The sequence below is a fragment of the Odontesthes bonariensis genome, chromosome 20 (genome assembly GCF_027942865.1).
Source record: "Odontesthes bonariensis isolate fOdoBon6 chromosome 20, fOdoBon6.hap1, whole genome shotgun sequence".
Classification (NCBI taxonomy): Eukaryota; Metazoa; Chordata; class Actinopteri; order Atheriniformes; family Atherinopsidae; genus Odontesthes; species Odontesthes bonariensis.
Window position 1 is genome coordinate 27,874,023 of NC_134525.1, and position 129,812 is coordinate 28,003,834.

Below are 129,812 nucleotides of genomic sequence, written 5' to 3' on the forward strand. Positions count from 1 at the left end.
ATAGGCTAGTCTGATCGAAACATATAAAAAGAGCACAAATACTTTAGATGTTACAATCAATGGAGAATAATCTTGTCAACACTACAAATTGCAGTGTTAAAAAGCCAAGCTCATTTCACGTTTCTTTGGCATCAAATATTTGCATGTTGTTTTGTTCTCTAAAGAGAGTAGATAGTGATATTTCTGTTAATATTTTTATGGACCCGAAAATGGATGTGATACATTTGTCTTTGAGTCTCTCGAAGGCTCTGACATTGCACTGAAAAATGACTGGTTAATAAACTGTTGAAGTTTATGTCGAACAGATGCCTGTCAAAATGTAAATGCAGACATGGTTTGCCATCTCTGATCAAAAAAATCTCAAGTCATGTGTTGTATTTTGTATTAGCTTTTTAAGCAGCACAAAACAGGGATTTCACAGCATTTCTCCTAGCAACATATTTGAGATTGCTTTCACACTCAGAGCTTGCTTTATGCCTTTCATGTATCTTTGACATCAAAGAGCATTGAAGTCTTTTTAGTCACTGAACTTGTTTTTTTTACCATTCTGTATTTGACTATCTCCAAGGGGCAGCACACGATCTGACTTCATTATTCTTTTCAAAATGTCAAAGGAAACACAGAGCCACTGCTATTAAAAATAGAGCATAAAACGAATGGGAATAGAAATGTAAGCAGTCTAGCCCTGCACACTGGATACCCTCCCACACATCCAGATCAACACTGACATGATGACAAACATCAGAGCTTGTCGAACAAGTGTCAAAAAAGTCAATCAAAGCTTTGCTGAAACTTACAACCAAGCAGGGGTAGGATACATAACACCTGGATGTCAATTAGAATGTTTCTGGTTCAGTTCCCAGCCCTTCATATGCATGACTAAAACCCCAATTCCAAATTTGTTAGGTAAATGAACATTTTGCAGTCATTTGCAAATCTCATAACCATTATTTTAATTGCAATCGAAAAAAAAAATTAGAGCGATATTGAAAGTAGGAAATTTTTCTGTTTTATGCAAAAAAAAAAAAAATAGCTCATCTTGCATTTGATGGGACAACATGTATTTTGCAACATACACTATATTGCCAAAAGTATTCACTCACCCATCCAAATAATTAAATTCAGGTGTTCCAATCACTTCCAAGGCCACCGGTGTATAAATTCACGCATCTAGGCATTCAGACTGGCTCTACAAACATTTGTGAAAGAATGGGTCGCTCTCAGGAGCTCAGTCAGTGAATTCCAGCGTGGTACTGTGATAGGATGCCACATGTGCAACAAGTCCAGTTGTGAAATTTCCTCACTACTAAATATTCCACAGTCAACTGTCAGTGTTATTATAACAAAGTGGAAGCGCTTGGGAATGACAGCAACTCAGCCACAAAGTTGTAGGCCACGTAAAATGACAGATGTCAGAGGATGCTGAGGCGCATAGTGCGCAGCGGTTGCTTTCTGCTGAGTCGGTACTACAGACCTCCAAACTTCATGTGGCCTTCAGATCAGCTCAAGAACATTGGGCCTCATGCAAGAACATTTTCGTATTTTTATTCTAAATTTCTCTTACTTTTTTCGTACGAAGGTCTCGTCCGAACACGCCACGTCAGATTCAACAAACACTCTTAAAGGGATAGTTCGCCTCTTTTGACATGAAGCTGTATGACATCCCATATTAGCAATATCATTTATGAACATTGACTTACCCCCCAGCGCCAAGCGATGTGAGGTCTGGCTTTTTCTGGAGGGAGGATATTGTGATGCAAATTTATTATTTTTTGAACGCATATTGTTTTGAGAAGCAAGACGCTTTATTTTCGGGACCCTAGCAAACTAGCCGGACTACCTTCGTCAACGCCAAAACTTGGCTGGAACTCGGCTCACAGGACGCAGCAGGGGGTAAGAAAATGTTCATAAATGATATTGTTAATATGGGATGTCATACAGCTTCATGTCAAAAGAGGCAAACTATCCCTTTAACAGGTTACTTAGAATTTAAAGGTAGGGTAGGAGATCCTGGATTTTGAGTGCAGCGAAGCTGCATTTTGAAAATACACCGGTAAAAAGTCCCAACCCTTTTCTTCACTTTCCCCCGAAGGCACGCCTCTAGAGTACATGAACGCGCACGAGCGCTGTTCTGACAGCAATCATCGATCGTTGCCGTATTTAGTATTTAGTTTATGCTAACTATACGTTTAATAATGCTAGGTGCTAGCCAAGCTGGCTCTAGTTTAGCTTCCTGCCAAGCTTCTGGACGTTCACGGAGCAGGGTACGCGCACAGGGGGAAGGAGGGGGAGGGAGGAGCAGATTGCAGTTTGATAGACGGCATCAGTATCCAATCATTGTGAACGGTCCGTTCACAATGATTGGATACTGTTTTTCCTAGATTGTACGTTCTAGAGGCCACTAAAACTTTTCATATTTGTGTCAAAACTTTTAATTAATTGGTTGCAATGGGGGTGTGAAGAGTATTTCAAGCAATATGTAAAAAAATGTTCCAGAAAAAGATCCCCTACCCCGCCTTTAAGAGTATATTTACTGACTCACTTTGGAAATCCTTTTCTGTCAGTTTTTCATTCATTTTGTCATTTATTTTGAAGGACTGAAACCATGAAATAATTTAGAATAAAATTTTAAAAGTCTTAAAACTTTACAGCAGAAACCTCAACTACTTTTATCAGTTCTGTTCTCAAAAAGTACAATTTGCATGTCACATAACTGCTTATTTTCCTTAGTGAGACATCAATGACGTGAGACAAGTGTTTGAGTACTTTAAAAAGTTTTTTTTTTAATCAAAAGCTTTATTTTTTTTCCAACAGTGTAAAAGGTCACATTTTGAACTCAAAAAGTAAATAAGAGAGTTAAAAATAATATGTACATTATAAAAGAAAAAAATAACTGGGTTTGGAGAGGTGCACCCCAAAATAAATATATCTAGCCAGAATGGAAAATGGCAAAAACCACAAGTGAAGGAAAGTTTAACTTCATTTTCAGATCAGGCTCAACTTAGTAAAATACTATGGAATACAAAGTAAAGGAAAGTACATGACAAACATGAATGATACTATTCACAAAACAAACTATAAAATATACTTCTATATCTGAACTATAACATGAAACATACCTCATTTTACTTAGAGGACATAATGAAGCGATACCAGTTATCACAGGAATAGAAGACCATCAATTGTGAACACTCACACAGTGCACAGTCATAAGAAAATAGACAGCAGTAATGTATATATATTTTAACATATACATTTTTACAGTTCTTTTATTTTAATTATACAAGGATAATAACTCTTAGGATACACATTTGAGCAGTTTTAATTATTTAGTGTCAAGCTTCTCTGGGCTTTTTTTTTCTTTTTTATGCAGCTATGAGATGACTTATCATTTCATTAGCAATGAAAGAAGGTACAGTGCTGCCATTAGCAAGTTGCTGCCTGGAGTCTGTCAATAAGTGCTTCTGTCATTGTTATAAAAATAGAGATTTGAAAGGGCTAATGTTTATACCATTGTTTTCTTATCATCTCGTCTCATTTGAAACATGTTCAACATTTTATTGCTACAAAATGAAAAAAGGGGATGATGGCATCTTGATTCCCTTACAAAATGTACCTACAATACAGCAGACACAGAGCAACATTATCTTTGTTTGTGTGTGTGTGTGTGTGTGTGTGTGTGTGTGTGGTCATAGGCTAAAATTCATTCCCCTTTGACCCCTTTGTCGACATCAACTCCTGAGAAAAGAATTTCCTTTTTTGTTTCAGGGTAAAATAGATAAATAAATGCTTTGATGTGTTCTCCAGCCATTCCATTCTAAGAGATAAACATCTGTTTATGACTAATAAGCACCAAGTTTTATTTCAAATAAAGAAGGTGATTCAATGTCTTTTTTTTTAGGCTAGATTTTCTTTATTAATTATCTTATAGGTATTGTTCCTTTGCTAAAATCACCATCAATGCCCATGTCCTGGCTGACAAGCAGCTTATCTAGTTAGCTTTGCTAAGCTAGTAGACAAAAGTTGTACAAAGCAGAAGATGATGTTGTAGATTGTTCACACTGTCATAATGGTTGCCAGTCTAGAAATGTGAATGACCAGCCAATGGAGTATCTCATCCATGTGGTCACTAGCATAATTATGCTAATCATTAGCTTCTACAAGCAACTGCCCAGCCAAGACAATGATACTCTAATGAGGAGCATCTGAGTCGTGCATTTCTCATTTGCCACCACTGGCTTCAAAGTAATTAGCCCTAAGTTATCATTGGCCACATCAGTAGTTGGCTTCAGTAGGGATAAAGCCTTTTGCTAAAAGTATATAGCCTCTGCGGAGCGCTCAGTTGTCTTATATTGGGCAAGGTTACTGCGCCATAGGATTCCTTCCTGATAACACATTCGTGGGCATCTGTAATAAAACAGTCTATGAGTTGGCATTTTAGGAATGCTACTATACTAAATTGGACTGTATTAATTAAATTGAAATGAACAGAAATGGATGGAACTTGAGTGCTTTTATTTTTACTTAAACTAAAATTGTTTACTTTCTCTGTAAAGTATCCTGAGATGACTTTTGTTGTTAAGTGGCATTAAATCTAAAAAACTGAGCTGAATTAAGAGGCAGAAGGGGATAGTGGTGGAAGGGCACAATTGCAGTAGGCCTACTCAACCAGAATGAACTTGTGTGTGGACCATTCTGCTGTTGCTTTATCACTGTTTCTATGGCTAATGTTTCTTTTGATGTCAGTTTCAGTTCTCTTCAGGTTTATCACGATTGAATGATGTGGATGTAAAATCTCTGACCTTTCAACAGAATATGTGGTGTTGTAACCACTATCTGGGACTGAATTAGCCTTGGTAACCATGACCATGGAGGAGAAGCTTCTTGCTCTACATGGTACTGACATGTAATTTTAATATGACTCTCCATCATAATGCGGTATTAAGAGGTCATGGTTATTACACATTTATGTTGGACCAGGCAAAGGGAAATCCAGCAATTTCCCACCAAAGAAAGTATTAGTATAGAACACCTTTAAGCTCCATATACCAAAGAATCCAAGCAGTGCTGGATGAGCTTTATGACAAGTTGATGCCCTTGAGGCAACAGAAATAGTAAATCTGTGAATAGAAAATCTGGAGAAACTTGAGGATTGGAGATCAGAGACACTTTCTTTCAAAGAATGTGCTTAAGTGTGTGAAGACATACTCTAAAAGACCCTAAGCAGTAACTGATACCTAAGAGACTTTTAAAAGGTGTTGAATTTAGCATCAGAATATTTACAATGAAATATTCAAAACAGTACAATGGTGAGATGGAGTTTGAATCCACCGTTTGTGTGTGAACAAAACGGATGTTTAGTTGTCCAACTGAAATGTACTGGTAGTAGTCACATAGTGCTCTCCAACAACTGTCAATCAAACTGTGAATTCACACAGTGCTGCAGTTATAAACTACCCAAAGTAGTTTGAAACAAACTGTTTTATAAGAGGTTGACATTGACTTTCTAAATTGTAATCATAGCTCAGGTGTTCAAACAGATAACCACGATAATAGGAAAATAACTGACTTTAAATAACACATTTCTACATTTAAACAAACTGAGAAATGGTACCCGATGATGCTCTCAGTTACTTGAGAAAAATTCTCAAGAAAAAAAATGGTGCAATAAAAGTTTTTGTTGTTTTGGAAATGATCAAAGTCATTCGTTTTGGGACATGGGACTACAGGGCATGTCTCCTTGTCTCTTTGATGCTGAGGACAGAGGCCATGAGTACTTTCGCTGAAAAAAATAGGAGGGGAAATCTTTTAACTGCAGATTTTCAACCACCACTCTAACCTGATTTTACATAATATAAAGCATCTCATACAAGAACTGTAAGATTAACCATCTAATAAATACATGCATAAAATATAGTCAGTTTTGGTCTGTGAGCAAAAAGTACTTTATCTGACCTTAATAAGATATATATAGAGAGAAAAAAGAATAAGGGAGGGAGGTTGTGATTGTCTGGTGCGGATATAGAAACCCTTGACTGTTGAAATACAGTAAGAATGTATATTATTTTCCATTGGTTAAAGTTGACTGTCTGTACTGCACACATACACACCAAAATTGTGGTCCACCACAGACTATAACCGTCCCTTCATGTTTTGGTCGCTCACAGGATTCTCCCCTGAAGGAAGATGTTTCTGGATGTAACTCAGATTCTATGAGCACCCTCAGGTTATCGAAGGTAAAATGCTACAACTGGCACTGGGAAACATTCAATTCAAATGCTTTGTATTGACTTTAAGAAAGCCACAGAATTTATGAATGTATGAACACCTAAACATATCTGAGACAAAAAATATTAAAAAGTCTTAAGCCAGCATTAGGAGACCTGTGGAACTTTTACATTTTGAGCATTTCTAGCCAAAAGTTTGTGAGTATGGAAATTGTACAATTAATCTTTTTATTCAAGTCCAAAGTTATACCTTAATTAGTTTGATAAGTATGGTTCCAGCATTGTAATATTCACCTCAGTGTTCTGAAAACACAAATAATAAATAAAGTATGAAAAGTTTAATTAACTTAACAAGTAACATGAAATGGACACTCAATCAACTTACTGACTGGATAGTTTTTTGTAGCTATCGTATTATTCCAACATTGCTGTTTCACACACAAACAAACATAATATATGACCAAGACGGGGCTGAAAAGATGCATTTAGTTCTTCATTTGTTCTTCTATTCTCCCAGTAGTCCACACTGGGATTTGCCTCTCAGAAAAGCCACATTTGGGAAGCAAGAGTCTAACAAGGATTTAGAATAAGTGCATAGATGAAGAAAGCAGAAAGGCCCTTCTTTTTTTTCCTTCTTTTTCCTTGAGTACAATACACTGCAAATGACAATAGTGGTCTAATTAAGACAACATAGAACAACATAAAGCACACTAGACACACGCACACAGAATGGATTTAGTGCTGCAGTCCTGTCAATAAGATTGGACGGTAAAGAGCGTAGACGTCCAATGGGTCTGCCACACGGCTGACTCCACGTCATGTGACCTCAGCGAAGGCGATGTGATTCTAGAAGGAGCAAGAGAGCACAAAACCAACATCTGAGTATTAAAAGAGTTTTACTTTGGATCTGAAGAGGTTTAAAGGAAAATTGAGACATTTTTCAGCCTGACTCAAGCTCTCTTATTGTTTGATACCCTTAAAGGTACTCATAAGGTTGAATTGGAAAAAAAGATAGCAAAAGTGGTATGGAGGCAAGATGGCGGATCTTAGAGTGCGATTATCAGATTCTCCTGAGACTGCTAAGCAGAGAAAATGCACAATTCAAGTAGTCTCTGTTATCAAAAAATACCAGTACCTGGTGTGTATTCAGATGCTTAAACACCCTATTCATATTTCACGAAACAATGTTCTTCTCTGTGTCTATAAAATGTCATCCAGCCATGTGTTGAGTGTGTCAGTTCAAGTCAATGATTTAGCTCCCTGAGGCATCCTCCTAACTGATATCATCCTGTGCAATGAGGATTAAATAACTGGTAACACACTAATGATTTAAACTAATGATGAGTGCTGAATTTTATGAGATGTGAAAAATGAGAGAGGGGATTCTGTAGTAATGTGCTGAACTGTGTGTAATCCAGAGCTACAATCCACTAAAAATAAAAGAACACTGAGAAGGAAGATATGAAAAGGAGGCTCTATGCTGTTAAAATGCTGAAATCCAAATCATGCAAAAAAGTGAAAATATTTTACCTTCTCAGTTTGCAACGTTTTACAGTGTTATGCAACATGGAGATTAATAGGCCAATGTTCAACTATTTAGATATGTATTGCTGAAATTCAAACTGAGCCAAGAGATTGAAAGAATAGTATTTTTGATGTCAACATTTGATATGTTGATTTTGTACAGTTTCATTTAAAAAAATAGAGGGTCCAAATGATTTGGAAATCAAAGCATCCTAACTTTTTTTAAAGAAATATGGTTGTACACATTGCTTCCTGCCTTGGCATTTTGTTCACCGATTGACTTCCAGGCATCTTTGGGGAGAACTTTTTTCAAGGGCAGATGTTTTTCCTGTGTGAGATTTTCTGCTCTTTGTAAGGAAACTTTGCATTCGACATTCTCAGCAGGTGACTTGAATCATCAGATATAAGTCATTATGCAGTTAAAGTGTGCTTGCTTTTAGTAAAAAAAACAAACATTTTTTTTTAAAAGTCAGCAGGCAATACAGCAACCACTGTATCTGGTATTTTAAAGATCAGAGAAGATTTCACTCAGATACAAAGAGCAAGCAGAAAAAGCACTTCAAAGCGTGTACCAAATCTCTGGACATTATGTTTGGTTGAATAACCTTCATTTTAGTACACAAACTGTTGTGAGATTTTAATGTTGCTTTTTTGTCATTTTAACTGGTTGGTTGATTTTCTGAATGTGAACATTTAGTAGCCAGTATAAAACTCCCACATGTGAGAGATTTCTGCATGCCTTTCCATTAATGACCAAGGTCATTTTTCTTTTTTCAACAGAAAAATGTTGAGATGATTGGGGTTTGGCCAGGGTAGAAAGATTTTAGATGTTCTAGTGGTACACCTGGGTTCTACCAGTCATTACCTAACTAATCACTATCTAATGACATGAACTAACACACCAGATCACAGGGGGGCGGGTCAAGTGCTGCTCTGTCCATTTATACACTGCCGGTAAATCTAACAAAACTAGATTAGGAATAAACATATGGCTACTCTCAGTACTGGTTTTGGGAAGCCACATTTCTGTCACAAAAAAACAGTTTTGAATTTCCATTAGTTTCTGTAGGATAGTGATCTGTATTTCAGTAAGCTTTGGGAGAGTTAGACAACTTGTGTGGGTGAAACAAGATTTTAGGGAAAATCAGCAATGCCATAAAGTCATCTTCAAATACAGCAAACCTCTCATTTTGCCTGTCATTGTTTCGTATGCGAGTCGCCCAAACAAAAATACTAGAAAACCCTCCTCATTATCAGTTCCTGTCTAAAAGATTGAGAACTTCAGATATTTAAATTCTTAGGAGAATTAAGTTCTCACAATGCCTACGACAGCTCATTGTTAGGTTCCCACGTGCAAGTGAACCAAAGAAAATTGTGACTGTTTAATGTTGTGGCTTTTGTTGTGGCTTAAAGCTAATTCATGGTTTCAAACAGGCTTTGTGTATGTGGTGAGTCTGATTTAATTTCCATCATGTGAACAACTGGCACCCTCTATATTTTCATTACCCCCTACCCGAACCAGGGTTTGAATCCCATTCCTGCTTTTCTTACCTCTTTTATTTCTTCCCCTACCCGAACCAGGGTTTGCATCCCCACCCCGCTGTGACTGGTGTGCAGTTGGTGAGGCTGAGATAGATTATGGTGGTTGTGGTGTGAGGGGCAGTGTTGGCTGGCATTAGGGGGGTGACTCTGGGACGCCAGTGGTCATTGTCCAGCCTCCTGGAGGTGTCGTGGGCCCAACTAGACGAAACACTGATGGAAGGAGGTCCCCACCTGATGACCCCAATGATATGTTGGTCAGCACTGCTCACTGATCTATATAATAGGGAGTGTAGGGAATTATTCACTGAGTCTGGTCCTTCATTTTATTTTAATTTTTTATTTTCTTTAGCACAAGTTTCTCGTGTTTATATTGAATCCTAAATTGTCTTTGTTTTCTAAATTGTCTTCCCATCTGTCTAGGTACCTGACTTATCGCACTTACTGTAGCACTAGTTTTGCTCTTAGCTGTTTGGTTTTGGAAGGAAATGCACTTATGATTTCTTGTGACCTGAAGTTCTTTTGCCTACCGACGTTGAACGCACTTATTGTAAGTCGCTTTGGTTAAAAGCGTCTGCAAAATGACCGCAATGTAATGTAATGTAATGAACAAGGATCAACTGGGTTCCTTCGCAGTTACTGCATATAGCTACAAAATTTCACAGCTGCAAGTAGGGATGGGAATTGTAAAGAAGTTAGCAATTCCGGTTCCATTATCGATATCGCTTATCGATTCTCATCCAGTTACATATAATACAAATTGCTTTGGTTGCAGTAACACATTCATTTCAAGTATGCAGGAACATTTTATCTATTTTCGCCTCTGTCATTTTACTTTTCCCTGCCTCGATGAGGGGGCAGCTAGGGGTAGCTACAGGTATGCGGGGGCGCTTCTGCGTCGACGCCATGTTGGAAACATTCTGAGCCAAAATACGAAGCGTGCACATGACGTCATCGCTCAAATGCGTCAGCACAACATATAAACAGGATTGTTAGACAGGCGGATTAACGATTCCACGGAATCGAACTACTGGGAGCAGGTTTTCTTCGAGAACCGGTTCTCAATTCCCATCCCTAGCTGCAAGGACTAAATGCAGTAGTGTGTAGGACAATGAGAAGAAAAACAAAATGGAATCCCATTTCTATTTTTCTACCCCTACCCCTACCCCTTACCCCTACCCCTCGCCCCTCGCCCCTCGCCCCTTCAATCGTAGGGGTAGGGGTGAGGGGTGATAACATAGCCCTTCATATTGGGACACCCCTTCACACTCACGAACGTAATAAGTCCGCGCCGTCAGTTGTTACGTAACCAAAAGCGACAGCTTTAGCCAGAAGTAAACAAACATGCTTGCTGCTGTGGTGTTCGCGCTGTCCTGGGCTATTCGTATATTTTTAGAAATATCTGCGTCGAATCGACGGAGTGCCATCAGGCGAAGGCGTCTTCGACATCTGGGAGCATTGCTGGATCTTGTTACGGTATGTACAATGAGAAATTAATGCAAATAATGCGTGTGAGTGAGCAGCTGGTAGCTTGCAGAGCCGGCGTGTGAATATGATAATGTGTGTGTGTGTTTGAAAGTGCTTCTAACTGTACATTTGTGATATCGTGTAATATAGAAACAATTTGCTTGTCTCGTTGGATTTGCTGATTGGAGTAGTATCCTAACCTGGCTAACCTAGCTGAAAGCATAAGCTAACGTTTAGCCTTTTGTTTCTCGCCTCGTTCTGTTTGGGATAAACAATGCGTTTTTGAAGCGGTTTTCTTTGTACCAGGTTCAGATTTGATGACATAAATAAATGCACTGCATTGTGTGTGCTATCAATGTGTTGGTTTGGGAGGATGAAAGCCTGATCTTTCCATGTTTTTCTTTCCAGCAGACGGGTCATCCTACAAATTATTGCCGATTGGACCACAACATGTACCCCAATTTTTTTGTTATCCCTTGCATAATAAATCTCTTCATACCAATATCCGTTCCAGTCGTTCATATGATGTTGATGTGATAATCATGCTCACAAACCTTTTGTCCTTAATTTCTTTTATTAGGCTCACATTACAGACTGGTAAGGCAGCTTATTTTCAGAAATAACAGCTTAAAGTGTGTGGTGCAAATATGGACAATAAACAATATGAACATAAACGGGCAACAGTGCAATCATCGAGAACGAGATGACTGGAGCAGGAACAGCAAAGGTGCATGGCACATCGGAGGTGCTGGGCTCAGTGATGTTCTGGGGGAACAAGACACGACATGACATTATAGCATGCACTTTCATCCATTGTAAAAAAAAAAAAGGTGTTTAAGAATGCGGTAGTGGTGGCTGTGTGTACAATAGGTGCATAGCGCATCAACTCACCTTAAAGTTTGTCTATCATGCGCTCAAACAGAGCTAAAAAGCGCTCCGTCTTCTGCTCCGTCTCCTCGTGGCGCTTCTGCTCCTTCAGGCTCTCCTGTATCAGGTAATCCATTATGGGATTGGACTTCCTACTTCTTTTTGGGGATGGGGATGACTTTAGAAACCGATCTTCGTTTTCGGCGCTAAACCTGATCAGTCTCTTTGTTTGTGCTTGAGTCCCTGTGAATCAGTCACGTATATGAATCCTTGTGATAATAGGTAGCGAAATGACGCTCACGTCACTCAAAAGGAACTTATCTATGGTTAACCAACTACATTGCTTGTAAATACTCGTGTTACAATTTAAAAAACAACAACTCTTTCGCAGCACCTTCACATGCATTGACCGATTACTCCATGTAAAATAGCGACTTTTCCCATGTGCGTTTATATCAGAAAACAACTACACATTGCCACCATGTTAAACTCACACAATACACCAGTTATCACAACCTAACACGGTTAAAACAGTTAAATTATGGCAAATAAATAGAGCTACTTACATTTGTGTCGTGCTTTTTTTGCTTCCGCCATTTTTTAAAAAGACTTGCGTTCTCCCGGTAATCGCGTTGTACTCTGGGAAATATATCATACCCCTTCGAACGGAGTCTGCCTGGTCGAACCCCTCCGTTTGAAGGGCTACAAAGCCCTTCCCCTTAGCCCTACCCCTCGGTCTTAAGGTGAATTGGGACACCCCTACCCCTACACGTGAACGCGCAAAACGGAGGGGAAGGGGTGAGGGGTAGGGCCAAGGGGTGAAATGGGATTGGGCCTTAATCCGCACATCTACAGTGCACTATCAAATTCATGGTTTCCATGTCCACATGTATGAATCATGTATGAGACTTTGCACATTTGACCATTGAAACTGTGAATTTGTCCTGACAGTAGTATGATCATACCATGATTGGACGATTCCTTTCACACAATACCAACCAGATAAATCCTACACCAGTTTATTGTAAATGTAAAACAGAAAGAAGTTTGACTTTAAGTCCAGAGATTTGGTAGTAAGTGTTCCAAACCACTCTGTAGCATGGTTGCCTTTTATTTCTGAAATGCTGGAACCAGCTGAGACCCTGCACCCAGTGCAGGAATGCTTGGAGGCACTCCCTAATGTAGTTAGACTCCTCATCTTCATCATCTGTCTCCTGCAGCAGTGTGTATGTGTGCATGCGAGGTAAAACAACATCCATTGTCAACACCTTGCCATTATTACATACACATAGTTCGGAAAATCTGATATTACATAAATATTCTTTCTGTGAAAGCGGGTGTATCCAAACTTCTTACTATAAAAATAAGCACTTTGGGTATGTGTTCCATGTCCATGTGTAATTTTTTATTTTTTTTTCCAATCAAACACGAGCATGTGTTGTATCTATAGTACGACTAATGTACAGGTGTGCTATCCCAACCTGTGAGGCAATGTATTTCTCCAGAGGACTTTCCACCCGTCCGATATTCAGCATAGTTGTGTTGGGCTGCTGCTCTGCTGATGACTCCTCACCCAGCAGCAACTTTCCTTTAAAGTTATGGACCACACAGACCACCTACGACAACAAATATGATATAGTCATAAATCAAATCAAGGTTTCAGCCAAGAACACACACACAAATAAACAAGTCAAAGAGAAGACATGTGTAACTCAATTTAAAGGACTGACTGAGATTACTGAGTGGCTTGCTGGGTTAACCGCGCAACCCAAGAATGAAGATCACTCATAGTGTGTGTTTACTGACTGTTTCACAGGGTGCTGTAATTATAAAGGATGAAGCCGTTGTATGAGTTCAAAAGGCTTAAAACATGGCTTAGAGGTTCAAAATTAAATGACCTATTTTAAGGCGGGTGAGGAGATATACAGAAACTCGAAGAGATGGATCAGTGCACAGTCTCCATGTTATTTTCTCTGGAGCAGTGCAACCTGGGATCCTAAAACTCATCAACAAACTTCCAAAAACGCACAAGTGCGCATGAAATCACTCTGAACTGGAATGTATTCTCAATGTTATTCCTCTCAGTGCAATATGAGCAACATGCATACATACAAACATATTGACTGTTCTTTCTCTGATGTTATGTCACAATTTAACATTGTCGATTTAAAAATCCTAGAAGAAACAGTTCAGCATCTGAAATCAACAACTTAGTCCAGATAAACTTTTAATTTATCTAGACTGTTGCTTGTTTTTAATAATTTTTATTTAATTTGAACTATTTTATTTATTTATTTTTATATTCTTTTATGTATTTTTAATGCTTCTTCCACTCCCCGCCACAATGCTTTTATTGTATGTAAAGCACTTTGAATTGTTTTGTACATGAATTATGCTATACAAATAAATTTGACTTTGACTTCTTCCTGCCGTTGAATATTTCATGAGGTGATTGATTAGCAAAAACCAATAACCACCTCAGTCTAATATGCTGTTGGCTATTTATATGCTGCTACAACAACTCCTGAATGGCAGCAACGTAAATGAAAATCCATCTAGTAGGCATTAGGAAATTTTCTGTGATGGTTTTAAGTTTTGTTGTTTTAATACCTTTTTAAATCATGAACTCCAGTCATCTCCCAATGTTCTGCATTGTCATCTGTGTTTTTTGGTTGTTACTTTGGACATCAAGTTTGTTTGGAGTTCATATTAACTAACCTCTGCTTGTTATTTTGGACTCTTCAGTTGCCTTTTGCTGGAAAGGTGGTCAAAAAGACTCAGAGGGAGAAGCAAAGGCCATTCTACCAATGATAATCCAGAACCTCAGCCAGAATACACTGCATAAAGTCTACATCACAACCAGTTATTGGCAGCATGACTTCCGTATAGCCAGGAACAGATGTTGATTGGAAGATGGCAACAGTGTGAGGAGATGGGAGGCTGAAGATAAAAGCATTTATTTTATTTTTTATTTTTTTAAAGAAACACGACTTCATATTAATTTTGACATTCATCTGTATTTGGAGGTGACTCTGCTCGAATAATGGTATTAAACACTGTTATAAATGTATGTACTGATATTTTGTTGAGTTCACAGAGTATTAGGAAGAGTGCAATAATTGTTTCTTTGGAACCTAATATTTCCTCCATGTAGCCAGTTATCATGCTAGTTCCCTTCTCATGAGTTCATCTTGAACCAGATCATGTCTGAATTCCACCCAACTTAGTCTTAAATCAGAAAAAAAAAATATGTTTTAGAGAAATATTATTTATTTTTTAACATTAGGAGGCTACTGCATCATTTTGAATTTTTAAGACAATGTTTTGACTGAATGATATTGACTGCTGACTGACAGAGATGATAACTTTTAAAACAAAGTTTTACCGAAGACTGTTGGTAGCTTTTGCCAGTGCTAAAGTCACTCTTTTGCATTTAAAGCAAGCTTTCTAGTTTTATTTTGTATGTCCCATAGAAATCCCAGATTCTACGGGACTAAACACCAGATTGTGACTCACTCAGCCCATAATCCATTAAAAAAAAAAGAATAAATAAAAAAAGCGCCACCGCCATTGCACTACCAAATGCAGGCGGATCATATCAATAATGATCCCCTCAACTAGGACGATTGCAAATTAACAGAGAACAAGCACGTCTTTTGATAATTAGATACATGTGATTTACGTACCACACAGGCACAAATTATTTCTTGTGCAAAAATAATTATACAAGACATTAGGGTGACCTTATTTACCAAATGTTGTCAAAAATGCATTGCCTGGTAAAAATGTCACTGACTAATTTTAAATAAGCAAACAGGGTTAAAGTATTTTATTGGCTAAGCGATTTGGTCCATGGGTCTGCCCACATTAGAGATACAAATAAGCCTTTTCCAAGTCCACATAACACATAAACTAGAGAGTTATACTCCCCCAAATTCCTTGAGCAAATTTCCAGAGGCAAAGATGTAATCCACCATTCCACATATTTTCCGTTTGGTTTAACAATAGATTGAATCAGATTTTTCTTCAGCACTGAGAAGCACTGTTGCTTTATGTCAAGCTTTATGGAAACCACCACCTCATGTCTGACAGTCATTTGGAAGTTGGTGCCCAATCTCCATGCAGCACTGAAAAGGCATGACAACCCCGACTGTCAACAATGTAAAGAGTTGAAAACTCAATTTCATTTGCACTCAGCACCTTACAGCTGACGAGCTTTTGTATGTTGCAACAGAACTAAGCAAGACTGTTCCTGTTATCATGACCAAACAAATGGAATCTTTTATTCTATGAAATCATCTTGTGAATTTCAAACTGTCCAAAATAGTTTTATAATTACTCCGCGAACACCATCCTTGTCCCCAAACATACACCCCTTAGAGTCTTACCAGGAAAGTGGCAATGGCTGTGCCGATGATAAAGCCAGCGATGACATCTGACCAGTGGTTTCGGTATTCAGCCACTCGGTTCAGACCAGTGAGGAAGGCGAGACACATGAGCCCAAGAGACAGCACTGGCTTGGCCAGACGAGTACCCTTTGCCCGCACGGTGCACGTCACATACATCTGCCGGAAGAGACATGCAAGGATTAGTTAGGTTACAAAATTTTTAATGGAAACATTCTGGTGCCATTGCATTACACATTTGGGCATTTATTGTGCCTTGTGATATCAAGAACTAGGAAACTGGCGGACACAAATGCAGGCAGACGGTATTCTGTTCTCAGGGTTATTTATTTGGTCCAAAATCCAAGAAGTCAATAAGAACAGGCAGAGGTACAAAATCGGAAGGCTTGACTCAGAAAACTGGGAACGAAAAACAATCAGACACAGGGAATACTCTTTTACAAAAACGCTGGAAAGCTGCTGTAGGAGACAAGACAATCTGGCACTAACACACAGGGGAGCTGTGTGTCAGTTATATGGCTGGTTATATAGTTGAGTAAACACTGGCGCGTTTAGCTGCCGCTGCTCTCCAGTTCTTTCTTTTTCTCCTCCCTACTGCTGTCCCCGGGTGCCTCTCTCTCGCTCATCATGTGGATTTACCCGACTGTGAGGTTTGTGCTCTTCTGGACTGTCCTGTCTATCAGATTAAATCCATCGTCATTCTCCATTTTCAAATCCCATCTGAAAACCCACCCCTAACTCTCTTTGCTGTTAGTGATTTTAATTATTTTTGTTGTTGTTCTTTTGTAAGGTGACCTTGAGTGCCATGAAAGGTGCCTGTAAATAAAATGTATTATTATTATTATTGTTATACTTCTACTTGGGTAGTGAATGTGAAAACTTTTGACACCTCGTAGAAGTATAGATACTAGAGTTTAAAAAGACTTCTGTACAAGGTTGAAGTATCAACTCAAGCTTTTTACTCAAATAGAAGTATAAAAGTACTGGCTTCAAAACTACTTAAAGTATTAAATTAATGTACATTTTTTTTTTTTAAAAAGCCATCAAATGTAGCACACTACATGTGCGACCTGGACGACCCCCCCGTCCAAAAAAACAACAACAAAAAACCCATCACATTTCTAAAGGCCATAATGACAATAATGTTATATTAAAGGCCTACAGAAAGCTGACACTACACCCAATACATAATGATAATACATACACAGAGGAACAATAATGATCATTGGACCCTACACCAAAACATTTCATAAACCCAGAAATTTGCGATTTTGAATTTGCCGCTTGGAAATCCTTCCTGGAATTCCAGGGGGCGGGGCTTCCGTGTGACGTCACAGGTGCCATGGGTTTTCCTGGCTGCCGCCATTGTAGTATGCTTGTTGAGTGGTGAAGGCAATAAAACGTTGGGTTCAGTGCAGTTTTTATTGCGAGTAGATGTAAGTGCTGTAGAAGTACAGTAGTAGTCAGTTACCAGTGGTTACCAACATTATGGAGCCAGAAACCAAGAAAGGGGCCCAGAAGAAATGCGCAGGAAAGAAGAAGGAGAAGGTGGAATTCGACACAGGCAAACGTTGTGTGGCTTGGGGGTGCAGCAACACCAGTGCCATGAAGTAGAGTTCTCAACGGGTCGGGTCGGCCCGAAAAACCCGACGGGACCTGCGGGTTCGGGCCGGGTTCGGTTCTAAAATATAAGCAGATGACTCGGGTCGGCTCGGTCCTCGGGCTTAATCTTTTCCGCCCAGTGGAAAAAAAAAAAAAAAAAAAGTATTAATCATCGCTGCTGTTTACCGTGAATCATGGTGAATTTCCCCTTGGGGATCAATAAAGTATCTATCTATCTATCTATTTATCTATCTATCTATCTATCTATCTATCTATCTATCTATCTATCTATCGTAACGAAAGTCTGCATGGAGCGGGGACAGACATGACAGGTGAATTCACCGTCGCTACAGGAGTGGGAAAATCAGAGGTCTGGAAAGTGTTTGGAGTGGTGAGTGGTGCTGGATTCTGATGGAAATCCAGCAACACGCCGAAATTAAATGAGTAACGAGGCTGTTTGAAAATGTAAGGAGTAGAAGTAAAAAGTCGGCTGAAAAATAATTACTCCAGCAAAGTATAGATACTCAAAAATTCTACGTAAGTAAGGTAACAAAGTTTTTGTACTTAGTTACTTGACACCTCAATACAAAACAGATCTGGACTTCAACTGTACCATTTAATGACATTTAAATGTTTCTCTTTAGCAGTTTGCTAAGGATCATTGTCATGCTAAAATATGAACCTCCTTCAGTCTTAATTCTCAAAAGAAATTTAATTCCTTCAAGTAATTTGTCTGTATTTAACACCGTTCCCTCAGTTCTGTCTGTGGTCATGATTAGGGTAAAGAGAGGAATTGAGTTTGCACCACATGGGGCATTATCCTTGATTACCAAAAAGTTCAATTTTACTCTCATCTGACCAACTAATAGGGATTTGTTCATGATCTGTTTGGAGAGTTCCTTTACCTTCAGTGTGCTGGTTACTCAGAAGTCTTTGCTTAGTGGTGTTGCAAATAAAATGTTGTGATGAAGTGATACCGTACAGCGGTGACTACACTTAACTACAAGAAGTTAAGTATCCTCTAAGGATATCATACTATCTTTCTTCTCTGTATTTGTAGAAATAGTTAAATATTGAAAATATGAAGGTTTGAATATCAAAAAGAAAGGGAGAGAAGCAGATATGGAGTGACAAACAGATACCAGATGAAGAATGACAGAAAAGAATGAGAGACTGCAGAAGCATACAATGATGCCCAGAGGAAGAAGTGGATAAAGAGTAGTACCAGTGCGAAAAGAAGAAAAGTAAATAGAGAACAGAAAAGACCATAAAAGGACAGAAATAACACCATTAAAACAAGTACATTTTGAGAATATATTTTCACCCTTAAAGGCTGATGACAAACTCAAATGTGACACCTACAGCTTTACTCTTCTCAAAAAGCTACTGCATTTTCATGTTACATTTTATGTTAACATTTTACATGTTTAACGGTTTACAAAATCTTTGGAGCACTTTTAAAAGTTTTTATAGTCCAGCACACCACCATCCCTATTATGATTTCATGTAATTATATAAACTTATACTATATATTTATACTATACTTTATAAAAAAAAACAACATATTTTCAACCCTGGATGGGTCACCTGTGTGTGACGGGCTCTGATGTTGAAAGACCCGAAACCCCCGATGACCCCAGGAACATCACTGATGATGCATCCCAGCGCATCCTAGAGATCTAAATTCCTATAAATGTATTGTTTTTTTTTTTGTATTTAAACAAATACTAACAAATATTAACCAAAGGAGTTTTCCCTGTGCATGAGCAGGTTCTCTCTGAGTACTCCAGCATCCTCCTGCAGCCCAAAAACATGTACGTTTAGTTCATTGATCATTCTAAATGTGAGGGTTCCTGAGTGTCTGTCTCTGTTTCGGCCTTACTCCACTGGCAATCTGTTAGCTATTCTGGGGTAGAGTTCAACAGAGATATGACATTATAGGAGGAAGGTGTCTGTGAACCTGGCAGTGAGCACTCAGTGACATGTGAATTATATTCCCAGAAAGAAGTGTCTGGCCAAAAAGGCTTGGTACTACTAGGAATAGGAAAGAAAACAAAACAAATCTCAGCAATTATGGTGACATACTCCAATAAAACATTCTCATTACTCATCACAGGAGTGACGGGTCCTCCACTCTTCTTTTCTTTTCAATACAGCAACTGCCAGCACTTTTAGTTTAAATTCTCTGAACTGTTGACAGGTTCTTGTGTCATTACTGTTGCTACTTTTGAGACGACCAATCATATGGCAGACAGGTGGTTCTAGCTGTCTATCCGGAATTGATTTTGTTGATCTGTCAGACAGATATTATCAGAAAGAAAAAAAAACGTTTATTAGCAGCAGCAGCAAGTAAAATAAATGATGTGGTCACATTACTTTGACAATGTACTACTTATTCTGTTGCTCTCTTACATGTTTCACTTTTCATACTCGTGACTGGAATCTACCAGCCAGCTGTACTTTTAACCTGTTATTTCAATGAACAACATATGGCACCAAATATGTTTTTCTTCCTCTTAGAATCATTGCTTTGCCTTTTTATATTACAGTATTGATAATTTTGCATTGTGACTCCAGCACAGAACTTGCTGTGCTTTTCTCTAGAGGGGCAGCATTAACTGCTACAATGACTGCACCATTTTATCACAAAATTGTTTTATACTTGTGGATATTTCTTGAAGTAAACAGTAAGATTTTTTGACAATGCCCTCTTTCAGTATGACAGCTGTACAGAATCGTATTCATTAGATCCCAGGACTTTTGGAATGGATGAATGAGTATGTGGATGTGAGACAAAGTTGTCTGGCCACAGTTAAGGTGGACAGCTAATGAGAGGGGGTTCTTTGCCTCAGCAGCTTGCAGTTATGGATTCATTTAAGAACCATCTCAGAATACTGTAAAACAATGTGAGGCCATCTGTTTATGCATTTGGTAGATTCTTTTATCCAAAGCAACTTACACAGGTAGGGTAAGGGGGTCTTGCCTAAGGACCCCTACTGGAGGTAATACCTTTCATGCAGCTGACGTTGAACAGTTAGTGAACCTTTCAACAGGATTTACTTACCACACAGGCACAAATTATTTCTTGTGCAAAAATATAATATAATATAATTATACAAGACATTAGGGTGACCTTATTTACAACATGTTGTCAAAAATGCATTGCCTGGTAAAAATGTCACTGACTAGTTTTAAAGCACTACTATGTAACATTTCTACCTTAAAATAACAGCTTGAAAAAAAATTGTGCAGCTAGAATGAGTTTTAATATTACGATTGGCCTGTCTCCTATGCCCTTTGGGGGTCTGAGTTGGAAAAACTGCGCTATGTAACTTTGCTGGACCGGCCCGGGAGCTGAGCGGAAGTACTTCGACTTGCTTTCTGGCACACCTACCGCAAAAACAAATAGACCCCTCTCACGCTCCCAGGTATAAGGCTAAGCTAGCGCAACATTGTCAGTACGATCATCATTGAAGAGGCACTGAAGAAACAGAAGAAGACGTTGACTGATGAAGCAAGGAAGAGAAAGAGAGAGGCCGACAAAGCAAGAGACCGGACTAGAGTTGCTCTCGGAACAGCCTGTAGGGGGAGCTCCATAATGGGCTTTTTGAGAAGTTACATTGTATTGCTTTAAATAAGCAAACAGGGTTAGAGTATTTTTTGGCTAAGCGATTTGGTCCATGGGTCTGCCCACATAAGAGATACATATACGCCTTTTCCAAGTCCACATAACACATAAACTAGAGAGTTATACTCCCCAAATTCCTTGAGCAAATTTCCGGAGGCAAAGATGTAATCCACCATTCCACATATTTTCCGTGTGGTTTAACAATAGATTGAATCAGATTTTTCCTCAGCACTGAGAAGCACTGTTGAAAAGCTCCAGTCAAGCTTTTTGGAAACCTTTCAACAGGACAATGATTCTCAGTTTCAGATTTCAAAGTATAGTTTTCTGGTTCAGTCATAAAATTTTTTTTAATAGCTTGTTCTTACTTTTTTACTTGATTGTCAAGGCCTTTTCACACATCGGTTGAGCATTATCAGCAAAGAAAGACATCCTCACTAACAACCTGTTCCTCTTTGCTAATTCGCACAAGCCAAACATAGCTGGCTAAGTACTCGGTCATTGTGTCCTTACGTACAACAAGCAGGTGTCGCAGAGTCACCTGACAACATTGTTTGGCCTTTTATGTGATCCCAGCTCTACCTTGCACGCATAGTCAATTTCCCTGTGTGACTGATAGCTCAGAGGAACATCAGCAACAGATCAACTTTGACACTCACCCCCTCCTCATGTACACATGACACCATTGCACAACAAAGGTGAAAAATAATGGGTGAAAAGGTCTTTAGACTTGAGAGGGAAATCCACATTTGGCTTTATGGGAACCTCTGAAGTGAAAGAGACAGGTTCAAGCTAAGATTGTGCACGTACATTCATCCTTCTTTCCTCATGTGCCCTCCCCTTTTCCTAACTAGCTCTGCCTCAGATAAGCTGCTGTAAATAATACTTGATTATCATAAGTCTGGCTGAGTGAATTACAATGAAACAAAAGGACACACTGTAAAACAACATGATTATCATTCAGCATATCAGTGACATTAGATCAGTCATTATTAAATTATCATTGATGAATCTATTCCAAGAATAAAATTCTGTTAATAATTAAAATTAACTTTGGATGAGTAAGCAATATGCATAATTTGAAACATTTGTGCATCTGTTAAGTCTGATTTATGTGGTCATTAGTAGCTGCCCTGTTCTTTATTATTTTTTAAAGTTACAAATACTTTGTAACAAGTCATTTTTCATTTAGATCAAGTCCTCCTCTATGCACTGTCTCAAGCATAATCTATAATGTATGACTGCTGTCAGTGGTAAAGTGGTAAAGCTCTGATAAAAAAAAACATATATCAGTAAGCTACCCTGTTTCACATTGTCGCCATGAGGTGTAACTATTTTTCTGTTGTTCCAAATACTGACAAGAGCCCTCAGTCTACACTGTCGTGCTCTTTAAGTAGAACTGTTAGGTGTATGAGTCACATGAATAGCAATTAATTTGAGCTACAGAGCCACTGGGAAAGTCATGACACATCAGACGCTGGAATTTAATGACAAAAAAAGATTAATTCTTTAAATTTATTTTATATTCTAATGAAGCAATTCAGTGATTCCCAAATACACCTGTTACACCTGCATCCAGCACAAACCTTACTTCCACTAACCTCCCATATAGTTGCTTTATATCTTTAGATTTATATCCCTCTAAAAAGGAGATTGGGACCCATCAGGACAGCATCCCTGTGTTGCCAGATTGATTCAGTAGCATGGCAACAACCCCAAAAATCAAATTAGTCAAATAACTATTCTTAGTAACAAGAAGGACAAGGAGTTCAGCAACAGATGGTCATGCCCCCAAAAAGCCCTGATCTCAATATTCTGGAGTCAGCTGGGGATTGAGTATAAACTTTTCTCAAACCCTTTACTGCAATTTGCATGATGCAAGGAATTTCTCTTTCAGTGTGCAAAATTTGTGCGGAAGGTATTGGAATTTATCACAATTTACCATGATATGCAGTAGCCAATTTACTTTTTAAATAAATAGATAAATAATAATAAGTAATTATAAACCACTGAAACCACGCACTCCATTTAACACATGATAAGACCCATCGAGGAGACAGTTATATGATGCTGAAGGCTGCCATTATAACTTCCTGAAGTGCTTACAGGGAAGGAAATGTGAGATGAGATGGGCTGCAGCAATCTGCTTAGCAGGAACAACATTTTCAAATTATAATTCTTTCAAAGAAATTTAAAGCAGACAGACACCTTCCGGGACTTTTATGTGAATGTAATTTAATACTCATATAGACAGCCTTTTCTTGACTCAAACTCAAACATTTTCAACAACTTAACAAGAGGTAAGCACAGTTAGCTTTATGCTTAAAGTAAATTGTGTTTTTCACATTACAACTAATACACTGTGCTTGAGGTGTTATAGTTGATAACATGCAGCTGATTGTCATCAAAACTGTTTATTTGCCACATTAAATATCTTGTTTCTTGTCAACCATGTTAAGATCAGATTTATTTGTCATGCATACATGCATACACATGAAATTTGTACATACACATGTGCACACATGCACACAATCTGAATGAAAAATAACTGTATTACTGTGGTTTCTCACACAGCTTTACGTGTTTGTTTTTCTTCCATTTTAGATCCTGAAACATTAAATTGGTATACACTGTGTTGTATTTCAACATCCATAGTCTGAAATCAGGGTCCTTAACTACTTTTACTTTAAGAATCACTTATATCTAAAAGTTAGCATTCAATTGTTTCATCTACTTTTTACATTTTGCAGTGCTCAAAATCAGCATAATGAAAACTCAGAATTAAAAAGGAAACTTGCTCATACTATGATTTTTTTAAAAACCTTTTCCCAATCATGGTACATTTGAGGAGGATGTAGAAGAGGCACTGTTAGCACCACTAGTATCGTTACAACTATGACTCCGTCTGACTGCTGAAATGCCACAATCTGCATGTAGCCCTATAAATGGAACAGATGCACCACAGAACACACCTAATTCTTTACAATGTGTATTTTGCCAAACAATTGTTGATTTTGAAAGTCAGTGTGAATTATATGATTGACCAGATATACACTGCTCAAAAAAACTAAAGGGAATACCTAAACAACACAATCGCCCCAAGTCAATCACACGTCTAGTTAGGAAGCAACACTGATTGTGAATCAATTAAACTTGCTGTTGTGCAAATGGAACAGACAATAGGTGGAAGGCAATTAGCAAGACAACCCCTATAAAGGAGTGGTTCTGCAGGTGGTGACCACAGACCATTTCTCTGTTCTCATCCTTTCTGGCTGATGTTTTGGTCACTTTTGCATTTTGCCAGTGCTCTCACTCCTAGAGGTAGCATGAGGCGGTGTCTACAACCCACAGAAGTTGCTCAGGTAGTGCAGATCATCCAGGATGGCACATCAATGCGAGCAGTGGCAAGAAGGTTTGCTGTTTTCTCTCAGCACAGTGTCCAGAGAATGGAGGAGATACCAGGAGACAGGCAAGTACACCAGGAGACGTGGAGGGGGCCGTAGGGTAACAACCCAGCAGCAGGACCACTACCTCCTCCTTCGTGCAAAGAGGAACAGGAGGAGCCCTGCAAAATGACCTCCAGCAGGCCACTTATATGCATGTTTCTGCTCAAACTGTCAGAAAACGACTCCATGAGGGTGTTATGAGGGCCTGACGTTCACAAGTGGGGCTTGTGCTTGCAGCCCAACACCGTGCAGGGCGATTGGCATTTGCAAGAGAACACCAAGATTGGCATATTCGCCATTGGCGCCCTGTGCTCTTCACGGATGAGAGCAGGTTCACACTGAGCAGACGTGAGTGACAGATGCGACAGAATCTGGAAACCCCGTGGAAAACCTGCTGCCTGTAACATCCTCCAGCAGGTTTTCCAGGAAGCTCGGGGCGGAGTCTGGTTCAGCTCCTGCACTCTCACTTGTTTATCATCAAAACACCCTCTTAAGGATCTGCAGGAGCAACCAGTCTCTGCCATATTGTCTCACTACTTCAGTGGTAATTCAGCCCGACTTCTGTGCTTCATACTTTGAATCTGTCTTTGTGCGTTTACCTTGTTCTCCAGTGTTCTCAGTGCTGATTCCTTCATTGCTCACCTTGCTTTGGATTTCCAAGCCAAGGATCTAGCATTCTCCTGTGGATTACGAGACACCTACCTGCTCACTAACTGAACCTGCTCGCCCCACCGCTGACTCAGCACCACTGCACCACAACCAGCATCCTCCTCTCCACTCTGGAATCAGTAAGGATGAACCCACACCATTACCTGGATAAATGTCTCTCTCAGACCATCTCTAACTATCTCCCTCAGAGTTTCCCGTTCTCTTGGATCCACTCTCTGGTTCACCACATCTCCTGCCTTTAAATAAACCTTGCCTTTTTACTCAAAACTTCCAGTGTCAGTGTCCGCTCTTTTTGTGAGTCAGCCTGGCATTAGCCGTGACAGCACATTCTGGCCAAGAGATGGACTCAGTGGACACTTTCTGTTCAGCCCTAACAAAACAGTCATGCTCAGAGAGCATGAGAAAGCACAAACAACAGGGTACCAATAACCAACGACTAAACCAGGTTGTTGAATTTCTTCAGAATGTTCATGAACATCTGTCTGCTTCTCCTCCAGAAACTCTACCACCAGCCAAACCTGCAAGTCCGCCTTCAGTCAGCCATGGCGTTACACCTGAGCCAGTCTTCTGTGACGCTTCCTTTCCCAACCCGGATCACTTCTGAGGTGACATCAGCAAGTGTGGAGTTTTTTTACGTCAGTGCTCATTAACCTTTCCTTGTTCCCCACGCTCCTTTTCCACCGATTTCCTACATCATTGGATTGCTTAAGGACAAAGCGCTGGACTGGGCACTAGTCCTTTTCCAATTTTACTCAATTGACTCTTTTCCTTTCACCTCTTTACGGGAGGAGTTAAGGAGAACGTTTGACCACCCTCTTTGCAAGGTTAATGCAGCCAAAAGACAACTGAATTTAAAAAAAGGAAATCAGTCAGTAACAGAGTTCATTATTGATTTCCGCATCTTAGCTGTAGAAACGGGGTGGCTGCCCAGCGCCCCCAGGGAATTCTATTAAATGTACTAAACGACCAAATGAAGGACCAGCTAGCTTCCAGGGAAGCCTCCTAGTTACCATGGCTATCCGTATCGACAACCGGCTAGCTTAACGGAGAAGGGAGAGGGTCTCCCATCTCCATCACTCTGGTCTTCCCACAACATGCTCTCTTCGCTACCTTCAACTGGACCTGCCAGTGTCATCCCACTCTGAGGAAATTCCCACGCTCATGCAGGAGGATCGAGCGAGACATACACCTGAGGAGACAGTTTGTCATGTAAAGGCTAACGACTGCATCTATTACAGCTCCAAGGGTTATTACATTTCTGCTTGTCCAGTGCAGCCAAAAGACAGAGCCTGCCAGTCGGATTACTGGTGGGTGGAGCACAGAACAAAACACCTCCTCGCTTTACTCTACCTTTACGACTATCCAACTTGGTAAAACCACCCGAGAACTTCTGGCTCTAGTGGATTCGGGAGGAGAAAAAAAAACCTTCTAGACCCTAGTGTGGCCTCTCAGCTTTGAATGCCCCTGGAGCCCCTGCCTTCACCCATCATGGTCTCAGCATTGTATGGAGGTACATTGACCATCATAACCCATAAAACCAAACCCATCACCTTTAATCGTTTCTGGAAACCACCGAGAGCTAATTCAATTCCTTCTGTTCTCTGTCTCTAGCGTACCCTTAATACTTGGTTACCCCTTGTTAGCACAACATAACCGACACATTCTTTAGTCAGACTGAAAGCTGGAGTCTTTTCTGTCTTTCCAACTGCCTCAGATCGGCCCTCCAGTCTTCCAGTCACCCCCGTCAGATACCTCAATTCCTGCTGTTACGGCCAGTGGCCTTGTGGTGTGTGTGTTTCTCTTCTTTCCCCACTCTACATCATGCAGTCCCCCTGAGTCGCCAGCAAGCTCCATTGGATGCAGCCCTTCCCGTCTCTCCTTCCTGGGTGTCACCCACAGACTTCGTCACTGGCTGGGCAATTGAGTGCTCCACCTATCCCTGAGAAGGACTGGGATATTTAAAACCCTCACTTCCTTTTGCTCGCTGCAGCTGTTCCTCTGGTTTGGAACAGTTTGCCCACTTGTGTGTTGTGACTCTGATCCTAAGCTTTGTTGCTTGTGTGTTGAGACTGATAAAAGCTGGTGTAGCTTTTGCTAGTACCCTTTTGGGTATCCTGATTTTGTGTTGCACTTAGATTTTCTCCTTATTAGTTTGTTTTGTGTTCCAGAGCCATTTTGGCCTCGCTTTAAGTTGAGTCCCAGTTTTGTTTTGTATGGAGTTTGTTTTTCATTAGTTTTTGTTTCTCATGTGCCACACTCCTGTTTGGAGGATATTATCTTTGTTTCTGGACCAATTTTAATCCAACAAAATAAACCTTTTTTTTCTTTATCAACATCAAACTTGTCTGGGATACTTAATGTCACATCTCTCACCCGCTGGCCGAGCCGGGATGTAACACTGCGCAAATTTGTCTTTGGTTCCCACTATTTATCATGACCTTGGCACAGCTTTCAGCAAAGATAGGGCCATGTCATTACCTCTTCACCGCCCCTACGACTGTGCTATAGACTTCCTGCCTAGAGCACCCCAGCCATCCAGTCGACTATATGATCTTTCTCGCCCCCAGGGTGAGGCAATGGAACACTAAAATCTGCGAGTCTGTAACAGCAGGGATGAATGGATTCAATTAAGTAGAATCAACATTTCACGCAGTAGTAGCCTCCACACTGGAGCTGTTTCCTGAACAACAACCATGTGACAAATGCATGTTAATATAAAAGCTGACCTTGTTTTATTGCCAAAACAATACACTTGTAAGAGATGCAGGAAGGAGCGTATGAGATATAAAATAGACATATATAACTGTATATACTAGAGGAAGCATGTCTATATTTGGCTCTTATCACTCATATTGAGTGAGGCAGCACATAGCCTCCAAGGACCTAATTGTAATTTTTATTTGAGTGCACAATTTCTTCCAAGGCCTGATCAAATGTAAATTTTTTCCCCTTACTCCAATTTATTCATTCCTCATCTCATAATTCATACATACCATGTTTTCCCACTTTCAGTGTAAAATGGCTGAACAGTACAATATTTTTTTAATTCATGGCTAGATATAGTTCTTCTCTATAAACAGATGAATGAAGGTGATCTATTTGCATTTTCATAGCTCTCTGGAACCCATGGTGTGTCCAAGAATACTGCTGTTGTAGTAATGTTCCACATTTCCTTGTGCCATTCCTTGACACATGGCATTAATATATCTTTTATAAACTGCTGTTTGACAATTATGCTAATACACATTTTCAGTAGTGACAAAAATAGCCTTAGTGTTCATGATGCTGTGAAGCATATCCTGTTCAAGTGCCAAAATTAAAAATGCAGTTTAGATTTTGAATATTTCATTTCACTTGAGCTTTTTTGATTATTTTATTTTCAGACCTATCTATTGACATTTTTATACTGCACTAAGCAGCATAATATGGATCTAAATAAGATCTGCATTTGTATAATTTTCCCCATCACGACACACATCTCTCTGAAAATGCAAAACCCCAGACAATATTGTAGCTAGGCTGTTGTTGTCCTGGTTACAAAGTGATTTGGATAAAATCAGTGGGGGAGGAGTGATATAGTGCACTAGATACGAAGTCTCTGGTGGAAGTTATTAGAAAGATGAACTGTTTTTCTTTTGTCAGTCTTAAACACGTGGATCCACAGCACAGAGGCTTTAAACAGGTCTGATATGAATTCATTTGAAGGTCTATTTACAGATATTGGGAAATTGTTTTTACTTTACCCTCATCTGGTGGACATTAATCAAATCAAACTTTTATTTGTTCGAGCTCATGACTTTTTGTTCGAGTTCTTACAATGACTGTTCCTATGAGTGGGTTTTAAGAAAAAAATTAGTGCTGGTTAGGTTAGAAAAATCCAAAAGCTTCTTTCACATCAGAAAAACCCATCAACAGTTCCCGAAATCAGACAATTTCCTTCAAAATGGTATAAACAGCATTTATACCTAGGTCAAGTGACCTTAACAAAGGTTACCTATAGGCTTCAGTTTTGATGAATAATTACAAAAGTTGACATCCTCATTCCATCTCTTCAATAAAATGCTACTATAAAGCAATATCTATCATAGGACCAATGAAAGCTTGTATGCAAGAAACGTTTGGGACTTTTTATTATAAAATTCTGCTGATCTACTCTTAGACAAGGCTCAAACATCTGGATTTTAAAAAACCTTGAGTCAAAGAGCTAAATATGTCACTGTTTTCAGGGGTCTGGCATGCCAGAGGAAAAACTAAATACGTACAAAATACAAACCATCAAAATATTCTCCATTGAGAAGAAGACATGACTTTAGATTTAGTTCTGACTATAGATGTTTGGGGTTTTTTGTAACCTGCATGGGGTCGGTAATGAGCATGGAAATTTATCTACTACAATATGGGTGGTTGTTTAACTGGTCATTCTTTCTTAAAGTAATTTTGTGTTGAATAAATGCACAGGATCAAAATTGAGTTTTTGATTGTAGTACGTCCAACACCATCACGCTGTGGACATTCATGACAATCTATCACTCATACATATAAGTATAGTTGAATTCAATGCAAGAAATTGTCCTTAAGTTACGTGCATGGTGATTTTTTTCAGATAATCTGTGGTAACAAAATCAGGATTTTATTAGAGCAGTCTGAAAATGCATTTGGCCCAGGGAAGGTTGACATGTAGATTTAAAGGCCTGATTTTCCAGGCAATGACGTGTTTAGCAATCAAACAAAAGTCATAGAAAAACATGTGAATGAGAGCAACTTTATTGAGAATTTGGATGAAATAATATGCACTTACTCTTGACCATTATTTACAAAAATATGAAAAAACATTTTGAGGATGTGGTGGGCACCTAGGCCTTTCTAAATCTACATTTTCATGCCGGAGTTATTTGATCCGCAGCCACATTAATGGGTGTGTTAGGATAGTCGGGAGAAGCTTGATGCCATGTAAACATGCTAGTGTTTACTTGTCTTTGCACATTATGTATACTGGCATTTTAATTTCATCAGCAAGCCTTTGATGTAATTTGGAATATGGTGATTTTCTTTTCATAAATCCAATAATTAGTCAGATGATCTTCAAGAAGTTATATTTGCGTTGTGCTATGTAATGTTCTATGCCTTTGTAACTAGTTGTGAGCAAAACAGCTCCACTGCCCCTTCTGATATGTGTGCATGGCCGCATTCATGATTTAGTATGTCACTCTTAGCATGACAGTCTACCTGCTCCACCAGAGTGGACATATTCTACAGTGATATGTGCGAGGATGTATAAGTGCTCATTCTTTACTGGGTCAAGATGATTTACCTCTGTTAGTCATTATGGTTTCACAGAGCTGTCACATATGATTAGGTTTAAACATAGATCCACAACAAAACCTGCTTGCTGACTTCTGTAAAATGCAAAGACATATATATTTAGACACACCATTTACATCTATGATCTATCTAACCACCTATTTATTTCCATTGCACGTTTTTCATAGCAAGCTGACAAATTCTCTAAACTTATATTTTCTATTTAAAGTCAGATATGAGTAGCTGTTGGTGTGCTCACTATATCATGGAATATCAAATAATGTGGAAACTTCAAAGTTTCCACATTAATTAGGCTGATTTAAGGGAGAGCCGTTCATCTTGTGCTCAGACATTGATCTCTCCTTCTAGCTGAGGGGGACCTACTCAGCCAAAGGCACGCTGAGTTGTAGAGCTAGCACTGACCTCTGTGCTAATATATCAAGTTGAAATAGAGGAAATCTACAAGAAATATTTGATTGGAAGCCCCCATCAGTTAGATGCATGACACAGGTCACATAGATGAGTGTTATTCACTTCATTTGCCAGAAGTTTTAAAGTTTTAGCTGAGAAATAAAAATTAATATAACTAGATTATAGAATAGAATAAGAATAGGTTAAATGACTGTTAGTATGAGAGTCTTCTTTCTCTTGAAATACATTTGTCTATTTTGAGGTTTAGAAAAAGCAAAAAAGTAATGTGGTCACTTTTATTTTAGAGATTTTTGTCTGAATTTTTACAATTGATTTAGAAAATAAACAGAAGATGAAATAAACACGAACTGCAACCCGATATTAAGGTTTTTTCTTTCTGTCTATGTTTACTGTGATTGCCTCATTATAAAGACGAACAGGTGGTACATTTTGTAAGGTTCAATGTAAAGGGATAACTCATTTATCATTAAATACTTTTTTTCTATAGTTATTTTTTCAATCACCAGTAGGTTGGCAGTTCAGTTTCTTAAGGATTCCAATCTGCAGTACGGTGTTGGACCAGTTCAACAGATGGCAGGATAGTACCCAAAAGAGGGATCAGTACAAACTGTTTGTGACTGGACTGCAGACAAGGGAAATGTAAGCATAAAGAGAATTACATTGTCAGTCAGGTATTATTCTATCTTAAAGCTTGCCACACTTTGTTGGAGAGTGGCAAGCTCTAAAGCTTGGTAATGTAATGTCTCTTATACTGTAAAAACATGCTTCAATGGTTATTGACTGTTTGTACATGAAGTTAGATCCTTTCAATCATTAGATAATTTTTAAGATTTCATATGAAAGCACAATAAAGTACTTTTACCAATTATAAATGCAAAGAAAAGTATTCAAAAGTTTTGAAAAACTAGAACATTCCTTTCAAAGCCTCAAAATCTCATCTGCCAGCACTTAAACACACACACACACACACACACACACACACACACACACACACACACACACACACACACAGGTCTCAGAAGGAGCGTCCCTCTGTATGTTTGTCAGAGGCAGCTCAGAACCAGTGCCCAGCCATCCACTGTAACAAAATATATTCATAGATTTAACCAGACCGCATTTTGCTCACTCCCTCTCCATTTAGCTGATGAACAGGTGCTCCATCTCTCACTCATAAATGTGAAAATAGGAGGTCGATCCACTTCGTCATAACTTCAAGTGGTGTGATTCGTTACAGTACGAAATGTTACATAAGTTAAATTAAAAAGTCCAAATTTCGTTAAAGAAATTGTAAATATCTGAACCCAAATCAAACACCTATGTCTGTTTATGACATATGTTTCTGTTGTAATAGCCCAGCCCTCCACTGCAACAGTGTATATGCACAGCAAAAAAATAGCACAGTAGATTAAATGAATCAGAATGTATTTCTCTAATATTTACAGTAGACTGAGTGACTAATAATGTGGCTCTACTTCCAAATGACTGGTTTAGATAACTGAGTTAAAACAGACCCTTTTGGCAACATGACACATGATGTGATCTAAAAAAAAAAACTGATGTGTATTACAGTTTTTCATTACCAATATGCATAAGCCATGAGCCTATTGTTTGGACGACATGATTCCATCTTGCTTCAGGTTGCCTAGAAATGACATAGCTCTACAGTGGAAATCTGTGCCAAGACATTAAATTATGATTCACAACATTACTGTGACATTACCATTTGAGTAGGGTAATCACAGCCTTGTTTCAATAAAACCACGGGTTCAGCCGCTGCAGGATAGCAATGTTTGGTCCTGGCATTGCAAAAATGACTAAGATAATGAGAATTTGAAGAGGAGTAATCATCATCTCCTCAGAGCTCTAGGCTTGTGTGTGTGTGTGTCTGTGCATGCGTGTGCTGCTGAATTGTACATACACAATGGCCTTTGCTAAATGACCTATATAACAGAAGCAATCTGCTCCCCCTATCGTGCAGGGAGTCACTGATGGTCCAAAGCCAGCATCCATCGCTTACAGGCAGTCGAGCAGACGCCAGCAATCTGACACAGAAAATTTAAGGAATTAGACTATCGGCGAGAATCAGAGTCTTTCTGGAAATGTTTGATTTGTTCATTATCCTTAAGTAATCCAGTGAGTCACACAGGGTAGGAATTTTAACAAAAGAGGTTAAGACAATAATCAAGACTATGCTCTCCTTTCAGAGTTGGACAAGATCTTTTATAATAATGTTAATTTTACACAGCTACTCTAACTGAAAAACTGGATTTGTTGTACAGCTAAATGTGGTTGGACCACTGAAAGGCTTTAAAACAAACCCTGACTAATATGAATTGCATTGCTTATTAGATGAACTTCTGATTTGGCTATTTGAGTTTGACATTTAAGACTTAGATGTCATATTACAAAACAGTTTTCCTCACCCACAGTCTGCCATTGTTGCTTACATCACAGTACAGTATGGTTAGTAGCAATGTCTTCTGGTTTGAACAAACCCATTCTTATTAGTGAGTCCAACACTGATGACATTGAAATGTACAAACAATGAAGAAGATCAGAGAGAAGAATGAGGAGTAGAACAAAGTTCATAGTGTCTGCACAACAGACAATACTGTAGGTGAAGCACATTCTATCATTTGTGATTTAAGGCAAACATATTGGAACATACAGAGTATTCTATCTGAATTACTGTTTATGGGCAAGGGCATGTCAGACGGTGGCTAAAGCACTTGGCTTGCTCCATGCATATTACAAAAGAATCTACTAAATCATACTGCAGACAGTTGTATTTTGCTTATGTAAAAATACAGTTGGCTCATCAACTGGCAATATTTTGAAACAGATTGGGATGTAATATGGAATTTTTATACAAATCTTATTAAAAGGCTCTTTTGCCTTAGCTCTAGTGGACAAAGATATCAAATGGATCCAGGAAGAGCTGGCAAAAACACAGCTGCAGGTCAATTGGAAACTGTTGTTGCAGCTTCTCCCTGTAGGAAAACTGTGAGGGCACTCTTTTACTTCCTTTGTTGTCTTTCGACAAGAAACGACAATAGAAAGCAGAGCAGTGTGACATATCAATATCTCTACTGCTGGCCAATAAAAGTTGATGTAATAATTTAACAGTTTTAACAGCTTAGACGATCTCACCTACGGCAACCTTTCCTTTAATAAACCCTTGAATCATTAAAGGAACTTTAGTTTTGTTTCCTGAAATTCAGTCATGCAATGGATTTGAGTGTGGGGTCCAATTTCACATAAATAACAGTAACTACAACTAAAGAACATCTAACAAAGTCAATTTAACAAAAGAGATAACACTCATATCTAGTTGATATTGATGGGGGAAAACAATAATTTTGTGGACAGTTAATTGTTTCAGCAGACTTGAAATTGTCTCGAGATTTAACATAGATAGTGTTAAGCATTACACTAAATTTCATCTAGAGTGACCAGACATTCCAGTTTTCTGGGAAACAAAGCCTCAAATCAAAATCACCATATAGGTTGTTGTTTGAAACCCTTAAACACAACCCATTAAGGTGTTCTGTAAGTTACCATCCCTGCAGGCTGCAGGGGGAAAACATGACTCATTGAAGCAGATGACACACTTTCCTTTAACGAGTCACAAATTCATAATACGGGGCAGTCGTGGCAGCATGTTATTATTGGGATGTTAAATAGTACGCAGCTTATAAAGTGATTTCACTTGTCATTTCAAGCTTTACACATGTCATGCACATGCACATCTTCCAACAGTATCAAATTGGATCAGGTTCTTCTTAGCTAAGGACAATAAACTGACAATGATGAAAGGCTGGGGCTCTCTGACTCCATTGCAATTTGCCAAAGCAAATGTTTCAACACTACTGTGTCTTCATCAGATTCAAAGTGGATACAGAATGGAGGCAGGCAATCATAGTCAATCTCACATAGATTTGCATTAGGACTGGAAGAAAAATTAAACTTCATTGTAATTCTATTGGACAGACAAAACAAGAATGGGTCTTGACACAGTAAGTATCCACATAACACACTGCTGCCATCAGAGACAAAACAAACATCTAAAATTGGTTACTACATGAGGAAATAGAAAACTGTACCATACATTAACAGTGGAAGATTAACAGCACAAAAAAACAGCCTCTCTCAAACTAGCATAATTGTGAACCTTGGCTATGTATAATATCAAAGAAAACACGATAAATACAATTCCTTATTGATTACGTTAATAAACTATTTTGTAGCACACATGAATTTGTTGAAATGTGCTTGCGGTCTGGTTTTTGACCCACAGTTTATAGGGTAAGGGCTCTTTTACACCAAGCTAATGTCAAGAACTAGCTGTGACGAAAGGGCGACCTGCTGGGTATCCTCCTGTTGCCAGTGTCTGGTCAAAGAAATCGCAATTGCACACGCAGCAAAGACCATGTCCAGTTGCCAGTTAAGGCCAGTGTTTCCCACACATAGACTAATTTGTGGCGGTGCGCCACAGATTCAACACTATAAAATATTTTATATTTTGAATACAATGTTGTCCCGTCCCGACCCATGGCAAACAAGCGATTACGCCTTCTTTATAAAGTTAACTAGTCGCAAGTTTGCCAAAAAAAAAAAAAAGTTGGTGGGTTGTCGAGGTCAAAACACTAGCAGCTGTGAATCAAATAAAGTAGTTTTTTTAAACTCTTACACTGAATGTTTGCTGCTTCAATCCAGATGAGTATTGAAAAATATTTTCCGAGATTGAAAAAGAGACGTGCGTGTTGAGGATGAGGACCAGCCTGAACCGGAGGTATCAGTCTGAAACAGAGCTGAACAGTCCGACCAGTGTAATTAGCTATGTTATTAATTTGTTTACAATGAAGATGTGAATATTAATACAATAAAGTTCTGTGTGACCAATTATTAACGAAGGAATTATTTTGAAGAATTTTTATTTTTAAACCCCCCCCCGTGGCCCACCACCACACATTGCCTTCACATCTGTGGGAAACACTGAAGGCACACCACTTAGACATGTGCAAGAGGATAGCTCTCTCCAACGCAGAAGGGGGCTGTAGTCTATTTGTTGTATTTACCAAGTGAACTGGCATTTGCTTATCACGTTTTTGATGATATAAAGGTTTGTGTGCAGTACAATGATATGGCTATTGAGATAACTGTTGTGGGAGTGGTGTTGACAATGTTTGCCCTGTTGGTTGTGAAAGATAAGAGGAGGCAGAAACAAATAAATGAGGAACAAGTTAATTAGCATGCTGCTAATTAAGCATGCTAATTGTCAGAAAAGGTAACAGTTTAACAGAAAAATAAGTTATTTCATACATCAGACATTTTAGGAGTATAAGGGCCTTAAAGCCATAAACTCACAGCCAGATAGAGTGCAGCATAGACACTGAGCGCAGCCTCCTTAGAAGGGAAGGTCTTGCGAGCCCGCAGGATGTCATCCTGGTTTCCTGTGCAGGCCTCCTGGTGGCTAATATAACGGAGGGCCTGTTGGCATCCCAGTGCCGTGTAGTTTGGCTTGCAGACTGTCAGGAAGTAGGGTGCCAAGTTTCCTGTCACTACCTGCCCTGCATTGACGAAGATGTCAACAGTGAAGAGACCAAAGGTGTAGACTCCTGGGAAGGAAAGAGAACATGTTAAAAAAAGGGAGACACAGGAGAGACATAGAGTCATAGATCCACTAATTGACACAATATTGGGTTGTTTTGTTATTCATGTTATGTTATGATCTTGGTTAACTGCTGGTGATGAGTTCACCCACAAATTTTTTTTTTTTTTTTTGCAGTGGCGATAGTAATTGATAAACACTCACTCCCAGTTACTTCTTGCCTTAGTTGTCATTTTTATGCTATTGCTAGGAAAGAGAGTTCTATAAGTGTTTTAACATCAAAAAAGGTCAATGACTCACATCTTAAGTTGTAGAGCCATGTGCAGTATTGTTTAATGGGATGCACTCTCCACATATTCTGCCATCCAGTCGGAAGAGGAACAACGGTTCATATTAATAGATATTTAAATGGCAAATGATCCATGCATATTTTGACACATTTTTAACCTTCAAAAGTACTTACAATTTTTTTATCAGTCATCAGTCGATACACATTTACACAGTGATTCTTGCTTGTACACCTTTTCTCTATCATATATATATATATATATATACACACACATACATATATATACTCAGTGTGGGGTTCAGTGTTTTCCCCAAAGACATTGTGATTAAACAGCTGACGTTTTGATTGGTGGCAAACCACCCTAATATCCGATCCACAGCTGAACAGCTTAACTGCTTAAACTGCAGTTCGGTCCAACTTTCATGACAATTTCAAGTAGCATCCCAGTGAGCCCTGATCAGCTCAGACAGCAGTGTTCAAAGCAGCAATTATGTTGTCACTCAACAGCACACCTGCCACTCTGTTTCAAATATCTGTTCTGTGCATAACAGAATAGATGTTAAGGAGAAAATTATAACTATTTTGATGATCCTCTGTCAAACTAACTGTAGCTCTTAATGTGTTGCACATTGTAACATTAAATAAATTAAATGCTGCCAAGTTTTCTTTCCAAAAGAAACACAAGTCAACAAGAGGTGTCAGAGGAGATAGTGAGCCCAAGTATAGGTAAAGTTAATGTTTTGATGACAACTATGCTCATTACTGCAGACTCAATGAAACTTAAACAACTAAAACATAAAGCAAGAAGATTTTTTTTTAATTGTTTCTTATCAACATCTTCATGTTTTACATAACCACATTATGCAGGTAAGACTCATATTAATCGTATCAATATGAAATGTGAGAAAGCTCAGACTTCTTTAGCATTATATCTCATTTTCTAAGCTTGTAATCTTGCAAGGGCAATAAATATCATGGAGCACAACTCTGAATCACTGTTATGCAGTAGGAATTTGTGAATGTAGCCATTTGGATAAAAGAGTCCTATGTATGAAAGACATAATGCTATTGATTCTTTTTTGTTATGAATCCCACGTCTGAAAAAGATGTAACTTATATTTTCAGTGTGAATGAATCCTTCTAAAACCAGGTGCATCCTATTTTCAAACAGTAGAGACACTGTTCTTCACGCTACGGTGTTATGTAAGACAGGTTCATTGGGACACTTCAGTACTAGGAACACAATTCCCTATCATCAACACGTATACACACACACCCCTACTGTGTCATTTAAAAGGTGCAACTGTGTGATCTCATTGCTCTTAACCAAGCCAGCCAGGCTTTACGTCTCTGTGACTGAAGGTCTTTAACAGAAACAATTGCATCCCCTCTACTACTGCCCAGTCCTCTGTCACACTAAATTACCAACAAGGTGCTTAATCAGCCAAGTTTTTCTAACACACACACAGAAAGGAGTTCAACACGCCAGAGTCACACACAGAATTCCAGGAGGTGCCATTTCCTGGGTCTACAATAGCAGCTATTCCAATCACTGTCAAGTGTTTGTGCTGTTGGGAACTAATTCATCTGAGGATCCGAAGGGCATTTAAGTAAAATATGCTCATAAGAAGAGGCAGCAAAGTATCACAGCCACTGAGGCTGGTTCCTCTGTTTGAATAGAAGTTGCCTTTGTTTTAATCACTCTCTCACTCATGGACTGTGATGGGGCTCTAGATGCTGACAGGTCCATTTCTTAACAAGCATCAAATCGTTTTTGTCAAGCATTGTGTGACTCAGTTGCCAACTACTTGCCAAGCAGTTCATCATACTGACTGTGTCCCACTTTTAGATATAAATGTGGAAATGTGTGCACTTTGTGTTTTACGGTTGAGTCCCACCTCATACCCCCTCCGTCCTGACAATATTTGGATTCAGAGAGAGACAACCATAATTGCTTAGTAGGGCATGAATCAAACTCAGTTTGTCTACTTCAAACAATGAACGGCTGCAGAGCCACTGTGTAGCCATGCATGTCTTTGTTCTAAGCCATCTATTACAGATGCTCATTGGGTATGTGCGATCCTCCTGTTTTAGTGTTTATTTGTGTGTGTTGGCCGATTTGTGCAAAATTCTTCTTTGATCCAGTGCCAAAATCTCCACAATGCTGGAGTGTTATGCACAAGCCAGTCTCAAAGTTATCACAGTTCCCCAGACTCCACTTGTGCTCACATGCAACACTTTGGCACACTCAAGGTATGGGCAGATAGCTGATGGACACAGAATCACACAGGGCGAAAGTGTGAATCAATATTTTATGACTTATATTCATCGGACAAAGATCGATTTGGAGATTTTCTTTCTGTTGTTTGACCACTCAAGAGGAATTTGTTCTGTATTGAAAATGGCCATTTTGTTGAACCTGCATTCATATTTGTTTGAAAAAAAAAAAAAAAAACACCTCATAATTTATGTAATACAGGTAAATAAGCAAAGCACTCATAGTTGGGAGAACAAAACTAAGGTGCGAGAACCTTTAAGTGGAGGTAGGCTAATCTTAAAGCTACAGTAGGCTCTTTTGCGGTGAAAATGTGATCACTCTAAGTTTTTTCATTTGTGAACTCATCAGAAAGCCCTTCGTAAAGCTAGAACTGCTTATTATCCATCATCAGAAGAGAATAAGAACAATCCCAGGTTTCTTTTCAGCACTGTAGCCAGTCTGAAAAAGAGTCCCAGCTCTGTTGAGCCAGGTATTCCTTTAACTCTCAGCAGTGATGATTTCATGAGCTTCTTATCAATAAAACTGTTTCTATCAGAGAGAAGATTGATGGAGTCCTTCCCACTATTATCAGTGATGTATCATCAAGTACAGCAGCTTTAGAGGTTTCCTTAGAACCTGATTTGTATTTAGACGGCTTCTGTCCAGTTTATCTATCTGAACTAACGACAGCAATAGTCTCTTCTAAACCATCAACTTGTATTTTAGACCCAATCCCACCCAGACTGTTCAAGGAGGTTTTCCCCTTAATTGACACTTCCATATTGGATTTTATCAATCTGTCTTTGTTGACAGGATATGTACCTCAGCCTTTTAAGGTTGCTGTAATTAAATCTTTACTTAAAAAACCTACTCTTGATTCAGAAGTGTTAACTAATTACAGACCTTTATCCAATCTCCCTTTTATGTCTAAAGTTCTTGAAAAATAGTTGCAGCTCAACTTTGTGATCATTTACATAGAAATAATCCGTTTGAAGAGTTTCAGTCAGGATTCAGAGTGCATCATAGCACAGAAACAGCACTGGTGAAAGTTACCAATGATCTCCTCTTAAGCCCTATTCGGACGGGACTAGTTTAATGGGGGGACCTGGGGTAAAGTAATAATAACCGGGAAATCTAGTCCCGTCCGAACGCGCCATGTCAGTAAAGATAGCGGAGTATGTCGGTAAACTTTGCCGAGAATTCTACCTCCTGTGAAACGGTCCGGAGTATCTACCATAGGTAATACTAATCCCGTGCGAATGCGACCTTCGGTAATAAGTACGGAATATGTCGTCACATCCTTTTAAAGAGAGAAACAATTAGGTGTGTCTGTTTGCAAACATGGAGGTTCTGGATGAAGCGCTACTTGCAAGCACGCATGGTCGGCGCCATGTCTGTTTACAGATGGGGTTTACGGAAGTGAAATGAAGACGTGCATGGCATCCAGGATGTGACGGTTGTGCGTAACCAACAACTCCTCCCATGTTAGATGAATATTACAGGGATTTCTTGTCCCGTCCGAATTGGTAATTTCTTCTCCCTGGCGTCGTCTGGTTAACCAACATTACCATACGTCCCCCCATTGAACTAGTCCCGTCCGAATAGGGCTTTAGCCTCTGATAGCGGACTTGTGTCTGTGCTTGTCCTGTTGGATCTCAGTGCTGCATTTGATACGGTCAATCACAGTATCTTATTAAAAGAGACTTGAACATGTTATTGGGATTAAAGGAACTGCATTAGGCTGGTTTAAGTCATATTTATCAGAAAGATTTCAGTTTGTTCTTGTAAATGAAGAATCTTCCTCACACACCAGAGTAAGTCATGGAGTTCCTCAGGGTTCTGTGCTTGGACCGATTCTTTTCACTTTATACATGCTTCCATTAGGTAACATTATTAGACAGCATGGCATAAATTTCCATTGCTATGCTGATGATACTCAGTTGTACTTATCTATAAAACCAGATGAACCCAATAGGTTGGTCAGACTACAAGCATGTCTTAAAGACATAAAGACCTGGATGACTCAGAACTGTCTGCTTCTAAATTCAGACAAAACTGAAGTCGTTATGTTTGGACCTTCAGCACTCTAGGGAGAAATTGTCTAGCTATATAGTTACTCTAGATGGTATTTTCTTGGCTTCTCATACTACAGTGAGGAACCTTGGAGTTATTTTTTACCAGAATTTATTAATTGACGCGCATTTAAAACAGGTTTCTAGGACTGTCTCCTTTCATCTTTGTAATATTGTTAAAATCAGGAACATCCTGTTTCAGAGTGATGCGGAAAAACTAGTCCATGCATTTGTTACTTCAAGATTGGAATACTGTAATTCTTTATTATTGGGCTGTCCCACATATTCTCTGAAAAGCCTTCAGCTGATCCAAAATGCTGCAGCCAGAGTTCTGATGAGAACTAACAGGAGAGATCATATTTCTCCAGTTTTAGCTTCTCTTCATTGGCTCCCTGTTAAATTCAGAATAGAATTTAAGATTCTTCTTCTCACATATAAAGCTCTTAATAACCGAGCTCCATCATATCTCAAAGATCTCATTGTAAGATATTTTCCTAACAGAGCACTTCGTTCCCAAACTGCAGGTTTACTTGAGGTTCCCAGAGTTTCTAAAAGTAGAATGGGAGGCAGAGCCTTCAGTTATCAGGCCCCTCTCTTGTGGAATAAGCTGCCAGTAAATGTCGGGGACGCAGACAGCCTTTCCACTTTTAAGACCAGGCTTAAAACTTTCCTTTTTGATAAAGCTTATAGTTAGGGATGGCTCAGGTGATCCTGAAACATCCCATAGTTAAGCTGCTATAGGCTTAGACTGCAGGGGGACCCCATCTATATATATTATTAATATATATATATATATATATATATATATATATATTATATTAATATATTCTAGAATGCGCCGCTGAGGGTGGCAGCTCGTTGGAGTAGCTCTGTACCTCACATTGAGATTTTTTCTTTTTTCTAAATTTCATTCCTGTTTTTTCTTGGAAGAAATTGCATTTTTTGGACAACTGTTCCTTCCTGCCTTGGATGCTGTGCAGCTGGATTGATTTTTCCCAATACGTTTGTATATTTTGCTCTTTTGTTATGATGCATAACCACAGCAACAGGGTGGTTTACATCAGGGAGCAGCTGATTAACATTGGAAAAGCAGAAATAATTCGACAACTGAAGCCAGAAATCCCACTGGAATTGAAAAGGAGGCTTCGTGGATGCAGAGCAGGAGCAAAGAGGAGAGAAAGAAAGAAGAAATTCAAACCATCTCTGCCATCCGTCATCATGGGCAATGTAAGATCGTTAGCTAACAAGTTGGATGAACTTCTAGCCTTGACAAGGACTCAGCAAGAATATCGGGAATGTAGCATTATGTGTTTTACTGAGACATGGCTGCAGGATCATATCCCCGACTCCAGCGTCTCTCTGCCAGGCTTCCTGACTGTACGAGCAGATCGAGATTTAAAGAGTAGCAGGAAAAGGAAAGGGGGTGGATTGGCAGTGCTTGTCAACAACAGATGGTGTCACCCAGGACATGTTACTGTGAAGAGTCGTCTCTGCAGTCCTGACATTGAACTATTGGCAGTAAGTTTTCGTCCATATTATTTGCCAAGAGAGTTCACCAGTGTTGTTTTGGTGGCTGTTTACATTCCACCCTCAGCTGTTGCCGACACTGCATGTGATGTCATCAGCTCCGTTGTTGCCAAGATACAGACACAACACCCCAATTCTTTTGTGGCAATATCTGGTGATTTTAATCATGCCTCACTCTCTGCTACACTGCCAACTTTTCAACAGTTTGTCAGCTGCTCTACCAGAGAAAACAAGACATTGGATTTGTTTTACACAAATGTCAAGGATTCATACATTTCCAAATCAAGACCTCCCCTGGGTAAATCAGATCACAACCTTGTTTTTCTCTGTTCAGCATATAAACCCCTTGTCCAGAGACTACCTGTCACAAAAAGGACTGTTAGAAAGTGGTCACATGAAGCTGAAGAAGCCTTACAGGGTTGTTTTGATGCAACTGATTGGATTTCTCTTTGTAAGCCACATGGAGAGGACATTAATGCCATGACTGAGTGTGTGACTGACTATATAAACTTCTGTGTGGACAACATCCCCACCAGAACAGTGAGATGCTTCCCTAATAACAAACCCTGGATCACCAGTGAGCTAAAGGAACTATTGAACAAGAAAAAAAGAGCCTTTAGGGAGCAAGACAGGGAGTTACTGAGGAGTATACAGAAGCAGCTCAAAGTCAAGATCAGAGAGAGCAAGGAGGTGTATAGAAAGAAGCTTGAGAGTAACTGCAGAGGAACAATATCAGAGATGTGTGGTCAGGAATGAAGAAGATCACAGGCCTCAAGCAGAGGGAGGATCGGATGGATGGAAGTCTGGACAGAGCAAATGAGCTGAACACATTCTTCAACAGGTTCAGTTCAGGAACAAGCTCACCATCCTCCCCTCCTGTTCCCAGCCAAAGAGACATCCCACTCTCCTCTGACCCACAGCTTTCCTGTAACATCTCCACCTCCACCTCAGTCATGGATTCTTCTGCTTCCACTAGTTTGTCTTCAACCCAATCAGGAGATGCTGCTGTCCCCTTTGCCTCCCCCTCCCACTTTTCTGTTTCTAGAAGTCAGGTGAAGAGGCAGTTGGAGAGACTGAACCGGAACAAGGCTGCAGGTCCAGATGGTGTCAGCCCCCGAGTCCTGAAGGCCTGTGCAGAGCAGCTCTGTGGGATTCTGCAACACCTTTTCAACCTTAGCTTGACCCAAGAGAAGGTACCACTGTTGTGGAAGACATCCTGTCTGGTTCCGGTACCAAAGAAAACTCACCCTTCAGACATCAATGACTACAGACCTGTTGCCCTGACATCCCACATCATGAAGGTCCTGGAGACACTCCTGTTGACCCACCTGTGTAAGCAAACCAGCACATATCAGGACCCCCTGCAGTTTGCTTATCGCCATGGAGTTGGAGTTGAAGACGCTATCATACACCTGCTTCAACAAACCCACTGTCATCTGGACAAAGCAGGCAGCACTGTGAGGATCATGTTCTTTGATTTCTCCAGTGCATTTAACACAATCCAGCCTGATCGGCTTCATCTGAAACTCCAGAAGACTCAGGTGGAGGCCTCAACAATCACCTAGATTAATGACTACCTGACAAACAGACCACAGTTTGTCAGACTGAAGAATTGTGTGTCTAACCAGGTGATCAGCAGCACAGGAGCACCACAGGGGACTGTACTCTCACCATTCCTTTTCACTCTGTACACTTCAGACTTCCAGTACAAGTCAGACTCCTGTCATCTACAGAAATATTCAGATGACTCTGCAGTTGTCGGGTGTATCAGAGATGGACAAGAAGCTGAGTACAGAGAGCTGGTGGACCGCTTTGTGGCATGGTGTGGGAACAATCATCTCATCTTGAATGTTAACAAAACAAAGGAGATGATTGTAGATTTCAGGAGAAAAAGGGTCAGATCGAACCCCGTTTCCATCATGGGAGAAGAAGTGAAGGTGGTTGAGGAATATAAATACCTTGGTGTTCATGTGGACAACAGACTGGACTGGAGACACAACAGTGAAGCAATCTACAAGAAAGGACAGAGCAGACTGTACTTCTTGAGGAAGCTAAGGTCCTTCAAGGTTTGCAACAAGATGTTGCAGATATTCTACAAGTCTGTTGTTGAGAGCGTCATTTCCTCTTGCGTCATCTGTTGGGGCAGCAGCATCAGAACCAGGGACCTAAAAAGACTCAACAACCTGATAAAGAAGGCTGGTTCTGTTCTGGGGACGACTGTGGAACCTCTGGAGACAACAATGCAAAGAAGGATTTTGCATAAAATCAAGAGAATTATGGACAACCCTGAACATCCTCTCCATGAGACTGTTATCGGAAAACAGAGTCTCTTCAGTCAAAGGCTTCTTCAGTTTGGATGCAAAACGGACCGCTACAGGAAATCTTTCCTGCCCACAGCCATCAGCATCTATAATAACGCCTTGATTTATTTGAGCTACATCAACATTTAATTTCCCTCTGGGATAAATAGAGTATTTTTGAATTGAATTGAATTGAATCTGTCACACCTTTCCTCACTTTACTCTCTTTTTCTCCCCGTTTAATTTCTCAAATGATATTATGTACATGTCACATTATTGTGGTCATTAACTTGTGTTTCCCTGTTCCAACAGATATCCTTTGAATGGTGTTACAGTGTTTTTTCCCCCCTCTTTTCTGTCTTCTCAAACCCCAGCTGGTCGAAGCGGATGGCCACCGTTCCTGAGTCTGGTTCTGCCAGAGGTTTCTTCCTGTTAAAAGGGAGTCGTTCCTTTCCACAGTTGATTTTTAAAAAGCATCCTGGGGATTTAGTTTTTTCTTATTATTAAAAGGAATGACTGGTTTGATAGATAGATAGAAAGATAGATAAATACTTTATTCATCCCAATTTGGGAAATTGTTGTTGCAGCAGCATACAGTAAAATATATGTAAACAATTAAAGTAAAAACATGCAAAAAGAATAGAATTATGGTTCAGATTGCTTGAGCTGCTTCTAATCTGCTTATCAAGCCATGATAAAAGTGGATAAAACTGCTTCTACGACAATTAAATCAATCTATCAGTAATAGGATGTATCGATAAAAAAGTTTATTTCTAAGGCTAGCTTCATACCAGCTGAATGGTATGTGTATTATGTGTGCGGAACATGATTCTCATTTCAGCTCCTGTGTTAACAAACCAGAACTATGTGAGATGTGTGTCTCAACCATGGCAAGAATTGCTCGCCAGCAAGTTTCCATTTTTACTTTCAACATGTTCCCTTTTTTTCCCCACTCATGAAGGAAATGTCTCAAAAAAGTCGTACACCTTTAACCTTAGTTTCAGCATGTAGGCAAAATATTACAGACATAAAAATCTATTATAATAGGTTTTGAAAATTCTTTTCTTTTCATCAACAGCATTTTATTAAAGGGGGAATTAGACTAAGCCTCCTATAGTTACAGCAGAACCCAGTGTTGTTAATACATATTTTGGAATGTAAGCTGAATCAAATTTTCAGTTTTTCTGTCTTCCTCTTTGAATGAGAATTAAAAAGTCACAAATAATATATTCACTGGTCTTCACTTTTTGATACATGCCAACCATGAATTTCAAAAAGCTCTGTGCATTAATGGCCATTACCAAAGGCAGAATATTGTGCTGGCAGGAGCATTACAGCAACATCACAGCAACGCAAAGGTCAATGCTTTGAAAACACACATGCAGCTGTGACAAAGCAGGTCAGCAGTGCACACGCAATGCATGTGCTACACAGCTGCACTGCGAAACCAGCATAGGGGCTCAATAAGGAGCATGCTGACAAATCAATCTACAAATAAAAGATATAAATAGATAGGTTTTTGCTTGACTTCACCTGCAGTTGAAACAGAGGGAAAAAAACAACAGCTAAACCTAAAACAAATTAGCTCTATATTAATGTTTTTTTTAAAAAACTAACACTTTTTTTTTTTTTTTAAATAGATGTCAGAGTCACTTTTATTGTGGGAAGCTGGTTTATCACATCAAGTAAAATGTTGTACATGGTTTAGCATAATCTAATAGAAGGGTTAAGAAAGGTGGTAGGCTCTAGCATGGTTGCTGCGTCTGCTAGCGTGAGCGGTGTTGATGACGTCACGATTTTGTGCCGGCTATATATGGTGGCGCAAGTCGATGCGCCAGTAGTTGCAATTTTCTCCGTCACAGAGGGGTCGCTGCTACGTGAAGGTTACCGCTACTCTACAACCACGAAAGTCGAGACGAAAACAATGCCTCTGTCAAGAGCAGGAACACTATCATCAATGATACTGCTGAAGTATTTGGAAGATGAAATGCTTAGTGTTCGTAAGTTCGTGAGCCAAGACAATTCAGTCAATAGAGGTCTGAAGCCCCCGCCATCACCACTTCGAGTCTCTGCCCTCTTCTTTGCCTTCACGTATCTGTCCCGTAGCTTCTTCCACACATTCTTACAGAACTCTCCCTCTTTCCCCAATGTTCTGCCAATCACTGTCCACGAGTTTTGGGAGTTTACATGGTCCCTGTGCTGTTTCACTGCAGTTTCGTACAGGTGCCTGTACAAACGCACTTCCTGACTGAGCCTGGTCTCAAATTGGTCCATTCGGTTTGTTTTCCCGTCTTTTCAAGGCAAGCGCCAGGCCTAAAACGTCATTTTGACGTCACAGGTCGGCTGCGCCGTGAGCTACCATCAACTGTAAATCCAGCTTTAGTCTGTACCGTAACCAGAAAGGACAATTTACACTGTAACCTTAACTCAAACTAATCATCAACACTTTTAAACTAATTCACTGGCTTACATACAAACCAAATGATTGGGAAAAGACAAAGAGTTGTGGCACATAACTTCAAAACAAATCAAAGACTCAAAACAAAATTACTACAACAACAAAAAAAAAAAAAAATCCTCCACTTCCTTTTATGCAGAGGTGCAATATATGACCTCACTAATACTTCAAATCAGGAAGTGCTGGGTTGGCCAAACCATAGACATCATATAGAACACTATGGGACAAACACCAAACCTGCATAGTGGGTCTGATCAAAGGAACAAATGAAAAAAGAAACTAGATAATTATCATTTAAACCTACCACTCATTCAAGGTATCTGAATAATTGCACGACTGTGTTTGCTTTAATCCCACTTCAAAACAATGATAAAAATTGTACCATAAACCAGCACTAACACAGGATAGTAATGACAATACAATGATAATGGTAGATTATAGCGAAATGAGCAAAAATAAGGGTTAAGGGAAAATATAAATGTGTAAGGGACAAGTGGTGAGTAGAGGAGATCTCATCCACTTTGTCACATTATGTGAAGTATATCTAGATACTAACCTAGAATGACAAGTGAGGATGTTTCAGTAAAATGTAAATTTATGTCAAATCGAAGGTGGCCTGTTATCTGCATACATTCACACATCCTCCACACAACCTCTCAACTGTCAGTCATAAAAAAAACAGTTGTGTGAGATTTGTTCTAAAGTCTTATGGAGTCTTGTCTTTTTGTTCTGTCTTGCAACATTGCGCCCCAATCTCCAGACCTGTGTACTATTTCGAGGCTGGACTGATACCTGGACCACTCATCTTGTTCACGTTAAGCAAAGCAACAAAATATGCTTGCATAGTTTTGAAGACAACGCAAAAATGTACTATACTATTTCGCCTGGGGATTAAAAATTCCTTTCTAACACTTATTAAGTGCTTTGAACATATAAGCAAAAACTGGATGATCCAGAATTTCCTCTAGTTAAATAAAGAGAAAATATAGGTCATTGTCTTTGGAGCAAAGGACGAACGGTTGATTTAAAAATGCCAAAGGTGAGCCGAGGTGCCCTTGAGCAAGGCACTGTACTCCCCCAACATCTGCTCCCTGTGAATTGCTGCCCACCGCTCCAGTGAATATGGCATATGTCTCTATGAGTGTGTGACCCTGTGCATGTGTGTGTTCCAACAGGTGCCAACCTAGATGGGTTAAATGCGGAGGAGTAATTTCATGGATCTCAACATGATTAATTATGTTTCAACTTAACTTAAACTGTCATCACCAAATCTCTTCATTTGTCACTGAGTCACAGAGAGAACAATGGGAATTACAGAAGAATGCTATTCATAGACTCAACTAATACAAAGCTCAACTACTAACACAATAACAAAGGATCGAACCCAAGCGCAGACAATGAGTTGAGCGACATGCAGGTGGGAGATAGTCTCCAAGGTTTTACAAAAGAGAGGAGGAACAAACGAATGGGGGCATGGGGGGTAAAACACAGGTAATATAAAAAGCAGCAATATAAAAATGATTTTACAAAGGAACAACTGAAAACCCGGAGTATATATGCAGAGGGAGTAATGAGGGAATTGGAAATAGATGAGAGCTAATCAACAACAAAAACCAGAGGTCCGTTTCACAAAGCGAGTGAGTTTATTAACCCTGACATGAGGGAAACTCTGAGTTTTCTGTTTCACAAAGGGAGGTAACTCAAACCCAAGAAAGAGGGATCACTCTAGCCTGTTTCACAAAGAGAGGTAACTTAACCTCTCGGTCAGTTACCGTAGTAACAGACTCTATGAACCTAACCTGGTCGGGACCAGGTTTTACTCAATGAACCTCGAGTTTCTCTCTGTCTCCGCCCTCTTTCAGCCACACACGCCATTTGATTTCCTCATTCATTCAGTCAGCAGAGCGAGTTTTGGCGTAGCCTAGTTCTTCTACTTCTAGAGGTCCATTAGGCACAGTAGGAGGCGACTTTTTTCACGAACATGGCATGTCCTTTTGACAACGATCCTGTGAATGAAGGTGCAGCATTATTGCACAGAGCATTAAATTTTCGTCGGGAGATGGTCAGACATAGATGTTTTAGCATTTACAGACAATTATCTTTTTGAGTGGCACCATCAGAATTTTGTTGGGACAAAAGAAAAAATACATATTTGTATGAATAGGCTTAAAAAATATATATATATAGGCCTATTATATTTTATAAAGGCACTTCTGTCTTGGGGGTGGACTCCCTCCAGGGATTCCCTCAGCCGCTGGCCTTCCAATATTCTGGCTTAGGGTCAGCTCCTCTACCTCCGTTGGAGGTGGTGGTGCACGACCACCACCCGATTTACGGGCATCTGCCTTCTTTCTGTTGCCTGAGTAGAAGTCTGTGTTAGTTTAAATAGGCTTAATTATTTAACAGAACATGATATAGATGAGAAGACATTTATGTGTGTGAAAACAGCATAATGTCGGGGATAAAACAACTGCACAGTGAAAAAGCCACTTAATATTTACTTTACAGTGTAAAACATGATCAAAATGAAGTACCTCCATGCCGAGGTCTCACCTGTTAGAACAATGTTTTTATATTTCATCTTAAAACTGCTGCCAAATCAGGGCGGTCTGTGGGTACAGCAGACGCCCCATGTACAGAGGCTATAGTCCTCGTGCAGCTGGCCCCGGTTCCGATCCCGCATCAGACAGCCCTTTGCTGCGTGTTATTCCCCCTCACTCTGCTTCCTGTCTCTCTTCACTGTCCTAAATGATAAAGGCATAAAAAGCCCAAAAAATAATGAGTGCATTAAGATTCGAGGTTGGTGAAAAACGGAGCCCTCCCCTTCCCCATTGCCATGGTGACTCGTCGAATCGGGCTCCATTGATGCTGGCTTTTTAAAGTTGTGGTGCACGTGCTAAACTCAAGGTGAAACTACTATGAGTTGACTAAACTCACTCAAATCAGCGTTTCTGGAACCAAAAACTCTGAGTTTTCTATCTCAGAGTAGATCAACTCAGAGTTCAGGAACAGACTCAGAGTTTGTTGAGCCTGCTTTGTGAAACGGACCTCTGGTCTAATAACAGCTCAAATGCTGTGAAAAAAACGTGTTGGTCATTTTGAAAAAATAAACAAAGGATAAACAGCTGTGTTGATGAGAGATTAGGATTTTGAATTCCAAATTTGCAGCTAAATTGCAGGATCAACTATATAAAAATCGACCATAAAATATTTCAGTCTACATACAAAGCATCTGTATTTCCTGAGAAAATCGGGAAAAACAAAGTGACAAAAAAAGCTGCTGGTGGCTTACTATTGATCCTCAATGGAAAAGACTGGCTGCGCAGCTAAAGACAAGTAGGCCCCCCAGAGAGTTATAAATCGGGCACAGAAAAATCATCCACTGTGCTCTTCCACTTTTGGAAAGATTATAAGAGACTATTCACACTTTAGACAAATCCTTTTAGAACCAATTCAGAAAGATGTTACAGATTTCTCATAACATGTACCACCACTCTTTGACAGTCACACTCTCAATCAACTAAAATAACGTGTGGGTGCAAAATTATCATGCGATTCCATTATTGATACCCTTTATATTTGATCAATTATATTGGTGTATTGAGTTTTTCTTTTTAACTGTACTGTCATATGACTTACGGTCGGAATTATAAATGCTTTCCACCCGTAGGGATGCTTTTTTGTTTGTTTCTTTGCATCAATTCGTTACTGTCAGTTTGAACTATCCAAATGCAGTGGTAAATTAGTGCTTGAAAGGCTTTGACACTGATGTTTACATCTAGCCCTGTTGCATATACAATTGCATGGGAGTGAGTTTCCATTTCAGTCTGGAAAATTCAGGGGGGCAATAATTACATGGCTCTTGCAAGGTAATCTCAATTCACTGTCAACTGCAACATTATTTAACACTGAAAAAAGAAGCATGTTTTAAATTATTCACTTGACATGGCTGTGATTGTTGATGTACTGAGGAGATAGGTAGTATGTGTGTGTGAAGGAAGAGATAACATACATGTAAGGTAATTTGTAGAGCCAAAAAAAACATTTGGAGCTGTGGGTTGTGGAAGCTGGCTTTTAAGCAAAGTGCAAAAGGTTTTCCTTATTGTTATTGGTTACATGTGAGGGCCATTTTATATCTGTGCAAAAGATTCTGTCTGTGTCCCTCTCAGCCGAAGTATTTTTCAATGTAGGTGGACAGAAATGCAGAAAAAAAAATTGCGTAGCCTTCGAAGATAAGGCTAGATGTCGAATGCTGGTTGTCTGAAAGGCTTAAGCACCAACACAACAAAGAGCAGACCACATCTTCAATTGTTCCACCTGAAACTAGTGAAACATAGTGGCGGCAATAATTCAGACGTGCTTCTATGAATCCCTCACAGTGTGCAGTATGTTCAAAACTTGAGGCTTTAATTACTCTTCCTGACTTATGTGTGCTTTCTGATCTTGAACCATAAAAGAAGAAACAAAAAAAAGAAAATGTAATGTAGTTAAAATGAGGGGGGACATCTTAGACTCAAGAAAAGCTGGCTTTTTTTTTACCCTAAGAGCTTGACAAAGGGAAACTAGACTTCTTGGTTCTTGGATATGTTTCACCTCTCATCCGAAAGGCTCCTTCAGTTCTAAGCTAGTTGGTGGGGAGAATCAGAGGAAATAGTGCAAGTTTATTGAAAATTGTTTGCATAAGGATAAAAAAATAATCACTGCCATAAAGAAAAGTTTATTTGTAAAAACATTTTATGCGAGATGTCACTTACAGACTTTGACTGTGCATCAACCTGAGAAAGTGATGCAAAGTCTTAAAATGTATGACGGTAAAAACACAGCTTCAGTTGACTGTTTGTGAGCACCACGACCTTCAGCTGTGTTCTAAATTTAATCTTTCCGAAACAGCACAGCCCTGTGAGTCATTATGCAAAGCTACGCCAGGCATGAATGAGAGGGGAAGGCTGCAGAGCTCTAATGTTGTAGTTCTAAAGTAGATGTAAATGCTGGCAACAGGCATGCTGATTCACATGAATAGACACTCTCGGGCACACGTGCAGAAATACAAACGCACAGCACGTGGAATGAGTCACGTTTGAATACTGGCACACTAGTAATGGCAAAGGAAGAACAGAACATAACAAAAGAAACAACGCACGAGCAATTATGCTGAAAGAATTCATACTAAGACATCATATAGAAAGCCTATAATCCACCTCTGCTTAAGAAAAGGATGACTGACTGTATGTTATGTCTACATATAAGGTATAGCAATGTGAGCAGCACATGGGCACAGTATTTATCTCTGAGCAAGAAGGGTTCTACCATGTTGGTCATATTGAAAAATAAACAAAGGACGTACAGCTGTGTTGAGAGATGAGATATTAGATTTTGATTGCATAATTTGTAGCTATGATGCATGATAAACTATATAAAATCAACCATAAAATATTTCAGTCTACAGTCTACATACAAAACATCCACAGGTTATGGCTAGAGTAAGTCATGAGGATTAAATGAATGGATGTTACATGAGGGCAAACAAAGAAGCACCATGACAGTTTAAGTTAAACAGATATGTCATGTTCAACACCCAGCTGTTTGTTTTTCCATCTGTCGCCCTATCTGTTAAAAAGTGAATTCTCATCATCACATCTGATGATGTGCATGACTGCACGTAAAACTTCAACTATCTATGAAGTGCTTGTTTGCAGGACTTCTTTTTTAAGTGGAGAAGTTGGTTGAGTGTTGGGCAAATGCATATAATGTTGTAGCACTACTGAGGCTGTTGGAAATGCCATTAGTTGTGCTGGTAAATTTTGAACAAATCAGAAATTTGAATTGATAATGGAGCTACAAGGTAAAGCAAAGGGTCAGAATTTGTTGAGAAAATTTACTCTGAGAACAAAACGCCATATATCTTCACAGACCCACTGAAGCAACATTATTAATTCATTAAACCAGGGGTGGCCAACCGGTCAGAGACTAAGAGCCGCATTTTTTACTGTGTTACCACAAAGAGCCACATTATTTTGAAAAATGACTGAATTCTCTCCGTTCCATCCGTGTGTTCTTGACTCGCTCTCGTCTCGGTCACGTGACGCATCAACGCTGATATTAAACCCACGAACCGAGCAAAATGATTCAAAAACAGACGTGTTTGGAAAGCTTCTTCCCAGTCAGGAGACAGAAGAAGAGGCTGTGACTACTGAGAAAAAGAAAGCTGCATTTTGAAGACATGTTAAAGCGTTACCATAGCGACCAGAGAGGATGTTATGTCAGGAGGACGCTGCTAATAAAGTTACATACAAGTACGCAGTGGATTCAAGTTTATTATTATATTTACTAAATACCACAGAGTCTGTGTTGGTCGTATCATTTTATTTTGTAGTATTTATCCGCCACACCTGAAAGGCCGGTCCGTGAAAATACTGACATTAAACCGGTCCATGGAGCAAAAAAGGTTGGAGACCGCTGCCATATTGAACTCAAATGAAGCGAACACGCACATAAAAAAAAACAAAACACAAACACAAATTTTGATATGAACGTATGAGCCGCATGAAACCAGACAAAGAGCCGCATGCGGCTCGGGAGCCGCGGGTTGGCCACCCCTGCATTAAACCCTGAACCCTGAGTATACGGTGCCACAGTGGAGAATTAATTTGCAGTGTCAACTCACAGCAAAAAAAATCCTGTTTCCAACCTCTGTTGGTTCTTTCTTTGACCACAGAACAAAGACATGCAGACTACATCCCCGCCCGACCACTTCGCTCTGCAGCCTCCAGGCTGCTGGCTGCCAAGTCACTCAGCGGTCCCTGCACACGATCGACACGGTCACAGCTTTTCTCTGTTCCGGCACCCCGATGGTGGAACGATCTCCCGACTGATGGCAGGACAGCTTAGTCGCTGACCATCTTTCGCCGCAGGCTGAAAACCCATCTCTTCAGGAAACACTACCCAGATCCGCCCTATTAGGACATCACTTGTTTCGTCCTAGCTCCTTACGCACTTATTTGTTTCCTAAATTGTCTTCCCATTTGTCTAGGTACCTAACTTACTGCACTTACTCTAGCACTAGTTATGCTCCTAGCTGTTTGGTTTTGGAAGGAAATGCACTTATGATTTCTTGTGACCTGAAGTTCTTTAGCCTTCCGATGTGGAACACACTTATTGTAAGCCGCTTTGGATAAAAGAGTCTGCAAAATGACCGTAATGTAATGTAATGTAATGTTAGGCTGATGATTCTAAATTGGCTATTGGTATGAGTTAGAATGTGCATGGTTTTCTCCCTTATGTTAGCCCTGTGATTGACTATCAAGCTGTCTAGGGTACAACCTGTCTTTCCCCTGGTGGCAGTTGGGCTAAAGACAAGCTAGTACCTATACTACCTTTTAGGTCTTTGGTTACCTTTGGATTTACATTGTCCCAATAAGCTTACACCCATGAACATGAAATCCATGAACATTGGGATTGTGTACCTGCAATCCCAATGCGAATGGATGGATAAATTTGTATACGACAAGCAAACATTGCACGTGGTGCTCGTTTTTATTACTGACACCAAATTGCTCAACCTAAAACAATTTGGACCCGATTGTTTGTTTGATTGTAGCACGAGATTACAATCAAACAAAAGCACTGATGAAAGTAGTCTCTCCTGCTAGTTAAACAATGCCCATAAAAACAATGGCCAAAATTATGGAAAAAAGACTGCCAGTTTATTTCAACAATCACCATAACAATCTATAAAGTGTGTTGCCCACCTGGAACTATGCACCCCTGGAAACCCCATTTCATGTCCCAGCCTCTACACTGTGAAGCTCATATCCCAGCCCAAAGCATAAATTTGCACTCTATATTTTTTTTTTTGCCCTATTTTGTGCACAGACAGTAATTTTAAAAGAGGCTGCTGATGATGCACAGCTTCTTTCTTGAAATATTACAAACATAAAAGGTTTACAACTGGTTGCTAAGTACAGTAAATCAAAAAGTTTGTCTATTGAAAGCAGGTAGCTCACTTTATTGAACCAAGGGACAGATGATGAAGGATTCCCATTTTTGGTTTATGCGTCATAGTATAATAGTACGCGTTCAGTCATTTATTCGTCTTAAAATGTTGGTGAAATAAAGACAGATAATGCCATATTTAGAGGCTGTATTGTCTATGCCCTGTTCTCTCCCGTTATATGGATGTACGTGGATCTCGAGTAATCTAAATATCTTCCGAAGGATGCCAACTTTCACCAAACTGCTATCGGTGAGTAGATGAACGCATTTTATAACAGAAGTAAGGTCCAGATTTAAAAAAAAAACAAAAAAAAACAAACCTTCTCCTTTAAGAAACAAAGAGATTCCAAATAACATCCTTCACTCTAGAAGAAAGACTGCAGCTCCAGTGTTGCTTTGCTTTGCAACTTATGCCCTTTGACTCTTCACATACCATCCCCCCCCCACACATAAAAGTCAAGTCAGCAAAGGAGGTATTTGGCTCAGAAGCTCATCCAGAATCACACAAGCGGGCATCAGACCCCCAGGGAAGCTATGCACTGAAGTGAGAATGGATCTGCTCCATGCAGTAAAGCAATGTAAGCTACATTCCCTTTTCAGTGGTTACTCGCTGTGCCGACAAGTCATTTAAAATTAGTGACTAATGGATTATGGATGGTACTTTTAAATATATCAACTGTTTCTAATGTAACCAGTAAGATACAAACAGTCCCAACAGATGATTTTGATAAAGAGAAGCAAATGCTGATTCAAATAAAATTTTTGATTAGACATTTTTTTATAATTTGTTTTACAATTCTGACACTTGTTTTCTTCTTGAATTAGGACCCCAAAAAAATAATTTAAAATCAAAAGACCAAACAACACAGTAGTTAGTCAGACAAAACAAATATGTATTACCTAAGGAGTAAGTGCATGTGAGTATTGCAAGCATGTATTTATCCTTTGGAATAAGTGAAGTTTCAGCTTTTCCTCTTCTGAATATCACACCATCATGCTATAAAGAGACTCCCGCAAAGAGAGGAATATGATCTCAGTCCAAGAGCCAGATGCTTAAAACTGAATGTAGATTCATGAGGAAAGCAATATGCATTCACATTATTTTTGCTAGACGTGTAGTGGTGTGCATACGTGTGGTTCTCAAAATATTTATTATCTTTTGAAAGTGCTATTAGAGAAGTCTTCAACAGCCATTACCCACCATGTACGAATGGAATTATAAGAGCACTCGAATTACTGTAAATAAGAATATATTAAGGGAAATTACCCCAAAAAAAGAGAAAGAATAAATCACTCTAACAAGCAAGCTCTGTGAAATTGTCTTGTTTTGCTTTTATGGTAAATTATGTAACCTCATTTTCCCTTTCCACCTCACATCAAGGTCACATTGTCATAAAACAAGTGTGTGCATGGTCTGAAGAATGTGTGAATGCACATTCTCACAGGACACTTCCTTTATAAATACTAGTTTCTGTGGAAAAAAAGCAGTTGTGTAGATGTTTTTTGTGTGTACACATCATTTATGCATCTGGCCCCAGATGTTGGCTAGCTTACTGCTTTACTAATTCCTTCAAGGAGAAGCTGTTTGGATGTCTGTTCTGCTGTACACATTCCTGCAAACTGATACTTTCTGTGCCTACCCAAAGAACAACTTCCATGTATCTCACAAGATTATCTATTCAGACAATAATAAGCATATTTTACAATGCTGACCAAGAACATACTAACAGAGCATATTAAAAGTGAACTTTATTTTAAGCTATTTGTGTCACAGCGGTGGGATGCGAGGCGTTTATTTTCAAAAACAAGGTTAACATAAAGCGCGGCTGAGCCGGAAGACAAAACTAGACTGTGGAAAAAACAAAACATGACTAAGGCAAAACAAAACAATGAACATGACATGGCATAACTTGAAAGTATTTAGCTTGGCTGTGACCGTGGTGAAGGTGCAAGGATCTGACAAACTGCATGGGGAAACCTGGAAACTAAATACTGAATGGGTGATAGGTGAGTGAGTGCAGCTGAGGAGAAAACTACAGGTGAAGTGAATGAAGGTGATGGATGAGCAACAGAAACTGTGGGGAAAACATGGCTAAACTAAAACATAACATGAGCTAGAAAACTAAGACATGAAATAAACTAAAACATGATAAAACACAAAACTAAGAACTAAAAACATGGGGAAAACCCCATGGACATGACAATTTGGTGCTGTTTAATCGTGATTAATGGGGTTCAAATATGGCTAACGTGGTATTAACTTTCAATTTTTAACTTTTTCCTGTATGTTAGAGTATAACTGTATAACTATAGAGACTATAGGATATATCCCTGTATGTTTCCTAATGGGATGTGGGATCCTTAGTAAATCACTGTTCATGAAGCCTTAAAAAAAAAAAAAAAGGAAACTCTACAGCTCGTGCCAGTTGTCCTGCTTTTCAGGGAAAAGATGTAACTTTGCACTCTTTAAAACTGACATCAATTAACATATAAGACATAAGCCTTATAGTGATACTGATATATTACTGTACCAGTGTATAATACCTGATAAGCAATTTCACGAGGCTCTTAGGGATAAAGGCAGCATTAATGTGGAATATGAATGGCACGCTGTGCTGGCTGTATAAGAGCCGAGGTAAACCAGGCTACCAAGTTGATTCCCTCTCAGAGATCTAGGTAATAATCCTCTTCTGCAGCCTTATCTCTGTTCTGACTTAAGTATGAGACAGGACAAGGAGAGGCTAACACTATTCTATAATGTGTTTGTTTGACAGACTGAGACTTTACATTTGTGTCCTAGTGTGTTCCCCACAAGGGATTTTATTAGGTCTTTCACCAGAATGCGCTGCGCTTATACTGTTTGTATCCATGTGGTGTATAATGAAAATACTTTTTGGAACATGTGTGTTTGAGCAATGTGCTGTTGACTGGTAAAGGTCACTACATGGTGGGCCAAATCAGAGGTGATGATGAGATAGTCAGACATAAAATTAAAAGTCAAAAACATCTTGTTAAAACAAAGAGGTTAAATGCTAAAATGCGTGGCAGTCACCTTGTTTGAGTTTCTAGAAGAAAATACAAATAAATCCCTTAAATTCACTGTCGGTGCTACTTGAGCTAAAAATGTATTCACTATCTTAAAATATTAATCTGGTGGAGATTGCTTAATTACCCACTACACCACAGAATCTAGGTTTTTGTTGTTATAAATATCTACAATTGAAGTAATTTGAAACAGGATTAGAAATCTCAGAAATAACTATAAGCCAACCATTGGCTGAGGATAATGCAGTTGAAAGATACAAAATAGTTTGCTGTCTGTTGAAATTTAGTTTGTTTCTACTACTTTTTTTTTTTAATGGAAAAAAGACACTATTGCTATTACAAATTAAATTGGATGAAACAATTACACTTTTACACTTCTGTCATTACAAATAAAGTGTAAAATTAGAAAGTGCAATATATATGTGCATTATGTTGCACATGCATTTATTTCACACACATGCACCTCATTCGAATCCTCCAAAGTGTAAATTAGAAAAAGCAAACTGAATTACATTTTTTTTGTGAGCTTGTCTCTTCATCACATATATCATAGTCTTATTAATGTAAGGTCCTGCAACATTACCCCACCTTGTCTCTTGATATATATATTTTCATGGTTTCTGGAAGTGCATTTTGTCAGTCTCTAAAACATGACAATAAATTGAGATGCATAGCTGTGCATGTACAGGGCTCAGGCAGAGATTTATTTTTCCGACAGTCACGTTACATCCCACAACTGTAGGGAGACCAAAGAGCAGAAAATTATCTGGTAATGCTTTAAAATGATCAATTTTCCCTCACATTAAAGAAAAAAGTGTTCCACATGAACTTTCACATTAAATATTTTAATTTAATTCAGAACAATTGATTTAATTCACCAAATCTGAATAACGAAATGGGTTTGAAGAGAGTAATAGGTACATGTAAGCCCAGAACTTACCGAGGAAGCGGAAGGTCCTGCGCACCAGTGGGTTGAGGTAGCAGCAGTCCCCTGTGGCCACTGTCTTCTCTGAACGGTCAAACTCTTTGGACGTGTACTGCACCAGGAACAGCACCGTCTCTGTTATTGTGATCTAGTGGAAATCAAATAAATATACATTTAAATGAGTTTATTTTCAAATCTGAGTTGTTGGCAGCACTATTCCCCAACACTGTCATACTGCAAGGTCATGTGACTCAATGGACTCCATCTGTGCCAACACAGCTGTGGAATACACAGAAACATATGGGTGAGAGGAAGTCATCCAACAGAACTGAGACAGAAGAGGCTCTGTTCGCAGGTGCATATGCTGGGGTATTTCATATGAAAAATGAAATCTGGCCAACTGTTCGATCCATCCTTGAATTACAGTTAAACTAGATATATAACACATGGACTTCTCTACAGATGTCCGCATTCATCTCAATTTTAATGGCCAAGTGGAATGTTTGCACTGTGGAAACATTGACTGCACATACTATAGGCCTAAACAAGGAAAACAAAAATAGTACTGCCTACAAAAACACACAAATGATTTATTTTTTCAGTGATGTTCTCTGTTTGAACACGAACAAGCACAGGAGCCCAAAGGAACCTATAACTTTAAGGATAGCACAAAGTTACAAAGAGAAGTTGTGCATGATAACAAAGGCTAGAAATGCCCAAAACTATGGTGTGCAGTTGGCCATCAGATTAGGGCTTCTTCCCTAAATCAATTATCAACAAATCATAAATTGTACCTGCACAACAGGAATATGTTCAGTGCTGCTGGAGCACACTGCTGTCATTGGCTTGGGATGCATATACCGTTATTATTTCAAGCAGACATTTTGTCTTTGCACACAACTTGGGCTGTATGTAGCCAGACTTGAACAGAACTCGAACCCCTTCAATGTAAAGTGCCCTGATTTGATGTTGGTTGTGAATTGGCAAAATATCTTATGTAACTGAATTAAATGGGAGAATAAAACCAAATGACTTGTTCTGTTTTACAAGTGGCTTATCAGTGGAGTATTTCTTTTTAGGAGATAGGAAATTGCATTTCAGACGGTAGAGCTGTTTTTTGTAAGTTCACATTCATTCATAGTTCATTTCAGCAAGCAGCTTAAAACTGCTTATTATTCATCATTGATAGAAGAGAATAAGAATAATCCCAGGTTTCTTTTCAGCACTGTAGCCAGTCTGACTAAGAGTCCGAGCTCTGCTGAGCCAGTTATTCCTTTAACTCTCAGCAGTGATGATTTCATGAGCTTCTTTATTAATAAAATTGTTTCTATCAGAGAGAAGATTGATGGAGTCCTTCCCACTATTATCAGTGATGTACCATCAAGTACAGCAGCTTTAGAAGTATCTTTAGAACCTGATTTGTATTTAGACGGCTTCTGCCCAGTTGATCTCTCCGATCTAACAACAGCAATAGTCTCTTCTAAACCATCAAGTTGTGTTTTAGACCCAATCCCAACCAGACTGTTCAAGGAGGTTTTCCCATTAATTGACACTTCCATATTGGATTTGATCAATCTGTCTTTGTTGACAGAATATGTTCCTCAGACTTTTAAGGTTGCTGTAATTAAACCTTTACTTAAAAAACCTACTCTTGATTCAGAAGTGTTGGCTCATTATAGACCTATATCCAATCTCCCTTTTATGTCTAAAGTTCTTGAAAAAATAGTTGCAGCTCAGCTTTGTGATCATTTACACAGAAATAATTTGTTTGAAGAGTTTCAGTCAGGATTCAGAGTGCATCATAGCACAGAAACTGCACTGCTGAAAGTTACCAATGATCTCCTCTTAGCCTCTGATAGCGGACTTGTGTCTGTGCTTGTCCTGTTGGATCTCAGTGCTGCATTTGATACGGTCGATCACAGTATCTTAATACACAGACTTGAACATGTTATTGGGATTAAAGGAACTGCATTAGGCTGGTTTAAGTCATATTTATCTGATAGATTTCAGTTTGTTCTTGTAAATGAAGAATCTTCCTCACACACCAGAGTAAGTCATGGAGTTCCCCAGGGTTCTGTGCTTGGACCGATTCTTTTTACTTTATACATGCTTCCATTAGGTAACATTATTAGACAGCATGGCATAAATTTCCATTGCTATGCTGATGATACTCAGCTGTACTTATCTATAAAACCAGATGAACCCAATAGGTTGGTCAGACTACAAGCATGTCTTAAAGACATAAAGACCTGGATGACTCAGAACTGTCTGCTTCTAAATTCAGACAAAACTGAAGTCGTTATCTTTGGACCTGAGCGTTTCAGGGAGAAATTGTCTAGCTATATAGTTACTCTAGATGGTATTTCCTTGGCTTCTAGTTCCACAGTGAGGAACCTTGGAGTTATTTTTGACCAGAACTTATCATTTGACTCGCATATAAAACAGGTTTCTAGGACTGCCTTCTTTCACCTTCGTAATATTGTTAAAATCAGGAACATCTTGTCTCAGAGTGATGCAGAAAAACTAATTCATGCATTTGTTACTTCAAGATTGGACTACTGTAATTCTTTATTATTGGGCTGTCCTACATATTCTTTGAAAGGCCTTCAGTTGATCCAAAATGCTGCAGCCAGAGTTCTGATGAGAACTAACAGGAGAGATCATATTTCTCCAGTTTTAGCTTCTCTTCATTGGCTCCCTGTTAAATTCAGAATAGAATTTAAGATTCTTCTCCTTACATATAAAGCTCTTAATGACCGAGCTCCATCATATCTTAAAGATCTCATTGTAAGATATTTTCCTAACAGAGCACTTCGTTCCCAAACTGCAGGTTTACTTGAGGTTCCCAGAGTTTCTAAAAGTAGAATGGGAGGCAGAGCCTTCAGTTATCAGGCCCCTCAATTGTGGAATAAGCTGCCAGTAAATGTCCGGGAAGCAGACACCCTTTCCACTTTTAAGACCAGGCTTAAAACTTTCCTTTTTGATAAAGCTTATAGTTAGGGATGGCTCAGGTGATCCTGAAACATCCCATAGTTAAGCTGCTATAGGCCTAGACTGCTGGGGGGCCTCATCTGACACACCTTTCCTCACTTTACTCTCTTTATGTATATGTGATATTATTGTGGTCATTAACTCGTGTTTCCCTGTTCCAACAGATATCCTTTGAATGGTGTTACAGTGCCCCCCCCCCCCTTTCTGTCTTCTCAAACCCCAGCTGGTCGAGGCGGATGGCCACCCTTCCTGAGTCTGGTTCTGCCAGAGGTTTCTTCCTGTTAAAAGGGAGTCGTTTCTCTCCACAGTCGCCTCAGGCACGCCGCTCAGGCCGGGAGATTGGACCGAAAAACAAAAAGTTTTTAGTGCAATCTGTTGGTTTTCTTAGCTAGGAAATTGTTTTTGAATTGGCTCTATATGAACGAATTGGATTATTTTATGAATTATGATTATTATTAATTATTTGAATTCCAATTGGCTTGAATTGGACTTACTATCTAAGTGCCTTGAGATGACATTTGTTGTTTTTGGCGCTATATAAATAAAAATGAATTGAATTGAATTGAATTGAATTGAATTGAATTGAAAACCTAAAGGTGTGTTGCCGCGATAGACAGCAATACACTTGTGAAATACATTAGATGAACAGTTGTCAAAAAATGTGAGGAACAAACATGGAGATCCTGTACTTTTAATCAGATATGACAGTAACTGCACTTTGCTGCCAACAGCTCCACTACTTACCAGTCACATGAGAACAGCTGCTGGTGTCCATAAAATAGCAGGCAACAGCAACTTCAGATATAATTTTAGAGTTGAAGAGAATAAGTTGTGAGAAGAGTTCTGATGCATTCACCTTGCTGGGCCTCACACAGGAAGCCAGTGATCATACTCTGATCTGACAACATGGGAGCATTTAACAGATTTGTTCAAAGTCAATCATGAGCACTGTTTCCTTGATGGAAGAAAATTATAAATGTTGCAGATTGCCAGCTTTCTTGGTGTGTGATGTAATTAAGTGCGTTATGTAATATTATGCGTGATATTATGTGCAATCTAATCTAATATTTAATATATATTCCATACAAATATATATAAAAAATAAAGGTAATTCGGTATTTGCAGCAATATGTTGAATATCTTCTATAAGTTTGTGGTGGAGAACACAATCTCCTTGTGGGTAGCATCCGAGCTATTGACTCAAATAAACTGATAAAACTGATCAAGAAGGCTGGTACTGTGCTGTGGATCCCCTCCAGCTGATTTGCAAAAATGAATGCACAAGTTGTTCATCCTGTATGCGTTCAATTGGAGGCTTCTTCAGCTATAACGTCAAGATTCAAGATTCAAGAAGCTTTATTTATCCCGAGGCAAATTGCTATGCAACAGTTATGGTACAAGAGGGAAAGTAATACAATGAAATAAAATAAAATAAAGCTAACATAAAATAACATAAGTAACTGAATACAATATGTGCAGTGTGCAATTTAGCAGCCTCAATAAGAACAATATATAAAAACATACAAACTAGTGATCTGTAGAAAGTATCATTGTATAAAGTGATATTGGCATTTGGCCTCAGGAGGCAGTGTTTCCACTAACCCTCTCTCGACCTGAGGTAGATGAATTAAACAGTCTGATGGCCACAGGCAGAAAGGACTTCCTCTGGCGTTCTGTGTTTCACAGAGGAGGAATGAGTCTGTTGCTGAAGGTGCTTCTGTGGGAGGTAAGCACCTGGTGAAGAGGGTGAGTGTTGTTGTCCAGGATACTATGCAGTTTACACAGCATCCTCCTCTCAGGCTCAACCAACAAAGGGTCAAGCTGGAACGCAGGATGGAGCCAGCCTTCCTGATGATTTTGTTAATCTTGTTGGCATCTGCTGCACTCAGCCTGCTGCCCCAGCACACCAAACCAAAGAAGATGGCACTGGCTACCACCGACTGGTAGAACATCCTCAGCACAACGTTACATACACCGAATAACCGGCGCCTCCTCAGGAAATAGAGCCGGCTCTGGCCTTTCTTGTACACAGCCTCCGTGTTCTTGGCCCAGTTCAGTTTGTTGTCCAGGTATTTGTAATCCTGGACCACTTCTACAGACTCACCGTTGAACCATTGAACATTCTATGAGTCTAGACGATTTTGATGTTTTCTTAAAGTAGCTGCAGATATCTACAATATGTGATATATCTGCCTTTCAGGCCAGCAGTGTGAAGGATGGCCTTTTGATGAAGTCCATATCAAAGCTCTCCAGAAGGTGGATAACCAATGAAAGCTTTACGCTATTTACGATTGACTGCTATTGACTTCTATTTTGTCTTCATTTACTGTCTTTCATTTATCTTTTTTTTTTCTTTGGTAGTTGCACACCAACAGACCTAAACCAAGGAGTTAGCATGAGCCTTGGGTCTGGTGGTGATAAAAATAACAAGCATCTTCTTGGATTGTTGTAGAAAGCCAGTGAGAACCCACCAGACAGTATTAGAACATGCAGACTCCATACGAAATGGTTTCAGTGAAAAATTCAAACAGGGAAAACCTTTTTGCTCAACCACTATAACGTGTTTATGATAAACTGTAGTGATTTTTTTTGTTTTTCATGATTGCGCTATTAGCAAATCAGAATATTTAGAGATTGGGTCTAAAAACCATTCTGTGGACTGTGTGAGTAAACATTAAAGACATTATGCTGTTTCTAACTTTCTCCATGGAAGATCATCATACATATAAGTATAGAAAAGTTCACAGCCCAGATCTCTTTAATTTATTTGATGCAACCGCATATTGTCAATTTGTGCCTGGTATTCAACTGTATCAATATTCACTTACACTGTACTGTTTTAACTAAAAGATGGTGTGCATATGAAAAATGAGATAGCCTCGTGCATACTGATGTTGTGCATACTGTGAAAGATAATTCCTTTGGTGCCACTGCAAATATTATCCCCTTTGTAAGCCAGATTACTGAGAAGTTCATGTCATCCGATAAACAAGGGCTAAGCAGTTACTGGGTGTAAGGAGTTTCTTATCAAATCTTTTTTATTCTGTTTGGTTGAGAATCAAGGTACATCTTGTCATGCAGGAGTGTTGGGCTCTGACCACTCATTTATCACTGTGCTGTAATATATAACCACTTTCCTGGCTCATTTTTCTCTCTGCTGCTATAGCAGTGCTTGCTCATCACTTGCAGGCACTGCAGCTGCAGCAGTAAACATAAACAGGTTAGAACAGTTTTAATGCTACTTGACTTTTTCATATATATATTAACTTAGTTGGAATTTTTCCCGCAAGTAATCGGTGAGGGACAATGTATGAAACGTAATTAGTAAAAACATGCCCATAATAATTCATAATAGCTCCTGACTCAGCTGTTGCAAATATTACATTATTAAATGAAAGCCTATCTTATCTTTTCCACTGAGATCCCCGAATAAAACTGAGTAGTACTTTATTAATCCCAAACGTAGAATAAACCAAATACAATTAACTGTACAAATCAAACATATAAAGAACCTATACAAACAACATTTCAGCTCCTCAAACACAACTGCAGAATTGCAGTATTGCCATCCCAGCTGAGACTGGGTGAGTCCACTCTGGACAGGTGTGGAGCATGGACAGAAACTTTGCTAATTTGACCATCATAGTCACAGCATCACATATTTTGTGCGATAAATGCAGGAGAGTAGAGCCTGTTTAGCCTGTTTTTGGTGTATATATGCACATGCTATATACTCTCTCAGTATAGAACATAGAATAGGACAAAGCACTCGCAAACTGATACATCACCTCTGATGATAAATACACAGTAATAACTAATCTAGATTGATTTCATCTATCCATCTATTTTCTATACCCGCTTAATACAAATTAGGGTTGTGAGGGGGCTGGAGCCTATCCAGCCGTCATTGGGCGAGAGGCAGGTTACACCCTGGACAGGTCGCCAGTCCATCATGGGGCCAAACGGAGACAATCTAAAGACACCAATTAACCTAACATACATGCCAGAGTAGCTGGGGAGAACCCACGCATACACAGGGAGACACGCATCGATCCAAAACAAATTGTTCAAACAAAATCTGTCCACAACCTTCTTCAGTATTCTCAAAAAAATGTGCTAAAAGCTTATCATTGGCAAACTCAAGCCCAACAAGCAACAACAGAAGGGATCTTGACGTGTATGTGACATTCTTTCACATGTGTAACATTAGCACTTCAAGAAAATAACCTTACACATTCTTGTTTTTCTATACAACAGGGCGGACCAATGGTCACAATCACAGAACGTGCCTATGTTAATCTTGCGTCAAAAAAAGAAATGAAAAAGAATAAGTGATGTAGGGTATTTGCAGCACCCATTTCTAGCAAATGTGCAGTTGATTCGGCTGGTGATTTTCTACAAGCTCTGCAGGAAAAGAAGACGTATGAGCCTACAGTACTGCAGACAAAAACAAAAACGCAATGCTGGTCGAATGGAAGGTTTGATTTAGTATTCACAGTTCACAGTAAAATGCCATGAGCAGAGGTCAGGCCACCATTGTGGCAGACTGTCACCAGGATGTACCCAGTGACTCACCGTCTTACAGGCAGCTTTAGGCCCATTTCACTCTAAGTGGACAAAGGGACTAATCTTTAATTTACTGGTTCCCCCCATTAGGACTTGTACGGACAACCTCCTCACTTTACCTGTTCTGAATGTTTCCACCTGACTAAACACACAGACATGAAGTCCTGTCAATGAATGTAGCACAGTGCATCCAAGTGTGCATGCAAATTTGTACATGTGCATATCAGTGTGCATGATCACAATGGGCACTGACGTCCTGAGCTGAATCCACAGAACTGCTGGATATTCAGATGATAGCAGTGATTTATTAAAATTGTTTGTTTGATGGGGAGAGATGATATAGAAGAGTAGGACAAACATGTTTAGAAAAAAGAAAAACACTTGTAACATTATAAACTGTTGTTTACAGAGACAAACAAACAAAGCAAAACATGTTTAATCTTTTGATTCATAGCCAGATTGTGTCAGACTGACAAAAACAAACTATGAATATGAAAATTAAATATAAAAAAAAAATTGTTCCCGTTTTGAGGAATGTAAGAGAACAAAAGAGTGATGAGTATGTTCCACTTACAGTTCACCACATTCATTTGGGATCTTTCAGTTTAAAGCAAACATTCCAATCCTCTTAATTTCTCTGGTATTTTAATCAATAACTATGACAACTAATTCACCGCAATGCCTATCGTTTAGTCCGAATCCGTGAGGGGGATGACTATTAGGCCACTTTGAGTTCCTGGTGATGCATTTTGGACTGACAAATGTTTCAGCTCTGTTTCAAGCCATGGTAAATTATGTTTTGAGAGATTCAAGAGACTTCTTGAATGTCTTTGTTTTCGTACACCGACAATATCCTGATCTTCTCCAAAAACCCAGACGAACACCGTTGTCACTTGAGACAAATCCTTCAAAGACTCCTGGACAACCATCTATATGTTAAAGCTGAGAACTGTGAATTTCACGTTCCATCAGTAAGTTTTTTGGGCGATGTGTTTGAAGGTGGGAAGGTGAAGACAAACCCAGACAAGATCAGGGCGGTAGTTGAATGGACCTTTCCCTTCATCTGAATACATCTCCAGAGCTTTCTGGGATTTGCCAACATCAATCGCAGTTTCATCCGGAACTACAGTCAGATAGCCTCACCAGTCGCCAAAATAACCTCATCCAAGATCTCATTTCACTGGTCGTCCAAAGCAGACTCAGCCTTCCATCAGCTGCAAGAGAGGTGGGTCTCTCGGAACTGCAATGTTGGGTAGCTACCGTGAACTGCTTCCTGTTAAGTTAGTATTAGAGGAGTGGAGACATTGAAGGTGGCTAAACAGCAGTTTGTAGTTTGGACTGACCATATGAATCTTTCTTACCTACAATCAGCAAAGAGACTGAATTCTAGGCATGCACATTAGTCTTTGTCTTTTGGACGATTTAACCTTCACATGAACTAATTCCTGCTGCACTATCACCCACACATATCATTCGTTACTTGCATTGAATAAAGCACAAACATGCATTTTGTGCATGTATATTTAGTACAGCTATGTACTGAAGACATATTGCCAATCAGCTCAAAGATCGTATTACTGAAATTTTCAACATATCTCTGACTCATGATGGCACGTGCTTCAAGACAGCCTTCCTCATCACTGTAAAAAGTATCCGCTGTTGGTTTTAGGGCTGAAACAATTACTCAAATAACTGAAATGACTCAAAAAATCTTTGATGCAAACTATTTGCTTCAATGCTTTACTTAATTTATACCAATAGGTATAGGCCTGTTACATGGTGTTTCCTTAGGGCAAAAGCGTACAGGAGCCCTTTATATTCCTATGACAACAATATCTTAACAGCACATAACTACTTCAACCGCTCTTTTGTGGTAAAAACTACTCACCTTTGCTTAGTATTGTCAGTATACGTTTTCTATACCGTCATTTTTTTCTTATCATTTGACTTAATATTATCAAAAGCATGAGTCTGATTATCAAAATTCGACCCACCGACCTGCTCCCACAAACAGATTTTTCTTCCTTTGATGTGAGCATCTCTCTGGCAAGTCATGCAGCTGGGGATAGACGAAAAAAAGAGAGAAGATGTTCCTCCGTTTATAATTACATTGGTGATGATTTCTGCCCGTATATGTGGTTAACAGTTCAATTTCCAAAAAGCAGCGGTGACGTCACCAATGTCTTTCTGAAAAGTTCCGAAATTTTCAACGAGAAGCTCTTCAAACGATTGCTCGCTCCTTATTGGAAACAACTGAGAAAAGATGCTGGAGCTCAGAGACACAGAAAAATATTATGTGGATGTGGAAAGCACCTAGTGACTCATCCAGTCTATAACGCACACAAGGTAACGTTTCACGTTAGCATTTTAATGTAGCTAAATAAGCAGGCTTGTTTGTTGTAATGGAGTCTAGTAAAGAACATATCCAATTACTCGAGAAATCTATTGAATAGTCTATAAAAAACTGAAGTACCTAAATTGTTTGCTGCAGCCCTAGTTTAAGAAGAGAGGCAAAGAAAACCATGCAGTGGAGCTCATGTGGAGCAGGTTAATGGTTTGAAGGAATCAACCAACTGTTTTGTTGTAATACACTTCCCATGAGATATCTCAAAACTCAACAGAACTAAGTAGATATAAGTATATTAGTACTGCCAGCATGAAAATTCTGTCCTCTATTATGCTATTACTTGACGAAAACCTTTAATTATTTATTATAACAAACTGTATGCATACATGACTCTAAAGCCATAGCTACCATCGGTCCCTACAATGTTGTCTCGGATAAAATGTCCAATTTGGTTGATTATTTAGAAGAGATGGAACCGATTGTCTATGTAACGGCAGGTGTTGTTAAGCAAAAGCACCAGTTCCCCTTTACCACTATAATTACTCTGTTATTATAACATAATTCCTAATTGAATGCCCTTATTTTTATGACCTGTATATTACAACTTTTGATCATACACGTTAGAAACCAAAGTCCCACTTATATTATTGAGCATAACAACAAATGCATGTTTCAAAAAAGCTTTGTGACAGCCACAGGCCATTTCTCATCAGCTATAACACAAACTGACAGTGTCACAGTGACAAATGTGCCACTTATTTAGTCCCTTAAGTTCCTCCCTGCCCTCTCTCTGTCTCTTTGTTCATATATTTCTCACTGCAGAGCTATTTCCCTGCTGGGTAAGTCAGGATGACGTAGCCAGGGTGACCTGTGCTGCTTATTCATTCAACTGCTCCTCCGGTCAGATTGAACTTGTTGCCTCCTCTCATACTCTGCTTCCATCCCTCGCTCTTATACTATCATCTCATACACTATCACTTATATTGTTTCAGATCTGTCTCTGGCAGAAAACTCATCATTCTTCATCAGTAATCCAAGACAAGGCGTATCCAACAAAAAAGGCGCTGACATCGAAGCAGCATCGAGTTTTTTCAATAATACATAATATTTCAAGATTACTCATTTTAGTGATCAATATCTATATACATAGGTATAATTATATATATATTCATATCAATTTATATCTATGTTACTGACAATATTAGGCCTGGACAAAACTCTGTCTTTTTAGAAGTACAGCAGAGAGTGTAGAGCTTCTGGCTGAGAGTTCTTCAAAGAGAGACGACACAGAGTTAGCATCTGTGCTAACTCCGCAAGAGCAACAAAGAAGTTACCAACATCCTTCTTCCAAAGAGCACACAAGGATTGAACAGCAAATTTTGGACTTTTAAAAGACTTAGGACCACATCCAACTCTTTCCTCTAGGAGTGAGAACGAAATTGGAAATGGAATATGAAATTGGAATATTCCAGAACTGGAATTGGAATATGGAAGAGTGACATGTCAGTGGGCATTAGCGTTACCATTAGATCCACACAACTAAGCTAAACCATACCATGGGTGCACTGCATTGTATTGTTTCCCTTAACTTCGATGTTGTGATCACATCTATTGTGAGGTGATTTGCTGAATCAGTGTTAGTAATATTTAGATACTGCTTGCAAACTAACATTTGTGTTGACCTGGTACCTTAAAACAAATTCCATACAGTTGAATTGTTAAGTTTAACTAGAATGTTCACAGAAAAGGATTTAAAGATCCCTCTCTTTTTTATGGTTTGTTTATCCTATTGTACCATATGTGCTGACACTTGTACATGTGAACAAGTTTATACACAAAGCTGCCTGCCTTTGACTAACCTGTCCCGTCGTTCTCCCGTTAAACTATTCAGCCTTTTGTCTCTGACCACGATCTCTGTGTTTTCCCTACTGGTGTGGAGTTCTGCTGCTACTCTGCCGGATTGCATCAATTTGTCGGACTTAAACAAGAGGTTAGACATCTCGAGGGACTCTGGGATTAAGCCTGTTTTTGGACTGCTTATATATTGCTTGTTTGCTGTAAGGACCATTCAAGAAGAGATTAATAAAGACTCTTTATTAAACGATCCTGTGGTTTGGGTTACTGCAATTGGGTCCTCACACTCCCGTTACACAGTTAAGGCTGCTATCATGTGACCTCATCTCTCCACGGCAACAAACTCTATTTTTTATGGCTTTTCTTCCTTCTTACCTTGTTCTCACAGACACGTAAACACACACACAAACATGCTCACACACCGACGGTTGACTGTCTTTTATTGGTTAGTTGCTTGTATGTATTTTTTACATATATGGTAGCCTAGTAGACAATAGTGTTTATTGATTAAAGTATTATTGATTGAGAATCATTGTACTAGCATTTATAAATTATATTGTAGTATTTTAAGTGAGAGCTGACTGTATGTATGTGTATGTGTATGTATACAGTGATAACTACTGGTTGTGAAGGTCATTGCTTAGATTCATATCCTTTACTGTCTGCTCATCATAACTGGTTCAGATGAACACTTACAATAGACACTCGAGACTGATACAACTGTTTAGTTATCAGTTACTAATTACAGGTGGTGTCTTCATTTTATTGAACATTAATAACTGTCCATAGGCACAATAGTTGCTGATAACTAAGCTGATTCCTATAATATTCCCAACACTGTTGACTGATTAACATTTTTGTATTGTCAAATGACCCCTGATACTTCTTAAAACAACTATCTTACGACCATGTTACCCAGAATGCAATCTTCTTAAAGGGGAAGGTTTAGCCAGTAGTATATTTGCATAAAAAAAAGATCTACTTTGCGAAAAATTCAAATTAGCAAATAACATGATTAAATTGCATGGAAAAAACTAATCACCTGGTAGACATAATTATTTTAGATAGAATAATCAGTTTAAGTAGTTATAAAATGCCAGTGGGGAACACGTAGAATTACCAAGGAAAATGTCTTTAGTTGGAAAATCGGGCTCCTAAACACTTTTCCTTAACTTTCCTTAAAGGGATATGCCACCCCCAGGCCAAATTAAGTGTATCCCCGCATTCCCGAGACATAAATAAGTGTGTGGGAGCGTTTTCCTGGCAACCCAAGCATTGTCCGAATCTCACAGCACTGACCACTGCTTGGTTGCGCGTAATACATACATGCTAGCGTCGCCAGCGTCGCCAATCGAAATATTTCGCCCAACGTGAATTAATTTACTTGATTTACCTTCTAATTACTGTGTGAGTTGAATCTTACAACCACAAACAATTGTGCGATGCCATCCTTTTCTTTCCTGTCCATGATGTGAAGCATTTCCTAAACCAGTGGTTTTCAAAGTGGGGGCAGCCAGGGGGCGCTAGGGGGGCCTCAGAAAATTGGAGTAAAGATAAGAAAAAAAAAAAAAGAATTTCATTTTTTTAAACATCATAAAAAATTGTCACATTTTTTTAATCAGTATTGTAAAATACAATTTATAATAATATATCATATCGAAATGTTATTTGCCATGCTTGTCTTTCTGATTGGCTGCCAGTCAAAACACCGTAGACCTGGCGGTTTGCGCCTGTTCTCAAGCTGCTCTGCTCCTCAAGCTAGCGTGTAGGTAGCTAGCCAAAATTAACAGATTTTTGACTAGGAAGATACCAAAAGAACTGGCTAACTAAAATCAGAAAGTATGATGCAGCATACATTAAGTTTGGCTTTACAGCCGTACAGAAAAATGGCCACGATTGCCCGAAATGCGTCCTCTGTCTGGAGACCCTCTCAAATGAGTGTTTAAAACCTTCGAAACTTCAGCGTCATACAATACAATACAAAAATATCCGGCAGAGTCTGACTTCTTCAGACATAAAGAAGAGCATTTAGTCAGGCTGCATTCACACAGCGAGCTACTGTCCGTGAATAAAAGAAAGAAAATACATTCTAAAAGTTGATGTTTCTTTACATATTTTGTAGCATTGTCTGTGGTTTGCAAAGGGGGTCCCGGCCAGAAGCTAATACTGTTTGGGGGGCCTTGGCATGGAAAGGTTTGGGAACCCCTGTCCTAAACTACAGTAGTTCATAAAGGAGGCATCTGAAGCCATTTAGAGAATCCAACATCCTCCTCTAATTTGAACTGCTGCATGGATACTTCAGCCTTGTAGCCACATTTAATGCTGTGTACCGCTCTTGGTGTGTTACCATTACATTATGCTTGTATTTCTGAAAAAGTTGTAGATCTCCAAGTCCACAATGTTTAATGACGTTAATAAGTACCAAATGTTTCAACGCAGTAATTGGTGGTGCACATCCATTACTACAAGTTATGCTGAGCACCATCTCTGGCTTGGTCCACATAGGAAAGCATTGTTTACTAGATTTATAACTACACTGCCAAACAGTTTACCTCTCTGATCAGTAATACCTATCTATGTCTATATGAAGAGCAAGAGTGTTTTTGGTATTGATGGAGTAGCCACTGACCTCACCAGAAGGGCCAGGTTAAGCACTCACCCTCCCTCTGTCTACCCCTTCAAACAGAGCTGTCAACAGAGCTGTTTCAGCATGGGTCAAACAAGGGCCACTGTGCAAGTAATTATAGGCCTGTCTCATACATCTCAATAAGACCTGTGTCAAATTGTTTAAAAAAAGGGCCTAATTTGTGTGTTTTAAACGAATTAAAAACAGTACCAGAGATGCCACTCAGTGTACAAAGTCTATTAAGAACAGAGTCATCAGCTGTATCAAAGGTTGCACTTAAGTAATAGAAGAAGAAATAGAAAAATACTTTATTTATCCCCAGTGGGGAAAATTCAAAATTAGTCAAGTAGCTCAGATTTTTTTCTTTTTTAAAAAAATATTTACAATGATTGTATAATGAAGAAGGATTATTTATATCCATATTGTGCCTGAGGTCTTTCACAATCTTGACTAGTGTTGTCTCTATAGTGTAATTGGTCCAGAAGCCAGACTGGTGTTTTTCAAAAATGTTATGGGAATGTGGGAAAAAAAATTACCTGATTAAGATCAAGAGCTCTAAAACTCTACTTAAAAATGGAATTAGGAATTTGGAATTAGGGCTGTAATTTCTTAGCCTGGGTGCCAGCCGAACTTAGCCCCGCCCATAAAAGTTTTGGTCGGGAAGTTCGGTCTGGCTCTGCTCAGTTGGGAAATCATTATGCCCGACCAAGAATCGGTCGACCCAATCAGATTGCCAGGGCGGGCTTTATACGATGATGGACAGATGATCAACAGGGACATTATCGAGTACGTCACTAAAGAGCTGAACATGGCTGCCGCTGGAGAGCTAGGGTGTGTAGATTCTGCCATCGAGTCTGTTCTACAGGATCTCCACATTGCATTCATTTTGAAAGACGAACAGAGGAACGCGATAAAGGCTTTTATCGATAGAAAAGATGTTTTTGCCGTCTTTCCTTCAACAAGTGTGTGTTGCTTAATCTACGTCACATACTACGTTGCTCTGATTGGTTGTAGGTCTATCCAATTGAGCGAAGAGGCATTTTTTCTCCTGGTTCGGTTGAAACACGCCCCATACTCAAATCTCTATTGAGCGGTATCAGACTCATATTCTGACTAAAATCGTGAGTATGATGTAGTCAGGCTAGTAATTTCTATAGACTAGATCTCAACATCCAGGTGCAACATGAACAGTGGCTACAATGAGCTCATTGCTCTGTTACATCACTAGTAACTTGCTTTGGAAAAAGCTAAATTAGTGAAATATGGTAATATATGAACTTCAATCTGAATCACCTGGAAATTAACAATGTGATAAATAAGTTCAATAAGCACTGTCATTTAAATAATCAATCCAAACGATTGAATCTCTTGAAATAAATGTCTAATAATGAATCATTTTCACCTGATCATTCCACTGAAGTCCACCATTTTTTTAAATTTTATTAGTCATTTTCTCGCTTCTTATGACTCATCTTCTTGCTTTTTTCATACTTGCAACTGCCACAAAAACATATCCTGAACAAAAGTAATTTGGCCTGTCAGGTGAGACAAGGTCATTTAGTATTTCAAACAATTTGCTCTGTCATATATACTCTATGATATTCATTCATACTGATCAATCCTGACTCTGAAATTATGATGCAGAGATTAAGAGTGGCACATGCCCCTCTCAGCTCTAAGCTAAGCTTCTAATTTTTTCCCTCCAACAGTCTCTTTTTAAGCACAGTGCTATGCAGCAATATTTTAGAAACTCCTGCAGCCAAAATATGGACAGAATGCTAATTAGAGTGTCTCATACAGACAAGGGTCATTTGCATATGTGAGATCAAACATTAATATGTTTTGCTGAAATTAAAGGGCCAAGGACCTTAACCACAAGCTACACCTCTGGGCTGAAGGGAAATGATGAGAATGTCTAATAAAACTGCCAGAGTTATCCTTTTTTTTCCCCTTTACAATACAAAGTCATCCAGAGCTTATGGTTATTGATTTGCTGATCTAAACTATATCAACCATGTGGCTTATTGTTATCAGATAACCGGAATACAAATATCCTCCAGCAATCTTGTACGTATTGCTGGAGAATGTATGTATTTACTGTTGCCCATGTTATTTTGTGATAATTTGTGGATACTGAATTCCTTTCACTTTCATGTTTCAAAAAATTAATGGTGTTCCTGAAACCACAAGTAACAGCAACAAGGTATTCCAGACCACGTTCCATGCAATCATGTGACTGACAATATAGTGTTGCCTCATAGTGTTTATTTATTTATGTATATTATTACTCAATTTATTTCTTCATCAGAGAAGGTAAAAATTACCTGTTATGAGAATTGTATTTGTTCAGGAAATATTTTTACTGTATAGTCTTTTTTTTTGGCTGCCCCCGAATGAAATGATAGTAAAAAATATAGTTGAAAAGTACAACAAATATTGCAATGAGGTAACTGAGGAACAAATCTGTAATAACTTCATATATATCCAAATTTATTGATCTACGTTTTATTGATCTTCCTCTACATCAGTACTTAACTTACCATGGAGAATATAGTTTAGATTCAGTTGATAAGTTAATTTAAGAGAACTGTAGAGCATATAACTACTGTATTCCTGTAACTCACTGTTATTTGGTATCATTAGTTTGAAACAGATCCTCTCAAAGATTTCATTAAACTGATTGTTATACATTAAAATGCAGCATAAGTCATTTTACTGGCTTAAAGATTATTACATCCAGACTTGCATCCTGTGTTGCTATGTTGTGAAATAGGCCTCCCATGATGCACTCTGAAAGGGAGCTCCCCTCATTTGCATAACAAAGTAAAAATGCATTTAGAAATGTAAAAAGGAGACACAGAAAAGTAAAAAGGAATCATCATAATAAATTCATATATACAAAGGGGAAAAAATGGATAATTGAAAAATAAATACATCTATAGATGGACAAAAAATGACAAATAATTTCAGTCAAACGTACATTTTAAAATGAAAATATTGGAGATAAAAGAATGACTATGTAAAAAGATAAAAAAAAAAAAAATTAAATTACCACATCTAATTCCAAATTAAAGCACAACTTAACAGTAACATCAATACTGTGACGTTACCTGGCTGTGTTAGTCCAACTGAAAAATTAAATTCATTATTATTACAGTCTGGCTAATATGTTTACATGTATCTAAATATCCATAATTACATTTTTTTTCTGACTTCATGTAGGCATACTGAATGTTCATGTTATCAGCTAGACAACCTAGAAAAATCATGTCTGGTCTCTCATATCATCCCAACAAACCCATTTTTTTTTCATGGATTTTCTTGAAGATTTGTATATATCAACTTCTATCCATAAATACTTTCAAAGATGCACATCTTTCTTTTAAATGAGCACCCTGGTGCTTCACTGTAACATTTTGTAATGGCAATCTGACTTGGGTGGACCCAGTACACTGTTACTAGGTCCAACATAGCCTGTGTGGGTGTATTCAGACTACAGTCTGAACTGATACAGTCACATTAATGGATAAACACACACAAAAACTGTGATTTAATTTGGCATATGATCAGCTGTTCACAAGTATTAGACAGTTTATATTATTTGATTAATAAAATAATGTAACAGTCCAAACTTCCCCATTCCTACCCTATTGATTTTTGTATAATAATTGGCTGCCGCACCTTTTTTTTCCCAGTGACTGAAAAACGAAGACGAGAAAAAACATGCTTAAAAGCGTTTTGAGCTGCAGCATCAGCTCCTGTTCTCTGACGAACTAAACAGTAATACTTTCAACTGCTTTCATCCATCATTGATTTGTTGAACACAATACAGAGTTTGTTAGGTGGATGCGAAAAGAGATCGTTTTTCTCAAGTTGACAACAGCTACACCATAACTGTAGTGCACATAAGCCCTGAACACTGCATGAACGCTGTTAAAAAAAGCCTAAAAAAGAAAAGAGATATTTTCTAGATATTTTCTTCAGCTGCTTATATCCACCACTCTGTTTTTCAAAATTACAGAGTGGTATTATACCACGATTGATTTACCATCCAATCTTGCACAAATGGCAGTGTGGGCTTATCTTTAACTTGATTTGATTGCAATTTGTAAAGAGCATCCAAAAACTCCCACAAATAATTTGCAAATAAAAAAGTGTTGCTGAACATTTTAAAAGACTCCAAATCAATAAAAGAACAAGTACATTTATTTTCTCTCTCTTGAAAAATAAATATATACATATATATTATCACTAGTTTACCAAATCTTGATTCTGGTATTAAACCCACTTTTGAAATACCCTGACTGCATGTTTTAGATTCCTTAATACTTTAAAACTGTCAAGATTTTCTGAATATGTAAAAAAAATGGATGTATTTTTCTTTTTAAATAGTTATTTTTGTTCTTTTTACAGACACTACAGTCTGTTGGATAAGTAGTGATTGTATTGGCTTGTACATTAGATTATGTGATCTTTTTTGTGTCAGGACAAAACATTAATCTTAGTTCATTGGCTAAATGCACAAATATATTGCTTCACAATTTCAAACCTCTAAAAATACATTTCTGATTTCATCAATGGTGGTATTAGATAATAATAAGCAAAAGCTTGTGAGCCACAAATGAATTTTCGCAAACGATTATTTTTCACGTTATTTTTGTTTCTTTCCCAAAAGAAAAATGTATGAAACCACAAACAAGATTCCTACTACATTTTGAAATGAGTGTACCATAGATCAGTATGAACTAATTCCTGCCTAAGTGGTATTGCTTCATTGCAGCTATGCTCATATAAAAGTCAAATTACTGACTGAATTAAAGATGCCTTTAACAACATCTCATTCAATTGAAGCTATCTATAAGCTTTAATATATGCGTAACTTGCAAAAAATCCCTGCCAAGGACAGACAACTCTATCTGTAGGTCTGTTCTGCACATATACACTTTCATGTGAAAAGAAAAAAGTGAGAAGGAGGACACCCTTATTCTATTCTTACAAAAGATAGCATGTTGTGAAGTAGAGACTACCTCCAGAGGCAGCAGGAAAACAAAGATATATTTACACTTACTCTGGTTAAAAGTAATTTCACTGCTGTGAGTGCGTGCGCATGCATGTGTCCATACATGTGGCTGTGGAGAGGTAGGCAGGCGAGCAGCTGAAATAGACACAGAGGAGTACAGACACTCCTACGTACAGCCAGGGCAGAGCCACTGTGAGTAAATGCTAAGCCTGCACTGTCAGCTTCAGACCAGCTACTGCAGTAGCAATAATTATAGTTTATATTCAAGCTAGACTACATTTTAGACCACAGTTCAAAACCTTGTTCCACAATCATAACCTAAACAGCAAAGCAAACACAAAAACAGAGGAACACAACGGCGCAAGGATTCATTTGAGGACTGGAGAGTGGGGCAGCTCCACTTTGAATTTCAGCCTGTGATTATAATGGAAGATCTGGCAGAAGATCTGTGTCTGAAAGCAAGCAACCCCATCAGAAAGTGCTATAGTGTATAATCTATAAAAGATGCTCAACAACTAATAACTCAGTAAACTGATCAAGCAAAAAATTATTATATTGTCTGTCCTTTTGGAAGTTCAAGTCAACAAACAGGTAAGTTTCAAACTCAATTATTTCAAGTTAAATCATTATCATAGATGCGGTCTTGGTCATTTGCATGACTGTATATCACGGAACGGCACTTAAACACCAATAAGTTGTAAGGAAGTTGTGTCGTACAGCTGCATGAAGTTATTTTCCCATTTGAACAGTAGATTACATATCAGTGTGAGCTTAAAACATGTTGTAGAAAGTGATGATATCTCTTTAGCTCATAATTTCAGCTTTCAGGCACACAAACTCTGATATCATCATGCAGCAGCAGGTAGTTGTTCCAAATGCAAAGGCTCTGATAAAGCCACTGTATAGAACAGCAGAGGGCAGAGCATTTAAAGACTATAAAGCTTAAGAGATACATATCTATAACTAGCACATGTAACATAACCACATTGTAATGGGAAGTGGTATCTTAAACTGAATCCAAGGGGCTCAGAAAAATCCATATAGCCAAATGCAATTTGAATGAATAAATTAAATATAAATGTCAAAAACAGCAGTTAACATCAGACTGACACTCACTAATTTTTCTCAGCTCTTTCAAGAAAATTATTTTCAAATTGTATCTTACACACTTAGTAATGCAAACTAAGTCCTGTTTCGATGGAGTTTATTTGATTCAATCTCGAACATCATCATATCTAGAATATACTACCAGTGTAGCAGAAGAGAACTGTTGATGTTAGAACTGTAGATGAGATCTAAAATGGGTAACTGTCCACAAGCAACACTCCAGATACCAATACTTTTTCAAATTAAACATTAGAGAGAAAAGCATGAGAGGTTAAGTCTTGTGAGGTGGTCACTCACCAGCAGCGTGGGCAGCCCGGCCACCACTGCATACAGGAGGATGGGCGGGACGGCGCTGCTCTCCTCCGGTCCAAGGTAAGGTTTGGTGTAGGTGGTGTCGTAGCAGAAGAAACCCTGCACGTGCACGGTGAAGGTGTCGGTATACTCAAAGTAGTAGGCCAACATGACGGTCCCGGCCATTATCACCAGCTGGAAGTACAGCATGTTGCAGAAGGAGAACGAAAGACATGTAATTTAGAAGCCTTCTGTATCTGGATGTCCTCCCTACCCTGCCTCCTCCTGCTTTGCAGCGATGCCAATAACCGCTGACCGGCTCATACTGCTCAGCTGCACGCAAGGAGCCGCTCTGAGCGTTATTCCTGGCTCCTTTGCTCCCAGCGACTGCGACTGGAGTCAGCGTGTGTGCGCCTGAGTGTGTGTAAATGGAGTAAGAGAGAGTGGGAGAGAGGAGAGAGAGACGGAAAGCCAAAGTATGCGTGAAGACGGGGAAGCATTGACAAAACCCGCCGCGATCCACGTCCGCCTGTGAGAGAGGAACAAGCAAGCGAATTTACACCTGTTTGTGTTTCTGTGTAATCTGGAGATAGAAAGCTATAAGTAGAGAATGGAAACAGAATCAAGAGAGACTGAGTTTAACAGAAAAAGGAGAGAACTAGGTGATAGATGCCCTGTGAGCCTGTACTAAGTCTGCCCTAATAGCAGCCCACTGTTGGCTGTCATCAGAGAGCTGATAAAATACAATCTAATGGGATGAAGCGTCTTCATGTTACAACTGAAGATTGCAAAGCTTTGTGACTGTTCTCTCTCCAGCATGTCAGACGTGCAAGTTGTAAAAGATTGCAAATACAAATGTTTATAAGGAGGAAAGACAGGCGGTAAAAGGAGAAAGTCGGCTGCCAAGTGACACTGACCTCTCATTGTTCTACTTTGATCTACATGATTAAAACATAAATACAGTTAGTTTTTATTTATTTATTTATTTTTACCATAAATGACTTGCAGTTCAGACCGCTGGGATAGGCTCCAGCCTACATTACATAGACTCACAATGAGTACATTTACATACACAACAATATATTGATGCCATAAATAACTACGAAACTATCCAGTTAAATTATATAGCGTATTCTGATACTCATACTGCGGGAGTACAGGGTACCAAAGCTGTTGTCACAAACTATTAGGCTCTGTAGAAGCAAAGCAAAAGTTCTCAGCATTTACAGAAAGTCGAACTTGTCTACGGTGCACATTGGACTCTGGTGGCCCTTGTCACCAATCCTTTTTGTGGCATTTGTGGAAAATATGTCAAGGCGTAGTCTGGGGGAGAAGGATGTCAAGGTTTGGAAGCTCAGGATTGCGTCTCTGCTCTTTATGGATGATGTAGTTCTGTTGGCTTCTTCAAGCATTGACCTTTAGTGCAAACTGGAATGTTTTGCAGCTGAGTGTGAGGCAGCCAGGATGGAAGACAGCCTTTCAAAATCTGAGGCCATGATTTCAACCCGAAAATGGTGGTGTGGACCTTCCGGGTTGGAGATGGATCCTCATCTCAAGTTGAGAAGTTTAAGTTTGTCAGGATCTTGATCATGAGTAAGTTAGAGCGATATTATAGAAACGATAGATGGATTGGGGTTTTGTCAGCAGAGTACTCCACCAGCCTGTTGTGGTAAAGAGGGAGCTGAGCTGAAAGGCAAAGTTTTCGATTATCTGGACCTTCTTCATTCTAGCCGTCAAATACGGTGATGAGATTTGGGTAATGTCGGACAGAATGAGATGCGGATACAAGCGGCCAAAATTAGTTACCTGGAGGGTGTCTGGCCTCAGCCTTAGAGATAGGATTAAGAGTTTGCATATCCGGTGGCAAGTTGGAATAGATTTACCACTCCTCTGCATCAAAAAGAGTCAGCTGAGGATGTTACAGGCATCCAATTAGCGTGCCTCCTGGTTGCCTCCCTTTGGAGATTTCCCGGACACATCTGAGCAGACCCAGAACTCTGAAGAGTGTTGCAGAGAATAGGGATGGATGGGTGACCCTGCTGGACCAGTTGCCCCTGCGACCAACCATCAGATAAGCAATCGATAATGGATGAATGGACGGACTCAGTGACACTCAGGCTATGCAGTTAATGTGACTGCTAGGTTAGTCTGGGACAGTGGTTGGAATTGATTACATTATGAGCTTTGACCACACCATTTATTAATAAATAAATTGAATTGTAATTTGTATCATGACAAAGGGATTTTTAATCAAATATGTTGAGAAATTTAGATCCTGATACTTTTCCTGACAATGATTCTTTTGAGGTGCATTGTACAGTAGCTGTTGTTAAGTAAGTAAAAGTAAAATTTATTTGTATAGTGCTTTTCACAGATAAAATCACAAAGTGCTTCACAGAGAAAAGTGCAGGATCAACAGCAGCATCAATGTTATAAAAACAAAGCAAAAAAAAATATACATGTATATATATATATATATATATATATATATATATACAGAAGACAGAAAGACACACAAAAACATAAGAAAATAAAATAGATAGAGGGCTACCCAAAAGCCAGTTTAAAAAGATCTTGTAAGTAACCTAGCAGCAGCATTTTGAATGGACTGTAGGCGGTGGAGGACAGTTTTGTTGAGTGAAGAGAAAAGTGCATTACAGTAGTCGAGAAGAGATGAAGGCATGAATGAGTATCTCCATCTCAGTAAGGGAGACCACACCCCTGAGTTTACTGACATTGTGCAGATGAAAGAAACATGTTTTCGTCAGTGATTTAATATGATTGTCAAATGACAGATTTGTCAAATGTCACCCCTAGGTTTCTCAGGCTTGGGCGGACAGCGAGTGACAGGGGCCCAAGGTTTAGCTTAATCATAGGTAGACTATTGTCAGGACTATTGTCATTAAATATGGAAGTGTGTTTTCCTTTTGGTGAATGTTATTACATGTTGAGCCTTGTGAACCTCTTCTGCAGATATTGTAATGTCATACGGAAATATTGTCATTTTCCATTTTTTCACAAGTCTATATTCTGACAACAGAAATATTAAACAGCATTTTGAGTCAACAAGAATGTACAAACTCTGAAAATGTACATTTATTAAAGAAGTTAATTACAATCATATGACTCCCAACTGCTGTTTTGTCTCCTGAATGCACATACATCTAGAAATGTTTGTATACAAGAAACTTGTCTACAAAGAGGGTTATTAAAAAAGTGAAAAATGAATATGATCTCTTCCAACCGGTGAGCTCCAAACATCCAAACACTGTGAAGAACAAAGTTGAAACATGACCCTGCAAAAGTTGGGCTACCTACACACCAGCTCAGAAAATCAGATTTATGCTGAGTGGATTAAAGGGCCATGTTAACAATCATTTCCCTTGGTTGTAATAGAACCACATGTGCATGTATTTACTGAACTAACACACACCATGTGCGAGCAACACATGCTGGATTTTTTTTTTAAAGCCAATGCAGCACTGTAGATTTAAGAGGGCTACATGAGTAAGTGGAAGCTTAGGACGTCTTTTTTTGTGCAGAGACACAGTGTTATAAAGCTGAGGATAATCACTAACATCTGCCTTATTTGTCACGAGAGACAGCTGTGATTACCAATGTACCTCTGCCACAGTTCATCCTGTATCACTCAGTCCCTCCTCTGCTGGTGTACAGACAGCCCTGTCATTTGCAGAAGATATATCCACACCAGAAAAGACTAAGTTACCCAATTTTAAGAATGTTGCCAACTAAGTCCATAGCTGCAAGGTGACTGAAATATTTAATATCCACTGTGTGCATTTGTGATTTCACATCTAAGGAGTTTAATTTTATTAATACAAGTAATCACCTTTGCTAGTGCAGCTTGTTTGAGCAAGTCTGAAATCTGTCAATCGGCATCTTCAGCTGACACATGATCTCAGAGCAGACTGCTCATTGTCTTATGATTACATAAGTTTATATACTTGACAAGTGTTTCAATAATTTTGTAATGATTAAAACAGAAAAAACACAATTTTCTGTGATGTGACAAACTGAAAACGCATTTCTGCTTCACTGTATATAATTACAAGCTCACTACCACCACTCTATCACCTGAGTCACAGCCTTGTCTACCAACTGGTGTTGATGTCCAGCACCTATCATCTAAGTGTTCTTGGAAATGACACTTATGATATGTTCAGTGGATGTGTTTGATAAAAGGCGCTACAAGATGAGAAGCACTTTAATAAGCGTGTGTATGAATGAGAGACATTGTAAAGTACTTTATAAAGCCTAGCCAAGGTCAAAAGACATCATATAAGTGTGGGCCATTTGTCTTTTACCCGGTCTCACTGTCACGAGGACAATTCTGGAAATCTTTTCTGCCATAAACAGCAACTCTTTACAACTCAAAAACTCAGATCAAACTGCTTTGTTTTGCTCAACATTGAAACATATATAAATTTTGTAAATTTAACTTTTCTTATAGTTTATAAAGTTTTTTATTTTTTTGTATGAGTTTTTAATTTGAGCCATTTTTGTTTCATATTTATGTTATATTTTTCTATATTTTCTCTTTTTTTTTAGCATTTTTCTTCAGTTGCTGCACTGACCCCTTTTCTGAAAATGGATGACTAAAGACTCATCTTATTTCATGCACCATACTCTCTCAGTCTCCAACACTGGAAAGCCCGACTGGCCTCAGTGACAAGCTGAAAATCCGTAAGTGAAGGCTGTCAGAGGGGACAGTAAGACAGATGGAGATGGAAAGACAGACGGAGATGAAGATGCAGGGTGTCTGAGTCAGGTGGGTACATGCTGACAGCTCTGAGTAATGGCTGCCATTACGTTCACCCTTTGTCATGCCTCCCCATTTTTTCACCAACTAGGTCGAATCTATATGCTGCTGGCATCATGCTCGAACACATTAGAGCAACATTTATAGATGTTTTTTCCTACATAATATCATCAAGAAAAATGAAATGCTGTATATAATGTTTTGGCCTCAATCTCATATAATATATGGCATATATATTATATATTTATTTACTGTATAACAACCTCTATGGCAGCCTCCACGCCAGGCCTCCTGAGCCAAGCTACACCTCCACCTCTGCGGCAGCTTCCACCACCAGGCATCCTGAGTCCAACTGCACCTCCGCCTCTGCAACAGCTTCCACCACCAGGCTTCCTGAGCACTGCTGCACCTCCACATCTGTAGCAACTCCACCACTAGCCCTCCTCTGTCGAGCTGCACCCCCATCTCTATAATTGATAGTAACATCACTCCAGTCGCCATCCCTCCGCTACAACTTCTGTGTCTAACTATTGAGGAGGTTGGAGCTGAGCTCAGGACACTTCAGTCAGGGAGGGCTGCAGGCCCAGATGGAGTCTGTCCAAGGCTTCTGAGGGACTGTGCTGGTCAACTAGCAGTCCCTCTTCAGAGGCTCTTCAATATGAGCCTTCAGATGGAAAAAGTCCTGTTGCTGTGGAAAACTTCTTGTCTCATAATCATAAATTAGGCCAACTGGTAGAGCTGAATGACTGCAGACCGGTGGCTTTGACATCTCATATCATGAAGACCTTGGAGAGAATCCTTATTAGTCGCATGAGATTGCAGGTTGCTGAGGCTCTTGATCCCTTCCAGTTTGCCTACCAGAAACACATAGGAGTGGAAGATGTGACTCTGTACATGCTGCATCGGGCATATGCTTATCTGGATGTGCCTGGTTCATATGTGAGAATCATGTTATTTGACTTCTGCAGTGCCTTCAACACCATACGGCCTCCTGAAAGACAAACTTCTAGATATGGGTGTGGCCCCCTCCCTGACATCGTGGATTATAGACGATCTGACAGCCAGACCACAGTATGTCAGGATGGGGAGATGTGTTTCTGGAACACTGGAATGCGGTGCTGGGGCTAAACAGGGTACTGTTTTGGCTCCTTATCTTTTCTAACTGTACACATCGGACTTCAGGTACAACTCGGAGTCCTGCCACATACAGAAGTATTCTGATGATACGGCTGTTGTAGCATGTGTACGAGGTGGACATGAGAGGGAGTACAGGGACCTTGTGGAGTCATTCAATGGCTGGACCAAAAATAACTGCATTCTGCATTGATGGAGGGGAGATAGAGAGTGTTCAGACCTGCAAATACCTGGATAATAAACTTGAGTGGTCTGCCAACATAGAAGCATTTGGGGCCAGAGCCGTCTCAGGGTCTTCAATGTCTACATTGATATGATGTGCATGTTTTATCACACTCTCATTGAGAGTGCATTGTTCTATGCTGTTGTTTGCTGGGGAAGTTGCACTACAGACACAAACTGTAGGCGCCTGGACAAACTGGTGAAAAAGGCCAGTTCTGTTGTAGGTAGAAGGCTGGACACTCTCAGTGCTGTGGAGGAGCAACGGATGAGGAGGAAATTATATTCTGTTTTGGAGAACAATAAACATCCTCTCTACTGCATCCTGGCAGGACAGAGGACCAATGAAAAGAGTAAAGCTGGGCATACACTGTGCGATTTTTGGCCCGATGTCGACAAGATTTTCACTCGTGCGACTATTTTGGAGATCGGGCTGAGTTTTGGCTCAATCGTGCGTCTCGCATCGTGTAGTATACATGGGGTAACGATAAGCGATTAAGCCCTCCCGACCACCTCCCGATCGATCGGATAAAAATCAAACTTGTTTGAAATCCTGGTCGCCCCTCGTGAGGCTCTCGCACAGTTGAAGCAGTTGCACGAGCCGATTTACCTCATCCTGTCACACTACGCATGCGCAAACATAGGTACGGAAGAGAAAATTGTCAACAGAAGAAGAAGAAGACAACAGAACAGCATGGCAGCGACCGGCGACCGAGTCCGACGTGTCGTGCAGTGTGAGCAGCCAGATCGCATCAGACCATCGGGTCGTACAGTGTGAGAACAGGAATCGTGAGCTGTGACGTTTTAACCCTTGCGATTCACTCGTACAGTATGAGCAGCAGCTGAATGCCGCGATTGAAAAATCGCACAGTGTATGCCTAGCTTTAGTCACTGCCATCCTGCTGTGGCACCAGTTAGATTACCACACAATACACATATTGAGAAAAATGCCAGTAATGCCTGACAATGACAATCAGACACATGTGGTTTTATGTATTCTTCTTCATACAGTGAATTGAGTAAGTGATTGCACTGCTGTGACTCAGGAGGTAGAGAGGGCCATCCACCAATTAAAAGGAGGGTGTTGTTTTTGAATACTACTACATGGTAAGGGTGAATGTGCTGTATTTATATGGTGCTCTAGTCATGTTTCCCAGTCTTTTACAAAACAATCCACATTCACTCACGCATGCATTCATATGGGGCAAAAATGATATAATCACCACACTTGTGGATGTTTGTTTAGCTTTTTTATTTTGTATAAATAAATAAACAGATATGACAGCAAAACTTTGTATAACCATCATATTATCATGATCTGTGGTTTGCGTCCTGTTTTTTTCTGTATTTTGAGTTTTTCTAGTAGTTTTGTATTTTTACGATCAGTGGTTTCGTTTGTGTTTCCATTGTTTTTGTCTTTTGAGTTTCAAGTGTTTTTTCATAGTTGATCATTTATTCTTCTGGTTCTGTGTTCTTAGTTAATTTAACTTTTCTACCTTTTCTTGCTTTCTGTTCTGTATCTGACCTTGAATTTATCTTGAATATATTGAACTTAACATGTATCAATTGGTAACAAGTGACTGAATTAAGTTTATCCAAGTTAATTTATTAATTTGTTTTCTGCGACAATTTTAAGTTGGACTTACGCAAATCATTTAGTTTCTTTCAAAACAAGAATTTCAATTCCTGTGACTCAGTGTTATTGAAAGTCAATGTACAACTTTCAAGTTATTCCAAATTAAATATTTTATGTATCCAAAAGTAAATAAATAGTCACATCATACTTAATGATATAGCTTCCGGAACAGCAATCCATGTGAACATTTTAGTGTGTTACTTTGGTTCTTTAAATGAGAGTGAAATGCTATGACAAACAATAGGTTCATTGAGCAAGACCCTAATAGTATTAGCAAAAAAACTTCAAATATTAATGATCATGCAGGGTTGGTCACTTTCACACACAAACTTAAGTAAGTGTGTCACAAACTAAAGTGCATAAACTGGCGACAACAAAAGATCAGACCAAACAGAAAATCACACATTTAAAAACGACACACATTTTTAACATAAATTTAAATAGCAGCAGCGCAAATTAAACTGCAATTAGCAAAGCATGCTGGGAAACAGGATCTGGCAGAACCCTCTGGGGTGCTACAATACTTACTTGGTGATTAGAAATTCAACTTCGCTAAAAGGAAATTTCCATTGCAAAAATTAAACTAACATTTTATTGTGAAAACATTACAATTCCTTAAACAGTTTTGCACAAAAGAGTATGCATTCACAGAAAGAAGCTGGGCCGTTTCTTTTTAAACTTCAAAAGGGATTCCTTTTCTCTTTAAATGGGGTTGTGAGCATTTATGAATACTTCATGTTTTTAGTCAGCAACCTACTAGATTGGAGAATCAGGGAATATTCCTGATTAGAAAAGCCATGAGTTTTTCATGCTTAAGGCATGAAACAGTTCAAACCTCATAATTAAGCGTAACATGGATGTTTACATTCACTTTTCAGTTTTCTTAACCACAAAGCATCTGGCCTGCAAAAAATCGTGTTGCTGCCCAGCTTGTATTATACAGACAGTTTGTTGCTAGAATGATGCCATCTAACTGTACAGAATATAGAGTTCAAACTGCTATGACATTTGAGATCTGAATTGTTTTAGATTGTGAAAAATTTGCTTAAGTACATAAGCACATTGAGTTGCCTGTGGTATGAAATGCGCTATATAAATAAAGATTGATTGATTGATTGATTGAAGTAGCCGTTAGGTTTAGCTTGGCTCCCTGTCAGACATCCTTCCTGACTCTCCAAACTGAGATAGCTCTAAATTATGTCTAATGAAAGTGAGATACTAACCACTTGTAAGTACTTTACACAACCACTGTTCAAAAAAGAAAATCTCGTCTGCAGTTCATGCTCAAAGAAAATGTTGAACTGCAATCGTACTGTGTATCTGTGTATCTGGAGAAAAGTTAATGTCATTACGTCATGACTTCAGACGTAGGATACTAAGGATATGTTCAACTTTGACTGAGAGTAGAAGATTAATTTTAGACAGATGACAAACTGTGATTTTCAAGTTTATTGAATTCACAAAAGTAAGTTGTTTTCCCTAAATCAAAAAACGAAGTAAGATTCATGTGCTTTACATCAACTTAAGCCCAAATACTCTTTTGTAGCTTTTGTTTTGCAACATTTAGTTTTTCATGGTGTTCCGGTTTGGCTGCGTTTTCTGTTTTGTTTTAATAAATCAGTCTATGTTTCTTCTCCCTCCAGTTTCATCTGTGTCTGTATCTGGGTCCTCCACATCATTAGCAACCACACAGATAATCATAACTTATATTTTTAGATTCAAGTAGAGGAAAATAATTAAATCAATCATTTTGAGCAAAAGAAAATTAACCATGTCATTTCCACTTACTTGTCCCTTAATGCAAACTGTACATCAGAGTAAATCTTTCTCAGTTGTTTGAATTATCTTAATTATATGCAAGCAAAACAAATGGAATTAAAATTTGTACCATTTCATAAGGCGGTAGGGCTCTCCATCTTGGGAAAACTAGTTGAAGGTCTTTTTGGCTAAAAAAAAATGTGGGATTTGCAAATATTACTTCCAGCAATACATTGAAGCTCAAAATGGTTTATATTGTATGTTTTCTGTCTCGACACAGTAAATCTATCTCACATTATTGAAATATTAAAACTCATCAGTAAATATGACAAATCTAAGTATAACAGGCAGGTTTTCTCTTTGTACTTTCTCTAAATGAAAAGGGAGTTTTTCTATCTGTTCCCTGTGGAGTGACTGATGAGCTTTGTCGTCTGGTGATAGCGGGTTCTTCACTGCATAGCAGCAGAATTAAGGAAGGAAAAAACACAATTAAAAGCACAATTAATCACCTTTTAAACTTGGCTGATAACTATAGTTAAAGCAAGAACGAAGTATATGTTTGCTCACAGATGCAACAATATGAAACCTGGAGGTTTGACTTAAAATTCATGCTGTAAGTCATTCAAAAGGAAGATCTAAAAACATAATAAAAACATAACCCAAAAACATGACAAAAAATAATAATAGTCTAATAATTTTCTGTTATGATGGTCTTCACAGTGTGTCTCTGTTGATCCCCATTAAACATGTAAACCTGAAACTAACTCATAAACACAAGATCTGCTTTATTCAATTTTCCATCCATCCATCCATTTTCTATACCCGCTTAATCTGTCAGTCTGGTTGCAGGGGGCTGGAGTCTATCCCAGCAGTCATCGGGCGAGAGGCTATGTACACCCTGGACAGGTTACCAGTCCAGCACAGGCCACACAGAGACAAACGAGACAAACAACTACACTTAAGCCCCTTTCACACTGCGACCCGCTACTTTAGCGGGTCCAAATTGCACCTTCGACCCTCGTCGAGCAATGTGAAAGCTTGGCGTGTTAGGTGACCCATGTCGCCTGAAGCCGAGTTCAGGGGGCGTTGCCCAGTGGCAGAGCGTCACACGAAACACATAAAATGCTGGGCGTGTACAATGACGTAGGCACAAGCCATGCGTCGGAGGTAGGGTTAAATACACCTTGAGGACTCGTTTTTGCAACTGTATATGCAGTTCATGGAGATGTTATTTTACGGGGTGTGGATGGTTACAACGTGGGATGCCGCCGAAGAACATATGCGGAGAATACAAGATCACTATAGTCCCCGAAATGTGGCGGTAAATAACGTCCTCTGCTCGGAGGCTGAGGAGCTCGCGGACCTCCTTGTCTCCCCAGTTGGCCATCTTCAAAAATGTCTCGAACTTGATGTAGGCTAAAACAGAGTAAAACTTGTCCTCACCTGTCGCTGTTGTTGTGAACGCAACAGCGGACATGCTAAATTCGCAGATTAAACGCAGGTTATTCGTCAGTGTGAAAGGGGCTTTACATTCACTCCTAGGGACAATTTGGAGACACCAATTAACCTAACGTGCATGTTTTTGGACGGTGGGAGGAAGCTGTAGTACCTGGAGAGAACCCACGCACACATGGGGAGAACATGGAAACTCCACACAGAAAGGCCCCAGCTGGGAGTTGAACCTGGATCCCTCTTGCTGTGAGGTGATGGTGCTAACCACCACACCACCGTACAGCCCCTTTATTCAATTTTCGTCTGTCTGTTTTGTTTGAATCTGCTTTTTGATGCTCAGACTATTGCTTATTGCTATCTCTCAAACCCTTTTCCCACAATTCAACATCCTCACCAAGATCAACAAATATCTGGCATTTGATTGCAATGGATTAGTCATCATTATTCAGCCCATTGCATATTTGAAATTTAAATATTATGCTTTGAAACTGAAAGTCGAACTTGGACTTCATGAAAATTGTCTACAAAATAAAAATAGTTGCAGCAAAATGTATCAATTTAATTTTAAATTCCGTTAATTTTTTTCAATACATTTTTCTTTCAATTTTTCAAGATTGTTTTTCTTCAGTTTCAGTTTGTGTCACCTTCCCATCCTTTTTTACACTTTTAGATGATTTTTCTTTCAGTGTCAAACCTTTGGCACTGATCTGACACGAGAGGTGGTGTATCAGATGAGACGGCTGTCGAATCATGAATGACAGCATAACAAGAAAGCCCACGTCTCAATGCTGCAGACATGCATACTGGAACTCCATAACATCAATACTAAGAGCCTTCATCAAGAACTCAGTGGAAGAAAACCCTTGAAGCCAATTCAACGCCAGTTGCACAAGTAAACATCAAGTGTTGCATCAACCAAAGAGATGCTTCGTCCCTGCTGCTGTTCCAAGCTCCTCACCCAATCTTTAAGGCTGAGCCAAGCCTCATCCGTGACCCTGAATATGTATATATATTTATATATAAAAATATACTGTACAGCGGAGAAATTTATTTGTTTACTTTTTTAATTTGTACACAAAAAACAGTTTTTTCACAGACCCATTTTTCCACTGTGATATGAAACCTATAAAGAAAAACCACTATGCAAGTCAACATTCCTCTGCCTCACTGAGAACCTACAAATAGGTATGTAGTAGTTGAGATATGAGAAATGCTTACATGGTGTTTTATTACGCCATTATGCCAAAGGCAGCAGAGTGACCCAGATACCATCAATATTTCACAAAAGAAGGCATGCAAAAAAGCCTTGGCTAGCAGGCACACACATCACTCTCGAATGCATATCAGTCTTTCTCTCAGTCCACAGAACTGAACAGAGATTTCTTTCTTTGTAATTTATTTCTATATTTATTTTTATATTTTAACAGGATCAAGCAACAGCTTGGAGTTACGTATGGCCACCATTTATAAAATAAGTATTAATCATTATAAATATGGCCAAAAATATAAGGCTTTTTTTATTTCTGGCTGTGAGTTGAGTGTAGCACACAAGTTTATATTTCTCTATTGCTCGTATATAAACAGCATTTATTAAAAGGCAAAGCAGCACAGGAGAAAACTTCAAAGTATAATGCTTCAAGCAGCCAAAGCTTATCTGGCATGTCATACTTCATAAGAAATTCATGCAATGTCTTTCTCACAACCCGCTGATGTGAAGGCTGTTCCTGCAGGCTAATGTTCTTGAATGGAAATAATAGTGGCAAGCATGAGAGGCAGTAAGATGGAGGGCTTGGGGAGTTCTTCTTGGGGAAGAACCAAGTGCTGCACTTTGTCTGGAGTCAGTATGTGGAGATCAATGGGAAATCAATGGGAAAATGGAATATTTCATACTTAGTCAGGAGGATAATAACTAAACACAAGATTGTTTGCATTTTTAAAGGAATTTAAACCCTGAAACAGACAGTCTTATTGGGACGTGCATAGGTTGGTCTGCATTTGAGCAGAGAGCAAAACAGAAAGCAAACTAAACCAGTTGGATTCATAAATCTACCTAGAAATCAACATAAATCACAAGAATGTGGTTAAGAGTTTTATTTAGTTTTATCTAGTTTTATTCAGAGTCAAAGTAACCCACTGTCTGCACATCTATGTGTGAACAAATATAGTTTAAAACGGTTTTTAAACTATATTTAAAATATATAGTTTTAACAGGCTTTGTTATGTTCTCTATCCAAATAATGCTTAAGTTCATGTTCTCTGGAGCATAATTCTTCTCCTTGTCCAGTTTCTTTGAATTTTTATAGACACACTCTGCCCACATGCTATAATTTACCTTTCAAACCGTGTTCTCTTTTATTCTTAGATATACAAAAGACCAAAGAAAGTGGAACAAATGATTTTTTGATTGGCTCTTTGTTAAGTTTTCTGTTATGTGTTGACAGAACATGCATAGCTGGCATTGTTTAAGATGCCTTTGTTATGACAACCTCACATTTAAAAAAAAAATCCAGAGAACTTGACGTTAACCAAAGGAAATTTAATAGTCATTGTTGTGTGACGATGGATTTCCCTGAGACAGAGATGGAAGCCTGTTATATTACCCAAGATTCTGTTGGTATCTTTTCATTAAAGATCTTACTGATGAATTTCACTTAAAGGTTGGATTAGTATTTATCTATATGAGCATATATTACATCATAAAAATTCATGAATCATCTGTAGATTTAAAGGCCCTATGGCATGAAATTTTCACTTTTTAAGGTTGTTTAACATTAATATGAGTTCCTCTAGCCTGCCTGCGGTCCCCCAGTGGCTAAAAATGATGATAGACCTAAACCATCCACTGGAAATTATTATCCGCCTTTGGAAATGTGACCATGCAGATGGCCTGATCGGGAAAGCCGCCGCTTATGACGTGGAGGTTGTTTCCCCCCAGAGCCCATATATGGCTATGCCAAAACTGCCTTTCCCCGCCCACAGCTCTTTGGTCAGCTCATTGCTCTGTACATGGATGTAAAAAATCTGTTTAGAGCTCCTGCATCAGAACCTCTAAAGAGCCAGTGGACAGATTTTGTTTTTTTCTGGGAAAGTGACAACAGAACCGAAGAGATTTGTGTGTGTGTGTGTGTGTGCGCCAAATATTTCACCTACGAATGTTTTCAGAACTTGGGCCAATACTGAGCCCAAGAGAGAGCCCAGACACCCTGCGGAGGAAACTCATTCAATTCAAATTCAATTCAATTCAATTCAAATTCAATTCAAATTCAAAAATACTTTATTTATCCCAGAGGGAAATTAAATGTTGATGTAACTCAATTAAATCAAGGAGTTATTATAGATGCTGATGGCTGTGGGCAGGAAAGATTTCCTGTAGCGGTCCGTTTTGCATCCAAACTGAAGAAGCCTTTGACTGAAGAGACTGTTTTCCGATAACAGTCGCATGGAGAGGATGTTCAGGGTTGTCCATAATTCTCTTGATTTTATGCAAAATCCTTCTTTGCATTATTGTCTCCAGAGGTTCCACAGTCGTCCCCAGAACAGAACCAGCCTTCTTTATCAGGTTGTTGAGTCTTTTTAGGTCCCTGGTTCTGATGCTGCTGCCCCAACAGATGACACAAGAGGAAATGACGCTCTCAACAACAGACTTGTAGAATATCTGCAACATCTTGTTGCAAACCTTGAAGGACCTTAGCTTCCTCAAGAAGTACAGTCTGCTCTGTCCTTTCTTGTAGATGGCTTCACTGTTGTGTCTCCAGTCCAGTCTGTTGTCCAGATGAACACCAAGGTATTTATATTCCTCAACCACCTCCACTTCTTCTCCCATGATGGAAACAGGGTTTGATCTGACCCTTTTTCTCCTGAAATCTACAATCATCTCCTTTGTTTTGTTAACATTCAAGATGAGATGATTGTTCCCACACCATGCCACAAAGCGGTCCACCAGCTCTCTGTACTCAGCTTCTTGTCCATCTCTGATACACCCGACAACTGCAGAGTCATCTGAATATTTCTGTAGATGACAGGAGTCAGACTTGTACTGGAAGTCTGAAGTGTACAGAGTGAAAAAGAATGGTGAGAGTACAGTCCCCTGTGGTGCTCCTGTGCTGCTGATCACCTGGTTAGACACACAATTCTTCAGTCTGACAAACTGTGGTCTGTTTGTCAGGTAGTCATTAATCCAGGTGATTGTTGAGGCCTCCACCTGAGTCTTCTGGAGTTTCAGACGAAGCAGATCAGGCTGAATTGTGTTAAATGCACTGGAGAAATCAAAGAACATGATCCTCACAGTGCTGCCTGCTTTGTCCAGATGACAGTGGGTTTGTTGAAGCAGGTGTATGATAGCGTCTTCAACTCCAACTCCATGGCGATAAGCAAACTGCAGGGGGTCCTGATATGTGCTGGTTTGCTTACACAGGTGGGTCAACAGAAGTCTCTCCAGGACCTTCATGATGTGGGATGTCAGGGCAACAGGTCTGTAGTCATTGATGTCTGAAGGGTGAGTTTTCTTTGGTACCGGAACCAGACAGGATGTCTTCCACAACAGTGGTACCTTCTCTTGGGTCAAGCTGAGGTTGAAAAGGTGTTGCAGAATCCCACAGAGCTACTCTGCACAGGCCTTCAGGACTCGGGGGCTGACACCATCTGGACCTGCAGCCTTGTTCCAGTTCATTCTCTCCAACTGCCTCTTCACCTGACTTCTAGAAACAGAAAAATGGGAGGGGGAGGCAAAGGGGACAGCAGCTTCTCTTGATTGGGTTGAAGACAAACTAGTGGAAGCAGAAGAATCCATGACTGAGGTGGAGGTGGAGATGTTACAGGAAAGCTGTGGGTCAGAGGAGAGTGGGATGTTTCTTTGGCTGGGAACAGGAGGGGAGGATGGTGAGCTTGTTCCTGAACTGAACCTGTTGAAGAATGTGTTCAGCTCTGCTCTGTCCAGACTTCCATCCATCCGATCCTCCCTCTGTTTGAGGCCTGTGATCTTCTTCATTCCTGACCACACATCTCTGATATTGTTCCTCTGCAGTTTACTCTCAAGCTTCTTTCCATACACCTCCTTGCTCTCTCTGATCTTGACTTTGAGCTGCTTCTGTATACTCCTCAGTAACTCCGTCTCGCTCCCTAAAGGCTCTTTTTTTCTTGTTCAATAGTTCCTTTAGCTCACTGGTGATCCAGGGTTTGTTATTAGGGAAGCATCTCACTGTTCTGGTCGGGATGGTGTTGTCCACACAGAAGTTTATATAGTCAGTCACACACTCAGTCATGGCATTGATGTCCTCTCCATGTGGCTTACAAAGAGAAATCCAATCAGTTGCATCAAAACAACCCTGTAAGGCTTCTTCAGCTTCCTGTGACCACTTTCTAACAGTCCTTTTTGTGACAGGTAGTCTCTGGACAAGGGGTTTATATGCTGAACAGAGAAAAACAAGGTTGTGATCTGATTTACCCAAGGGAGGTCTTGATTTGGAAATGTATGAATCCTTGACATTTGTGTAAAACAAATCCAATGTCTTGTTTTCTCTGGTAGAGCAGCTGACAAACTGTTGAAAAGTTGGCAGTGTAGCAGAGAGTGAGGCATGATTAAAATCACCAGATATTGCCACAAAAGAATTGGGGTGTTGTGTCTGTATCTTAGCAACAACGGAACTGATGACATCACATGCGGTGTCGGCAACAGCTGAGGGTGGAATGTAAACAGCCACCAAAACAACACTGGTGAACTCTCTTGGCAAATAATATGGACGAAAACTTACTGCCAATAGTTCAATGTCAGGACTGCAGAGATGACTCTTCACAGTAACATGTCCTGGGTGACACCATCTGTTGTTGACAAGCACTGCCAATCCACCCCCTTTCCTTTTCCTGCTACTCTTTAAATCTCGATCTGCTCGTACAGTCAGGAAGCCTGGCAGAGAGACGCTGGAGTCGGGGATATGATCCTGCAGCCATGTCTCAGTAAAACACATAATGCTACATTCCCGATATTCTTGCTGAGTCCTTGTCAAGGCTAGAAGTTCATCCAACTTGTTAGCTAACGATCTTACATTGCCAATGATGACGGATGGCAGGGATGGTTTGAAATTCTTCTTTCTTTCTCTCCTCTTTGCTCCTGCTCTGCATCCACGACGCCTCCTTTTCAATTCCAGTGGGATTTCTGGCTTCAGTTGTCGAATTATTTCTGCTTTTCCAATGTTAATCAGCTGCTCCCTGTTGTAAACCACCCTGTTGCTATGGTTATGCATCATAACAAAAGAGCAAAATATACAAAAGTTTTGGGAAAAATCAATCCAGCTGCACAGCATCCAAGGCAGGAAGGAACAGTTGTCCAAAAAATGCAATTTCTTCCAAGAAAAAACAGGAATGAAATTTAGAAAAAAATAACAAATCTCAATGTGAGGTACAGAGCTACTCCAACGTGCTGCCACCCTCAGCAGCGCATTCTAGAACACTGTGATTAAGATTCTAGAACATAGATCAACATTCTAGAACATTCAGCCGCTTGTATTCGCGATCTCATTCTCTCGGTCACTACCCACAGCTCGTGACCATAGGTGAGGGTAGGAACATAAATTGACCGGTAAATCGAGAGCTTCGCCTTCTGGCTCAGCTCCTTCTTCACCACGACGGGCCAGTGCAGAGCCGAGCCCGCATCACTGCAGACACCGCACCGATCCGCCTGTCAATCTCCTGCTCCATTCGCCCCCTTACTTGAGGAAGGATCTCAATCCTGAGTGTAAGTAATTTAACGCTCTATTATTGTGTTGCTTTCCTGTATGTACAGTATAGTTATATAACTTGTTACCACAGGAAAGGGTTTGTATCGTTAGCAGCTAACGTTAGCTAACGGTTAGCTATCCAGCTAATAGCATCTGCAAGCTCTTATCTCTGTCAACTGGGCTGTTGGAGGTGTTTGCATGCCCATGAGATGGTTAGATCGCTCATTTTAGACCAAAACCCCCTACTTCAAGCTTCCTGAAGAAGAATGAATCCGCAAATTCAGTGCATTTCATCAGGATAATGATTCATTCATGGTTCCAAAGTCAAAACGGTCAGTCTGTCTGTGTCGTTAGCTCTGCAGCTAATAGCTCGGTCACTGTCGCTAATGTAACAGTAAATAGCATGAGGTATGCAAGTGGACACCTCATTTACTGTAACGCGAGTGTTGTCTACTTATTTGTTGTTTTGTCATGCTGTTGGTGTTATGGCGCGCACAATATCTGCCTTTCCCCTGATTGAAATGACTCGCGCTACGTGCATCTTTGCAAACCAGAGCAATCAGATGAGAATGTCAAAATCCTAACTCCTGCTTTCCCCTTCACGCACGCCTTTTTTGCTGTCTTGTGTAGCACTTGCTTGATGTTTGACTGTGTTAGGAGAGTTGTTCAGTAACTAGTTCGTCATATTGTCAAAGTAAGCTCATATCAACAGGTTTCGCTAGTTTTACGGCATAGGGCTGCCGTGCCATCTACGTGCCATAGCGATTCACAAAACATTTGCGCAAGGTACCACGGGCGTAAGTAAGGCCACACCCCCACTAAACAGCTCATTCTGAGGATCCTAAGGAAAGCTCATTTTTAGGATTGGCTGTAATTCTGCACCAAGGCAGAATTTTGGGAAAAAAACTCAGATACAGTATTAGGGGACCACTAAAGCCTGATTCTTACTCGGCGCAACCTCGATTAGACCCATTCTTACTAGCTGGTCGCAAATGGCGCAAACGGTCACGTGACCCAAAATTCCGCCACGCCCCCCATCGCAAGCTAAAAAATCCTCGCGCGTCGCAAGGTCGCGCACAAAACTTTTTTCTGACTTCGCGCGAGCTCAACCGGAAACAGCTGACCAAGAGAAAGGAAACATGAACACTGCAGAGACCGCGGTGACCGAGAGGGTGCGCCTCTACAAACATCTGTACGACACGTCTATGAAGTTACACTGGGACAACACGGCAGTGTCGAATTCCTGGGGGGAAATCGGCAGGCATCTGGGGCAGTCGGTGGTGGAGGTGAAGAAAACATGGAAATGCATCCGTGACCGATTCGTGAAGGCGAAGAAGAAGGTTGCGCACAGAAGTGGCGACGAATACAGCAGGCCTCCTGCAATCCTCTCCGATATCCGATCATATACAGTTCTACACCCAGAGTAAATTCATTCCGCATCCGCATCAGATGTGCCAGCCTCTGCTGACGTGACACCACAGGTGGCATTGTGTATGCTTTCTTCGTATGCTTTTCTTCGTCCGGTTCTTCAGCTTGTTTCCTCAACAGTGACGCCCGCTGGTCTGGAGAGAACTGCAAATGTGTGACGCATACTCGGCGCAAACTGCGCTTATGAGCTGAAGGAACTGTGAAGGGGCTGGCGCTTTCGATGACGTCATTAATGGTTCTCGAGCCAGAACAGTTGCGCGGTTGCGCCGAGTAAGAATCAGGCTTAAAGCCTATAAAAATATATAAAACCCTCCATTTATTTTCATGTCATAGGACCTTTAAGGTAACTAATTGCTGACTATAGGCTACACCTAATCCTGCAGTTACTTTTTATATCAGTGTCTTCACTCAACTGTCCTCTAGACTACTGAGGAGACTTGATTTTTTTTTTTAAAAATTCCTGAATTTTAAGATTGCAACTTTTGGCACTGGGTATTACAACAGGAATGGTAAATGGTTTGCACATTCAACCTGATCTATGTTTTACAAAGCACTTTACATCCACTCACAAAGTCACATATGTCACATAGATCAGGGGTCCCCAACCTTTTCAGCACCAAGGACCGGTTTGGTTCTGCAATTTGTTCCTGCGGCCCTTATTTTACTTCCTTACTGTTTTTGTACTTTACGTTCAACAGACACTGAGGGTGGGGGGTATTTCTATATGCATTATGCATGCACTTCTTTTACATTACATTTAGCAGATGCTTTTACAAATTAGGATAATTAGGATATGATTACAAATTAGGATAATTATAATTTATTATTGGAGGACAATGGTTTTGGTTCCATATATGGTGTTGTGCATGTGTTAAAAATAGCAACTATTTCAGCTATGAACAGTAGATTAAACTCGGAACAGGAACATAAACTTGAACAAGGCAAAATTGAAGGACAACACAATAGGAATAGGTATTGAAACAATAGGCCTAATTCTATTACAAAGGGCAGAATCCGACAGGCTATTTCAATGGGATCCCTGTGCTTGTTTCCCTGCAGCAAGTATATTCCATCTGGGGGTGGTGGCAGACAGAGACTAGGGCTGTCACGGTTACCGGTGTACACGGTAACCGCGCTAAAATATTTTGACGGTGAGATAACCTTCTGAATTTCAAAACACGGTGTTATCTCGGTGGGTTACCTTACCGCACACCGTTACACCGGGAGAGCTTTCATTTCCCTAATACTCCCACGGTTACACTGTATTACACTGTTACTGCGCTAAATACTTTGCATTTCAAAACATAATGTTATCTAGGTGCGTTACTAGAGCTCTACACCGCACACGTGACACTTTCGAACGTTCGCGGGCGCCACTAGTCCGAGGTTCTTTTCTCACACTCTCTCACTTTAAGCATGGCAGCAGAAGAAGGAAGCCGCGATGGTACCATTTTTCCACCTTCTAAGCGCACAAAATCGGAAGTGTGGTCCTACTTTGGATATTTCAAAAACTCTGAGGGGCAACTGGTGGAGGAAGGTGCCCCCGTGTGTAGGACATGCCGGCGGAAGGTATCCGCGAAAGGGAGCAACACATCCAATTTGATCACTCACCTACGAGACCATCACCCGCAGCTGCACAGCCAGTGCAAGGTATTGTTGGGCAAATCTGAAGTTTTATTGTAAAGTAGTGCTAAATGTATTCTTCAGGGTCTAAGCTTTCAAATGCACTGTTCCTGTGTTTATTACACCACGTGTATTATAAATGATTGCGCAATGTAAGACAACGTTGTTGTTCGAGGTCTTCGGATCGGTACCTGGTCACCTTAATGTTAACACTAAAAAAAAAAAAAATTACCGAGATAATATCGAAAACCGTGGTAATTTTGGTCACAATAACCGTGAGCCGAAAATTTCACACCGTGACACCCCTAACAGTGACACTCTTAATGTATTTGAGATATCCAATCTATTGCGCAACTTTGTTTTTGTCACAGTCATCGCAGAAAACCCAGCCTCGCATAGATACGTGGTGGGGAATGGCAGCAACGTTTTCAGCGCTTTTACGGCTATTGGAGGATATTCTGCTTTAGCTTTTATCCAGAACGCAGACAGAGAGGTCGTTTGCTCAAACGTGGTCTTAAGACCACCGTCATTTGCCAGTTCGATCAACTGGTCTTCCTCCTGAACTGACAGGTGATCGGTAACAGCGGTGGCAAATGGGTTGCGGATCCACGCATTTGTTTGACACGGATCTTTGGAGGCTGGGAAGTAGCGGTCAAATTCTTTGGACAGCGCAACAAGGTGATCACGGACCAACTCCGACAGAGCTGGAGCTGGCTCAGATTCTCCCAGTACCTGCACTAATGTGTGAAACATATCGAGCACACCCTTGTCTACTCGACGTCCCCACTGATCCAGCTTTGCTTTAAATGCAGCGACTTTATCTGCCACTTTAAAGACAGTTGTCATCCTCCCCTGGAGTGTCAGATTGAGCTCATTAAGCAAACCGAAAATGTCACAGAGGTAGACGAGTTTTGACACCCAGTGGTCATCACTAAAATGTGCAGCCAAATCAGACTTTTTTTCTGCCAGAAATTTCTGCAGAGGCTCCCGCAACTCAAACACTCTGGCCAGTGACTTCCCCCTCGACAGCCACCTGACCTCTGCGTGCAAAAGAAGGCGTTTGTGCTCTGCATTCATTTCTTCGCAGAGCTGTTCAAATAACCGGGTGTTGAGTGTGTGTGCTTTGATGAAGTTGACTATTTTAAAGACATCATTTAGTACAACATTCAACTCGGGTGACAATTTACGGCTGGCCAGCATTTCTCTGTACACAGTATGTGTGTTCGCAGTCAGGTGCAACTTCTCTGAGCCTAACAGCGAAACCAGACAGCCGTCCGGTCATCGCTGCAGCCCCATCAGTACAAACGCCAATGCAGAAGGACCAGTCTAACTTCCCTGACACGTAACTATCCAAAGCACAAAATAATTCTGCACCTGTGGTGTTTGTTGGTAGTGAGAGTACACACAACAGATCTTCCTGCACATCATCCTCAAAAATGTACCACACAAAAACAAGCAGAATTGCCCTGTTTTCCACATCAGTGGACTCGTCAACCTGAATCGCAAACCACGGTGACACTCCTAGCCTCTCCAACAACTGTTTCTCAATATCCTCCGCTATGTCATTAATACGCCGTTGGACAGTACTGGCCGAAAGAGGTACCGAACCTATCTTTTTGGCGGCTGCCTCCCCAAGAACTTCTTTGCACATGTCTTGGGCAGAAGGCAGAATTAGCTCTTCGCCAATAGTAAAGGGCTTCTTTGTCTTAGCAATTCGACAAGCCACTCTGTACGAGGCTCTTAGCAGAGCCACGTTCACAGATGTAGTTGTCCTAATGAGTTTTTGTGAATCCTGTTCTTGTTTTTTACGCTCAAAGAATTCCAGGGGTTTTTGTTTAAGTGTCGGATGTTTGGTTTCAAGGTGTCGAATGAGCTTTGATGGCTTCATAGACTCATTCGACAGCTCGTCCCCGCACACCACACACAGAATATTTGGAGCATGTGAATCACCGGTCTGTGTGAAACCAAATTTAATGTAGGAATCGTCGTATTTCCTGTTGAAAGAACCCTTCTTTTTCTTCGGGTTTCTTTCTGGTTCACTGTTATCAGTGGTGGACCTTTTCTCGCCCTTACCCACACCAAAGAAACTTTCCAACGATTTCTGCTTTTTGCTCATTTTAGCTAGCTTGCACTCTATCGCTGACCATGAACTGAGCTGAACTGAGACTGCGCTGGCGCTGCAACTTCAGTAGCCCGCATGTTGAGGGCTGGACAGACAGACAGTCATCATTGAAAAAAATAAACGTCCACAATCGGCCTCCTATAATGAAATCTATGCAGTTTCCAAGTATAGAATCAAGCGACTGAAATGAAAGAATTCCCGATTTCCATGTAATTATTTTATTTATTTTTTTATTTTTTTGTGTGCATTTTTTTTCATTCCCCCCCAATCTCACGGCCTGGTTCGGAATGTCTCGGAATGACCCGGTGGTTGGGGACTGCTGCTTTAGAGGACTGGACATAGTTAGGTGTTCTAAAATGAATGCTTTATTTACTGCACCTACATAGCATAAAGAAGTTTTGATTTGTTTCTCATTCACCGCTTTAACACACACGCTCACACCAACTCTAATTAAAAATTTTTCAAAGCTGCCAACACAAAGACATTATGTCAGGATCAGATAACTAGAGATTGAATTGAAGAGAAGTTTCGGTGCAATCTGTTGGTTTCCTTAGCTCGGAAATAGTTTTTTAATTGGGTCTGTATGTATGAATTGGACTAATTTTGAATTTAATTGGATTATGTTTACAATGAATTGAACTCCAATTGTCTTGAATAGGCTTGTATTATTGAAGTGCCTTGAGATGACATTTGTTGTTTTTTGGCAGTATATCAATAAAACTGGATTGAATTTAATTGAATTTTCCAGTGTACATTTAAGCTGTGTACAATACCTTCAGAAAATTAAAAAATCCCTGCAAGTTTTGTACATTTTGATGTTTTAGTTTAAGATTTTTCTCCCTCCCTAAAATGACCCAATAACATAATTATTCAAGACTGACAGACAGACCGAGAGATTAATAGATAGAGAGAGAGATAGACACTTTATTCATATCAATGGGAAATCAAAACCTTTCAGCAGCTTGTTTGACACTCGCGTAACCATATACAATGCAAAATAACACTCACAGGGACAACAGAGAGTGAATCATGGATTCTAGTTAGTATGTGTAGTAGAAGTACTGCAATAGAATTCTATGGTAGACAGTGTCAACTATGTCGGTAGTGCAAAAAGCAACCAGTGCAAGGGTATTACCCGTGCAGATATATGTCATTGAAAACACATAAACAACAGACTGTAAAAATGAGAGACAGTATACATGATACGCTATCAAGTGTTGGGGCAGACTCATGCCCACAAGTCCATTTCATCCCTCGCCCCCTGTGAGGACACGAAAGCTGGATAGTCCAGGGGACAAAGACCTCTCCAATCTGTACGTAGAGCATGACAGTGACAGTAGTCTGCCACTAAACATGCCCCTCTGTTTGATAAATGTGCTGTGGAGGGGGTGGCGGTTATTGTCCATGTTTGACAGCAGCTTGTTTAGGGTCCTTTTCTTCATCACTGATGTCAGGGGCTCCAACTCCATGCCAACTACAGAGGGGTGGTGTACAGTGAGCTGTGGCAGAGGCCGATGGGGGAGGTGTTGGGGTCATAGATGTGGTTGTGGCAGAGGCAGCAACAGCAGCTTTGCTATGCTCTCACCACATCACCATCTGCTGTGTTATTTCTCCTCTGACAGCCGTGATGGTCTTCATTCCATCCCAGGATGGTTGTTTTCATGCAGCTTCTTTTGTACCTTCTGTATGCCTCCTTTGCCTTCTTCAGTCTATATTGGAGCTCCCTCTGTATGTGCTTCAGCTCAATCTGGTCTCTATCCTTAAATGCCCTTCTTATTATTCAGGAGGTCCTTCACATCGCTGGTTATCCAAGGCCTGTTGTTAGGAAAGCAGGATGCAGCTTTTGCGGGAACAACAATGTTCATGCAGAAGTTTAGGTCGTCAGTGCAGTGTGTGACCCCCTCTATGTCCTGCCCATGTGAGTCCTGCAACACACTCCAGTTTGTAGACTCAAAACAGTCCCTCAGAGCCTCCTCTGCTTCAACAACCATCTTTCTCAAGGTACATGAAGTGGCGGTTTGCCTTAGCACATATAGCTTGTACTTTTGCCTGAAGAAATATTAGGTTGTGGTCTGACTTTTCCAGTGGGGGGAGGGGGTGATACTGTATGCTATGGCAGACATGAGATCAATCATCCTGTCTTTGGCAATCCACAATTGGTGAAAGTCAGAAAGGGTAGAGTCCAGTGCAACAAGATTAAAAACCCCAGGAATGACAACAAAGGCCTCTGCATGTTACGTTTTCAGCCTCACGGTCTGTGGAGTGGATGATGTCACCCAGTGTCTGCAAGCACCAATGGAGGAAAGTAAACACACACGACAATAATGTGTGAAAACTCCCTGGGTAGGTAATAGGCTACAGCTTCATGATGCTTTGCTTTGCGGTAAGACGTATTGCATCACTTCCTGTTACCTTGCTTGTGCACTGTGGAATTTCTTGCTCCTCTTGGACTACTGATAATCACTTTATTTCTATCTATAACTTATATAACAATTTTGCATAGTTAAACTCTATAGCTTACCGTTCTGTTCTAACACACTCCTACAGATCTTTAATCTTTATTCTCACTTTTTAGCGGTGTGTCTGGTTCTCTAGCGTAGCATGGCTACCGGTTCTCTCTCTCCATCTCCTGCTTTCACCTGCTCCGTGTGTCAGATGTTTAGTTACTCCTCTGCCTCCTTTAGCGATAATGGTACATGTAACAAATGTAGTATTTTTGTAGTTTTGGAGGCGAGGTTATCTGAATTGGAAGCTCGGCTCTGCACTGTTGAAAATCAACTGATAGCGAGCCAGGTCCCTTTAGCCAGTGTGGAGCCACCTAGCGTAGCTAGCTCAATTAGCCTCCCCCTAGCAGAACCTGAGCAGCCAGGATTACAACGTGGCTGGGTGACTGTCAGGAAGAGGCATAGCTCTAAAGTCAAGCCCGTTGTTCACCATCGACCTGTCCACGCTTCTAACAGATTTTCCCCACTCAGCGACACACCCGCTGAGGACAAAACCCTGGTAATTGGCAGCTCTATAGTCAGAAACGTGGCATTAGAGACACCAGCGGCCATAGTCAAATGCATTCCAGGGGCCAGAGCGGACGACATAGAATCCTATTTAAAACTGCTGGCTAAGGATAAACATAAATATGGTAAAATAGTTATTCACGTCGGCGTTAATGACACCCGGTTGCGCCAATCGGAGGTCACTAAAATTAATTTTGCATCGGTGTGTAATTTTGCCAAAACAACCCCCCCCCCCCCCACCCCCTCACCTCCCCCCCTTCCTGTCTTCTCAAACCCCAGCTGGTCGAGGCGGATGGCCACCCTTCCTGAGTCTGGTTCTGCCAGAGGTTTCTTCCTGTTAAAAGGGAGTTGTTTCTCTCCACAGTCGCCTCAGGCACGCTCAGGACGGGAGATTGGACCGAAAAAGAAAAAGTTTTCAGTGCAATCTGTTGGTTTCCTTAGCTAGAAAATTGTTTTTGAATTGGCTCTATATGAACGAATTGGATTGTTTTATGAATAATTATGATTACAATGAATTGAATTCCAATTGGCTTGAATTGGACTTATTATCTAAGTGCCTTGAGATGACATTTGTTGTATTTGGCGCTATATAAATAAAAATGAGTTGAATTGAATTAATTCACTCACTGCTAGTAACTCTATGTCTCTGCAGCATAAAATCTCCTTGACTGTCACATGCCCTGGGTTGCACCACCTTTTGACGAAAAGTGAGAGGCCCCAACACTTGCCATAAAGTTTGTTGTCTCTTTCTGCTTTCTCCTTTATGGTGGTAAAGTATATCTTGGTGATCCGCATCAGGATCCTAGTGATCCAATTATGATGAAAGCTTAACGTGGCAAACTCAAGCCCAACAAGCAACAACAGAAGGAATATTGACCTGAACGTAACATTCTTTCACATGTGTAACACTCACACAAGAAAATAATCTTCCACATTGTAACTGTGTCTAACCTAGAGTTGTCCAGGCATCTCTTTTGCAAACTACTCAGCGATGTTTGCCTTTGACGAGATGGAGTGCCGATCTGTGCATTAGCTGTGTATTTTGCTAGCAAGTGATATTTAAGACTCAACATACTCTGGTGGTAGTGCAAATCACATAGACAGTAACGCCAGATGACTGGTCTTGTCGAGAGAACCATCCGGCAGGGTTTTAAAGATGAACTTGTCTTTCAAGACCCTTTTATTGACCAATTTTAGCTTTAATCCACAAGATTAGGTTACATCTCTTCTTGTTTTCCCACACTACAGGGTGGACCAATGGTCATGGTTAATTTTGAGTAAGAGAAATTTTTGTTAACTCGTTAATTAACATGATAGTAGTAGGACTGTCAAAAATAATTATTTTACAATTACTATTAACATGTTAATTAACGAGTATACATACATATTTTTTGTAAAGAAAGGGAGAAACGTGTGCAACTGATGAAATGTATCTTGGTCTTGATTTCACATCTTTAAGAAGTTTAAAGTGCAACATTTAGATGTTCTATCCAACCACTGCTCTATCCAACTTTGCACCATAGACTTGACAAATATATCTACTCTGATGTGGAAATGCTTATTTCCACAAATAAATGCTTATTTCCATATCAGCTTATTTGCCTTACGGTGCTTGTAAGGTGGTACTATATCGGACAGAATTATGAGCTGTATGTAAAGGTATGAACAAACAACAGATATTTAATTTCAGTTAGACTTGTTGAAATAATTAATGCCACGAGTCAGAATGACAGATTGGGGGAATTCTCTGTATAGCTACAAGACAGAATTGTACTAGGCAAACTTATGTGGAGGGATTAAAGGCCAACTTCCATCGTCATTTCATTAATACTGCTGTGTTCACCATTGTTATTGAATGCATTAGGCGTCGGTTCTGTTTAAAAAAACGTTATGGTAGCTTTGTTTCAAGCTGTTTTTGTGGGCAGGAAGAATGGCTTGATGAGAAACAACAAGGTTTTCCGGTCCTTCTCATGCATATCCGTGACGCGATAATGAGGCGTCTCTGATTGGCTCCCTCCCATGAATGAATGAATGAATGAACCCCCCTTCTCCCCGCTCTGTGTTTTTCCGAGAGCAGTAATCAGCTGATAGCTCGCTAGAACTACGCTACTCGAGTTTCGCCGCTTGTTTTGAAAACTTTTGGAGGAAAAAAAACCTTTCAACATCTCTTCTGAAATACACCCGTACATCTATGACCCTGAATCAGAGGACGAAGGGGAAGTCGAGGAGGAACAACTGATTGCTCTTTGTTTATCAATGAGCGTTTCTGACTGGTAATATTTGCACCTCAATATTTATCCTCAAAGTTTCTTGTCTATCGTTATGCTTAGCGTTTTAACAATTGCTGCTTTTTAAATAATAATAGACAAATGTTTTGGCCGAGGGCTGATACTTTACGCTGTTAGGCTTTGCAATCTTTCAGTTTGTTGATTTTATTAGCCTACTTTGCCAGAAAGCCTCATCTTCCTGCTAAATTCCTCAGCTAAACTAGCATGCCAATCTACACATTGAATATCAGATAACAGTTCACTTACCAACACAGAATGATCATTCGGTAATAGTATATCCAATATGAGATATAAATGGTCTAATACGAGTAATGTTTGTTAGGTGCACTTGCGGGAACTGTGAAAAATTGTCCACGGAAGAAGAGAATGTTTGCTGCCGGGAGATTCCCCAGGTATGTAGACTTTCGCATCTGTGGATCAAAGCTTGCTTACTCCGGTAACTGACCGAGAGGTTAAGTTACCTCTCTTTGTGAAACAGGCTAGAGTTACCCCTCTTTCTCGGGGTTGAGTTACCTCCCTTTGTGAAACGGAAAACTCTGAGTTTCCCTCATTTCAGGGTTAATCTACTCAGAGTTTTCACTAAACCTGCTTTGTGAAACGGACCTCTGTACCCATAACACAGGCTGCCACGGAATGAAATTAACATGCTGTGTTTGTAACAAAAACTTGGATGCAAAAGTTAACAATTAACGACTTACCTCCTGTGGGCTGGTGCCTGTTCTTCGTGATGGTATAGACCCAGGTCGTAGAAACAGCTTTGTAGCTAAACCCCTGTTGTACTCGCCCAAGTTTTTGAAGTCGCTGTCCAGGAAATGTGTGGAACACAACACCTAGCGTCTTGTTAAACTTAATTTGTTGTGATGTTCCATAGCTAAACTCCAGCCATCTCTTCCTATCACCTATCATCCTATCATTGGGCAACATATGACTCGACGATGCCTTATTGCCACAGATCGCACACGTACGAGTATGTTCCGCCATGCTAATAAAAAGTTAGCTGATTAGCTTCTCAACTCCGCAGGCAGCGAGTCGCGTGTCTTCACTAGTACCTGTACTTCTCCGTTCTGTCCGAGGGGGGCGGGCATAATCCCAAGTGGGCAACGCCTTTTTTCAGTGTGACGTAGAATGTACAGGCTTTTTCTGATTCGCTCCTGGCTCTGCATTGTTTATGTAAATTCGGGAAAACAGCCTGTGGAGGTGACGCAACACTTGGAAGCGTAGTATGTGTATGTAACTAGGGGTGAACCTCCCTTTTTCAGAAGGAGCGAGTAAAACCGTTTTTTAGTGAAAGTTGGCCTTTAAACTAAATTTCTTCAGCACTGAAAATACCCAAAAATGCATTAGCTTCCATAATTTTGAAAAGAAAAAGTTTGGAAATGCCAACAAGCTGAGCGAGTCAGGAATGAGAATTCCTTTATGGAGATCATTGCTGGTGCAGCACTCCATCACAATTGGCCACAATTCCAGACAGTGTGTGTGATGTTTCTTTCTGTGACACAAGCCCTTTCTTTTTTGCTCTCTGAGGAGAGAGGCAAAGATGAATGTAGAAAATATTTAGCAAGCCTAAGTGGAAACTTTCCAGAATGCTCTGGACTTCAAGCTGGAGCAAATGTTTAACTTTTAACAAAACGGCAACATAGAAATACCATAAAGACACAAAGTACAGTCTTTAAGGTAGCTTAATGGAGGGCCTGGGTTGGCCCAGCTAAAGTTTGAACCTGAATCTAATGTAAGAGTATGATGTGGTACAAATGTGGAGAACTGATCTCAAAAGAGGTCAGTGACAAGATTAGGTATAAAAACAACATCCCAGAGAGGCTTGGTCTTTTAGAAATAAAGAGGGAGCAGGTGTTCACTGCTCAGTAAAGACTGCATGGCCAAATAGTTCAACACTTTACTCTCATCATAAGACAAGCAGATGGTCTGAGTCACACTGCAGGACCTTCAGGGATCTGCGGAATACTGCAGACCAGCAGGAGTGAGTATCAACTGACAGTGTCTGAGAGGAAACACTGGCGACTGGTGTGCTGGTGTCATGGTGATGTGATGAATTATTTTATTAATATTTATTGAATTAATTTAAGTCTTTATTGTTTATAATCTGACCCAATATTTTCTAAACTTCTCAGCTTTCTACTTTCCTGTCAGTCGTGACTGTTCATGTTTAGACATGAAAACTATATGATTAAGGCTACATATTCACAAATATTGTTAGAGTTAGGTATACAAATGTTTATAGGTTTCCAAATCAATAAAATACGTGATTAAGGTTTCACTTAAAAAATTAAAGATTGGCGTTTGCCATGTTATGTTAATGCTGACCTATACACAATGATCTCCAACATATAACTTGCCACTCAAACGTTAAAGCCTTTATGGTGACACTACTACATTGTTGCACAATGGGAAAACATATTTATTAAATGTTTTGAAAATAGACTGTGCACTCATATTTATTCAAATAAACAAAAACAAAAAATTGACTCCTACACTTGGATGAACCTATTCGAGCCTGATGCAGCATATTTTAAACTTATTTTTTTGTGATTTACATTTCATATTTATCATCTCTTCAGAGACTGAGACATAAAAGGACTTAAAAGGGGGTGTTGAATTTTTTCGTAAAATCCTCTAGTTTTTTTTTTTCATTGTTTCTTTGTTCTTTTTAAAAATGTTTTTCATTAAGCATTAGGATCAGAGTGGATTAAATGCATGTAATTTACGTGACATGTACCTGACATTATAAAGCATTATTTTAAACTAAACCAATAAAGTGTCAGTCTTGGGTCACTGCTACACTTGGCAATAACATGTAAATGAACAGAACAGACTACAAATTCTGCTTCAATCCCTGCCTTTTAGGAAGTCTGAATGAGCCCTCCAGTGGTAAAGCCCAGAACGACAACTCAGTACTGTTGTAAACATTTTTTTTGCTTTACACACTAAACAATACAACACTCACACCGTTTATGGAGGTTTCTGTAAAATATGGAGCAATCTTGTATAAAACAACTCTGTTTGCTTGGTTTGACTTTTGCTGACAAATGATGACTGCTAAAGCTCCTTATCACAAATCTTTCCACTGATGCTAGAAATATTTGAATATTTATTCCAGATAAAATATACTGCATATATGTCTGTCTATAGACAAAAGAGGGAAGGCAACTGAGAGAGGTGCGGATCTTTTACCCACAAATGCTCTGTGGCAACATGTTGCTGTGTTTACGTTGCTTATTACGTTCTGCTTCTTTGATAACATTTTGAGACACTAAGAGCAAAGAATGACACACATATGTCCTTCAATGGCCATGTAGAGTTCTATTGGTCTGCCAGGGACCTAATAATTCATAGTTTCTTTCATTTGTGTTTCCATGCCTGGCAAACACCTTCACCATAGCCTTATCCTTCAGTTTTTCATGCAGGCTTTCCAAATTAAACACAAAAGTGCTTTACTAGCAAGGCTGCTTTCCAGTAAATATGGATAACTTCACAAATATTGAAACCAGTCAATAATGAAACGAGCCAACAAAACAAGTTTGTATCAGTTCTTAATTCCCATAATTTATCAGAATACGCCCACTGAAAGCAATAATTCAATAGACAAAATAACATCAACTGTTGGGGTTACAGAGCCTAACCCTAACTAACCCTAACCCTCACAGAAACTGAATGATACTCTGTAATCATAGTGTCAATCATGCCTTCTCCGTATGGAAATGAGCCAATCGAGTATTCTTTTTGTACTCTGAGTCAACACATATTTTCCAAGTAACAATAAGCCTAAGAAGGACATAAAGTCCATTCTTAGTTTTCAGACCCTTTTCCTTTTTTTCCACATTTTGTTATTCTTGGAACTCATATTTAAAAAAATGTTGTATTTGCATATTTAAACATTATCAATTTACTTACAGAGCTCTACACAAGAAAAGTAAAAACAGGAGTTTGGTGGATATCATACATCAGAGGATACATCTCATTAACCGAAGTTCTCAGTCCTGTCATTGACTACTTTGTTGAAACATCTTTGGCAGTAAGAGCAGTCTCAGGTCTTGGCAAGGAAACTAAAAGCTGGTCACTTTTTTTTACTTTGGAAGTTCCTGTTTTTCTTTTGACAAAGCCCATGGTGGATGGCACTTTCACGGATGCTCTGTTGGGGTCAGACTGTTTGTTTGACTCACAAAGACTTTTTTCCTTGGTCACTGGTTAATTGTCTGATTGAAAGGTAACTTTTGCTTAAAAATCTTGAGTTGGCAGATAAAAAAGTAGCCCCATGGGACCAAGCTGCCATAAATGCCATGCACTGTGAATGTATGAATAGTATCAATGTTGTGCTTAGTATTTGGTTTCATCCTCAAGCTACAGGAAATCACCTTTTCCATATCTGATGTGTATGCCTGTGTCTTCCGTTATATGAGAGATGCCTCTACTCAAAACCTGAGATGGGCTTTATTTGACACTTGTGCACATAAGTGTCATAAGGCCTCAGTCTTCAATATCTTAAATATTAAAACCAGTGTCGTATAGTAACGAAGTAAAAATACTTCACTACTGTACTTAAGTATATTTTGGAATACTTTGTACTTTCCTCGAGTTTAAAATTTTTTGACAACTTTCACTTTACTTCATTATATTTCCGAACTTAATTGCATACTTTTACTCCGATACATTTTCATTGTTCGGTTTAGTTACTCGTTACAAAAAAAAGAAAGAGAGAGAGAGAAAAAAAACGCAACAGTGTTTTGACCCCATGCATGTTATGCCTGCCCAAAGACGTGGAAATTCTATCTTACAGAAACTCCCCTTTTTTAGGTTTTAAGGTAGTTTTACAAAAAAGGTCTTCCTCTTCAGATGCCAGATAAGCTGCAGTTTTCTCCAAATTTTTTCTTTAAATTTTGTTTATAATGATGGTAAAAACAGTAGCAGCCTCTTTTGTTTCATTTTTTTCTTAATGGTGTAATGTACGCCTCATTTTCAGCACTGACCTTACTTGAAGAAGAAAAATTTAAAGGTTCACAAAGTTTGTATTTTCTGTCTAAACCTGGTCTAAATTGTGCCTGCACTTGGTTGTGTGTAGATTTTAAGTGTATTTGACCTTCAAAGTTTACCAAAATATAAAAAATGTCATTCAAACTGCATTTGCCTTGTTTACTTTTTACTTGTACTTTTCATTACATTACTTAAAGGAATGGTTCGGCGTAAAATGATAATTTGAGCATCACATGGTCATGCCACATAATTTATATGGGTGATGAGCCTTTCTCCAAAAGACCGCGGCATTCCGAAGTTGGCTATTTTGAAGTGTTTTGTTAGAAACGCAGCCAATGCAACTGTACTGGGCCAACTTGGAAAATATAAGAAATCGTTTGTTTTTCCGCGATAAACAAGCTCAAAAGCGCTACATACTTCAGCTGTGTCATAACAAAGGCCTCGTCAAGCAAACCGAGGCACAGAGAAGTTCATCGGACCACACAGCCTTTCACTGGCTGGTGTTTTTTGAGGCATGACCGGTAGTTCCAACTCCTAGTCTGACCCGGATGTAGGCCCACTGCTTCAAGTTATCAAAGGGAGGCTGAGACGCAAATATGGCAGAAGACGACCATAATTTTTTCGAAGACGAGTCATTTGCGTTTGAAGGCCAACCATACTTGTTTGAGCCCGAATATACAGACGAGGAGTTGCGGGAACGGGAGGAACAACAGAGATGTGCGGAGCAAGCGTCAGTGGGCGCTTCTGCTCGGTCGCGTACTGGAGGTACATGGTGGTGTAGCTGCGAGTGCTGCGAGGTGATGCCGTCGGAGGAGGAGAGCTTCTGTTGCCAGGAGTGGGAACTGTTAGGCACAGATATGCCGAATGAAAACACCTGTTTGACATCTAAAAGACATTTTGTGTCGCTACTAGACAAAGTGAGTTTTTTTGTTTTGTTTTACATTGCATAGCCGTGTGCCATGTTTTTTATTCTAGGCAAAAGCAAACGCAACGACAAAATATGCTGTTACACCGTTATCCCTTATTTATGGTTTCCTACAATGTTTCAAACAATATGTAGATCTACCGAATTGGAAAAGTAAGCTTCGTACTCCTATTATGTTATTCTAGCCGTCTTGGATACTTTCTTTCACGTGCCCAAAACGACAACCGGTGAAAACACAAGCCAGTGAAAGGCTGTGTGGTCCGATGAACTTCTCTGTGCCTAGGGGTAAATACCACAGGGAATTAGAAATGTGGGGAATGAACATGACAATGATCCGACAATGACCAACTTAAAACCAGGTCTACAGAGGCAGTATTGATAGGATGGAAAACAGGTAAGGAAATCTGCAACGAGGACCTGAGGGGTGTTCCACGAAAGTAGCTAAAGAAAGCCAGGCTGTATCAGGAAAGCCTCGCTTAAACTAACACCATCTCCCAATTATGTCTCAAGTCGTTCCACAAAGACATTTTAGCTGCATCTCAGTGAGGCTAATCCAAGCGAGGCTTACATAGCCTGGCTAAGTGCGAGTGCACGAGGAACGTAAGAAGCCCTGACGAGTGAATGGTGGAAAAACGGAGATGGCAGAAAAGGAGAGCAGGACGAGAGCTGTTATTTTTTCGGCAGCTGAACAAATAATGCTTATGGAGCTGTATGAGGATTTTAAGTGTCATCACCAGAAATGGCTCAACAGCCAAAAGCATACCTGGCAGCAAGTGAAGGTAAAGTACAGGAACATATTTCAGAGTGGTAAGTAGCCTTTGAAGAAATGTGTTTGTCCAATAAAGAGAGCACCAAACTAGATATGGAATACAAGAAACTGAAAATAAAAAAGATCACGCTAGAGATTATGAAACTGGAGAGGGATGTAAGTATGAATTCAGATAAAGGAGAAGGTTGTGTTGTGAACTGTATTTAATTCTGTTTTCTCTCCACAGCTTGAGAAACATGTAAAAATAATTAAACAATTCAACACAACTTGATCTCAAACTTGTCATTATTGTACGGTTCATGCGCATGAACAAAAACACATTTCTAACACTTTGCATGCAAAGTTTATATTTTATATTTGCAAAGTTTATAGTTTATATTTTTTACATTTATATTCACAGTGGGGTGCCATGACCTAACGTTTGGAAAGTTATAAATCATCTCTGTCCATTTGGCCTTCTTATACTTGCTCTAACTTAAACTGCTACTGTGTCAATGCTAAATTATGAAAAGAAGTTCTAACTCAAAAGTCACAACAATAAGGATCAATGGAAATATGTGTCCCTGTATAGGTCCCTCACTGTGTCAGGAGACACTGTCCTTTCAGGCACTGGAAACTGCAGGGATTTAAGGAAGAAAAGACTTCAGCCTGAAAAGTTGTCCACAAGACAAAATGTATTAAATATTAAGTATACTATAAAATTTAAGATCGCTCTGCCAGAAGTCAGCCATGGTGCCTGAGAACTTTAAGCAATGAACCTGGATTAAATTTGGCCAAAGGTCATTTCTATCTGTGCCCTTGTTGTAGCATGTGCATGGTGGAATGCCCTCTCCGCCCTTGTTCCTGGATCAAAATATGGCATGAGGAGGTACGGCCAGCATGCATAGCCTCTGTCCCCAAGCAGGACACCATTGAACTCTCCTGCAGAATAATAGAAATGTTGGATGGATATACATGTGTTAAGACTTGGCAATTAGATGCAATATGTGCCTTTTATGGCTATCTATAATATAGTATGACGAGCACTTTAAATTCCTTAAAATGACCTCTACACCTGACCCCTCATTAGATTACACCTTACTTCAAAAGTACACTCCTTCGGGTAAGTAAAATTTTTGTGCCTTGTGCAAACCTGGGTGGGTGTAGATCGGGTGTTTGTGAAATGTGGGAGATGGGATAAGGTAGCAATTAGTTTTAATGAATTCCATGTTCTTTTTCAATTAATTTCATGTTAACTACTTGTATAGTTGCGTTTCTTTAGTTCCACTGACTGATTGATTCTCCGAGACAGTGAAAGTGGTGATATGATAGCCGCAATTTTTTTTGTTTTGTTTTTTATTCAAGACATGAGTTGCGGGAGCGCGGAATTCTACCAGGTGGAAATTTGTTTCAGGAGTCTGTTTCAGCCGGTCGGACATTTTTTTAGACAAAGCTAAGCTAATCTTGAACGTTAGCCTGCCCAGGAGCAGGCTAGTTCAGTGGCATAAGTTACCATGGTTACTCAACGAGCATTCAAATAAGCCACGTTAGTGGAACGGAACTCTCTCTTAGATTAGCCAAAACTATCGAGAAAAGCCTGGCTTTCCGCTAATCCAGCTTCGTGGAACACCCCTCTGGTCTGAACAAGAGGGGACCTAAACTCAACGAAAGTCAGTTGAGAGGAACCTCAACAAAATAAAATATGAAGTGAACAAGCTAAGGGACAAGAAGTAAACTTGGAAAAAAGGAAAATACAAAACACAAAATACATGAATCATGACACTTATGACTGTCTCGTCTGGTTTTGTGATTGTAAAGTACTTAGTGTATAAAATTGTGCTATTTAAAGAGTATCATTATCATTATTATTTTCATGATAGATGAAGGTCCCAGGTTCTCTTTAATGTCCTTCCTTAATTAGGAATAAGATGTTTTGACAACCAAGAGACTGATCTGATGTTATCTTCTAAACGAGTTACCACAAATGGAGTAGATCTGTCCTCTGGACACTAGTTTTATTGTTTAAACCAAACCAGAAACACGTTGTCATGTTTTGTCACCAACAAACAAAATGGCAGCCATTAACATGAGAGTTAAACCTGAAACCCCTTTAATAATGTACTCATGTATCAAGCATGACATCTCCTGGAGTGAAAAGGTGATGTCTACGCCAACAGTTTCATGATTTTGATTTGTTCAGGTACATAATAATAATGAATTGGTTCAGTGAAAAATCTCAACTCTCCCCTCTTGAACAATAAGTACACTGGCAGTGGAATATGGAACACAAGACCAATTTTTGTTTGGACAGAGACACTTGGCTATTTCATCAGCACTTGTGTAAAATAAGTTCTTTCTTAGCCCCTCAGAGCTCTGACAGATTATTTTCTGCATTATCTGCTGTATGGAGTGACATTGTTCACTAATTACATGGCAGAGGCAGACTTAAAGTGCCTGCAGCTACAGCCTATTCAAGGCTCTGTAATAATATTCATCTTGTGTTAATTGCACTTTAAGTGCTTAAGTATATTTTTGAAGGTTTGATTATTGCACAGAAAGGGGGTTTATATAGAGATTTATTTTGCTATGCATTCCAATAACCTAGTCACTGAAAGCACTAAATTTTGATGTGACTTAAATTTCCTACCACTAGATGGTGACAAAATGCTATTATTACTGTAATCATAATTCAGTACAGCAAGAACGGAATAAACAAATCATTCAATACATTCTTAAAGTAATGAAAAGATCCACTTATCTGACTGTTTACATGATTCCTCACTACTGTGACTTTAGAAAAATAGTCGCAAATAGAATGTACTAATGAACTTCATGTCTTTTTACATTATTTCTTGGTTTTTGATAAGCTGTGTACAGGACCGGAAAGCCCTACAGAGGGTGATCTGTGCAGCTGAATCCCGCAACAGGGTAGTTCTCCTATCATTCCTGGACATTTACTTCACAAGATGCTGGACCAGAGCCAACAGAATTATTAAGGACTTGACCCACCCTGGTGATAGCCTGTTGCAATTGTTGAAACCAGGCTAACGGCTCAGAAGTATCATAGACTGAGAGACTCAGGAGGAGTTTTTATCCTGAGGCCAATAAACTTCTAAATCAGGACATGCCACCAAACCCATAACAATCTGAACACCTGAATGTTGCTGTTTGGTACATACTAATGGTGAATGGTAACTATGACTGTACTTGTATAGCGTTTTTCTAGTCTAGCTGACCACTCAAAACGCTTTTACACTACACGCCACCATTACCCATTCACTCACACAGCACATCTTATCTTAGTCTGTATAGTTTTTAGGCAAAAAGTAGTGAAAAGAAAACATTACACAGTGCTTTGTTCAACACATTCACACAGCGATGGACACATCGGTAGGCAACGTGGGGTTCAGTGTCTTGCCCAAGGATGCTTCCACATTTGGGCCTGGGAAATCAGGAGTTGGACCACTGAACCACCAACTGCTCTTTGTCCTGAAGTACAGCCGCCCCCAGTAACCATCACCTTGCATCTGTCATCTCTCATTATTGCATAATGATTGGACAATGCATTTTGTAAATCTGTATATAGCTATAATCTGTATATAACTATAAATCTGTATATAGCTTTAAATTTTACAATTGTATTTAATATCATACAATGTTTCCATACTGGAATCATCTGATGTCTGTTCATACTGTACATGGTTAATTTTGAACTTTACATTCTCCTTTTTATCTTCTTACGTTCTTTGTTTTTAACTTATTTATATTTTGCACTGATTCTTACACTTTTAACTTTACATTTTCACCTTGGTAGTCTAAAGTGCAGATCAGAGTACATTTCACTCCTTGTTGCTCTTGTATCACCATGCAGGTGACAACTAAAAATCTGAATCTGAACCTAATTCTGTCTTTGTGAAACAAATCTTACCTCCCCTCCCAAAGAGGTGTACAGTCTCCTTTGCTCTTTTCCACTGAGTCGTTTTGGGGGCATCTTGACTTGTCCTTCTTTTTAGCACAAACTGCAAAACAAAAAAAGGAAAGAAAGAAAACAAACAACTGTATTAGGGAAAATGGTCCATAAGACATTTTAATGTCTAATGGGACATCTTTACAGGAAAGAATGCTCATGTCAGGTTTATTCTATAGATAAGATGACATTTTTTTTCTTTTTAAGGGATTCTTTTTTGTTCAAACAAACACATAAGTCAAATCTCATGCTAGTCAGTGGATTGTTTAACTTTTTTTTTTACTTTTCATGGCAGCAGCATATCACTGATAATGTTAAATCCCAGAGGTAGACTACCACAGAGATAGGAAAAATTGTCAAGGAGCAGTGGGGTGTGGTCAGAGAATTGGATCGACACTGGAACTGACTACAAGTGTTGCCTTTATACAGAGCTTCTGCAAAAGAATTCAGTAGCTGGCAAATGTTTCAATGCACTTAAACAGTATGTAAATTAGATAATAGCTGAAGCCAGATGTTTAAGTGTTTTATACTTTAATACCTCTTCACGAAAGAATAAAGGCCAGAAGCCCCATGTATAAACTGTGTGCTAAAAAAAAAACAACTAATGGCTTGACTAATGGATTGTAATTACTTTGAAGATATCATAAATAAATATATACATTATTTCCCATAATTATACTGACATTATTCTGTTTGACTGAAATTATGCACTAATTGGCGGTTAATTTGACTCTGTATATAACAAGGTCAATGGGAAGTGTAACCAGCTGCGTCATGACAGACTTGCTACTTTTGGATGCCTTTAGCGCGTCGGGCTCTTGGGAGAGAGCGTGTGTTCCAAGACCACGTAGATATCCTTGCGGAGACAGACAAGGACTGTGCTGCTGCAAATTTGCAGCTTGCTAAAGCCACAACTCCAGAGAGAAACACGCCGATCAAACCCAAACCCAAACCCAAACCCCTGATCAACCCTGGACCACACATCCAGGTCCTCACCATCCTTGGATTTTTGGCCACTTAAAACTTTTAGAGGGAGATTGGAGATAGATTGGGTGTGTCCCAGTCCTCTGTCAGTCGTGTGCTCCCCTTGGTCATCAGTTTACCACCCATGGTACATCAAATTCCCATACACTGCTGTTGAACAAGTACAAATTATGAGGGACTGACAAACATCATCTGCACACATAAACCCATCAAAGCACCCGTGCCGTTGTAGAGCGCACTATTGGTGTGCTGAAGGGCAGGTGGATATGTCTCGATACAGTGGGGGGCAAACTGCTCTATAACCCAGAGGAGGCATGCTGCGTTTTTCACAATATTGCCATGAACGAGGGTCTCCCACTACCTGAACCACCCCAGGCCAGAACATGCCAGAAGACCCCCCTCATGGACCGCCCCATCAAAGTGCCATAATGATGAGGCAACAACTGATTGCACGGCTTTAGTTGCAGTCATCGAGCGCCTGGTCATGGAGAGACGTTTTTTTTAAGTCATTTCATACCAAACCATTTCTTCTTTATTTCGGTTACATTACGAACTAAAGGTGACCCTCAATAACAACAACACGGCAGCTCTGAACTAACAGTGCAATAGTACGCATTCAATCATTCATCCATCTTAAAGTATTGGTGAAATAAAGACCAATAATGCCTTATTTAGAGGCTATATTGTCAATGCCCTGTATGCTCACATTATATGGATATACGCGGATCTCGAGTGATCGAAATAGTGTCAGAAGGATGCCGACTTTCACCTAACTGTTATCGGTGAGTAGATGAACGTATTTTATGCCAGAAATAAGGTCCAGGTTTAAAAAAAATTAACTTCCCCTTTAAAAGCATTTGTTAAATCTGACGTGGCGTGTTCATATGAGACCTTCATACAAAAAAGTGAGAGAAATTTTGAATAAGAATACAAAAATGTTTTTGCATGAGGCAAATTGTTTTCACTCCAGATTCTGTGCCACGTCTATGAAACGTCATATGTAAGCAGATACACTGTCGGCCCCAAATAAGAATTTAGTTTAACACCAGAAAGCCAAAAAAGCACATGGCACATTTTTTTTCCAAATTTCTCCTACCATGGTATTGGAGGGAAATATTTGTCCATATTCACAATAATATGTCTTACTGAGCGCATTGAAAACTTGCTAAATATAATTTCTCACCGCAGCCACAGTCCTCTTGCTTTACCACAACCACGAAAGCCAGTAAACTGGACTTTACTCGTGCTAAGGAGTTAACAGCTGCCAAGATGCTGAGGTGCTGCAGCAGTGTCGTCAAGATAGACTTGGTAGAACTTGGAATTTATTTTGAACTATTTACTTTAATGAACAACTTATGTTTCCATGTGCATCATTCTGCACTCTAACTCATTGCAAATGTCTTTCATAGTCTAATATTAAATATTTTGTTCTGTAGCATAAGTTTAAATCACCATTATTCAGTAATCTGGTACAAGTGTACAAAAGGTAATAGAAAATAGATACAATTATTTACAACTTTTGCCCCTTTTTTAGGTATTTTGGATGTGATGTCAGCAGCACATTTTAAAAAAGGGGGGCTGGTGCATATTTGCCACTTCTGTGCAACTTTTTATTTTTCAAACAATCTCAAATTGAGGAATAAATTGTTTTTGAGAGACCTTCCCAGAGGGTGAAAGATCAGAACTGCAGGCAGGCATATTCACCACTCAGATTATCGATGAAAACCACGATGTTGTAATGTGTGGAGGATGCACCTTCACACTAGCTTGCTGAAACAAACCAGGCATTGCCAGCAAAGAAATATTGTGTCGATTGGCAGCGTATTGTTGTCTAAAATCTGTGTATATCAGTCACCATTATTGGCACCTTTGCAAGTTATTTATGGCACATGCATGAATGCATCCCTGTACCACAAAGCATGTTGACTTTTGTGCAGTGTGCTGATAAGAAGACTCGAGGATGTGGCACCCATGATTTTTTTAGAATAATATCAAATTTTGATCCATCTGACGACAGGATTTATTTTTTTTTTTTTTTACTATTTTCAATTAATCATAGAGTTGGAATGATTTACAAACTAAAAACAAAATTATTTACTGTTTCTATTTACATTGTACACAGTGCCATAGCTTTTTGGGAAGCATCATATCAGAGAACTACCTGGGTGAAGCTCAGGATCACTTTTCCTGCTATCCACCTTCAGTATTACTTACAGTATATTTACAGAGCAAAACAGAATGCACACTCAGCTTGAGCTTGACTGACCTTTATCAAGCTGAGCAACAGTCTGCCAGCCCTCATTATACAGGACCATGGCAAATCACTGATAGCCTGCTTTTCCAGGTGAACAGCATGAATATTATTAACACTGTCACATGTTTTTAACGTCTGTCACTCCCCATGAGAGCCTTTGCTGAGCTAAGCCAATCGATCCAAGCCTTTCAACAGAAACACAACTGTGTGGGATTGCTACGGCACTTCTGGGGTGCAATCTGTAAACCTGCATAGTCATTCGACATCAACTTCAGATCAATACCAGTTTTATATACAGCTGTAGCTGACCTTCCTGTGCATGTAAGTACATAGTTGCAATGCTTCAAGAAGAGTGTTTTAGTACTTCCAGTAGAATGAGTGCATTAACTGAGTTAACAGGATTTCAATAACAAATACTGAATAGCAAATTCAATGGCATCTCAAACATACAACATGCCAAAACCACCTACCTCAAATCACACAAAGATTCATTTTCAAGCTTGAAGCACCTGAGTATTAGCCAAGGTAACACCTGTGGTGCCCTCACAGATACAGTATACTCATCATCGTAATGGGTAAGTAATATGGCTATTTTGCATACTTGGGTGTACTTGTGTACTTGTGAAACGTTGGAACATGCCTACGTCTTGTACATGTGAGCATGTTCTAATCATCATTTCTTGATTTTATGACTTGACTAGATTTGCTATGAACTAGAACTACGTGAAAATGTGAAATATAGTTATTCTCCATTATGCTTTTTGATTTTCATCTGTGTAAATAGAAAATACGGTATACAAGATTGCAAGACTGAGTGACACCATCCATCCATTATCTATACCGCTGAATCCGTCGATCGGGTCGCGGGCGGGCTGGAGCCTATCCCAGCAGTCAATGGGCGAGAGGCGGGGTACACCCTGGACAGGCCGCCAGTCCATCGCAGGGCCACATAGAGACAAACGAGACAAACAACCATGCACGCTCACACTCACTCCTAAGGACAATTTAGAGATGCCAATCAACCTAACATGCATGATTTTTTTGGACAGTGGGCTGAGTGACACCATTTTTCTATAATAGGGGAGGATTGATAGCCGCCATCAATTAAAAATGTTTACAGGACTTCACAGGGAAGTGCCTGTAACTCAAAATGTCTTTGCGTAATCCTGATTAATCATATCTATTTGCAAAATGTTATTTTGGACAATTTAGCTATTTCCTTCTGTTGTGAGTAAGTAAGTAAGGAAACTATATCTATATAGCACCTTTCACAGATAAAAATCACAAAGTGCATTACAATCAAATACATGAAAACAATTTTAAGATAATACCAAACAAATGAATAATGTTAATGATAAAATCACAAAAGACGACATTAAGAAAAAGACACAAACAAATAAAATAAGCAGAGACAATTCAGAAATGTTTAACTGAAAGCTTGCTTAAATAAAAAATGTTTCCAGCTGCTTTTTAAAAGAGTCCCCAGATTCAGAGCACCTTAGTGAAGGTTTGGGGGATGATGAATCAGATCAGAGATAAACTGTATGCAGGGGCTTGACCGTGTAAAGCTCTAAAAGTCAGGGCCACTATCTTAAAATTCATTCTGAAATGGACTGGGAGCCAATGCGAGATGCTAAAATTGGACTAATGTGTGCTGTCTTTTGAGTATGAGTTAAAAGCCATGCACCTGCATTCTGTACAGTCAGCAGACGGCCAAGGTCTTTCTTAATTAAACAGGTAAAAAGGTAGTCTAAACGAGAAGAAATACAAGCGTGGATGATCATCTGTAGTTCAGCCTTTGATACCAGTGCTCTTAATTTAGCAATGTTCCTGAGGTAAAAGAAAAATGCTGAAAAAATAATAATGCCTGGAAGGTTTACTTCAGGATTTCAATTGCATGTACATTTTTCATCCAATTGCATATTGTTAAATGTAAATGGTCAAATTTAATGCTTGCTTTTCTTTAAACGACTCAGCTGCATGAAGAACTCTGCTTACCTGTTAAGTTGTTGAAAATATCTGAGCTGACACTCTTTTCATGGAATCAAATTAGACTGTTATCTGCCAACATCATTAAATAAACTGAGACTACACTATTGTAAGACTTGAATCTTCAGTTTAAAGACAATCAAATTACTAATTGTATTAATGATAAAAAGAATAAGGAGGTAATTCAAATTTCAACTTACCTAACAGCCAGTTATTAACATGGCCTACTCTTCATTCCCAAGTTTATATAACTAACATGCGTCACTAACCCATTAATTTCATGTTGCAGTACGCCCTTCAGGAGAAGTAAGGCCTTTGAGATGTTGAATTTGCCGCTTCATTAGAAGCTTAATTTGTTTGTAGGACACGGAAATGGCTTCATCTTGCTTGTTGTCTTCTAAAGAATGGATTTGATCATTTAAAGGATAAGACCGGTTTTTTGACATTGGGCCCTTGATTTCACATTATAACATGATGTTCTACTCACCCCTGCTTGTTGTTTGTCATTTGGAGCTGTTCCGAAGATATTCGCGAGGCGTCTGGCTGCTCTCTTGAGATATTCGGCCATGAAACGGTTTCCTATGGGCAAGTTCATACAGGCACAAACTATGCTGTTTATAATTTATTAATTACTCTACACCAGCACTGATAACGTGGAGGTGCGTCGCTTACTTAAAAAAATCCGGGTTACTAATTTTGAATTTTAGCCGAATGAATAAATAGGCAGCAGGTCTGTGGGCTGTCTGTGGCAGTAGCACGACGATGACGTCAGTAACACCCACTTTACGACAAAAAAAATCAAAATTACAATAACCCGGATTTTTTTAAGTAAGCGACGCACCTCCACGTTATCAGTTCTAGTGTACAGTAATTAATAAATTATAAACAGCATAGTTTGTGCCTGTATGAGCTTGCCCATAGGAAACCGTTTCATGGCCGAATATCTCAAGAGAGCAGCCAGACGCCTCGCGAATATCTTCGGAACAGCTCCAAATGACAAACAACAAGCAGGGGTGAGTAGAACATCATGCTATAATGTGAAATCAAGGGCCCAATGTCAAAAAACCGGTCTTATCCTTTAAGTTTGGGAAAATAAAACGTTTTTTCTTCTATTTCTAACATTTTATATTCATTGGCAGGCCAACTGATGCATGTCAGCAGCGTCTGATGAAATGCTTTGAGACATATAAACACACAGATCACTTTATTTAGCATCCATAAGGTATTCTCTAATCAAAGGGCTTCAATCAGATTGATCTCCATGTAAACATAGCTTAAGTGAAATAGTTCAATAATTTCATAATTAATTTAATTAAGTGGGTGCATAGTGTAAGATAAAACATTGAGTATATTCCAAATGTTCCACACGTGGACAACTCTATTGGTCCAATTTAACTCTGAGATTATTAAATGAGAGCGTTAATAATGCCTGATGATCCTTAAGTTCTGTGCATTGTTGTCATTTTTTGGAGTCAGACATGAACTTTAACAGCCATATCAAGTCATTTATAGTCAGCCTACTATTACCTGAGGAATATATCAAGGATTAAAGGACTAATGTGTCAGAGTGATTTAGAAAATATGCCCCTTGTGTTTATCTTCAGTATACTTGATTACTGTAGCAGTGTATTTACTGATCTATCGAGAAGATCAATCAAGCACCAGATTCAGAATGCTGCTGCTGGAGTCCACACTATCTAGAAAAGTGCTTACTGCACTCCTAAGGTCTCTGCATTGGCATCCTTTTCCGTTAAAAAGTTGATTTTAAAATTCTGCTGTTGGTTTATAAAGCTTTAAAGGGTTTAAGGCCAAAGTACATCAGATCTTCTGGTACTTTATGAACCTGCAAGACATCTCAGGTCATCAGGAACAGGTTTGCTTTGTGTCCCCAGAGATAGAACTAATCATGTAGAAGCAGTTTCTATGCACCATATATGTGGATCAAAATCCATGATTCTTCTTTTAAATCCCACTTTAAGACTTCCCTACTTACCACTAGATTTGATTAATTGATTTAATTAAAGGACTTTGATTCATAACTCTCACTGCGCTGTGTGTCTCTCTCTCTCTCTTAGTTCTACTTTTGATCACTTTTATGTTACATGTAAAACACTTTGAATCACCTTTTTGTACATGCTATGCTATATAAATAAATCTACCTTGCCTTGTATTAATTTATAGAAGTTTCTATACAAAAATGTATGTTTAATACCAGTTCAAAATGCGGTTGCCTTGATGTTTCCTCCTTTCCATGTTTTTCTTTGTATCTTTTTTTAGGTAAAGTGTGTATGTACAGTGCAGACAGTCTTGCTTCAGTGGACTATAGGGTTAGGGCAGTGGTTCCCAAACTGTGGTACGCGTACCCCCAGGGGTGACGTAGGGGTTACACGAAAAAATGCATAAAAACATGGTTTGCAAAGAGCCTGATTACATTTTTAAACTGGCGTATAAATAGACATACTGGAGTACCTGTTCACAGTGCCAAAAACACAAGATACTGCCATGCATGGATAGGCTATCCTCTAGTGCAGTGTTTCTCAATTCCGGTCCTCAAGTACCACTGCCCTGCATGTTTTCGATGTTTCCCTCCTCCAGCACACCTGATTCAAATGAATGGCTCCTTATCAGGCCACTGCACTGAGTTGATCATTTGAATCAGGTGTGCTGGAGGAGGGAAACATGCAGGGCAGTGGTACTTGAGGACCGGAATTGAGAAACACTGCTCTAGTGGTCAGTGAATTAATTGCACTGCCAAAATAAATACACAATCTCCCACCGGCCGCCGCCAGGCTCACCGCCGAAAATGGATAAATGGCTAAAAAGGATCAATTGCCCTTCCAGAGGGATATCAACTGCTACCACAAGTCAGCCCACAGTCAAAGGTGCACTATCCAGCGACAACAACCCACGTTATTCTTCACCTTCAACGTCTACCTTTGACCGGGATGCTTGCGATGCACCTGTGGCTGGCCAAGCTGGCAGCATAGCCATGGACAGCGGTGAGGAGTCGGATGCAGAGTCTCCTGATGCGGGAAAGAATGCAGCGACGGACAGAGAAACAACCTCGTCGAAAAATATGCCACCATGTACTTGTGTGAGAGTGGATTCTCAGCCCTAACAATTATGAAAACAAAATGGAGAGCAAGACTTTGTGTGGAGGATGATTTAAGACTCAGACTTTCTGAAATTCCGCCCATTATTGCAGACTTATGCGCATCCTGTCAGGCACACCCTTCTCATTAAAGCTGTGGTGAGTTTGTTCTTCAGTTTCAAGTGATTTATAACTGAATATGTTCTAGAAATGTAGAAATGACAGATTTCAAACAAATGACAAACATTACTGTTTGTAATTTGATTAAATTACTGTAATCAGACAAATTACAGACAGGTTTTTTGTGTGTGCAGGAGTAGGGGGTACATGGCTGGAGATCAGATGTCTGAAGGGGTACATGGCTGCGAAAAGTTTGGGATTCACTGGGTTAGGGCTAAGTCACAGATCAAAGCCAGAAACTATCAGACACTTTTCCCAGGAAGGCTGCAAAAACTCTTGCTCACTCACCAATTATTCTAATGATGAAATTCAATCTCACAGCTTGTTCTGTTTTTACTGATGGTCAGATTTTTTTGTTTTTGTTTTACTTGATTAAGAACAGAATCTACACAAGGGTATGTCCTGTCAAAAAACATTAGAAAACCAAATTCTAACATGACTGTTTGCGTTTCATCATCTTTAAGAAACGTTTCCTAATTTAATTTTAGATAATAGATTATGTTCTGCTATGTTTTGCAAGAATTTGCCATAAAACAAGGTGTTCCTCTTTATCCTCAGCCTCCATGACATGTGAACATACAGGCAGAGCCCCTCCTGGAGAAGTACAACAGACCTTCCGGATCTTCAGTTTGATGGTGTTTGATGTTCATTCGTAAAGAACGGATCTGAAAATAATTTGACTACTAATAGCCGCTTTCGGACTGTAGGAACCTTTGGCAGTTCTAATAACCTTTTAATCCGCGGGGCCGTTTTCTCCCGTGTTCGGACATACAGGAACTCGGGGCTTTCTCCCTTAGTTCCTATAACTATTTAGCTCCTTCTCCGAGGTCGGGTCTTTTCATAGTTCTATAGAACTATTCTAACGGAGGTGTGTGGTGGTCGGTAGCTACGCCCCTTGTCATGCTATCACGGCTGAAATGTTTACTCATAGACACAGACACAACTTGCGGGTGTTTAATAAGTTAAACTTACACTGGTCTCATTTGTCTGCAGCGCTCTGCTCTCCTTTCTTCCTTCATGAAATGAAAAAGTATCTCCTGACTCTCTCTGTGAGCTTTTCCAGCCTTGATATTAGACGCCTGATGTGATTGTCCATGATTAATATCACCATCATGCAGACCATAAACACAGTGGCCTCCCCGCTCTCCATATTAGCTTCTTGGTGGTGTTTTTTCTACTCTCCTTACTTTTACCGTTTTGTTTTGTGTTTGAATGTAGCGCTAAACGGCTAACGGCTAACACGTCACTGAAGCAGACGGCTGCGCGCGGCGCATCAGTCCCTATCAGGTCCCGACTCATGTGCGAATGCAGACTGAAACAGTTCCGCTGGGGAACGTTAGTTATAAGAACGAAATTCGAGGAGGGTAGTTCTGATAACTACTTTCTTAGAACGGTCTGTCCGAAAGCGGCTATAGTGACCAAGTATAGCTTAAACCTAACCTCAATTGAAAAAAAGAAAAAAGTGACCACATGTCAAAGAAAACAGTTTTCAGTCCATATCTTTATTCTAATTTTGTATTCTTGAAGGTTGTGGCAAAACCTTCTCCCTAGACTTTCATTTCTACTTTCTTTTCTAGAGTCTATTAAAATCCTCTTTTTAACTTTTGCCCTGGATTTAACTGTGTGAACGTGGCCCAGCAGCCTCATGCAGCTTCAGGGGGGCTGACGGCGCATTTCCTTCTGCTAATTAGAAACAATTGGCATGTCCTCTTTTTTTACACGAACATAGGTTTGACTGTTATAAGAACAAAGGAGAACAATTCTGAAATTTATGAAAATTTTATGAATCTGATTGGGGGTCCTTTCTCAAGAACAAATTTGAGATAGTACTAATAAAAACTGGTGAATGTGCCATATTTATAGTACAATTAAAAATAGAAAATAGTTAAGAATCAGCTCAATCCCATGACGACCAGGCAGAATGAATATGCTCCACCTGTATTCACGAGTACAATGAGGATTTAGGACTGGTGGTATATGGAACTGTGTGTGTGATTGTGCCTACAGTTTAAATGAGTTGAGTTTTTATTTCAGGATTTTGGTCAGACTTAATCATAAAACATTATTATAATTACTACTATTATTATCATTAGTGTTAACTATGACAGATCCATTTTAGAAATTGGGAAATAATCCCATCT

At 39.5% G+C, this 129,812-nt stretch overlaps 1 protein-coding gene across 2 annotated transcripts; it reads right to left on the minus strand.

The window, feature by feature from the left end:
* Window positions 1-3,890: 3,890 nt before the first annotated feature.
* plppr5b (phospholipid phosphatase related 5b) lies at window positions 3,891-119,213 on the minus strand. Of its 2 annotated transcripts, XM_075452563.1 has the most exons (7): window positions 119,135-119,213; window positions 80,390-80,578; window positions 59,597-59,729; window positions 36,473-36,723; window positions 16,013-16,189; window positions 13,106-13,240; window positions 3,891-7,073 (listed from the first exon to the last, which is right to left on the minus strand). In XM_075452563.1, exons 1-7 carry the CDS (start codon window positions 119,195-119,197, stop codon window positions 7,044-7,046), a joined length of 978 nt encoding a protein of 325 aa, XP_075308678.1. In that variant the 5' UTR covers window positions 119,198-119,213; the 3' UTR covers window positions 3,891-7,043. The 2 variants fall into 2 exon arrangements, with proteins under 2 accessions (XP_075308678.1, XP_075308679.1); XM_075452564.1 differs by lacking the exon at window positions 119,135-119,213 and having other exon boundaries at window positions 80,390-80,786.
* Window positions 119,214-129,812: the final 10,599 nt, after the last annotated feature.

What these genes read in the sequence shown, in the direction of transcription:
- plppr5b (XM_075452563.1), bottom strand. Translation starts at nt 119,197, where the DNA reads ATGCCCCCAAAACGACTCAGTGGAAAAGAGCAAAGGAGACTGTACACC. An exon ending in CAGGACCTTCCGCTTCCTCG is followed by an intron (nt 36,724 to 59,596) that starts GTAAGTTCTGGG and finishes TTTCCTTCCCAG; the next exon opens with GAGTCTACACCTTTGGTCTC. An exon ending in ATGCTGCACTCTATCTGGCT is followed by an intron (nt 16,190 to 36,472) that starts GTGAGTTTATGG and finishes CTCTTCCGGCAG; the next exon opens with ATGTATGTGACGTGCACCGT.